The 144,179-nt window shown below is 42.0% G+C and overlaps 1 protein-coding gene and 1 long non-coding RNA gene across 9 annotated transcripts; both read left to right on the top strand.

The window, feature by feature from the left end:
* Window positions 1-43,528: 43,528 nt before the first annotated feature.
* On the top strand, window positions 43,529-56,097 carry LOC116519079. Its single transcript, XR_004256615.1, has 5 exons — window positions 43,529-44,109; window positions 46,744-46,810; window positions 47,347-47,414; window positions 50,631-50,678; window positions 55,742-56,097. It is a non-coding gene; the product is annotated as an uncharacterized LOC116519079 (long non-coding RNA).
* Window positions 56,098-57,880: 1,783 nt separating this feature from the next.
* LOC116519180 (chromodomain-helicase-DNA-binding protein 2-like) lies at window positions 57,881-134,126 on the top strand. Of its 8 annotated transcripts, none has more exons than XR_004256634.1 (48): window positions 57,881-58,566; window positions 58,934-59,072; window positions 72,499-72,718; window positions 73,207-73,293; window positions 78,474-78,535; window positions 79,354-79,482; window positions 80,891-81,037; window positions 81,730-81,863; window positions 83,282-83,507; window positions 85,977-86,077; window positions 88,679-88,723; window positions 88,931-89,106; window positions 90,849-90,973; window positions 93,010-93,226; window positions 94,339-94,428; window positions 96,003-96,193; window positions 97,820-98,008; window positions 99,644-99,806; window positions 101,691-101,843; window positions 103,701-103,772; window positions 105,426-105,575; window positions 106,809-106,957; window positions 107,469-107,565; window positions 107,745-107,837; window positions 109,332-109,505; window positions 110,551-110,726; window positions 111,872-111,913; window positions 112,117-112,256; window positions 113,295-113,433; window positions 114,355-114,505; window positions 114,815-114,931; window positions 115,629-115,757; window positions 116,655-116,795; window positions 117,677-117,855; window positions 118,359-118,470; window positions 119,265-119,469; window positions 120,231-120,474; window positions 129,338-129,430; window positions 131,143-131,206; window positions 131,319-131,383; window positions 131,524-131,690; window positions 131,955-132,054; window positions 132,457-132,643; window positions 132,872-133,118; window positions 133,247-133,358; window positions 133,524-133,670; window positions 133,875-133,996; window positions 134,081-134,126. XR_004256634.1 is itself a non-coding variant. In XM_032232929.1 (38 exons), the coding sequence occupies exons 2-38, from the start codon at window positions 59,011-59,013 to the stop codon at window positions 123,657-123,659; spliced, it is 5,331 nt and encodes a 1,776-aa protein (XP_032088820.1). In that variant the 5' UTR covers window positions 57,881-58,566; window positions 58,934-59,010; the 3' UTR covers window positions 123,660-126,191. The 8 variants fall into 8 exon arrangements, 4 of the variants coding, with proteins under 4 accessions (XP_032088820.1, XP_032088819.1, XP_032088818.1 ...); XR_004256633.1 differs by having other exon boundaries at window positions 131,124-131,206; window positions 132,460-132,643; XR_004256631.1 differs by having other exon boundaries at window positions 131,124-131,206.
* The last annotated feature ends 10,053 nt before the right edge of the window (window positions 134,127-144,179 follow it).

Below are 144,179 nucleotides of genomic sequence, written 5' to 3'. Positions count from 1 at the left end.
CAGTGTAAGGGAAACAAGCTCTCCGAAGAAAGGAGCAAAACCATAGATTTCCCTGCAACAATAATATAATGAATATAATTATAATGAATATGAATCTTGCCAGTTGCCTTCATTACAGTCTGCATTTGTCCACATTCAGATTGGAACTATCTAGAGATGTTTTCCATTCCTCTACCTAAATGGAGGGGGGCGGGACATTATCAGTGTTAGAGCCTGATTCCAGAGATTTAAAGGTAAAAGGTAAAGATTCCCCTCGCACGTATGTGCTAGTCATTCCCGACTCTAGGAGGCGGTGCTCATCTCCGTTTGAAAACCAAAGAACCAGTGCTGTCCAAAGACGTCTCTGATCATTTGGCCGGCATGACTCAATGTCGAAGGCGCATGGAACACTGTTACCTTCCCACCAAATGTAGTCCCTATTTTTCTACTCGCATTTTTACGTGCTTTCAAACTGCTAGGTTGGCAGAAGCTGAGACAAGTAACGGGAGCTCACTCCATTATGCGGCGCTAGGGATTCAAACCACCGAACCGGTAACCTTTCTGATTGACAAGCTCAGCATCTTAGCCACTGATCCACCGGGTCCGAGGAACCTTTACCTTTACCTATAGTTCCTGCATCATTTTTATTTTTGTTTTATTTATTTTTTTGATTTGTCAGTTGTTTACAAGATAATAGGTGTAAGAATAAACAGGAGTTTATAAGAATGAATGAAATGGGCACGAATAAATGGAGACAGTAGGGCAGGGACGGTAGGCACGATGGTGTGAAATAGCAGGAGAGCAGTGGTGGGTTTCAAAAATTTTTCGAACCTACTCTGTGGGTGTGGCCTCCTGTGGGAGTGGTTTGCCAGCCATGTGACCTGGTGGGAGTGGCTTGCCAGCCATGTGTTTTCTTTCTTTCTTTCTTTCTTTCTTTCTTTCCTTTCTCTCTCTCTCTCTCTCTCTCCTTCCTTTTGTCTCTCTGTCCCTTTTTCCTTTTTTCTTTTATCTCTCTCTCACTTTTTCTTTCTTTTTTCTTTTTCTTTATTTCTTTCTTCCTTTTTTCTCTTTCTCTCTCTCTCTCTGTGTGAGTCTGTGTGTGTGTGTGTGTTTGTGTGTGGGGGGGGGGGTGGCAGTGGTGGGTTTCAAAAAATTTTGGAACCTCTTCTGTAGGTGTGGCCTGCTTTCCGGGTCCACTCTTCTAACCGGTTTGGTAGATTTGACAAACTGGTTCTACTGAACTGGTGCGAACTGGTAGGAACCCACCTCTGCAGGAGAGCATCTTTGGATTGATAGGGACAAGTTTTCTGCCTAGCAGCACCCGCTTATTATGCATAGAAAACGCAGCTCCTTGAATGGCTTCCTTCATCACTGAATGGACAACCTGTGATAATGAGATGAGCGCGTGCTGCCCTCTATTGGATAGGAATGCAACGGCATCAAATGGCCTCTGCAGGTACCTTTAAGGGAGCTTTTTCAGAAGAAATGTGCCGATAAGGGAGAAGCAGAGTTAGCCTGCGGTCTTGGAGTTTCCTTCAGCACAATTGCAAATAAGTGTTTCTTTGACATAGAGAGCTTGTCTGTCCAAAAAAAAATATGTAGCCTTAAGTCAGCTGCTCACTTTCTTTCCTGCGATTGCAAGCTGGGAAAGAGATAAAGCACAAACAGGAGAGGGATTATTGTTGCTAGATAGAAATTGCAGGAAGTCTGACTAATAGGATGTGAGCCAGGAGAGAAAGGAAGGAAGGAAGGAAGGTGAAGGCCTTTTCACGCTGCACCTCCGTCACATTTTCATTAGCAAAAATCCGAAGACAATTGAGCCATACAACGTGGGTGGAGTGCAGGCAGGGAGATGGGAGAAATCAGCAGGCTGCAAGAATTGACCATTTTGAGGACCATACGAGGGCCTCAGAACGTGGTAGAGTAACATCGGATGGTTGTGTAGGTTCTGCTCCAATGCAAAGGACATAGCACTGTAGGAAGTTATCACCCAGCCCTCTCCCAGAAAAATAAAATATCCTAGGAAATATTGAAAAGGCAGAATATTTCTCTGCATGTGAAAAGAAAGAAACGTGTTTTAAAAGACAGAATAGCTGCCTGTAGTTTCCTCCCCATCCCCACTTTGTCAATGGGCCATTAAGAAGGCCAAGTTAGTCCCTTTACATAATAAAGATTTCTCCACTTCAGCTCCAGGGGGATGGGATTAAAGCATGCTACTATTGGCCCCAACTCACCCCATGGCATCTGAGAACTCAACCAAACCTGGATTCAAAACACAGCCTAGAGAGTAACCCCTGCATGGCCCCATGGGAGTCTGACAACCAATCAGAATACATTTCTTACACAGGAACAGGAAACAGAGAGGTGGGACTGAACAGGTTATAAAAAGCCTAGCAAGTCCCTCCTTCAGCCCTTCTCTTCTTCTCCACCAACAATGAAGCATGTGATCACCTTTTCTGTTCAGGGCTCAAGCCATGTGGTCAGGTCCAGCAATAAACCATCTTTCCAAGCAGCCTCCATGTCTCCAGTGTCTTCCCCACTTGGAGCTGAACCCAGAAGGACATTTCTTTCATCAGAACAAAGGACAATAAGGTTGGAAGGGACTGTTGAAAGAAATGTTCTTCTGAGTTCAGCTCCAAGTGCGGAAAAAGACACTGGAGACATGGAGGCTGCTTGGAAAGATGGTTTAATGGTGGACAGGACCACATGGCTTGAGTCCTGAACAGAAAATGTGATCACATGCTTCAATATTGGGTGAGGAAGAAGAGAAGAGAAAAGGAAGGGGCTTGCTGGGCTTTTTATAATCTGTTCAGCCCCACCTCTCTATTTCCTGTTCCTGTGTAAGAAATGAATTCTGATTGGTTGTCAGACTCCCATAGGGCCATGCAGGGGTAACTCTCTAGGCTGTGTTTTGAATCCAGGTTAGGTTGAGTTCTCAGGTGCCATGTAGTGAGTGGGTAAAGGCTAATCATGCCTTAATCCCATCCCCTGAAGCTGAAGGGGAGAACTCTTTAATATGTAAAGGGACTGGCTTGGGCATCTTAATGGCCCATTGATAAGAGGGGTGGGCAGGAAGCTGCAGGGAGGTACTCTGTCTTTAAAGCATGTTTCTTCCTTTTCACATCCAGGGAAATATTCTGCCTTTTCAATATTTCCTAGGATATTTCATTTTTCTGGGAGAGGGTGGGTGATAACTTTCTACAGGATCTTGGAGGTTTTTTAGTCCAACCCCCTGCAAGCAGGAAACCCTGTATCATTCTGGACAAATGGTTGTCCAATCTCTTCTTGAAAACCTCCAGTGATAGAGCACCCACAACTTCTTTTTTTTATATAATGTTTTTTATTAGTTAAACATTAAAAACATTGGACCCAGTGCGACATTTCTGGCATAAACGTTTCCATATAGTGATTAGATCTTACAACAATTACATTTTATATCCATTACTTAGGTGTATGTAGTCAGCCAGATTACCTGTTTGTTGATCCTTTCTTTTATATATTTACTAATCATACAAATACATATCCTATTCCTACCTACCACACATTCTTAATACCATGTTCTCCAATTCTTAACTTTTCTGTGTTTTTCTGTCCGGGCCTTTTTCCCTCATTTCTAATCATCGGTCCCAGATTTCATGATATTCCATCTCACCCTTGTCTTTGAGCTCTAGAGTCAGTCTGTCCATCTCTGGGCATGTCAGTATCTTATTTATTATTTCTTGTTCTGAGGGAATCTCCTTATTTTTCCATTTTTGTGCAAAAACCAGTCTTGCCGCCGTTAGAATATGAAGTATTAAGTCTAGTCCACTTTTGCCATGTTATTCTTTTGTCATCCCTAGTAGAAAAAAAAATCTGGTTTCAACTCCATCCTTTGATTTAGCATCTCTTCCAAATACTTTCTTATCTGGTGACAAAAGGCCCTAGCTTTCGTGCACTCCCACCACATATGGAAGAAGATCCCTAGTGCAGCACCCACAGCTTCTGAAGGCAACCCATTCCACCGATTAATTGTTCTCACTGTTTTCTTGGTTCTAGATTGGATCTCTCTTTAATGATCTTCCAACCATTGTTTCTTGTCCTACCTGTTCTGACCCAGGCTTCACAAAATCACGAAGCAGACTCCTTGTCCTGACCAAAAAAAAAAAAAAACCTTTTTATTAAGCTAAGGGGAATTCCTCTCATTCACATCCAGCAAAACCCCGGCAAACAGTCTTTCAAGAGTGAATTTACAACCACAGACCTCATCAGGCTTGGAGAGCTGCCAGGCCAATATCTTCCAAATGCAAGGCTGTACAAGAAAATACTTAGCAAGGAGTCTCTGAGAGTCACTAACAAATCTTCACACAAATTAAGCAAACTAATTGTCTCCTGCAAACTCCACTCTTCTTTCGCTCCTCCTTATTCCCTATGGGAGGAGCCATTCACTGTTCACCTGTGCCTTTACTCCCAAGTTGGCCCTTGTTTATACCCTTCTCCTGGCAGCTCTACACATGCGCACATCAGGAACAGGCTCCAGCTGTTCTTCTGCCCCACTGATCTCCGACTCTGAAGGCAGCTGATATCTGGCACACGGCTCTGGCCCCATCTCTGCCTCCCACGCAGAGCCCGCATCAGAGCCTTCCCCAGACTCCAGGACTGGCCCATGTTCCTCCCAAACCTCCTCACTGTCTGAGTCTGTCACCAGCTCTGCTGGCCACTGGCAGACCACAACACTACCCTCAATGCTTTGGAGAATGTGTTGACCCTTTCTTCTCTGTGACAGCCCCTCAAGTACTTTAAGATATGTCACCCCATCATTCTTCTCTTTATTAAGCTAGACATACTTAGTTCTCTCAATTGTTCATCGTATGGTTTAGCCTCCAGGCTCCTTATCATCTTCTCTGCACTCTTTCTAAGGGACTTCGATCCATGCTTTATTTCCAAGCATCAAATTGATTCAGGAGAGGGAGTGTTTGCCTTGTTGAATCAATGGAGATATATTTGATTTGATACCCCACCTTGATTTCCCTATTGGAAAGTCAATTCCTTCAGAGATTCACGGCTTTGAATAATACCTTGGCTTTTTGATTGATAGCTTCCTAGTGATTTTAGAGGCTGAAATTGAATCAGATTCGAATTGGCGTTCTGGCTTAATTTGAATAATTGATTTAGGTCAGAAATGAAGTTGAATTGGCTTCTAACTGAAAGCCCAGTTTAAAGATGGGAATTCAGTGGTGCTTAAAAGTTTGTGAACTTTTAATTTTGTCTGCATGTTCTCTATACATCTAGAATCTACATAGCCCTACCTTTGATGCTTGGAGTAAGTGACTTCATTTACAGATCCTTCTTTCTTCCTTCCTTCCTTCCTTCCTTCCTTCCTTCCTTCCTTCCTTCCTTCCTTCCTTCCCCCCTCCCTCCCTCTTTTCTTCCTTCTTTGACTTCAGCATTTTACAGGTTTTCCTTTCCTTCCCTCCCCTTCCTTTCCCTTCCCTTCCCTTCCTTATATAGGAATATATTTTTGACATCATCCAGGCACCACCAGATACCATGTTGTAAATTTTGAAAGAATTATAAACAAAAATATTTTTTAAAACTCTTTGTATAAAAAAATAAGGTAACCAATAATATAATAATTTGTGCTTGTTTCAATTTTCTTTTTAAAAAGTGCATATTTGAATAATTTAATTCACCAAATATTTCCATTCTCATTTCAGCCTTCTCATCTAGGTGTTATTTAATTGTCTTGAAATACAAATTGTTGCATTATCTATCACATTATTCTCAGTTTTCTAGCCTGTCCCTATGTTTATACCAATGTTTGACCAGGACAAAATTAAAAATAGGAGCTGCATTCACACAATGTATGAATAAAAAGTTGTTTTTAGTTTGGAAGTGACTCATCGTGACCCCATAAACAACATTCCTCCAGCCTTCCTGTCCTCTACCATCATCTGGAGTCCATTTAAGCTCACGCCTATTGCTTCTGTGACTCCATCCAGCCACCTCATTCCCTGTCATCCCCTTCTTCTTTGGCCCTCAATCCTTCTGAGCAGTGAGTTCTTCCTTCTCATTAGGTGGCCAAAGAATTGGAGTTTCCTCTTCAGGATCTGGCCTTCTAAAGAGCAGTCAGGGTTGATCTCCTCTAGGACTGACCGGTTGGATCGCCTTGCAGTCCAAGGGACTCACGGGAGTCTTCTCCAGCACCAGAGTTCAAAGGCCTCCATTCTTTGGCGTTCTGCCTTTCTCATGGTCCAACTTTCACAGCCATCCATTGCAACTGGGAAAACCAGAGCCTTCACTATACACATTTTTGTTGTGATGTCTCTGCTTTTTAGTATGCTGTCTAAGATTTCCCATAGCTTTCCTTCCCAGGAGCAAGCATCTTTTAATTTCTTGGCTGCAGTCCCCATCTGCAGTGATCTTGAAGCCCAGGAAAATAAAATCTCTCACTGCCTCCATTTCTTCTCCATCTATTTGCCAGCAATTGAGAGGGCTGGATGCCATGATCTTTGTAATAAAACATTACTGGCAGTTTATTAACAACAGAGTGCCTTGGGCAAATTGGAACCATTTGGTTGGTTTTTTATTTTGATGTGATTTTTTTTTTTACTCACTCAAAATGTAGCTTAGGTTGGTTGGTTGCCTGAACTTAATTATCAGATGGCTGGGGAAACCACATAAACTGAAGAAAGTAAAATAAAAATACATGTAAAGTGCACTGCAGTGATATCTTTTACCACAAGAGGACTCCACAGTGATTTTTTTTCAGATATTTCTTTGCTCGTGTCTTCTGTGTATCAGCATTTATTTTTTTCCATGCTAATCATTCCATTCCACTTTATTTTAAAAATGTTCTTAATTTGGGGACACAATGCAAGTAGCCTTTGAATTTATGGCCCCAATTGAGTCCATTTTTTTTGTTGCTGAGTGAAACATTTGCTAAATAGTTTTGTCCCATTTTACGACCAGTCTTGCCACAGTTGTTAAGTGTATCACTAAAGTTGTTAAGTTAGTTGTTAAGTGAATCTGGCTTGACTTTGCTTGTCAGATGGTCGCAAAAGGGGATCATGTGACCCTGGGACACTGCAACTGCCATAAACATGAGTCAGTTGCCAAGCATCTGAATTTTGAGCATGTGGCCATGGGGATGCTGCAATGGTCGTAAGTGTGGAAAATGATCCTAAGTCACTTTTTTCATGACAATGTAATTTTAAATGGTCACTAAATGAACTGTACAAAGTACAAAGTAGACCAGACCAGGAAATCAATTCCATAGGAAGGCTAAATCTAGTTTTGTTGAGATTGGTTCTAATCGGTGGTGGGATTCAGCCGGTTCGCACCTATCCGGGAGAACCGGTTGTTAACTTTCTAAGCAGTTCAGAGAACTGGTTGTTGGAAGAAATCTCCTTTTGATTTTTTCCCCACTTTACAGGGTTAATCCTGTAAGGAAGGAAACATTCTGGTGTTGTTTCTAGCCTAATCTTGATTGCCCTGCTTACAGAAACTGTCCCTCTGGTTAACCCTTATTGCATTGTAACAGCTAAGGCCAAGTGCCCATCAACCTGAGTGATGTTGCATTGGCCACGCCCACACGGTCACATGACCACCAAGCCAAATTTACCCAGCTGGTCATTAGGGCAGAGAACCAGTTGTTAAATTATGTGAATCCCACCACTGGTTCTAATGAACAGAATCTTACAAGTCTAACACTGCTGGACTTTCCTTCTTGTTATGCCTCAGTAAATTAGAGAGACATTTGTTTGATCTGCTTCTTAATGTTATCGGGCTGCTCCACATTGTTAAAAAGATGTTTCCCGCCCTTTCGTGTAGGTAGTAATTCCAGCCTATCTCTCACAAAGCTGGTCTCTTTATCCTCTACAGTATAATTTAATCAGCTTACCGCTAAATTTAACTCTAGTATTAGTTGACTGAGTCAATTATCCCTTTTTGTGTTCTCATTGACCCAGTTAAATGGTTGTCGGGAAAACATTCCTGATTCCGCTTTGATATTCCCAGGCGTAGCCCTCTTCCCCACCTCTGTCTCTCATCTTGCTATAATTAGTGGCAACTGTCTGATGTTGGCTCCTGTGTGATGCTTGGATTTGGTGCACAACTGGGAATCCAGTTGAGGAGAAAACAACACATAACGGCCAGCTCAGCTGCCGTTCAGCCAACTCCAGGAAAATCTGTTTGAGAACCTCTTCATTCTGCATAACAAATGTGGAGGCAGAAAGAAGTGTTGTGGCCTGCCAACGGCCAGCAGAGCTGGCGGCAGATTCGGACAGTGAGGAGATTGGGGAGGAACCTGGGCCAGTCCTGAAGTCTGGGGAAGACTCTGATGAGGGCTCTGTGTCGGAGGCAGAGAGGGGGCCACAGCTGTATGCTGGTGATCAGCTGCTTTCAGAGTCAGACATCAGTGGGGCAGAAGAACAGCTGTAGCCTGTTCCCAGTGTGTGTATGCGCAGAGCTGCCAGGAGAAGGGAACAGCTAAAGAACAGGGGTCGACTTGGGAGTAAGACCACAGGTGGACTATGAATGGCCCCTCCCAGAGGAAATAAAAGAGGAGCAAAAGGGGAGTGGAGTTTGCAGGAGACAATTAGTTTGCTTAATTGGTTCGTGACTCTCCAAGACTCGTTGCCAGGTTTTGCAGATATCGGCCAGTCTGTCCTCCAAGCTAGAGAAGGTTTGTGACTATAAATCCTCCCTCAAAAGACTTTGCTAGATGTGAATGAGCAGAATTCACAGTCAATTAATAAAAGGTTTTTTTTTCGGGACAAGGAGTTTGCTTCATGCTCTCGGGAAGCTTCGGTCAGAACTGGAAGAGGCTTGAGCACTTTACAGAACCTAAGCCCAGACATGATAGCTTTTCATTACCAACATTTAATAGACGGATTTCCCTGCTCTTTGAAAATAATTCTCATTACTGAATTGGTAACCCCAGCCCTCTCTGGGTTGCAGTTAAATCTAATGTGCCTAGATCAGGGGTGTCAAGCTCGATTTCATTGAAAGCTGCATCAGGGTTGTGTTTGACCTTGGGAGGTGGGTGGAGTGGCCAGGGGGCATGGCCAGCTCAATGTCACTCATGTCAGGGGCACCTGTGGTGGCCTGAGTGTTCTGCCAGCGCAAATGGGATCCCGAGCTCCGTTTTCAGCTGCACAGCCTCCTGCAATCCTCTGCCAGTGAAAACAGAGCTCGAGAGGGCCACCCACGACCCTCCCGAGCTCTGTTTTCGCTGGCAGAGGCACTGTGGAGTGGTCTCCGGGGTGCTCCTGCAGGCCAGATCTAAGTAACCCGTGGGCCAGATCCGGCCTCCGGGCCTTGAGTTTGACACCCCTGTCCTAGATGATAAATGGAATGAACCAATGATTGTATGAGTCTCCAGAGCAAAGTTCTCATAATCGGTTCCACCACAAAACCGCGGTCGACTAAAGCGCGCTCGACGAAACCGCGTACCTGACGTCATCACAGCGCAACGAAAAAAGCACGCTGTGAGCGCTAAAGCTAAAATTAACCCCTAAACCTAAACCTAACCCCCTGAAACCTAACCCTAAACCTAATCCTAAACCTAACCCTTAACCTAACCCTAAACCTAACCCTAAATCTAACCCTTAACCTAACGCTAAACCTAACGCTAACCCTTAACCTAACCCTAAACCTAACCCTAACGCTTAACCTAACCCTAAATCTAACCCTAACCCTTAACCTAACCCTAACCCTAAACCTAAACCTAAACCTAACCCTTACCTTAACGTGAATTGGCTTGCTTTCAAAGCGCTTTTTAAAGCGCCCTTTTTTTCTCCGCGGTCGCTGTTGTCGCACTGCTGATGACATCAGCGACGCGCTTTAATCGGGCGCGCTTTAGTGGACCGCAGTTTTGTCATGCCACGCTCATAATCATTCTTATTTGGAGGAGAAGGGTGTGGTGTCCTAGAGGCAGAGGTGGTATTCAGCCGGTGGTGCACATGTGCAGATGCAGTGTGTGCTCAGATGCGGTGTGTGCACTCACATTTGCGAACCGGTAGGGAAGGTAAGTGAATCCCACCGCTGCCTAGAGGTGATGGTCTCATGTCATTATCAGGAGCCTGTGAGTCCGATCCTAGATAGCGGCAGATATTTCTCTCTTTGGGAGCAACGAGCTCTGTCTGCTGTGAACTCTGTGTAGGTGTCAGGAAGGGAATCCGGTCAGTAAATGCTCCTGATGCAAGGGATTACAGGGTTGTTAAAGAAGTGGGGGAGAATCTTGTTTGGGGTGACATTGCTTAAGGCTCATTGACTGATTGACCTGATTTTACCAATGCCCTGAGTGAATCCTTGTCATGAATATTTGAATGTGCTTTCTTGAAAAATATTAGTTTTAGGGGTTTTTTTAAAAGTCCAATTTGGAAATGGATGACATTAACCTCTTCTGTCCCCCTTCGATATGTGATTCCTGACCAGCCCTGTGTGCACTACGAGAGTCTTCAAAATGGCTTCTCCTTGTTGCTCAGAGATTTTCAGAGAGGGGGTTTCAGCTTTATTTTCCACTGGGTGGCAGTAGCTGTTCTCTCGCTGTGTGGAGTTTGGCAATAAGGCTGTGCTTCCAAACTTAAGGATAGAGAAAAATCAACAAGCCTGGCTTTGCAAAACAGGATATAACCCGAAACCCGCTGCAGATTTATTTTTAGTTCTTCTAGAGGAAAGGTGTTTACACTGTAATCCTCATCCTTCTGCAATCTGCACGGAGGCCGTTTGTTTGAAATGGTATAGGACAGAGTAGAGTAGAAGAGAAGAGTAAAGTAGAAGAGAAGAGAAGAGTAGACAAGAAGAGAAGAGGATATAGAAGAGAAGAGTAGAGTAGAACAGAACAGAATAAAATAGAATACAATAGAATATAAAATAGAAGAGAAGAGTAGACTAGACTAGAGTAGACTAGACTAAACTTGAAGAGAAGAGAATAGAATATAGAAGAGCAGAGTAGAAGAGAAGAGAAGAGAGGAGAATATAGAAGAGAAGATAAAATAATATAGAAGAGAAGAGTAGAGTAGAACAGAACAGAATAAAATAGAATACAATAGAATATAAAATAGAAGAGAAGAGTAGACTAGACTAGACTTGAATAGAATAGAACAGAATAGAATATAGAAGAGAAGAGTAGAAGAGAAGAGAAAAGTAGAAGAGAAGAGAACAGAGGAGACTATAGAAGATAAAATAATATAGAAGAGAAGAGTAGACTAGACTAGAGTAGACTAGACTAGACTAGAAGAGAACAGAATAGAATATAGAAGAGCATAGTAGAGTAGAAGAGAAGAGTAGAAGAGAAGAGAGGAGAGGAGAATATAGAAGATAAAATAATAGAAGAGTAGAGTAGACTAGAGTAGACTAGAAGAGAAGAGAACAGAATAGAATAGAATATAGAAGAGCAGAGTAGAGTAGAGTAGAAGAGAAGAGTAGAAGAGAAGAGAAGAGAAGAGAGGAGAATATAGAAGATAAAATAATAGAAGAGTAGAGTAGACTAGAGTAGACTAGAGTAGACTAGAAGAGAAGAGAACAGAATAGAATAGAATATAGAAGAGCAGAGTAGAGTAGAGTAGAAGAGAAGAGTAGAAGAGAAGAGAGGAGAATATAGAAGATAAAATAATAGAAGAGTAGAGTAGACTAGAGTAGACTAGAGTAGACTAGAGTAGACTAGAAGAGAAGAGAACAGAATAGAATAGAATATAGAAGAGCAGAGTAGAGTAGAAGAGAAGAGTAGAAGAGAAGAGAAGAGAAGAGAAGAGAGGAGAATATAGAAGATAAAATAATATAGAAGAGAAGAGTAGACTAGAGTAGACTAGACTAGAAGAGAAGAGAAGAGAAGAGAATATAGAAGAGCAGAATAGAGTAGAAGAGAAGAGTAGAAGAGAAGAGAGGAGAGGAGAATATAGAAGATAAAATAATAGAAGAGAAGAGTAGACTAGAGTAGACTAGACTAGAAGAGAAGAGAATAGAATATAGAAGAGCAGAGTAGAATAGAAGAGAAGAGAGGAGAATATAGAAGAGAAGATAAAATAATATAGAAGAGAAGAGTAGAGTAGAACAGAACAGAATAAAATAGAATACAATAGAATATAAAATAGAAGAGAAGAGTAGAGTAGACTAGAGTAGACTAGACTAAACTTGAAGAGAAGAGAATAGAATATAGAAGAGCAGAGTAGAAGAGAAGAGAAGAGAGGAGAATATAGAAGAGAAGATAAAATAATATAGAAGAGAAGAGTAGAGTAGAACAGAACAGAATAAAATAGAATACAATAGAATATAAAATAGAAGAGAAGAGTAGAGTAGACTAGAGTAGACTAGACTAAACTAGAAGAGAATAGAATATAGAAGAGCAGAGTAGAATAGAAGAGAAGAGAGGAGAATATAGAAGAGAAGATAAAATAATATAGAAGAGAAGAGTAGAGTAGAACAGAACAGAATAAAATAGAATACAATAGAATATAAAATAGAAGAGAAGAGTAGAGTAGACTAGAGTAGACTAGACTAAACTAGAAGAGAACAGAATAGAATATAGAAGAGTAGAGTAGAAGAGAAGAGAAGAGAGGAGAATATAGAAGAGAAGATAAATAGAAGAGTAGAGTAGAAGAGAAGAGAAGAGAAGAAGAGAGTTGGAAGGGACCTTGAAGGTCTTCTACTCCAACCCCCTGCTTAGGCAGGAAACCCTTCTGACACCACTTCAGACAAATGCCTATCCAACATTTTCTTAAAAATTTCCAGTGTTGCAGCATTCACAACTTCTGGAGGCGAGTCGTTTCAAATATGAACCAGTTGCCAAGAATGTTGATCACGTGATCATAGGGGAATGCGGAAAAGGTCATAACTGTGAAAAACGGTCACAAGTCACATTTTTCAGTGCCACTGTAACTTTGAACAGTCACTAAATGAAGTGTTGTACGTCAAGGACTGTCTGTATACAAAGTGAGTTCAGCAATTGCTCATGCAGTTTGGCTGGCAAAGTATCGGAGCATTTCTACCTTCCGGGCCATGCCATGATGGGTTTCAAAGTTGCTGCCTTGGGGAAGAGAAATGTTGCCAGCCCAAAATGACTGACAGGTCGATGGATTTGCCTTCCTCTCCACTTAATCCCAGTTGATATCCTACATCGGTCTGACCGCTCCGCTGGATCTGAGCAAGTGAGCTGCAACTCAAAATGTGATGGTTGGAAAAAGAGCTACCAGCTTGTTTTTTTTTTATAGCTGCCCTAGATTCATATTCTGTGCTCAGAGGTCACTGAGAAAGGGCTGTTGCGTTTGTCGGTGGGCACGACAAAGGAATAAAAATTGCAGCTCCATCACATCACGTTTCCCCACTGTGTCTCCTAGCTGAGATGTTTGTTTCTTTCTGCCTAATGGCAGAAGCAACTATGATTGTTTTGCTGGGGACTCCCACACCTGAGCTACAAATTTCAAGGCAGTAATTAGATGCCAGCGAAGGGATGCAAAATGCCTTCCCCCTTTCCCTCCAGCTAATTGCCATTGGGAGTTTTGCAGCCTAGATATACGATGGATCAATTTTTGGAATATCTCCCCAGAATCTCCATAACTTACAGAGAAGCCCTTAGATCCGTGATGGAGAACCTCTGGCACGTGTGCCAGAGGTGGCATGCAGAGCCTTCTCTGCTGGCACCAGTGGTTGGATTCAAATAATTTATCAACCAATTCTCTGCCCTAATGACCAGCTGAGTAGGTGGGGTTTGGTGGTCGTGGTCATGTGGCCGTGGCCAAGTCGATATCACTCAGGTCGATGGGCACTTTGCCTTAGTTGTTACAATGGTAATAAGGGTTAACCGGAGAGGCAGTTTCTGTAAGCAGGGCAATAAAGATTAGGCTAGAAACAACCGTGGCATGACAAAACCACGCTCGACTAAAGCGCGCCCAATGAAACCGCGTCGCTGCCGTCATCAGCAGGGCGACAACAGCGAGCGCGGAGAAAGAAGGGCGCTTTAAATAGCACTTTGAAAGCAAGCTGATTCAAGTTAAGGTAAGGGTTAGGTTTAGGGTTATGTTTAGGGTTAGGGTTAGGGTTAGGGTTAGGTTAAGGGTTAGGGTTAGGTTTAGGGTTAGGTTAAGGGTTAGGATTAGGTTTAGCGTTAGGTTAAGGGTTAGGGTTAGGTTTAGGGTTAGGTTAAGGGTTAGGATTAGGTTTAGCGTTAGGTTAAGGGTTAGGTTTAGGGTTAGGTTTAGGGTTAGGTTAAGGGTTAGGTTTAGGGTTAGGTTTAGGGTTAGGTTAAGGGTTAGGTTTAGGGTTAGGTTTAGGGTTAGGTTAAGGGTTAGGTTAAGGGTTAGGTTTAGGGTTAGGTTTAGGGTTAGGTTAAGGGTTAGGTTTAGGGTTAGGTTTAGGGTTAGGTTAAGGGTTAGGTTTAGGGTTAGGTTAAGGGTTAGGTTTAGGGTTAGGTTTAGGGTTAGGTTTAGGGGGGTTAGGTTTAGGTTTAGGGGTTAATTTTAGGTTTAGCATTTACAGCGTGCTTTTTTCTCCACGCTGTTGTCACGCTGTGATGACGTCAGCTACGTGGTTTCGTCGAGCGCCCTTTAGTCGAACGCGGTTTTGTGGTGGAACCAGAAACAACACCAGAATGTCTCCTTCCTGCCTTACTTACAGGATTAGCCCTGTAAAGTGGGGAAAAACAAAAGATTTCTTCCAACAACTGGTTCTCCAAACTGCTTAGAAAGTTACCAACCGGTTCTCCCGAATAGGTGCGAACTGGCTGAATCCCACCACTGGCTGGCACGCATGCCATTGTCCTAGGTCATATCTCCTTGGCGTTTCTTTCGTGAGCTTCTGTGTCCCTGCAAATGACAAAACAGAACAGAAGCTCACAAAAGAAAAAGAGTGTACCTCTTGCTGTGCTGCCAGCGTTGGGATGCCCTGCCTCCCGCTGGCCAGCTGGTCTTTGGGTCTCTGTTTGTGCATGTACGCATGTCAGTGCATGCATGTCCACACATGTTGGTGCATGCACATGACAATACATGCACGAGTTCATGTGTGTGCACACACCTTTCAGTTTAGGCATGCATGCACACAGTATGGCCACTCGGTGTCTAAAAGGTTTGCCATCACTGCCCTAGATTGACAGATCCGTAGGTCTGGAGAGGTGACCTACAATTCTGGGAAAATGACTGGAAGGTCTAACTCAGGGGTCAGCAACCCGCAGCTCTGGAGCCACATGTGGCTCTTTCATCCCTCTGCTGTGGCTCCCTGTCACCGGTCTGTGCCACAATTTTGAGAGGAGCTTTATACGTTTTAGCCTTCGGTCCCCTAATCATCTTGGTTTCTCTTTTCTGCACTCTTTTTTCTAGAGTCTCCACATTCTTTTTTACATTCTGATGACCAAAACTGGACGCCGTGGTCCAAAGTGTCATCTTGCCAAGGCATTATAAAGTGGTATCGACGCTTCACGTGATCTTGATTCCTCTGCCTTTGACTCGCGTTCTAGAAATGGAGAAGCAGACGGCTTTCGAAAGGGCTCCTTGAGAGGGTCAAGAAACTCCTATGCTATTAAGAACGGGATGGCGAGATTGAACCCGCTTTGCTTTTCTTAACATGGAGAGGCAGAAGTAAATGGAGCACCCAGCAGTGCGCTTAAAATTAAGTCATTTTAGGCTCTGAATTTAAAGGCGGTTGCTTCCGTTTCTCCTCTAGCTGAAAACACCCTTTATTTCACTTCCTCCAATTGGTGGTAACCCAGCCTTGCTGTGTTTGTGGTTACTAGTTATTTCTGCTCTCTCTGCTGCAAAAGGGCTTTCAAGAATATTTGCTTAGAAACTTGGTGTTAAAAGAGCACCAGAGCAGCATAGTCAAAATAAGAAAAAAGATGAAACCTCTTTTCTAGATAGAGAGCAGCCAAACCGCATATTTATGTTTCTAAGAAGTTTGCCTAACCAGGAAGAGAAAATGCACTGTAGCAGACCAAAGGATCATCTCAGCTACCTTTTCCTTCAAGGCAAAAGAGAACCATCGTAAGAGAGACGGCTGACGTATATTTAAAAGATGACTTTGTAATGCCACGCAGTCCAGGAGAAACTGAGACTGTGTCTGGGATTCAATATTTTTTTACTACTGGTTCTGTGGACATGGCTTGGTGGGCGTAGTATGGCTTGGTGGGAGTGGAAGGGGAAGGATACTGTAAAATTCCCACCCTACTCCAGGGGAAGGATCAGAGGTGAATTGCTTCTGGTTCGGTTCAGTTCGGCCAACCTGGTAGTGGTTATTCAGCCGGGTCACCGAACTAGCAGCAACCCAGGCTGGCCACGCCCCTGAACTGGTTCCCTGGTCTCTTCTGCCATTGCTGGCATGTTTCTGTGCATGTGCAGAGCAACTAACAGTCAACTGTGCATGCGCGAGCAACACATGGTGTTGCGAACCGGTACCAATCAGTACAGGAACCCACCCCTGGGAAGGATACTGTAAAATCTCCCTCCTTCCCCACTCCAGCAGAAGGATACTGCAAAATCCCCATTCCCTCCCAATCAGCGGGGACTCGGGAGGCAGAGAATAGATGGGGGCGGGGACAGTCAGAGGTGGCATTTACCGGTTCTCTGAACTACTCAAAATTTCTGCTACTGGTTCTCCAGAACTGGTCAGAACCTGCTGAAGACCACCTCTGCTGTGTCTCCTTTTTTTAAAAAAAATGTTGCAAACAGCCTGGCACATTAGGTGAGATCTTTGCTACCTGAACCATTTCACTAATTTAGCTCCTGACAAAAAAACAAAATGTTTGACAAGCAATGTTGACAGGAGCTGCACTGGATCATGCCTCTTGCCGAGGATGGTAGAAACAAGAAGGGGGTTGAATCTCGTTTTCAAGACTATCAAAATGCCAAGCAATGATTTTCTGGCAGCCAAAGTAAAAAAAAAATTTTTAAAAAGATTTTTCTGTATTTCTTTGTTGCAATGAGTGGATGTCCAATTTTTTGCAACTCGCCTCTGAGGACCTGAAATATTTATTAATCTTCTGGATTGCAACAACTGAAAAAGCTGTCTGCATTTGCTAATGAAACACCGAGAACATCTCCATTGTAGGAACTGACAAAAATCACTTTTGGCCAAGTGACCTTGCTAAAAATTTTACGGATCAGCAAAGTACTAATTTTTTTTAGGCAATTGATCCTCATTTACTGGACGTCAAATGTGAATCACTTGCCCATCCTTCTCTGAATTGCCTGCTCAGGATATTTACCTAATTTTGCTTTGTTAGTAATTAAAAGTTAAGCTGACCTTGCCTCCAGCTGTCATTTAATTTAATGCCTCTCTTATTAATTGCAAAAATATGAATGAACACCAGATGGCAGCAACAGGACAATACTTTTCTGCCATCTACTGGTTGTCTGGTTTTCTGAAGGTCAATCATCTATCCTTAGTCCTCAACCTAGAAGCAATTGCTTAACAAACATTGGAAGTTACAACAGGCTTCAAGAAAGCTATTTATGATCCATCAAAGTTATGACTGACACACACAAATACTTCTACAGTTGTGCAATCACATTTCAGGGGCTTGGCAGTCCTGCGACATTTATGATCAGTTGTAGTGTCCCATGATCACATGACTGCAATTTGTGAGGGTTTTTTTTGCTGGCAATGATTTCATTCACTTAAAGGTCATGTGATTTGCTTTACAACTATCATAAAAACGGTGGTAAAGCTGAGTCGGATCAGATGGTGCCTCGACTTATGACTTAAGCTCCAGGCTTAATTATTGTCATAAGTACAGGGAGTACCTGTATTATACTTGCACCAGAGCTGGGATTCACTTACCTTCCCTACCGGTTCGCAAATGTGAGTGCACGCGCCTCGTCTGTGCATGCGCACCACCTTCTGCGCATACGCAGCGTTCGTGCATTATGTTGGAGTGGGTGGGTGGAGCCTCCTATTGCTGCCACTATCGGTTCGCCCGAACCAGAGAGAATTGGCTGGATACCACCTCTGACTTGGACCATGTTCACACATGCTGAGAGAGATTCAAAAGGGTTTTTAGGTCTTTTTGTAAAAGAGCTGAAGTCATAAAGGTAAAGGTTCCACTTGTACATACATATGTGCTAGTCGTTCCCGACTCTAGGGGATAGTGCTCATCTCCGTTTCAAAGCCGAAGAGCCAGCGCTGACCAAATATGTCTCCGTGGTCATGTGGCCGGCATGACTAAACACCGAAGGCGCACGGAATGCTGTTACCTTCCCACCAAAGGTGGTCCCTATTTTTCTACTTGCATTTTTTACCTGCTTTCGAACTGCTAGGTTGGCAGAAGCTGGGGCAAGTAACGGGAGCTCACTCCGTTACATGGCGCTGGGGATTCAAACCACCAAACTTTCTTATGGACAGGCTCAGCTTCTTAGGTACTGAGCCACTGTGTCCCTTCTAAAGTCATAGACACGTGCAATTAAATGCCTATCGTTCCTTTTTTCCCCCCAACGAATTGTCTTATCCTTAGTTTGAGTTGCAACGTAATGGATAAATTAAAAATACACTTTGTAGGCTTCTTTTCCAGATTTTATTCTTAAAAATAACACACACACACAATCCAGAGCAAAACAGTTCAGGAGGGCAATGCTGGGAGAAACCATCTGCTCAGTTTTTGGCTATGCTGGCAAGAGAGCATGGCGGGGTTTTCTTGTGGGAAAGCAGCACGGGCGAAAACATTGCAGCGCACCGAAAAAAGGAGTTCCTGTCCCTTTAAGAAAAAGGACTGCAGTAAATTTCCACTGGCTTTGCCTACGTGGCCCGAATTGTTTGCAAGGCAGGCATGCCGCAGAGCATGCCGGGAGAGGCCCAGTTCGGATCTTTTTCCCACTGTTGCCTGGCAACTGCTTTTGGTATGCAGGTTGTGTGCCAGGCTCCCCATGGGAGGCCTTTCCTCTTGAGGGGGGGGGGGGAGTGCTTTTTGCGCAAGCAACATAGAGCAAAAAGGCTTCCATGCCCCAGTAGAGGGAAAGGTCAGCTGTCAGCAGCACTGATCAGCACCGAATCAAACGTCACAATGCAAGGAGGTTCTGGAATAGCACACCACTTTTCCTGTTAAAAAACAACCACAGTGAAATATTAAACAAAATGCATTTGAGGGAAGATCGGTTGACATGTAATCTGTAGCACCTCTCCAGCCCATTGTTTTCTTTCTTTCTTTCTTTCTTTCTTTCTTATTTTCCTTCCTCCTTTCCTTTCCTTTCTTTCCTTTCATTCCTTTCTCTCTCTCTCTTTCTTTCCTTTCCTTTTTTCCTTTCTTTCCTTTCTCTCTCTCTCTTTCCTTCCTTCCTTCCTTTCCTTCCTTTCTCTTTCTTTCATTTCTTTCCTTTCTCTCTCTCTTTCTTTCATTTCTTTTCTCTCTCTCTCTTTCCTTTTTCTCTCTCTCTTTCTTTCCTTTCTCTCTCTCTTTCCTTCCTTCCTTTCCTTCCTTTCTCTTTCTTTCATTTCTTTTCTCTCTCTCTCTTTCCTTTTTCTCTCTCTCTTTCTTTCCTTTCTCTCTTTCTTTCTCTCTGTCTCTTTTTCCTTTCTTCCATTCCTTTTTCTTCCTTCCTTCCTTTCTTAAGGAAGTCTTTATTCAATGCATTCTCACTGGACCATTGATGGGGATTTGCAACACATTTTCCCTTCCCTTTTCTATTTATCTCTGCAAAGCATCTCGCGCACAAGAGAGGGTGGGGGCTGCAGATATGGGTCCTTCCTCCACCCTTGTCTATGCGGGACATGGATGAATGTCTTTGTGACTCTGCATGACGTGGTCAGCCTCTCATTGGGGTGATGCTTTTCTGGAGAAATTAGGATGTGTATATGGTTATAAAGACAGTACAGTGTTGAAGTCCCCACCTCCCAACATACACAAACATTCACAAACACGCAGTAAGTGATCTTTTACACAGGCTGTGCTTGCTCTGCATTGTCACGGAGCTTTACATTTAAAAATAGGAACAAAGATGTAAACAGGAAGAATGTGGTTATGACACAGTTTTGTGACCTGTCCAAGGAACAAAGTTTCAGAAGAGTTTTCTGATTAACTCTGACCTCATTAAAAAGTTTCCCCTGTAGGGAGTTATCACCCAGCCTTCTCCCAGAAAAATGAAATACCCTAGGAAATATTGAAAAGGCAGAATATTTCTCTGGATGTGTAAAGGAAGAAACATGTTTCAAAAAGACAACGTAATTCTCACTGCAGCTTCCTGCCCCCACCCATTTTGTCCATGGGCCATTAAAGCCTGAGCTAGTCCCTTTACATAATAAAGAGTTATCCCCTTCAGCTCCAGAGAGATGGGATTAAGGCATGATAATATTGGCCCTTTACTCAACTGACCACATGGCACCTGAGAATTCAACCAAACCTGGACTCAGCCTAGAGAGTTGTCCCTGCATGGCCCCATGTGAATCTGACAATCAATACATTTCTTACACATGAACAGGAAACAGATAAGTGGGGGTCGAACAGATTATAAAAAGCCCTGCAAGGCCCTCCCTCGGCCCTTCTTCTTCTTCACCCAACACCTGGAAGCATGTGATCACCTTTTCCCCCAGGACCTCAAGCCACGCGGTCCTGTCCACCATTAAAACCATCTTTCTAAGCATCCTCCATGTTTCCAGTGTCTTTTCCCCCCACTTGGAACTGAACCCAGAAGGACATGTCTTCCAGCACCCCCTTGAAGCAAGCCTGCATCGTGGGCTGAGGCCTTTGAAGGTGAGAACGGTGAGAAAAATGAACCAGTGCAACAGAAGTTGCCTTCAGAAGTTGTGGGTGCTCCATCACTGGAGGATTTTGGGAAGAGACTGGGCAGCCACTTCTTTGAAATGTTATAGGTCGTGTGGAAACGTCGCGAAAAGGTCGTGTGGAAACGTCACACGCTCATGCTCGTCAGGGCTGCACTCCGGAAAAGCTGAACTTCCTGGTTCTAGCGGGTTCTAGCACACATGGGCGCCCAACAGTCAGCTGGTTGGCGCGCATGTGGAAGCTGGTTTTCAGCACTGCCACACGTGAAGGTATCGGGCTCCGGAAAAGCCAAACTTACAGGATTTTGCACTCATGCGCACCTGACAATCAGCTGGCCGGTGCGCAGGCGCACAGTGGTTTTCGGCACTGCCTCATGCGCGAAGGACAGCTGATTGTTGGAAGACAAAAGGCAAGGCCCCACGTGCCAGGCGACATGGTTTCACGTGCCAGTTTGGGCACACGTGCCATAGGTTCGCCCTCACGGGTATAGGGTCTCTCGTCCGAGGCCCTTTGTCAGGGTTGTCAAACTCAAGGTCCGGGGGCCGGATCCAGCCCACAGGGTGCTTAGATGTTGCCCAGCCGCCCTGGAAACAACACGAGAGGTTTTAAGAAGAGACTGGACAAGCATTTGTCTGAAACGTTATAGGGTTTCCTGCTTGACCAGGAGGTTAGATTAGAAGACCTCCAAGGCCTCTTCCAACTCTCTTATTCTGTTATTCACCCTGTCTATAACCCTGCAGGTTGAAGATGGTGGGCCCTGAGTGCATAATCCTCTCATTTTCCCCATATATTCCCTACACAAAGAAAGCTAGCTGTCAAAATAACTTTTAAAGGTAAAGGTTCTCCTCGTCCCCAACTTTAGGGGGCGGCGCTCATCTCCTTTTCAAAGCCAAAGAGCCAGGCTGTCCGAAGACATCTCTGTGGTCATGTGGCCGGCATGACTTAAGGCGGAAGGCGCACAGAACGCTGTTACGTTCCCACCAAAGGTGGTTCTTATTTTTCTACTTACATTTTTACATGCTTTCGAACTGCTAGGTTGGCAGAAGCTGGGACAAGTAATGGGAGCTCACTCCGTTACGCGGTGTTAGAGATTCGAACTGCTGAACTACTGACCTTTCTGATCGACAAGCTCAGCGTCTTAGCCAGTGAGCCACTGCGTCCCTCAAAATAACTTATACCAGATATTTACTGCACACTTTATTATTGTGAAAGAAGATGCACATGTGAATCTTTCCCATGCCCTCACATAGTTTGTCCCTTATAAGTATAATCTTTATTGTCATTGTACTTAAATACAACGAGATTGGTTCCAACCTAAGTCTCTGGGCAAAATTGTTATTGTACTTAAATACAATGAAATTATCAAATCTAAGTCTCTGGGCAAATTAAATGCCACTGATGTTTGAAACAATACTCAAAAAAACAACAGATGACTTTTTCCACTTGAAAATTAAATCAGAAAATCTGGACATTTTGTTTTTCAGCCTGGCTAAACTAGCAAGTTCATTGCTGTAGTTTTGGAAAGAGAAACCATGCACCTCATTAGCTATGCAAGTTTTATAAAGGCACCTTGAGAAACCCATCCAGTCAAGACAGAATCGAATATCGCTGTTTAGAAAATGTTTCGAACTCTTACTTAGCTTGATATTAATAGCTCTGGTGGCATTCAGGCCTTATGAGTCTTAAAGGAAACTCTTTTGCTGTACACCAGTCAAACTTGTCAAGCTGGATTAGGAGCCAAATAAAGCTACTGGGGAGATACTCAACCCATAAATTAAAGCAGCTAACGTAACTCTGCTGTGGGTGAGTTCTTCCTCAAGCTTACTCTGCAAAATAGAGTTCACTTTGGAAGTTGGATGTAAGAGCTGGGGATAGGAAAGTAGATTGTAACTAGCACTGGTATCACTTTATTTTTTAATTTATGCACATAGAATAGAATAGAATAGAATAGAATAGAATAGAATAGAATGCAGAAGAGTATGCAGAAGAGTATGTAGAAGAGAAGAGAGAATAGAATAAAATAATTTATTGGGCAAGTGTGATTGGACACACAAGAAATCAGTGCACAGCTTGTAAATAAAATACAAGTGCAGACAGTCCTCAATTTACAACTATTTGTTCAGTGACCATTCAAAAGTTACAATGGCTCTGGAAAAAAAGTGATTTATATGGCCATTTTTCACACTTACGACCATTGCAGCATCCCCATAGTCACGTGATCAAAATTTGGCTGCTTGGCAACTGATTTATATTTATGACGGTTGCAATGTCCCAGGGTCATGTGACACCCCACCCCACCCTTTACGACCTTCTGACCAGCAAAGTCAATGGGGGAAGCCGGGTTCACTTAACAACTTTTTACTAATTTACCAACTGCAGTGATTCAATTAACAATGGTGGCAAGAAAGGGTGCAAAACTCAAAACAAAGCTGTTTCGCTTAGCTATGGAAATTTGAGGCTGAACTGTGGTTGGGAGTTGAGAACTAGCTGTAGTTTTAAGTCTGTAGAAATTCTCAGTCATCCAGGTCATGGTTGTCTCAAAGGTGCTTTTTCAGGAAGCAAGTGGACTGTCTTGTTTTTTTTCTTTTGAAGATGTTTCGCTTCCCATCCAAGAAGCTTCTTCAGCTCTGACAGGATGGTGGGGAATGGAAGGATTGATATTCCTTGCAGACAGCTGGCCACCTGCATCCTTTTTTTGAGGGTCATTGAAGCACTTGGAATTTTATCTGTGTCCTCAGGGTCACCTGAGTAGCAGGGGTGGGTTTCAGGCGGTTCGCGGCGGTCCCCACAAACCGGTTGGTCGGCGAACCCGGAAGTAAGTAACTTCTGGGAACGCCGAAGGGTCCACCCGCCCGCCCGCGTTTCTTACCCGGTTTTGACGAGTTCTGCGCTTCCACGCATGCGCAGGACGCATACAGCGCCTGCGCAATCCTCCAGGAGCAGCTGGAGCATCGCACAGACGCTAGTACGCATGCATGCACTGCGCGTGTGCACGAGGACGCCGCCGGCCCCGTTCCAACCGAACCGGTTGGAACGGGGCGAGAAACCCACCCCTGCTGAGTAGTGATCCTGATTCCTATAGTCTGCAATTTTTCCTCTGGAAAGCTATTCCCGCTCCCACACCATTCAAAGGGTGCTCATCATCCCAAATTGTATAATTAAAAGCCTATAGAGGCTCTCAGTTATCTAGGTCATGGTTGTCCCAAAGGTACTTTTTCAGGTGTCAGATGGACTTTGTTGTTGTTTTTTTTCTTTTGAAGATGGTTTGCTTCTTATCCAAGAAGCTTCTTCAGCTCTAACAAGATCATGGGGAATGGAAGGATTTTTTTTTTCATTTGAAGGCATTTCACTTCTCATCCAAGAAGCTGCTTCAGCTCTGACTGGATGGTAGTGGGGAATGGAAGGAATTTATATTCCTTGCAAACAGTTGGTCATTTGCATCCTGTTAGAGGGTCGTTGAAGCACTTGGACGTTTATCTGTGTCCCCAGCTGTCTGCAAGGAATATCAATCCTTCCATTCCCCACCATCCTGTCAGAGCTGAAGAAGCTTCTTGCATGAGAAGCGAAACGTCTTCAAAAGAAAAAAAACAAGAAAGTCCAGTTGCCTCTTGAAAAAGCCCCTTTGGGAAAGCTGTAGTTTTATCTGGTGCTAAATAAGAATGGCATCATCTGTGCCACTGAATTTTGTGGGTTTTTGAGCTTAGAGAAATATACAACATCCTCCCTTTTGGGTTCCCACCTCTGTGCAATTTTCCCTGTGTGAGTCATGCAGCCCTTGAAGAGCATTCAGAAACTTCAGCTCATCCAGAATGCAGCCGCGCGAGCGATTGTGGGTGCACCTCGGTACACCCACGTTACACCTATCCTCCGCGAGCTGCACTGGTTACCGACTGGTCTCCGGATACGCTTCAAGGTGCTAGTCGTCACTTATAAAGCCCTTCATGGTATTGGACCTGGGTACTTGAGAGACTGCCTGCTGCCAATTACCTCCCAAAGACCCATTAGATCACACAGAGTAGGCCTCCTCCGGGTTCCGTCTACCAGCCAATGTCATCTGGCCACTACCCGGGGGAGGGCCTTCTCTGTGGTGGCTCCGGCCCTTTGGAACGAACTCCCCGCAGAGATTCGGACCCTCACCTCTCTCCAGGCCTTCCGAAAAGTCGTTAAAACCTGGCTGTGTCGGCAGGCCTGGGGTCGATGAGTTCCCTTCCCCTCTCGAATCGTGTGGCTGTTGGTTGTTTTTTAAATGCCCTGTATTTTTGTAGTTTTTGTGTTTTTCCCTTCCCCTCCTTGGGTTTGTGTGCCGCCCTGAGTCCTGCCGGGAATAGGGCGGCATATAAATAAAATGAAACTCAAACTCAAACTCATACATGCCCCTGCCTTCCCTGCATTTTACTGAGAAATCCAGGTTTAGTAGGATGTGCGAATTCAACAGTACCAGCATGTTCCCCACCCCCCTCTCTCTAGTCACCGGCAAGGTAATTCTTGGTTTTACTCTGGACTACTTCCTGTTCAGTTTATGATTTTTAATTGTGGGTGGTTTCCCCTCCTTCTCACCTTGTGCAAAAACCATGCCTCAGAAGATCCACATGCTTAGAAGAATTCTAATATGCGGCAAGAACACGCCTAAGTAAGAAACAAACACGGGACTGACTTTGTAGACAGATTCAGCTGTGGAAATTTGTGGGCTGCCACAAAGAAGAGGTGGGGGGTTAACCTATTTCCCAAAGCACCAGAAAGCAGGGCAAGAGAGAATGGATGACAACTAATGAAGGAGAGAAGCAACCTAGAATTAAGGAGGAATTTCCTCATGGGGAGAATAATTAACCAGTGGAACAATTTGCCTCCAGAAGTTGTGGATGCTCCAACAGTGGAAGTTTTCAAGAAGAGATTGGACAACTTTTGCTTGACGGAAGATAAACCAGACCAGATAATTTTGCCCTCTCTCCTACTTTGGCAGCCATCCCTCCTTCATGGGCACTTTACTTTCTGCTTGAGCAGGGGTTTGAACTGGAACAGGGGTCAACAACCTTTCGGACCTCAGGGACCACTAAATTCATAATTTTAAATCCCATGGACCAGTAATATGAATTAGTGATGGGATGTGGTCCTTCAGGCACTTAGCTTGGCCTCCTGTTAACGCAGAGAAGCGCCTGGGCTCAACTCTAGGTTTGCTGTCCATTGCAGCTAGGAATCTCAAATACGGCCAAGAATGGTCTTGTAGCCAGCTAGATCCTTTAAACTGTCTTTTGAGGCACCCAGACAAAGTTTCTCACACCGCTCACTGAAGCGCCTGGACTCCCAGGGAGGGAAGGAGGGAAGGGCTGGAGCTACTAAACAGGCAGCCAAACTAAGTGCCTGAAGGACCCCATCCCGTCAGTGAATGGGAGTAACTGCTTTGTCGGGCCGTATCCGGCCCAGTGGCCGTAGTTTGAGGATCCCTGATTTAGTGCAATATTAAAAATGCAAAAATTCAAAGATTTTTCTGCGGACCACCAAAATTTTCTCGCAGACCACCAGTGCTCCACGGACCACCAGTTGGTGACCCCTGAACTAGAAGACCTCCAAGGTCCCTTCCAATTCTGCTATTCTGTAGCGCCGATTGTTGTCCCCAATTCGGGTCTGAGCCAGGTGCCGAAGCCAATGATGGACGCCAGAAACGAGGTGCAGGTTTTCTGATTGCTTTTTATTGGAGTACTCCAAAGAAAAGAGTTCCTGGTCAAAAGGCCAAGAGCCAAGAACAAAGGATTAAGAAAGCTTTATACATTTTCACTAAAGAAGAAGGCAGGAAAAGGTGAGATAATAAGAAATATAATCTAATACACATTTTAGTAATAATTCCACAATTTGTTCCATTTGTCTCTAGCTGTCCCTATTCCTAAGCCTTGACTAATGAATGCCCCAGGAGTTATCTAAATACACATTTCATTTGCTACAGGCCATTCCTAACTTTTAGCTGAGGTCTGCAAGTTGTCTAACTACCCATAATTGCTACAAGGTTTACACATGCATATTTCCTGTTGATAAGCACTCTTCCTTCTTGCCAGACAGACCCCCACAATTACAGTCTTCCTGATTTACTTTCAAGTATGTGCCATGACCTTGCTTTAGCAGCCAGCCCATCACCCTGAACTGTGTGAGCGGGTGCAAATCAAACCATCTGCAAGCTTTCTCCTATGCTGCATGAGGAATCTGCGGTGGCCTTCCCATTTCATGCGAAAGGCTGTGATTGTTAGCCTGTAGGTGGGCTGTGGGTCCAGCTCTGCCATCCTTAGAAGGTGTGGTTGAGGAATTATGCTGTTTTCGAAGCTTCCATTGGCTAGTGCCTCCTGAGGGAAGCGCACAGGTTATATTTAGTGCTGACAGACGTGGGAGGAAACTGAAACAAAAAGCCACTTTGTCCTTCTGGCTCTTCTTGCTGCAAATTCCCCCCCCCCCCCACCTACACCCTCTGAAGTTTCCTGTCCCCAGAAAAGCAACACACACAAGGAAGAGAGTTTGATTTCACAGTTCAAGACAAATTTAATCCCCCCCCCCCCCACGGTTATCAACAATGGATGAGTGCATGTCCCCACTTCTACCAACAGGGATCTGCCTTAAAGATAGTACAAACTGGCTTAGTTGGAAAAGTAAGCTTAAACCGTCTGTGGTCTCTTCTTGTAGGGTTACTGTCTTTTTTAAAACCTTTTCTGAAAATTAAAAACATTAAAATACAAATACCTTTAAAAAATAATTTTGTATAAACGACAATCCTTTTTGACAATACCAACATAACCATTTGTTATTCAAATACGTTTTTATACATTCCTAATTATTCCTATATCTATACATCTATATTTCTAAACTGTACGTTTCATGTTCCTATTATTCATCCATTGATTCCAGTTTTCCCAAGCTGTATAATATTCTGAGTCTTCCTTGTCCCTTAGCTCCAAGGTGAGTTATCCACCTCTGCGCAAATCAATCTTTTGGATGATCGCATGGTATCACTTTCCCAATATTGCGCGAGCACAATTCTCGCTGCTGTAATTATGTGCAAGAGTCAATATTTTATTTCTTTCATATACTTTCTCTTTATTTCTTTCATATACTTTCTCTTGTTCCCCAGAAGGAACAATTCTAGAGCCGAGGTGGCGCTGACTGTTATCTGCAGTTCAGCGGTTCTAATCTCACCGGCTCAAGGTTGACTCAGCCTTCCATCCTTCCGAGGTGGGTGAAATGAGGACCCAGACTGTGGGGGCAATATGCTGACTCTGTAAACCGCTTAGAGAGGGCTGAAAGCCCTATGAAGCGGTATATAAGTCTAACTGCTATTGCTAACTGCTATTGCTAATTCTGCTTTGAGCTCTATTTGGGTGTTTGTCATTTCCTGTAGCCGTTTTTGTATTTTAATCCAATATTTTTTTAGCTTTCGGGCATAACCAATTTCATTGTATTTATTTTGAACAATGACAATAAAGACTCTACTATACCTTCTTTCATGCATGGTGGCTATGCCCGAAAGGTAGACTGTTTGTAATGGGGCAAGCTGGCTGCTGGCAGTGGTTGTGCATGGCATGTATTCAAGGTATGCATTGCAAGACCATCACATCATGCCAGAAGCCATTGCAGGTGGTCTATATATAGACCTTGTGGTCTAGCCCACAGAATCTAAGTTGGGTTTCAACATCTAGGGCTTTGGCCAAGAATGAACAGATGGTGCTGAATCGGACAGACTCTAGCCGTTAATACTCTCAAAATAAGCCCAGGATGCCTTTGGTGTAAAACTCAGATAGAACTGTTGGAAGAAATGTCCATCTGGGTTCAGTTCCAAGTGGGGAGAAAGACTCTGGAAACATGGTGGCTGCTTGGAAAGATGGTTTAATGAGGGACAGGCCTGCATGGGTTTTTGAGGTCCTGGGCAGAAAATGGAAGAGATGCTGAGAGTGCCTGGATTTTATGCCTTCTCTGCGCTTTGGAATTTGAGCTTGTATTCTGACTGGTTGTCAGACTCCCATGGCAGAGGTGGGTTGTTCCTGGTTTGGCCCAGATCAGCCGAACTGGTAGTGACAGCGGCGGAAGCCTTGGCCCACCTGCCCGGAAGCTTTTGCTCCTGTGCAGAAGATTCGAGCACGACCGCATGCACAAGCATGAGCCAACCGATAGCACCGGGATTTGAAACCCACCTCTAACCCATGGGGTCATGCGGGGGGTAACTTTGTTTTTTTTTAGTCCCAAGCTTGGTTGACTTGTGCTGGGTGATGATGTAATGAAAGGGCTTTAGGATTCCTATTATGGCCCCGCCTGAAGGAGGTAGATCTTTGTTATGTAGAATAGACTGGCCCAGGCTTTAATGGGCCATTGACAAAGGGGGAGGGTGAGTTTCTGCCTCCCTTTTAGGGGGAAATATGCTGCACTTTGAATACTTCCTAAAATATTTCATTTTTCTAGGAGAGGAGTGGGTGCTAACTTGCCACAGAACATTGAATAATAAGGTTGGAAATGATCTGGAAGGTCTTCTAGTCCCAGCCGCTCCTGCTCAAGCAGGAGATCCTATACCACCCTGGATAAATGGCTGTCCAGTCTCTTCTTGAAAACCTCCAGGGATGGGACACCCACAACATCTACAGCAGTGGTGGTGAATCTTTTTGGTCCCAAGTGCCCAAACCAGAATGTGCATCCATGTGCATTTACCCGAGCACTGGAAACCCGAAGACCAGCTGGCCGGCACGTACATGCCTGTTTTTTGGTCGGTTGTGGCCATTTTTCATGGCATTTTCAGGGCGTTTTTTGGACTGCTTTCAGAGCATCTTTTGGCCCCCAAACAGCCTGGAAATGGCCTAGAAAAATGCCCCCCAAATGCCCTGAAAAAGGCCTGAAAAACAGCCTGGAAATGCCCAAAAACGGCCTGAAAAAGACCTCCAAAATGGCATGTTTTTTGGCTGCTTTTAGGCTGTTTTGCAGAGCTCTGGTGCCTGCAAAGTCCAGCTGACCGGCATTCATGGGCATGCCAGAAACCAGAAGAGCAGCTGGTGCTGCCGCAAGTGCCCACAGAGAGAGCTCTATGTGCCATCTCTGCCACGTGGGTCATAGGTTCGCCATCACGGTTCTAGAGGCCAGCTGATCCACTGATTAATTTTTCTGTTAGGAAATGTATCCTTATTTCTAGGTTGGATCTCTCTTTAATGGTCTTCCACCCATTGCTTCTTGTCTTGCCCTCAGGTGCTTTGGAGAATAGCTTGACTCCCTCTTCTCTGCAACAGCCCTCAAGCACTGGAAGACGGCTAGCTAGTCTGTTCCTTTGACTCGATGAAGACAGCTCTGTTTTCCTTTTTATTTAGACACCGAGATGCTCTGAGCAGAGTCAGGTTTACACGTTCATACATCTACAGATCATGCAGAGACCAGTCAGCCAATAGGGACGAGCTCTTTCTGGCCAACAGCTGAGCCGAGAAAATTCTCAGCTACTCAATTTCCTACTCGCCTCACCCCATCCCTTAGACAGGTGCATTAGCACCTATCCGTCCTTCCTCTTTGCAAAATAAATAAATAAAGGCGAATATATTTCTGTGCTCGTTCTGTCTTTGTCGCTTTTAAAATTCCAAATGCTGGAATGCCACACCAGTTCTTTGCCTAACCCTGTCAGCACTCTGAGATCCTATGAGATCCTACTATGAGATCCTACGAGCAGAGAGAGAATGTTTACTGAAGTAGGATTTGCTATTTTGGGGTGACATTCCCAGTTCATGGCACAACATCACGTGCATCGCTCACCACTGCAAGATCCTAATTGCGTCATATGATTAGCGAGGGATTTATCTCACACCAAGTTTGCATCTCCGTCTGGAAGATTCCTTAGTTAGCACTAACTGCAATTTGAAACTGTCAAAAAAAAACCCCACCAACTCCTTCACTTTCAAGGAGTTAGTTGCTGGAACTATGTACAGTAAATTTATCTGTTTGTAGAATATGATCTATATCCAATCTATGTCAACTTAGAATGAAGGAGAAATTTCCTGACAATTAGAACAATTAACCAGTGGAACGACTTGTCTCCAGAAGTTGTAAATGCTCCAATACTGGAAGTTTTTTAAAGAAGAGATTGGGCAACCCTTTGTCTGAAGTGGTGTAGGGTTTTCTGCATAAGCAGGGGGTTAGACTAGAAGATCTCCAAAGTCCCTTCCAATTCTTCTATTCTATTCTATTCTATTCTATTTTCTACTCCATTCCATTCCATGTCCTGAAGTCTCTTTTATATATAATGCATTACACAACTGGTGGTATTCAACGTGCAACTCAGTTCAATGCAATCTCTCTGTTCCAAATGCATGTGATGAACATCTTAGAATTGGTGTATGAAGTGCTTAAAAAGGCCATTTATTTTGACCATCCTGCATTTCCAATTTCCAGCTGGTTGTTGTTGTTGTTGTTGTTGTTGTTGTTGTTGTTGTTGTTGTTCTTCTTCTTCTTCTTCTTCTTCTTCTTCTTCTTCTTCTTCTTCTTCTTCTTCTTCTTCTTCTTCTTCTTCTTCTCCTCCTCCTCCTCCTTCTCCTCCTTCTCCTCCTCCTCCTCCTCCTCCTCCTCCTCCTCCTCCTCCTCCTCCTCCTCCTATCACGTTCTCTGTGTTTCAATGTGTGTAACTACCTTTTTTCATTTGTGCCTTTGTTGTGTCTTCTTTCCTGCTCAGCAATATTTGGGAGAATAAAGATCAAGGTTGGCACCTTCTTCCCACCCTCTTGCTGATGCTTTGCTATTTCTAGCCAAGGCTCTGCTATACTCCATTTCATCCTGTCTAACTTAGTGCAAATAGAAATCCCTTAGATTGCTTTCTTATCTTATGCAGCCATGCACATTTTCTGAGCAGTGTTTTATAAACTGATAATACCATCCCTCTGTTTGGAAATCTGTAACGGCTACTATTGCTGTAGATCTATTATAAAAGTGGTAATCGAGATGGGGGGCAGGGGAAGATATTTTTGGAAAAGAAGAGGGAAGAAAAGAAATTAGATCACTGTTTCCAGGATATTTACTGTTTCCATAGAATATAATATATTCTGTGAATATACTATAGGTAAAGGTTCCCCTCGCACATATGTGCTAGTCGTTCCCGACTCTAGGGGGTAGTGCTCATCTCCGTTTCAAAGCCGAAGAGCCAGCGCTGGCTGAATACGTCTCCGTGGTCATGTGGCCAGCATGACTAAACGCCGAAGGCGCACGTAACGCTATTACTTTCCCACCAAAGTGGTTCCTATTTTTCTACTTGCATTTTTAACGTGCTTTCGAACTGCTAGGTTGACAGATGCTGAGACAAGTAACAGGAGCTCACTCCGTTACGCAGCGCTAGGGATTCGAACCGCCAAACTGCCGACCTTTCTGACCGACAAGCTCAGTGTCTTAGCCACTGAGCCACTGCGTCCCTTTGTAACCATATTCCATTCACTGCATTAATAGGATGTTATCTTTACAGTATATAGAAACACTATTACTCTATCTTGCTGCTGGATTATGGGTGTATTTTATTTTATTTGGGCATGTTGAACTTTGAAGTGATCTTTTGCAAAGCTCTTGCTTCTATGCGGCTTCATCTGATCCCAAATAACAACTGAGATTAAAAATTACATGGCTCCGTTCAAAAGCAGGTCAGGAGATAAGGCTGCTGTATCAACAGGTGGTGACCAAGACTATACAGTGCCAGAATTTTAGGATTTTTCTAGAAGCCTCATCCAGAAATCCATTTCATGGGATTAGACCATGTGATGAGGGTGAATGAGGCTGATCTAATTCTCCACTTTCTCTCTTTTATATCCTGATTGCCCAGCTCCAATCCTTTGTTGTCTTTCAAGCAAAGCCTGCATGAGAAACCTCTCTCAAGTTGGGTAAACAGCTCGCATGAGTTAGAACTGTGATTTTTCACCATGGAATCTATATATCTATATCTACCGTATATACTCGAGTATAGGCCGACCCGAATATAAGCCGAGGCACCTAATTTTACCACAAAAAACTGGAAAAGTTATTGACTCGAGTATAAGCCTAGGGTGGGAAATGCAGCAGCTACCGGTAAATTTCAAAAATAAAAATAGATACCAATAATGTTTTTGAATATTTATTTCAAAGAAAAACAGTAAACTAGCGGTGTATTCAATGAAATACTTCACTCACCTCATGATGCTGATGTCCCGCTGTGATGATGATGTCCCGTGCAGCCGCGGGAGCGATGTCCCGCCTCCTATGACACACGGCACAGTGATTCCTATCATTGGATCACTGTACCAGAGGAGGTGGGGCATCGCTATGTGGCTGCTTGCCATAACAAGGAGGAGGTGGGACATCGTTGCAGAGCGGCAGGAGGGGGAGGAAGGGGAATCGTAAGACAGCCCTGCATTACATTAGAACGTGAGGAGGGGGGATGGTGCGGTGCGCGCTGCGCGGCAAACTGACACAGAGGGAGGGGAAACTCACAGGGGCACTGGGCCATTCACGAGCGTCACCCAGCAGCATGGCCCCGCCCCTTTTTCTCCTCCATTTCAGGCAAATTTTTCACTGACTCGAGTATAAGCCGAGGCGGCTTTTTTCAGCCCAAAAAGTGGGCTGAAAAACTAGGCTTATACTCGAGTATATACAGTATATCTATATCTATATCTATATCTATATCTATATCTATATCTATATCTATATCTATATCTATATCTATATCTATATCTATATCTATATCTATATCTATATCTATATCTATATCTATATCTATATCTATATCTATATCTATCTATATCTATATCTATATCTATATCCATCTATTTATCATCTATCTATCTATCTATCTATCTATCTATCTATCTATCTCTATTTCTATTTCTATTTCTCTCCCTCTCTCTCTATCTCTCTCTCTATATCTATATATTTGTCTCTGTCTCTCTCTCTCTCTGTGTCTCTGACTCTGTCTGTCTGTCTGTCTGTCTGTCTGTCTGTCTGTCTATCTATCTATCTATCTATCTATCTATCTATCTATCTATCTATCTATCTATCTATCTATCTATCTATCTATCTATCTAATCTATCATCTATCTAAAAGGCAAGAACCACTCACTCATAATGAAATCTCCAGAACGGTAACGGCGACAAACTTGGAATTTGGCTCGAATGTTCATCTTGGCTTCCAGGCGCTCGCTAAGAAAATATTTTTCGAAATGACCATCGGATCGCTAGTCACCCCTAGTCCTTCTTTTCACTTCACTAGACAAACCCTATTCCTGCAAACATCCTTCTTCATATGCTTTAGCCTCCAGTTCCCTAATCATCCATGTGGCTCTTTTTTGTACTCCTTCCAGAGTCTCAACATTTTTTTTATAATATGGTGACCAAACGTGGATGCAGTATTCCAAATATGGACTTAGTTCTCCACTGAATGCTACTCTCACTTTCTTAAATATAGCTAAGGGGAAATGATCACCGAAGGAGGGGTATTAAAGGACAATAGAGGGCTTACACAAAATTCTGACCCAGCCCTCCACAGTCTTTCCATGCGATTACTATCTGTTGTTATTGTTAGTTGCGAAGTCGTGTGCAACCCATCACACCCCCTGGACAATGTTCCTCCAGGCCCTCCTGTCCTCTACCATCCTCTGGAGTCCATTCAAGCTCATGCCAACTGCTTCAGTGACTTCATCCAGCCACCTCATTCTCTGTCGTCCCCTTCTTTTGCCCTCCGTTTTTCCCAGCATGAGGCTCTTCTCCAGTGAGTCTTACTTTCTCATTAGGTGGTCGAAGTATTTGAGCTTCGTCTTCAGGATCTGGCCTTCTAAAGAGCAGTCAGAGTTGATCTCTCTAGGACTGACTAGTTGGATTGCAGTCCAAGGGACGTGTAGGAGTCTTCTCCAGCACCAGAGTTCAAAGGCCTCCATTCTTTGGCGCTCAGCCTTCCTTGTGGTCCAACTTTCACAGCCATACGTTGCAACTGGGAAAACCGTAGCCTTGACTATACGCACTCTTATTGACAGGGTGATGTCTCTGCTTTTTAGTATGCTGTCTAGATTTGCCATAGCTTCCCCCCGCCCCCACCAGGAGCAAGCGTCTTTTAATTTCTTGGCTGTAGTCCCCATCTACTTTCGTCATTACTATCTAGGTTGTTGCCATTCCTATATCCCCCCCCCCCTCTAGTTGTATTTTCTTTTGTCTTCAATTTGGCTGTAATACAGAATGTGATACTAATCCAAGGGCTATTCCATAGGGGAGGTTAAAGTCTTGGTGAATGGAAAGCCTAAGAGATGAGATTGCAAAGGAAGATTTGGTTTCCTAGGAGCTCATAGGACCTTGTATTTGAATCATAGCCAGACTCACTCCTCGATCAAGGCACACAGGTGATGCCAGGGGGAGAAGAAACACCCTAGAGGGGCACAGAAGGCCTTGGTTCTTGAAGTGCCTTCTTCATCAGATGCATTCTCCTGAGAGAAGCGCTTGATGTCAACAAACCTAGTCTTCTTCGAGAGAACGGAAAATTGGTTTTTTTCGGGAGACTGGTGGCAATTAATAATAGCTTGTCACTGGTGGTTTTGACAGTTTAGGTTATTTGTTCTTGGTGATTTGCTTGGGGTTTTTTTCTTACTGTTTTACTTATGTTTTCATATGTTTCATCCTGTTGTTAGCTATTTTAGGTTTCATATTGACATTTGGATTAAGCTCAAGCTGGGGATATAGATGGCTAGATGGAAAGTCAGGTATCATCTTGCTCGAAAGAGCTTATCCATCTGTTAAGCTTAGCCAAAAAAAAAAAAAAAAAAAAAAAAAAACCAGCCTGTTAGGACTTGCTTTGAAGCTTTTTAGGCCATAGATGTCTCTTGTTTCTCTTGGTACAAGACAATTAGAGGAGGGTGTGGAGTTATGTTGAGAAACAGGTTTATAATTGAGGGGGGAGAATAATCAGAATTGCACAGAAATGCTTAATTCAGTAACGTATATGGGTGCAGCAAACATTTACAATAACCCTTATCTTATTTATAAAATTGGAGGTGTTGCATATGGTTGCTTTCGGTTTGCATTTGCCCAGGATGCAAACATTATTTTGCGAGTTATTAAAAGTTAGTGAGGAAGAAATATAGAATAAAACCACATCATTTGATGAACTGCCAGCCTGGAAAGTTCTTTCAAGTAGGCTATAGATTACTACATGCTACAACTTCATTTTGTAGCGGACGGAGAAATGCAGTGATTAAGCTGCATAAGTCACCTAGGCAATTTTCATTCTTGCTTTAGATATTAGTGGGTGCAGAAGTGTATCACTTAATTTAGACAACTGTCCTGGTGCATTTTATTCTCATTGTTGCTATTTTGGTGAATGCCATTTTATCAGAGTAAGATTTTAAGTCAGTCTCCGTATTTATTTATTTATTTTTTCATATGGCAAATACATGGAATTATAGTAGTTCAAATGTTAATGTCCAGTCAACCCAGCCATTCAAGGACAGGGTGGTCTATGTTAAAAAAAACCAAACGTTCTCCTAATAATTTGAATAAAATTTTCCTTCTTTCTCTCTCTGCCTCTCACTTGCATATATACGTGCATTAAAAGAATGTGAAAATTTTGCAAAACAGCATAAAGATTAGATTGGCGTTGATGCTGATGGCTTTTCATAAGACCTCAAGAATGAGGCTTAGGAATCCAGATATGTTGCATTGTAAAGGTAAAAGTTCCCCTTGCACATATGTGCTAGTCGTTCCTGACTCTAGGGGGCGGTGCTCATCCCCGTTTCAAAGCCGAAGAGCCAGCGCTATCCGAAGACATCTTCGTAGTCATGGACTAAACACCAAAGGCGCACAGAATACTGTTACCTTCCCATCAAAGGTGGTTCCTATTTTTCTACTTGCATTTTTTACATCCTTTCGAACTGCTAGGTTGGCAGAAGCTGGGACAAGTAACAGGAGCTCACTTCATTACATGGCGCTAGGGATTAAAACTGCCGACCTTTCTGATCGACAAACTCAATGTCTTAGCCACTGAGACACTGTGTCCATATTGTTGTATTGTCCATGTTGTATTGAATTGTTGCCAATCTTTTTACCTCAATATAGGCAACATGTCTGTTGGTATATATTTGGATAGGTTTTCGGTGCCCACAGTCATGAATTTGAGATGAGCAGCCATATAAATTGAAATATATATAAACATGCTAAGATAATAGCATCTTAATGGATATTTTTTTTAAAAAAATGATGAGGTTACCGCATCAAGATATGTCGTCTAAAAATAGTGGTGCATCTGTAATCCATGGTTGGTGAATTGTAAGGAAGAGCCTTATATCTCTGTAGCCAACTGACCCCTTTATGGCAAGAATGATTTATTTTCTGAGCTACAGTGAAGAATATTGAAGTTCATCATCTAAACCTCAACTTTCCATTTATTACGATGGGGCGGTGAAACCCATCATTTTATGCAATTCATGTAAACAGAAGGCAAAAACATACTCTTATATGCTACCGGTTCACCCAAACTGGTGGTAAAAAAAATGCTCCCAGTTTGGACGAACCGGTATTTCTAACAATCAGCTGTGATGTGCAATTTATATTAGCTAGAATCGTCAGATTTCCTGCTTTCTAGCTAATATAAATTGTGTGGCATGGTGGATTCCCCCCTTTCGCTGTTCTACTTACACAATCGGTAGCAGGCTCCACCCAGCCACCCAGATGTCATCACGTCCCATTTTTGATGCTCTGCGCATGCGCGGAAGGTCCTGTGCGTGCACTCACATTTGTGAATCGGTAGCGAAGGTAAATTTATTTCATGCCTGCCTATATGTACTGTGACTGTACAGTCTGATTGATAACATACAGTAAGCATGAACAATACTGGAAATATTCTGATTAGAGCAAGAATAGATGGTGTTCTCTTAAGGCTGGCATTCCACTGGTACACCTCAGCAGCTTCTTCAGAATCAAATCTGAATCCTGAGAAAGGCTAGACTTAAATTTTTCCAGTATTTCAATCTCTTTCTGATTGTGATTTGCAGCAACCAAACAGTTAAAATATAGTCATTTTCCCCCTCAAAGATTCTGTCCCCCGTCAGAGATTATTAACATGAGAATAGCTTCTATTCCATCCCACTTCTATATACATATCTATATCCTCTGTTGGGAAACTATATACCACCTAGCGCACTGCAGTTAGAATATTTCTGTTCCAGGGCAAATTCACAAGGCTTTCTTGTGTAGAGAGAAAGGCTAACATTTCTATATCTGAGAATTCAAGGACAAGAGCATCTCTGTGAGTTACACAACAAACTCCATGCACTCTTCTTGATTAGGGTGTTAAAAAAATTCTTGTGTGTTGACAGCTGACACCCAAACCTAAGTGCTTTGTGAAAAGAATAATCCGTTTTTCAAAACGGAGAACCCCCTGGCACACTTTTGCTTCTCAATTCTGCATTCAACAGGATGCAGCGTTGAGTTTCCTCTTTGGATTTCAACATACTGCAGAGTGAAAAAACAGACAAACTTCAGGTTGTTGCTACACTATAAAAAGATGTTGTAGAAAAAGTGCAGAGAAGGGCAACCGGGATGATTAGAGGATTGGAGGCTACAACACACAATGAACGGTTGCAGGAACTGGGCATGGCTAGTCTAGTGAAGAGAAGGACCAGAGGAGACACGATAGCAGTCTTCCAATATTTGAGGGGCTGCCCCAGAGAGGAGGGGAGTCAAGCTATTTTCCAAGGCACCCAAAGGCCAGACAAGCAATAATGGATGGAAACTGACCAAGGAGAGATTCAAACTAGAAACAAGGAGGAACTTTTTGACAATGAGAGTAATCAGCCCATTGAACAGAAGTTCCCCTTGGAAGTTGTGGGGGCTACATCACATGAGACTTTCAAGAAGAGACTGGACTGCCATTTGTCAGAAATGGTGTAGGGTCACTTGCTTGAGCAGGGGGTTGAACTAGATGACCTATAAGGTCCCTTCCAACTCTGTTAATCTGTTAAATCTGCTACAATTTATCCAGAAGACTTTTAGGAATTTCCTAAATTAAGGAAAGAAGTTAAATCACCAACATATTTATTATGCCGTAAAACAAACATCTGAAATGTGTTTTATTATTGTGTAGATCAGTGTTTCTCAACCTTGGCAACTTGAAGATGTCTGGACTTCAACTCCCAGAATTCCTCAGCCAGCGAATGCTGGCTGGGGAATTCTGGGAGTTGAAGTCCAGACATCTTCAAGTTGCCAAGGTTGAGAAACACTGGTGTAGATGATGCACAGCTAATAAACTCAGCAGGATTTGAATTGCTATGCAGGTAGTTCTTTGACTTGCAACAATTCAGTTAAATTCTATGTTGTCTTAGAGCTTGCTGTAATAATGTCTGATGCCACCTGCTGAATCTTGCTAACTTAGATTTAGAGAGAAAATCAGATCCTTGTGATGATTTCATTATTCCATACTCCATGAATAAAAGAAACAGAGGTGGTATTCTGTTGGTTCGCCCCAGTAGCGGTGGGAGGCTCCGCCCACCCACCCAGACATCATCATGGATGCTCTGCCGAAGATTAGAGCCTGAAAAGAAACCATGATCAATCACAATGGGCTAAGTCTATAGCCAAAGATTAGTGGCAATTACAGTAGGAGAATCTTCCATGGTTAGTTTCTTATTGTCCTCCTTGGTCCATAAACTATCAATGATCATGTTAAGATGCTCACATATTTGAATTAACCCATTTTTTTTTGGCTCCTGTATGTTGTGGTTGTTAGTTGAGAAGTCATGTCCAACCCATTGCGACCCCATGGACAACATTCCTCCAGGCTTTCCTGTCCTCTACCATCCTCTGGAGTCCATTCAAGCTCATGCCTATTGCTTTGGTGACTCCATCCAGCCACCTCTTTCTCTGTCTTCTTCTTTTGCCCTCAATCTTTCCCACCATGAGGCTCTTCTCCAGAGAGTCCTTCCTTCTCATTAGGTGGCCGAAGTATTTGAGTTTCATCTTCAGGATCTGGCCTTCTAAAGAGCAGCCAGGGTTGATGTCCTCTAGGACTGACTGGTTGGATCGCCTTGCAGTCCAAGGGACTCACAGGAGTTTTCTCCAGCACCAGAGTTCAAAGGCCTTAATTCTTTGGCACTCAGCCTTCCTTATGGTTCACTTTTACAGCCATACATTGTGTCAGGCCTGCAGCCATCTTTTCTTTTGGATCTTTGGCCTGCCACAATTTCTATTATTCTACTATGCATTTTCTATTGTGGGAAAATGGGAGGGGTGATTGTAGGAGTGAGATGTGATGTAGCCATAACAAAAAAAAAATTCTAGAAAGCCAAGGTCATCCTTTGTCTTTGCGCCTCTGGACCTGGACTGGAATTGGATGGGTGGAACTGCCAGCATGGCAGTGCGAGATTGGATCATGTGATGGACTTGTGGGTGTGGGGGCAAGACCTTGAACTTTCAACTAGGTGGGGAAAACGGGGAGGCTTTCAGATTCGGGTTTTCCCAGATGTGCCAACAGGGCTCTCTTAATAAATTGAAACTTCGAGCAATACTTTGCCTTGGACTCTGGTTTACTTTTGGATGCTATTTGGAACCCTGACACATTGCAACCAGGAAAACAATAGCTGGTTCCTATACAGTACCCTGTATAACACTGTAATTTTGTAAAAGGACTGTAAAAGAACATAGTACACTACTTTTGGGGTTTACTCTATCATGTGAATGTAGCCTTCATTTTGCAGAATGGCATGGAAAATATTTACTGGGATATTGATATCTTCACAAATTATTAACTTGTCTTTTGCAAATGTTTATGGGAGAGAGATATGACTCAACTGTAGCTGAGTCACAGTGGCTTTTTCAAGACCTCTGTGATTTTGTAGATTTTTTGTAGATTTTATTAATATTTGTAGGCCGCCCTTTTCCCTGAGGGGACTCAGGGCGGCTCACATAAAATCGGGGAAGGGGAATACAGACATTAAGATGAGACATATAATAAAATAGTAAACAACATACATTCATCATTCGGGAGGGGAACTATCCTTGTCCCCAGGCCTGACGGGCGAGCCAGTTCTTCAAGGCTGTGCGGAAGGCCTGGACGGTGGCGAGGGTGCGAATCTCTACGGGGAGCTCGTTCCAAAGGGTCGGGGCTACTACTGAGAAGGCCCTCCTCCTTGTAGTTGCCAGCCGACACTGGCTGGCCGATGGTATACGGAGGAGGCCTAATCTATGTGATCTTATTGGTCGCAGGGATGTAATTGGCAGAAGGCGGTCTCTCAAGTATCCAGATCCACTGCCATGTAGGGCTTTATGGGTGACTAATAGCACCTTGAAGCGCATCCGGAGATCGACAGGTAGCCAGCGCAGCTCGCGGAGGATAGGTGTTATGCGGGTGAACCGAGGTGCACCCACAATCACTCGCGCGGCCGCATTCTGTACTAGCTGAAGTCGCCGGATGCTCTTCAAGGGCAGCCCCATGTAGAGCACGTTGCAGTATTCCAGCCTAGAGGTCACAAGGGCCCGGGTGACTGTTGTGAGAGCCTCCCGATTCAGGTAGGGTCGCAACTGGCGCACCAGGCGAACCTGGGCGAATGCCCCCCTGGTCACAGCCATTAAATGGTGGTCAAACGATAGCTGTGGGTCCAGGAGGACTCCCAAGTTGCGAACCCTCTCTGAGGGGTATAGGATTTGACCCCCCAGCCTGAGTGATGGAATATTGGTCGAATCTCTGGGAGGGAAACACAACAGCCACTCGGTCTTTTCTGGGTTGAGCACAAGCTTGTTAATCCTCATCCAGTCCATAACAGCTTCGAGGCCACGGTTCATCACGTCTGCCGCTTCATTGAGTTGGCACGGGGCGGACAGATACAGTTGAGTATCGTCCGCATATTGATGGTGACCATTGGGTGTGGGCTTTAACAGCTTCCTTTAATAGAAAATCTCAGCTTGGAAGTTGACCTTGCACTGAAATAAATGTATTCAGTCTTCTGTGATCTGTAATATTGTTAGCATTGTGTTCTTTTTCTTGCTTCCCACTTTTCAAATGGGTTAGTTGATTCCATACAAGAATTCCTTGTGTTCCTGCAGAGAGTAGAAATACAGCTTGCATTCTTACTAGAAAGAAAAATGGGGCCTTCTAAAAAAAACTCCTAACATCAAAAGATGGTAGAGAAAATAATTTGCAATACCCATCTTCATAATTAACAGAGGTCTATTTTGCTGTGATGTATAGCCTTCTCCATTGATGCATTCAGACCAAATGTTTATCCCTTTAGGGATAAATTCCCTTTGCTCTCTCTGTCCCCTCATAATTTTTAGACAACTTTCTAAGGCAGGGGTGTGAAACGTGTGTCATCATGTTGTCGTCACATGATGTATCGCAACTCCGCTCCCCCCTTCGCTAAACCAGGCTGGGCATGGCCAGGACAACATGACGCATCTGGGCCTGGGTTGGGAGTTTGACACCCCTGTTCTAAGGTGTTTTTTTAAAAAAATATTGGTCTTCAAACTTGGTTTGAAATTGTAGTCTTTCAATAATTAAGCTGCAGCTGGTAGCAAATATTGGAATTTGAAACAGGATAGAAAGGATACTTTTGAATCTTGAATTGGTAAAGATTCCCAAGAATGTCATGGATACTCAAAGAAACAAATCAATGGCTCATCAAATGAATCAAGAGTTCTTACTTAAGTCCCAAGTCATTATGTTTTGGATACTTCTATGTAAAGATCCAATTTTCTTAAGAATTCTATAATGCTGAAAATATAGAATGAGGATGACCACCATCAAGATGGGCAGACTCAATTATCGTGGTGATGGCTGCATTGCTGGAAGTTATGAAGGTGCAGGTTGGGAATGGATCTCCTGGAGAAGTCAATTTCTAGTTTATAAGAGTCAACACCAACTTGGTGGCCTATACAGTAATCAATGGGAAGGGAAAATGGGAATGACCAGCATGGAGGTCTATGAACTCAATTACAGTGGCTATGGACACATGATTGGAAGATGTGAAGGACCAGGTTGGGCACAGCTCTTCCTGGAGCTGTTTCTCTGCAGTTGCTCAGAGTCAGGAATGACTTGATGGTAAAATTCGGTCAGCCAATGCAATGACCTTGAGAAGTCCATAATGCTTGGAAACTTGGAAGAGCAGAAGAGGATGACCAGAGAAATAAGATGGATGGACTGAAGTGATGGAAACATCATTGGAAGATCTGAAGGAGGACCAGGTTGGGCACAGATCTTCCTAGAGCTCGGTTTCTCCAGTTGCTCAGAATCAGGAATGACTTGATGGTACACAACCATTCAACCAACCAATGCAAAGCCCTTGAGAAGTCCATGATGCTTGGAAAATTGGAAGAGCAGAAGAGGATGACCAGAGAAACAAGATGGATGGACTCAAGTGATGGAGACAACACTGGAAGACCAGAAGGAGGACCAGGTTGAGGAGGGGTGTTGCTGGAGAAGATCGATCTCAAGTCAACAGAGACTTGATGACCCACAATCGATCAAATATATGGATGCGTGAATAGTGGAGCATCCACAAACGACTTCGTAGGATGCACCTAAGCGGAATCCTCGTGGGAGGGGACGCTGGTCCCCCTTTAAGCCCCTCCACCAATCAGAGACGCCAGATTATCCCCCCTCCCCCACTATTCTGAGGCATGTCGTCATCCGAGGGGCGGGGCAACAGCTGCGGGGAAGAGAGCGCGAGAACAGCTGCCGGCGGACCAATGGGAGCCCGTTACGCGTTCGTGGCAGCCAGCTCAATGCAGTTGGTTAAAAAAAAAAAAAGAGGGATGGGGGGAGTGGAAACGCCGCTGGTGCACAAAACGACGAAAGGCATGGGCGGAGGGAGGAGGAGGGAGGGGGAAAAACACAGCGAGAGAGAGAGGAAAAAAAGAGAGAGAGTGAGGCGAGCCAATAGCGAGCCGTAGCCTGGGGACAGGCGTAGCGCGAGCTCGAGCCAGGCAAGGCGGCCAATGGGTTGCTGGAGGCAGTCGAGCCAATGGGGAGGCGGCTAGGGCGCAGGCGCGGTGGAAGGGGAAGCCGAGAGGCGCGCGCCGGCCCCGCCCCCCTCCTCTCCCTCCCTGCCGCAGTAGTGGCTGAGGGAGCGAGGGCGGCCATTTTGGGAGTCTGGGCAGGGGCGCGGGGTGGGGGAGGGGAGGGAAGCTTCGCGGAGAGACGGCAAAGACAGGCAGAGAGGCTTCCCTCACACACTCGCTCGCACACGGCGCAAGATGGCCGGGCGGACGGCTGCTTCGCGAGCGGCTGCGGCTTTTTTTACCCCCACCTCCGTTCTCTCCCTCCAACCTTCCCGGGCCGAAAGCGGCCTCAGGGTCGGGGGGTCTCCGCCGATCCGGGGGGTTCGAGCTTGTGGGGTGGTGGAAAGTATAGCCTGTCCCGGTTGAGGCGGACCCGAGAACGAGCCTCTGCGGCAAGGCGAGCCCTCGGTGTCTGCCGCCGCCCGCCCTCCGGGATGTCCTCGGCTCGACTCGCCTGGCTTCTCTCGCCCCTCAGGACGGTGAGTATTGCCTCAGCTGCCGCCCTGCCATGTCCTTCTCCTCCGTCTCGGCCGCCGCCCTCCACCCTCCGCCATTGTCTCTTTGTCCTTGAGAAGGAAAACAAGATGTCCTTGGAGCCGCCTGAGAGATGGCGGGCGGGGGGGGGGGAGAGGAAACAAAGTCGGCAAGAACCCGGCTTCCCTGTCCTCCTTCTCCAGTCCCGCTGTGCGGGGAGGAAGAAACAAAGACCCGAGCGCCTCGAAAGCGAGAGACGGGGGGGTCCCCCAAACTAAACTCGGGTCGCCGAGGCTTCCCCGCCGTTAGGAATAAGGGCGCTTCCAAGGTGGGCGTCGAGGGAAGCGGAAAAGCCGCCACTTCTTCCTTGGATTGGGTTTTTTTCTAGTAGAAAGACGGAGAGACCCTCTTTTCCCCTCCAGTCTTGGGGCGGCCCCCCCAAATTTAGTGTCTGTGTATGATGGTAATGGTGGTGGTGGTGGGGAGAAGGGTTTCTTAGAAGAAAGAGGGATCGATCCCGGCGATGAGGGATTCCTTGTTGCTCTTTATGGGGCTTTTTCCTCTGAATATGAAAAGTCCACCTTGGTGGGTGTGGATGCTCCTAAAACAAATTTTACAGGGAATGAAAAACGTAATGTGGGTTTCAATGTTGGGGGGGGGCTTTTCCCTTCTTACCCCCCCTTTTTGGTATCGTGCTTAAAGAGGCTGTTAAAACGCCCTCTTGTTCCTTTTTGTTTTAAGGGAGCCCCCCCCCCAGTTTTGAAATGGGGTAAGATTCCTGGTTAGGCGCAAAGCCTGACATATCAAGGAGGTTGATGTCAAACCAGAGCCGCCATTGAACTGCAGTTTTCCTCCTTTCTTCACCCCCCTCCCTTACCCAGAAGAAATCTAGGGATTATATGCACACCCCCTTCCCCAAATATCAGGGGGTCCATTCAATTCTTCCCCCATACAGATTTGAAAGGTTCTGGGTTGCTGGATTTCTGTATTTTTTCTTTTTCTTAGAATAACTTGAAGGGCAGGTATCTGAGGATAGTTTTTGCTATGGAGATACGGGGGAGGGGGTCTGCAGCAAATTGGGACAACACCCTCTTAAAATATTTGGAGCCTGGAAATGAAAGGTATACTGTGATTCCATATACAGGATGTCTGCGACAAAAAGTCTCCAGTTCTTTAAAGAGTCGCAGTCCTCCATTGTGATTGAAAGAGGAAAAGACCCCTGTTTATTTTCTTCTTCTTGTAAAGAACAAAAGACGCCATGGCTGCCTCTTTCTCTCCAAACAAATTTGTTTTTCTGTATTTGGGTGTTGGCATTTAACTCTTTCTCAACTAGGTATGTGGAAACGATTTGCAAAGGAGATATTTTTTGAGATATTTGTTTTGGTCGATGATAACAAAATTAAAAAATATATATTTATCTGAAATGAAAGATTCTAATGAAAATTTAGGATGAAACCTATGAGGTTCTTTAAATACTTGCATCTTTTAGAAGTATGGCAGTTATCTAATTGAGTGGGAACTAGAGTTGAGCTAAAAAGAACTAGCAATTGGTAATGAAGTATATATGAAAACAGTTTTAAAAGTTGGAGAATGCGTCTTTGTGATGTATTGTATTTGAAGTTTGAATTTTCTGGCATTTTTCTCATGCAAATTTAATCTTTAAACCTTCATTAAGCGAAACTAAAAGCTTAAAATGCTTTGTTAGTTTTTCATTGGTTTTATCTCTGAATGTTTGGAACTTAGCTGTTAAATGAACATTTGGATGATAGGCTGTCCATTTTTAAAATGGTTACGCTGATTAATTTGTCTTAATGGGCTTATTTTCATTCTGGATCAATACATAATATTTCTTAGGCTTTGTAACGTTAAAAGTTTACCAGATAAAGTTCTGGCATGGAGCGACTATTTGGTATATTTTTTATAACATTAGCAAATATTTTACAATTCTTTGGAGATGTGGCTTTAACTGATTAATTAACCAATAGCTGTTGTGAAACACGTATTTAAACATTCTATATAGAATAAGTAGCTCTGAGGTTTCACTGTAACTTGAAAGTTATGATTATGGATTTGAAAGTCTTTTTGTATGATTGAAAAATTGTAACAATGCCAACAGTTAAAAATGGCCAAGATTTTTTTATTTTTACAAAAAAATGAGATTAAAGTGAGGGTAAAATTTGGTTACTTTTGTGGATTATAAAAAACTTCACTTTCAAAATGGCTTTATAAAATTATGTCAGGTGAAACCTGAGTTAAGATAATGTAATTCCATCACTTCAAACAGTAAAAATGTTTTAAATATGTATAACCTTGAGAATAAGAGAAATCTAAACATGTTTGACTTTTCTCATAGTTGCAGTTGCATGACTATTGGTTTTGGGATAGACTTTGTTATGGCACTTCTGTTGTGTCTTTACCTTAAGAGATGATTTAAAAAATTGCATTACGTAGAAAACTTGTACAGAAATACTTTTTCATAGACTGAAAAACTTTAAAAATAGTGCTTAACTTTATAGATAGCACTGACATAATTTTAAGTATTTAGATAACACTGACATAATTTTAAGTATTTTATTTAATAGATATCTGCAAATATTAAGAGAAGACATTTTGATTAATCTAAATATATTTTTCTTTAGGTATTCTATGAATATTTGCCACCTCAATAACAGATGGGTTATAAGTGCTGCCCAGAATTTTTTGTAGGTAAGAATTAACTCATTTTGTTTCTCATTTCTCTTTGAAGAAATGTGTCCCTTATATATACATTTATCCTAAAAAGAAAAAAGAATGAAACTTCATTATGATTAATTTGATTAAAGTTGAAAAAATTGGTGAATTTTTGATGAGGTCCTATTGATTTTACTGGTACATATCTCCTATATATCTGTATTGGAGAATGTAAGCTTCCAGTTGAAACTTGCCTAGACAACTTACATATAAGTACGTTACATTTGTTTTAAAATATATTATGATCAAGTTTCATATTAAATGAGAAAAGTAGTTGTAATCCTTGCACCAAAAGGATGATCAACTTAAATCCAAAATGTGCATTATAAATACGTATGTATATGTATGTATGTATGTACATACAAAGATACACACATCTATGTGTCTGAGGACTTTTCTGTAGTTTTTCCGCTTTAAGTTTTTGATGCCTATGTTGAATGCCATTTTTGACACAAATATATACATAAATTATACATAAATATATATTTTATATATATTTTCTTTTTTTAAAGATTTGTCTGACTTCTAATAACTAGAAGGATCCAGATGGAGCCAAAGGAGAACATGTTAGCCATTTCAGGTATTTTTAAATTTATTCTTATTTGAATAATGCAGATCTTTTACATCTTGGTTTCTTTCTAGCCTTTATGTCTTTAACAGAATCTTTGCTTGGAATTTGGAAAACCCTTCTAAACCTTAAAAATAAAGTATTTTCAATATTATAAAAAACTCATTATAATTATTAAGTATTATAAATCTTAATATTTCTAGCATTAGAGATGAAATGAACAATATTTGAAAATGATTACTTTGCTATCATAAAACATGTTCATTGAGTAGCTCATATTAAATTTAAAGTTATCTTTAATTTTCATAGACATGTTGAAATTTTAACTAAACTTCATCTATGTTCCAAAACACTGATACTTCCAATTATCCAGTTGCTGGTTTCTACAATCCCACTTAGGTGTTGCATCAATTTAATTATTAAATTTTACATTAAAACCTAAAGATAATCCTGATGAAGTAAATTTTGTTCACACAGTCATTTGCTTAATGCAAAATGTATCTTATAATACACCTAGATACATTTTCCTTTCCATAATCCAGGTTTGAACAGTAATTGACTGCTAATACAAGATATTATTCAGTATGAATACAGAAAAGAGATGACAGAATTCATTCACGGAGTTTTGGCTCTGGTTAACATTTGAAAAATTAAAAAATAGAAGTTCTTAAAACAAGATATATGTTTTGCTCAGAAATTGATCAAATTTTTTCCCCTGTTTTTACTTAAATCCAGTCCATTTAAGTTGTTTAAACTGAGTGACCATATATCAATTTAAGATGTTATCGTCAAATGTTGAATCTGACTATTTATTATATTTTCCATATGAGCTACCTGGAAATGTATAGTGAAATAGAAATATAATAAATTATTAAATATAAAATGCTGATGAAATAATGCAGTCCTTTATTTTACTAGTAAATAATTACTACCAAAGATAGTAAATTGCATTTCCGTTTACATGGATTTAACAGTGAACACAAAACTAGCAAAATCCCTTATATTATTTTTAGGACAAACCTTATAGACCTAGAATAAATTTTGAGAATAGGTAATTCATATATTTTACCGTCTTTTCTCCTTTTCAGAGTTCTAGAAAATGCCCATTACACATCACCATTCAGGCTAGAATGAAGGAACATTTAAATTTTCCTGCTATTGCACCAGATATGTTGTAACATTGTTCCATCATTTTAATTGATGATGACTTTGGTATATTTTCTTTATTTTTGACAAAAATTCAATCGTAAAACAACTTGTATTTTTTTTTTGCAAATTAGGTATAATTTCTATACAATACAAATGTAATGAAAGTTGTAAAAGGTGCAACAGAATATTTCAGTGTCAAGAATCAAAGCAATGTTACTGCATTAATTTAGTCGTTCAGACTGTATTCTAGATTCAAGAAAATTGGAAAATCTTAGATCTCACCTAAATCTCTTTAGAATTGCGAATCATAGCATTCTGGGTTAATTCCCTTGGCAAGTATTGTAGCATTAAAAACATCTAACACTTAAGTGCGTTTTCTGTGCTCTAATTGAGGATAAGTATCAGTGTTTGAAATGTTGATGTTTATAGCATCCACTACTTGATAGCATAACACATTCTGTTTATTGGGAAGGTTATGAATGTGTCTGCTAAAAAAGAACAGGGTATGAAAATCTGGACTCAGTGTATTTTTGAAAAATAATGTACCTGTAGTGTGTTTCTTCTGAAATGTATTATATAGTCTGCTACATGATGAGGTCAAACTAATAAAATATTTCAATCTCTAAAGTTAAAATGGAATGTAAAGACAACACCATCATCACCACACTAATTTATGCACATTAGAATTGTTTGCAAATTGGAAACACTCTGTGAAGTAGAGGTACCTCATTAGAGTATTGCCTGAACATTGTCTGAGTATTCTCTAGCGTTATGTGAATCCCCCCCTCCCCAATTATTGAATGAAATCACACAAAGGAAATTAGGCGATCAGAAGTAGCTGGGAAATTCAAAAGTTTATCATCTTCCCAACATGCATCAGCTTCCTGTCTTCCATATTAAATTTCAAAATTGTAGATAGAATATTTCATCTTGTAGAAGCTGATATATTTGCAAATAGTCTACATTTTCCAGAATTATTAGTTACCATAGCAATTTAAAAATTCTGCTACTTTGGTCCAATACATATAGCAGTTCCAAGATTATTCTTGGAATTTAACAATCTTGCTAAATTTAGAATTTTAGCAACAATGATACAGGTTTATTAAATTCATTCTAGATTTTGAAAGATATCATATAGTGTTGTATAACTTCAGACTTATATTTGGTTAATAATAACTTTGATTAGCTTCCTTGACTATTTCCCCTTAAATAATTTATGCTGTTACAGAACTTACTTTTTTAAAAAAATATTCAATTTACAGAGTTGGTTTGGTGTTGTGATTAAGGTGTTGGACTAGAAATTGGAGAGTCTAGCCTACCTTTGGTCACAAAGCTCATTGGTTGGTTTGGGGCCAATCTCATTCGTAGCCCAACCTACTTCAGAGAGTTGCTGTTGTGGGAACAAATAAGAGTGAGCTCTTAAATACTCTCCATTGGGTTTCTGTACAAAAGTTGGGATACACACTTAATAAACCTGAACTGATTACCTAAATATGCATTTTAAAATATTTAAATATTGATTGGTTGTATTTAAAGTCTGGCTGCAATGTTAACACTTACTCTGAAAGACATTTCTATGACAAAAAATAGTCCCAGTACTTACATAGCACGTGACATTCATAATCTATTCATGTTTGTACTTTGTTTGTCCAAAGAGCTTTCCTCGTATTAAGGAAAGGGTACATAAATATAAAGGTAGTGGGACCTAGGACTGCCCTATGAGTCATCATTATTGTACTTTTGATTAATTTCTAGCAGTAGGTGGGACTGATGTGTGATAAAAAAATTATGTTGCTAGATAGCGAGAAAGGAAAAGGGAAAAATAAGGAAGCCCTAAAATGTAATACTCACAGACTTTTACAAAAAAGCCTATCGTACATTGGATTCATAATGCATAAAGTAGTAAGTCTCTGCTTGAGAAAACAGGCAGCAACTTTATGCTTTAGTCTTGAACATAATCTTAGTATACTAAGAGCACTCAATGAAATGACATTTTTTCTGAATACATATAGATAATATTTTATTGATGATATATTAAATTAATTTATTAAACAAGAGATATTTAACTTTTCTTTCCAGGTACATTGATCTGATTCTACCTGATACCTGATTCTGTATGGTGTATTGGTAAGTTGTTATCTCAATATATTACTATGAGTGCTTTTGTAACTGTTTTAGCATGCTTTGTGGAAAAGATCTAAAATTACGAATCTCTATGAATTAAATGAGCCATGTTTCCAGGATAATTTTAATAGAATCATTCTGTAATATTCTTGGAGGAAATTACTCTGCTATCATTGTGGAAATTATATATTTTAACAATTTTCCAGATAGCATAATAAAAATGTGCCCCTCTGAACATTTCTTTTTTGTTGACTGAATTTTTTTTCATATATGGTATGTAATAACATGGACATTAAACAAAATAGCTGGTTTTCTAAAATTTATTAGGTATTAGAAGCAAGACCATGTTATTTAATACAAAGTTTTTAAAAAATGTGCTATATTTTCCTTTGGTCAACCGAACCTGTTGATCAAAAATTATGCTAGTATTTTAGGGTATATGTTTAATGTGCTTTTAGGCAGAATTATTACTGGTGTATATTTGGATTCTAGGAAAATTCTTTATAAACCAAGTCATTTCATTGAAAGATAGCATTTGAGTGCAGTAGTTACTGCAGTTTGTTCTGTTGAGTAAACATTTTTCTGGGGTGACTAACAATGCTCAGAAAGCCAGGTTGGGTAAATCCTTCAAAATCCTGCATCTGAGTATATTGTGGTGTGATGAAATCATAATCCATGTAAGCAGTTCTCAACCCTTAAAAATAGCAAGAAGGGTAATGTTCAAGCATTCTGTTGATACATTTATTATTTATGGTAAATTTGGAGACTTAAAAAGTTTCAGTGATTTACCCTACTCTTACCTAGAATTCTTTTGCACTTGCAGCAATTGAGAACTACAGTACTGCATTGTTCAGGTCAGCCTTACTCCACACAGTTGCCATTGGTTGGTTTACACTTAAAATACAGTGGTGACTATACCTTCAATAATAAGGAAAGCACTAACAATATTTTAGACAAACAAACTCAGTTGATTTAGCACAGTTTTGTACAGAACGTTAAGCGTTACTTGCTTAACAGCAGGATGCTACTTCTGAAAAGGTTTAAGACAGGAGAGAAATACCCAGTTCTCCAAATATTACTAGACTGCCATTTTAGCAGCTTCCACATTGCGCTTCGCTATTGGCTTGATGGGAATTCTATGCGAACATCACCTTGAAAGCCACAGTATCCCATGCTCTTATTTCATTACAATAAACAGGTTATTCGAAAGTACCATTGAACTTAGCAGGATATACTCAGCAGTAGATCTGGAATTATAAGTGTGAACTATAATTTATAATATCAGCACATCTCCCTTGAATAGTTTTGTTGGAGATTCTAATTCAGGATGATCTGAACCATTTAATAGTTAGATATATGATTTTTACACATTAATATAGCATGGTACAAACAAAACAAGAACTAGAAATGTTTGCAAATGCAAAAAATTGATTGTATGATCAGTTTTATGGGACAACACATTAAAGAGGACAAGAGAACTAGTGACGAAAAATGGAAATATTTTATATGCACCTTCAACTAAAAGGTGTTTTATTTTCTAAATATCCCTTTCTGTTTAACTGAAATATGTTTAAACAATAACTTGCCAAGATAATAATGGTTTCATGTTACAGGTTCCCATTGCATTCTGATTAATTTGAATGCTGAGATTCTATTATAAATGCTTTTTTGTTGTTGTTCCAGAGTTCTATAAACAATATTTTGCAAACAAATGTTAGTATGAATTAAGTCCCATATGGCACTAGTCTTACTTTTTGGAATACATTCCACAAAACATATTTACCATGAATTTTTAGTCATGTTTTAGCTATGGTAAACAACCAGCAATCATAGAGCACTGGGCCAGATCTTAGGTATTTGATGTGAGTGAAGTGTATCTTAAAATATGTGTGCTCTATTCCTTTGTAAACAGTTCATTTGTAGGAATGCTTACAAAAAAGTGAAGGTTAAGATGAGAAATGTTGGTTCCTAAACCAAAAAATTCACATGATTTGTGTGCATACAGATTACACAATAGTGACAAAATATAAACTAATTAATAAATAGTAAGACCACGTCTTTCATCCAACAGAACTGTTAAAATGAGAATAGTCCTTTAAAACACAAATCAGTGTTTATTTTTTTTCTCATTTGTTCCATATTTCTTCCTCTTTTTGGCTTTCAGTAAACAACCTCTGCCCGCCCATTGGGTTATTATTCCAGAAATATTTCTTTACCAGATTTCTCAATACCTTCAAAAATGGCAGAATTTGTAATGTTCCAGAAAAGTTCTTAAAAATTCAGGGAGATTTTCCAAGCTGCATCTGCCTTAAAAGTAGCCCATACTGAATTGCATAGCACAAAGAAACAACAGGAGTTGATCAAAGGAAATATTTCATAATGTTTTGTATTATGTAATAAAATGTTTTATGATAATTTTTATGTCATAAACATTTTATAAAATTTGTCAAATTTCATTCCTATGGAATCCATGGGTTTCAGGTTTTGGACTCAGCATGTAAGTTAGCCCATTTGAGTTACTTTGGTTCAAAAATATTTGCTCTACAATGCACCAGAATACAGACACAAGAATTTCAGTAGTATAAAATCTCTTTGGAAAAATCTTGTTTGCTTACTGCCTGCTTCTCAGTCTGTTCCTTACTGAATGACATCCTATGGTATCCATAGTTCTTCACCAACCACTGGAAAACCTAAACGAGTATTTATCTCAATACTTTGCAAAAGTGGTAATAAGGGTTAAACTTGAGCCTTAGTTTGTTTTCTAAAAATACTACTTTGGGCTAATTAAAATTCTTAAATTCTTAAAATTGTCAGATTTTCTAAGCAGCAAATAATTGGGATTTAGCTGATCTCATTTTTAGGAAATTACATATTAAATACAGCTTAGACTACTTGGTCCCATCCATTAAAATGATTAATTTTGATCTTTTACTCATAGTATCACCCATCGTACTATTTATTGAACAAAAGCTTGAAATATTAACACAGTGCTATATTAACATGTGGAATTAACTCAGTATTGCATTATAAACACACCTGGTGAATTATAAAATTTAAGCATTAAGAGTATAATTTATGAAATAATATTTTACACAATCAAAAACTTGTGGAGTTCAATAGAAATGAATTTGTATGATGTATTTTGATGCGCTTATTCTGTTACTTGTTATACAATCTGTTGAAACGTGATTTCTAAAGTAAAAACATTTATATTGGTTTTGTAGAAAATGATCACTTGTGGCATTTCCTCTTGGATTAATACAACTGAGTTATGGGGAAATGCTAGTTAAGTTCACCTTAAAAATGGAAAATGGCAACTATTCAAAATTTTGTAGTTATTTATGTCTGAGATATCCAGTTTGTTAATGTATCTCTGATACATTTGAGAGTCCAGTTTGTTAACGTATCTCTGGATTGTAGTGTTTTGATAGAAGTAAAATGGGTGCAGTGTCATTTGTGGTACAGGCGCTTCAATTGGATTGTACCCCAATATAGAATATATTTCTGTTGATAATTATATTATCAACAGCTTAACTTGAATATTTTTGTGGTTGGACTCTTTATTAAATCATTGGCATGTGCTATATAATCTTTGGAATAATAACAGAAGCCATCAAGCATTCTCAACTTTCCTTTTTAGATATGGGTTTTTCTTCTTCCCCTTTGCTCTGCTTTCTGTTACCATCAAACATTTTGCTGGATTTCTTAGTCACTGCAAAAACTAAATTGTTTTGACTTGGGTGAATTTTAAATTTAACATATCCATGTTGTCAATATTTCCTTTTGTTTGAAACAATTGAAAATAATTTATACATTAGCATGGCTGAGGAGAATAATTAAGGTAGATGCAAGAAGTCCAAGATACCTTTAAAATACTTGGAGGCAGCAAAATAGTAGCTTGAGTTTATGCTATGCTGCTGCATATACAGTACAATGTAATAGTGGGTAGTGGTAAGAAAATGGGAGGTTCTTGATATAACCAATCAAGGGATGACATGTTCTTGAACCAATGACTGGATTCTCCATCCCTAGCTTCCCATTTTTTATTTGATAGCTACATTCGAAATGCATCATGAATAAAATATTCGATAACTTTTCCAGGTATTAAAAGTGTTATCCCTCATAGTTTTTAGGGATCAATATGTTTTGCTAGTGCTTTGTGAGAAAGAAATTTATTCATTTTTGAAGCTTTTTGGAAACCCAGTTTCAAGAAAATGTTGACTTTGACTTGAAATATGTCTTAGACATTGATTTTGGCAGATCTGAAATTCTCCAGTAGTAGTTAGGTATTCCATAGAAAATCTCCTCCCTTCAAATAAGCATATTTGATGCTGCTTCATCTGTTGGATCCTGGCCCTAGAGTGAAATCAGATGGGGATAATTAAGTTCTGGTTAAGAAGAGACAAGAAAATAATGAGGCTACAATGTCATTTTGATTAAACAAGCCAAGCTATTTGTCCATATAAAATTGAACCTGAAATAATGTAAGGCATACTTTGAAAGAATAAGATAATTTTTTATTAGGAATTTTATAAAAGTCTAAATAGTTTTCTCCGGTTTTGCTTACATAAACCAAAATAAAAGAATCTTGTATTAGAAATAAGCTGAGATAACTTTGCATACAACCAGTTCTATTTCCTGATAAAATTACTTGTTTAGTACTTTTCCTTAGACTTTTCGTTTGGACACCTGTTAAATCTTTAGCAGGAAAGCTATATATTGGTTTCTCTAGCAGTGCTACATTGATTGTAAAAGTAATATATTTTCTAACACTGCTTTTATGTTGCCCATTGAAATTCCATAAGTCATACCTGTTTGCTTTGGAGTTTTTCTATGCTAGATTCTACTTTCAACAGAAAGCAGGGAAATGCACTGACATTAATATTGTTAAAATATTACTATTCATTCAATAGTATTAATCTTGATAATGATTTAGCTTTTTACAATGTGTTGAAAATATTTTTAAATATGCTCAGATATGACACTTGAAAATGTTGATTATTTTAAATTTAAGGATAAGATTACCTGCATTCCAACAGCATTTTCTTTTAATTTTTTTTATAAAGAGTCCAGAGAAAGGAAGAAACTCAAAGGGAGACAACGATTTCCAAATCAAGATGGCAGTTCCACTGCTGAGAGTTTCAGATTGCATGATTGCTGAGTATGCCCTTCCAAGAAAGGGATTCTTTAACATGGACTACGATTGTCTAACCTACAGAAGATTTGAGCTAATTGTAATCTTATATTCTGTTTTTATTTTTTTTAAATCTGTTTCCAGACTCTTGGGATTAGCATTCAGTTGGGGATGAAGGGCTTGAAGGGGCTGATCAAATTTTGCAAACAGGAATGTATAAAAATGTCTGTCCCATATATAATTGGCACAAGTGAATTGCTATTTAAATAAAAGTATTTTTTCCATATTTATTCTTGTTTGTCATCTTTTGGGCTGAAACATTCTTATATGATTTGTTGTTGGTATCAATGAGAACTCTTTGATTATTGAATGAGCTCAATACTTTCACCAACTATTTCAAAACTTTAAATGATTCCTTAGTTTGCCTTTTCAGTAAGATTATAAACTTAAAGAGAGTTTATGTTCTGTATTATGATTGTTATTATTCTTGTAAATGTCATAGAGTTACATGTTCTCTTAATATTGGTTAAATGAAGATGGGCATAATTCACATCTGTGAATTGGTGCAATTCTTAGAATGGTACAAATCTAATGATGTGTTTTCTGTGGATCTATGGATGGGCACTGTGGTGTGGACCTTTCTAAGGCTGGTTTAATATTCATGTACCTAAAAACTGACACCTGCTTTTCTGAATACTTGTATACTTAGATTTCCTCGTTGTTGTATGTGGGTTTGATCATACATAACAATGCTACTTGGTTTACTGCTGATACAAGTGTCCAAAGCATTCGTGGTGTTGCTACATTGATGTTCCAGTTCATTAAGAGTTGAATAAAGAACTTAGCCAAACTCTTTAATTCAGTTATCTTAAGTTCGCCATAAAAATTAATCCTGCCATTTTTACTACATTTACTAAAATCTTTTAAACTTTCCATTCCAATTGGTGCATACAAGATTCATTTTAGTGACATACTGATGTACAAAAAATATTGATGGAAATGTATCTAAAATGCAAAATTAATGTGTGATGTTGACTTCATTGACAGGAGTAATCATGCTTTTGAAGAAATGTGGGTAGTTGGCCATTTATGCCATATTTAGATGTGTCTGTTGCTTCATTGGTGGCTAATGGAATTTCTTGTATATCTAATTTTGTTTTAAAAACTGGTGTGAATAATGGTATTAATTGACCACTTTCCAAATCTCTGTAATTGGGCAACTGTCTTATCAGATTGTTATCAGATTGTTCACTTAGAGTGATTTGGACCTTTTTCTGGACCAAAATATGGAGAAATGACAAATGATGGCTAACTATAAGTAGTAGAATTTGTGATTCATTTTGATTGTCTCTGGCTCTAGATCAAGACCTTTGTCTAGATATTAGGGGTCATGATAAAACTCTTAACACTTCAAGTATGGAAATGGTTAAGACAGAATGCTTGTTTTATCTGTGTTCATGAGTTGCAAGCGATTTTGCTAATATCGATATTTGGCGCTGTGGTTCCGCTTGTGCAGAAAAATCGTTATAATTCAGCTACATCCCAAGATCAGTGTATGGTCTTTATGTAGACCAGTTGACATGGGTTTCTTTAACAACTTGGTGCTAGAAGACTTAAACACAATGGATCTGATTTTGCCCCTTCCAGATAGAACCACTAGGGAGGCGCCATTGAGTTTTGAGGGGCATTGATACACAAAACTCTTGTTTCTATTTGGAATTCTCCTACAATTAATGGCTTAGAACCAACAGATTGCCATAACCAAGTAGAACCATTGAAAGAGATGACTTCTACTGAAATTACCCATTGGGGTGCTTGCCAACCCATGTACCCTACTAATGCTCATCTAGGAGCCCCAAGTCCCATTTTCCTTACTCCAAAATGGCCCTTTGTGCCACCACTTCCTGTCTAGGGAGGAAGTCATTTTAATCCAAGGACATAAATGTAAGCCAGCCCTCTTCCAACAAAAGCAACCAATAATTTCTCTTTTGGCTTAGAAAGGGTGTATGAACCAGATGGAGTTAAGTTGCCCCCTCCACAGATGTGGAGTTGGCTGGAGATAGTAGTGATGGGGAGTCAGCTCCCATTAGATGGAGGCTCCCTTCTTTTTTCTTTTTTTTTTGGGTGGAAATGAAGGGGTGGGTCTATGGTACATCACCTGAGTTGTGGGGTAAATGTAGAGAGTGTCAATCAAAGGCAGAGCTCAGAGCTGGGAAGAAAGCTCTAGATGGCGGCTGTGCCTTGGAGAGCGCGCTGAGCCTCCTGCCTTTCCCCCCCTCTCCTCCGCCACTTTTGCGCAACTTTGTGTAACTTTTGGGCGTCCTCAAGGGGCTCCTGCGGCCCCTGGTCTCTTGTGGAGGCCGGTGCAAGGGGGACCGTGCGTTTTTCGGGCAGAAAAGGAGCTTTTGGGGGGACTCTTTTTCCCTCTCCCTTCGCCTGGTTAGAAAGAAACAGCCCAGGTCGTTGTTTTTCCCAGCTTGGAAGCCATGGCGTACCTCCATTTTTGTGCGCTCTCCTAATGAGCTTTTTCCTCCGGATCTTTTTTTTCCTCCTTTTTTTAAAATATTCCTTTACGGCTTTCAATGATCGCCGATGGCGATTAAACAATTGCGGGATCGTGTGGATTAATTTCGGATGTGTTATTTTGTAAAAGAAAGCGGATTTTTTTTCCTCCTGCGTTGCGTTTGGAACGTTCGGAAGCGAATGTTTTCCCACGACTAGAAACCGGGTCCGGGCTGGCGTTGGAGCCTGGCTCAGGTAGGTGGGCGATGATTATCCTTTTTAAGGGGGGATTTTGTCCCTTTTTCAATACTTAGGGGGTTTTTCCCCCCTTTTTCCCTTTCGACCGATTTTCAACGATCCTGAAATGACGCAATAAAATACCGAGAATACTTGCTTCCAGGGTGACTTCGGGAAAGTTTTGTAGGATGCTCCCCAGGGTTGTGTTTCCTTCGCGTTTTTTTAAATAAAAAGATAAAATATTTTTATTTGTTTTTTTTACCGTGCTGATGTCCCCCTTCTGTATTATTGTTCTAAGAAAGCTTCGCAGCGTCGGGACTTTTTGTTCTTGCTGTTGAAACCTCAAAGCCAAGTGGGAGCTTACCTTTCTTTCAACTTTTGACAGTAAATACCTGGGCACAGGACTTCAGCCCAAATCCAGCCATCCTTCTACCTTTCCCTTAATATTTTAAGAATTGAAAGATGTTGAGGAATACGGACAAAAGCCAAGGAGAGGAGGGTTCAGTCCACAGCCATGCATCGAGGTATGATCTCTCAACTTTTATTTTTTTTAAAATTATTCCGAGCAACTGTTAACCTTTTGACAGCTTTGACTTACCATCATTGATAATAGAAATAAATATATTTCAGGGCTTTTGATTCTTTTCTTATAAAATGACCTTGAGACTGCTGATATGCCACACCCTGGTCTTTTTTTTTTTTTTTTTTGATAACAATTTCTGAAACTTGTGGTGTGACTGAAAGGCCCCAAGCTCTACTTAAAAAGTAAAGCACCTTTACACAGATGGAACCCTGTATATTATGCAGTTTCAGCTGCTAAATTTTGCTTTTTGTGGGTTTTTGTGCTGTGAAAAATGACCTTGTTCCCACTGCTGCATTGCACCATTTTTATATACAAGGGATTTTTTTCTTTGAAGAATTTGTGGAGTTTAAACTTCAAGTTGAAGGCCTGATAGAAGCCTGATGGTATTTGTAAAACAGAAACTAGAGAAAGTTTTATGAATGAAAAAATGTTTATTTTAAAATAAAAAAAAGAATATGTGTGTTTGCTTGATCCTCCTTGCTTGTATATTCAGTTGGGCATAAGGAACTTTGATACTATTTTAGCATTTTAGGATATTTTGATACTGTGTTTCCAAGCTATCTCATTGATAGGGTTTGCTTCTATTTTACAAAAAGATGTTATCTTAAGTCACAATTTCTTGGAATCTTAGGTTCTGTGCATGTCTATTTTAAATGCATATTTTGATGCTGAATATATGTATGCTGATATTTATAAGGGAAATAGAAGGACATTTATTGTTATTGTTTTTGTTTCTATATTATATTGACCATACTTTGATAGAAACTAATAGTTACCTTAGGAGGATTCTAATATTTTTGCAATGTGTTTATTGATCTTTTCTTGGCTTGTTATTGGTATTCCTTTTCAGGTTTTGAATGTTTTTATAATTATAAAATGCACATGATACTTTATGAGCTCTTTTTCTCAATCCATTATATATATTACCATTTGAAATAATGCCTTTTGCCAGGAAAGCCTTTGATGTAACAAGTACAATGGAAGAGGGCACTTAAATTTTAAAATCTATATGGATTGAACCATGATTTTTGGATGCTGGAGAAGCTACTTTGATTCTCAGAAAAAGACAAAAAGAATTTGGTTTTTTTTTTTTATTGCACATTTTTCAAATCTTTGAAGCTCAACTCCAAAAGACAGTGGTAAAAGTCAAATTGCTGACGTTGTTAAAAAGTTGTTTTTGAAATTAGCATGCCAATATTCACATTAAAACAGCGTAATTCATTCTTTTTTTTTTTTTACACAAATTGAAGGAAGAAATTCAACACTGATGAGAACAGCTATCTATTGCAACAGGACTGAGTTGAATGAAAAGAGTTTAATTTAACCAGCCCTTTTACCTCCCCCCCCCCCTCTATTCTCTTGGGTATATTATTTGCATAACATCCACACTTGAAGTTTTGCTTTCTTGGTAATAAATGAGTACTACATCAAGCAAAATGTTAACACCCAACTGAATTAAAATAAGACACTCATTATATCAGCAGCACACAGTTCACATGAACTGTGAAAGCATAACTCACCCTTGTTTGAAAGTTTCTGTTGTAAACTTATTTTCTGAACTGCAACTACTCTACATACTGTGTAAAATGAACTTTTTTGTGGGGGAGAGTTAAAGGTATGTTTGTGCAGAAATTGTTTTAGCAAGACAGCCTGGAAGTTCTGTGTACATTGCATTTGAAACTTCCTGTCTGTAAGACTCTGGGCAGAGCAGCACCCAATCCATTTGTGACTTCATTTGTTTGAGATGGGTGTGAAGTTGGGTGGGGGCCAGATACACTTAAAAGATGGGTGTAACAAATGTAAATTTTAGAACTTTTCTTTACCACTCACTGTCAAAAAATACCATTCTAAGTGCCTTCCACTTCCTTATAAATACAAACATCCAAAGAATCCATTTTTCCTGGGAGTATTTAGATCAGGTGTGCTTTATTGAAGTAAACGTTCCATTAACCTCCCTGATTTCACAGCTTGCTGAGGTGAGCTTTGCATCCATGTTCATCTACAACAAGGGTGTCAAAACTTGTGGCCCGCGGGCCAGATGTGTCACGCGCTGGCCACGTCCACGCCCAGTTTAGCGAAAAGGAAAAAAGTTGTGATACATCACGTGATGGCAATGTGTCATCGTGCGCTTGACACCTCTTATCTACAACCTGGTATGTTACAAATGGTCAAAATTAACTGTTTTTTCTAATCCTGGAAGATTGTTTTAACTAACTGAGCATGACCAGCCTTTTCACTAAAGTTTAAATATGGCAGAAAGGTATTTTAGGTGTTGCAAGCGAAACATCTGAGATAGTTCACCAAGAATGTTTTTTTTTAAGTGCCATTACTTTTCTTCTAAAACAGAATTCATATTCAAGATGGAATGTACCAAGTCCTAAAAAAATGGATGCACAGCCTCCACTCAAAAGGAACTGTTTTTAGGATGCTTCATTAGAACCACAAAAACCACATTCGTACCATTAATGGATTGCATTTCTACATCACTTTCTAGCAGTGCTTTTTCTGAAGGGATTCACAGTGTAAAATGCACAATCAAAACATGGTAACATTGGAAGAGCAGAAAGGCAAGCCTGAATTAAAATTTCAAATTATTTATCCAGCCTGTGCAAGGGGCGCACCACCATGGGCTGAGCTTGTAAGCGTGCTGCGTCTTGGTGCGTTAATCAAAGTTCCTTTTAAAATGAAGATTTTTCACCTGCTCTGAAAAGTAAGGACAAGAATGCCCATATTTATTGTCATTGCAAAGTAAATAAGGAGCTTCTGCTAGAAATAAATAAACCTCAGATACTGAAAGTACTGGCCTCTCCATATTTCTGTAAAAGTTTGTGCTAGAAATTGTATCCAAGCATTCACCCCAGACTACATTCTCATTCTCTCCCCAAAATATTTGTTTTCAGCTCTAAGTCTGAATTCGGTATGGGGTTGTAGTTAGCATGACTGGCCTGGCTTATACCATAATAACCAGTGTTGGGTCAGATGCCTTGGACTGGACCAAGCATACCATGATAAGGACTCTTCCCTTTGGGTTATATGAAGGATAAGGTCGTCTGTTTTTTTCTGCTTCTCCAATGCCTTGAGACAATGCAGGGTCGAACCCTGACTGCTAAATGCATGTTCATCTCCCAGTTGAAGTCCTGGGGGTAGTCTCCTGCAAGCACTTTCCTCTGCCACCTTCACCTTCACGCAGCTTTGGCTCCCACTAAATCCTCAGCCAGTGGCAGCCATTTTATGAAGCAACGCTCTGCACAAAGGAGGATTATTTAAAGTGGGAGGCAAAGCCCAAGGCAGACAGAGGGAGGAGAGGGTGAGGTTTGGAGACTTGAGGATTGCTGACGTTCTACCTGATGCCAGCTGTTTCTCTCGGGCGGTGGAGAATGAGAATGGAGGGGAACGAAAAGAAGAAAGCATTTAGGCATTTTCACTGCAGGGCTGGATTGTCACAAAATGGCTGTTCCTTTGTGCCGCAGCGGCTGACAGACACATACTGCATTGCACTGTGTACTCTTTTTTTTTTAAAGGGGGGTGGGAAAAAAAAACCCAGCAGGAAGTTGGTGGAGAGTTCAAAGGCCATCTTGGGTTGGACGCGGGCTGTGGTTGGCTGCCGTCTCACATGCTAAGAGGCGGGTCCGGAGATGCTGCAGTCCTGCCTTCAGGATGACGTTGCCTCCCTTGCACCTCCCCTGCACATCCCTTCCAGCCTCCCTCCTCTTGGCTAGTGATGCTTTTTGGCTTGCTCAGGCAGCCAGAGAGAGAGAGAGAGATTGAGAGAACAAGCCGCTGCCAGCCCTGGGCTTGGAAGAGGGAAAGAAAGCAACTGAAGGATTAGCAATCTCTGCAAACTTATTTGTGCCTTCTTCTGTGGATGGGGGGGGGCATCTTGAAAGCTAGCCCCTGTCCTTGTCAGCTGCCAAATCATTAAACCGCGCTAAATTACAGAAGGATTGTGAAAGAACAATACAGAAAATGCCAGTACACTCGTGCAAAATCTGGAGAAAGCATGCCAACATGTTTATGAATAGTATTTATGCAATGAAGAAATGGATTAGAATATTTTGAAGACCCGGGTTTCGGAAATGCCCTTTTCTCTTGAGGCACGGATCATTTCCTGAAGGAATAATAGAAACGTTCACACGCACAAGGGGACACACACACACACAGAGACAGACACACTCAAGCAGGGAGACTTGAAGAAGTCTAAACTGGTTTAGTCCTCAAAAGCTTTAGCTGCAGTTCAGCCCATATATTTCTATGCATGATTTCATCCTGTGATATCTTGTTCCAACACTTTTAGTGTGGGTGACATCTCGCTGCTTCACAAGTCAACAAGGTTCATTCCCCTCCCCCCTCTTGCCCATTTAGGAGATTTAACCATAAAAAGGAGGGAGGAAAATGTCTCACCTTTTGGTATGTATGATTAGGGGAAAAGGGAGGAAGAAGGCAATATTCAATGAGTAAATCTTTAATCCTGGATTTCTGAAGGCTGAAAGAAGGAGAATAGATTCCATTCCCTATCATCTGGAGCCCCTGGATGGTTTTATGAGAGTTCAAATGAAACACAATTTATAGAGAGATTAACATTAAAAAGAACACTTTGCAGACAAGGCAGCTGACAAATTCTGCATTTTATTTTGGAAACTCATTGTTTTTATCTTACAGATATGCTTGGCACTTGCTATTTTAATTAATTTAATTGGCTCCAATCATGATGTACTTTCAAACAGCCTGGGTTTTGTTGCTTGACACACAGGGATTGTAGTACAGTATTTAGTATTGTCTTCTTGCTAATTCCAAAGTATTCTGCCAAATTAAATCTCGGTGCTCCTACAGAAATGTGGTGTTTCTGCAAAAAGCTGATGCTTTCAAGACAACAGATCTCTTCCTGTGTACATCTTAGCAAGAGAGTCTGCAGAAAAGATATTTCATTTAGCTAAGGGGAATAAGTTTTAGAATGCTGAAAAACTACTTTTATCTTATTTGCTCTTATGATTTCCCTATTGTTATCTTCACTAGGCTCAAATGTGATTTGTGGATTCTGCTTGCTTCTTCTGGAAGAGACCTATCTTTGCTAATCATAAGAGCAGGTCAACCCATGGATTTAATTTCCTAAAGAGGAAAAAAATAGTCTGCTCTAGCTAGCTTATATCACTAGAAGTTCATTTGTAAGCTCTTAAATTTTCAAGCCTGGTGTTGTTCCACAATCTTGTCACTTTGGTTGAAGTTGATAGAATCTGTAGTCCATCTTGCACAGAAAACCCTTAGAAGATGGGGAAATCTCTAAAGTGCAGATCTTTTTCCTTCATCTCAGTTTCACTTGCTTTGCATCTCTTTGAAACGTTTCTTTCATTAAAAATTGATTTTTCTAAAAGGGGTACATTTATTTTTTTGGAAATCGATTTTCAAAACTACGAAAAGCATCTATATTGCATAAGGTGGTTAGTGCCTTTCAGCTATTTTGGATGAAGAGTTGAAATGAAACAATTTATAGAGATATGACATCAAAAAGTAGAACATTTTGCACACAAGACAGCTGACAAATTCTGCATTTTATCTTGGAAGCTCATTGTTTTGATCTCAAGAGATATGTTTGACACTTGCTCTTTTAATTAATATTTTCATTAATTTAAAAACCAACAATTTTCATCTCGCCTGAAACGCATTGTACGGGCTGTGATGGATGGAAACGGTAGGATTTATGGCTATGCTGAAACTCTTACAAAAAGAATTCAAAGGAAACGAAAATCCTGGTGCATTTTAATACCATCTTGATTTGGTTTCAAGTGACACTGTTCCTTTTCAACCTTTTAAATGTTACTTTGTGTATTTCTTTGTGCTTTAGTTATTTGTTTTAGTGCTGTTTGAAGAAAAGTCTTCCAGAAATTAGCATCCCTCATGAATAACCACAGGGAGAAAAAATATGGTTGAAAAAAAAACAAATATAAAATAGATTCAAAATAACTTAGTTCTTCTGAAATTGAAATAATCCCCCAATATCCCTCCTATGTTTTGAGAAGTTGAATTGAGGTCCCAGTCTATGGGGTTTCTGGGAGATCTTAGTCATGGGATGGGATATTCCTGGTGTCATTCATCCTCATCACACCTCAAACGCAGGCTGCTTAATATTTTTTTGAAACCAGGGTGCAATGCATGAAGTTGGGTTTGATACTTAAATGATGGTGCAGGATTGGAAGTAGAAGCTTTGGTGTATTTGCATAGCTTCCACTGATTATACAGTTTGAAATATAATATGTATAATGGTCTTCTAAGATAGTTTTACTTTTGATTAATGAGCGCGATATCTACACCCTCTTCCCAAAGCTAAGGGATCCAGTTCACACATTGTGCTAAGTCATGGAATGAAGTCATTAAACCATAACTGGTTGGTCTTCCACAACTTCCCACAATTGGTTGGATTGCCATCCCAGATGAAGCCAAACAGGGCGTCCCTATGACAATGATGGATATGGTGTGTTACAAGAAACCAGCTGCTCTGTGGGTGGGTCGAGCTAAATTTGATGGAGGCTTTTACGGAATAAGCTCCTAGTTGACACCCCCTCCCTCCTTTGTGGGGAACTTCCAGAGATGTCAGTGCTTAGAAGAATAAGATAATCATTTTGATACTGAGCTCTAAGGAAGTGAGGAAAGCTCTTTTAAATGGCTTTGTATTGCTGGTTTTGACCGTAATAAAGATTTATACTTTAAATGGCTTTTTCCCACAGATGCGGCTTACCAAAACTTTTTGAGTTTGTGCTGCATCCATGTGCCACAGCCTGAGGTCTTGTTGCTACAAAGCCACAGATGTGGGTCTAGGCAGAGGTCAGGTTGGTGTCTAGGCATAGATATCTCCTGTGAGCAGCAGTCAAAAGGGGAACCCCACATCCGCGTGTTTTAGGGGACTTCCCAAGACCGTTTTGGAGTTGGTAGATACAATTTGTTATGTAGTTGGTTTAGTGCCAAGAGTTTCCTCAGATTCTGCAGGAAGAAGAAGGAAGCAAGCAAGCTATTTTGCTTCCTCACGCGTCTGTGAAGCGTGGTTTGGCCTTGTGCCTGGCAAACCTGGGATAAATTAATCAGCTTTTTTTTTTAAGTACAGGTAGTCCTCAACTTACAACAATTCATTTAGTGACCATTCAAAGTTACAAAAGCACTGAAAAAATGACTTATGACCACTTTTCACATTTCTGACTATTGCAGCATCCCCATGGTCATGCAAATTCGAATGCTTGGCAACCGACTCATGTTTAAGATGGTTGCTGAGATCACGTGATTCTCCTTTTGTGATCTTCTGACAAGCAAAGTCAATGGGGAAGTCAGATTCACTTAACAACCGTGTAACTAATTTAACAATTGAACTATTGCAGCGATTCACTTAATAAATGTGGCAAGAAAAGTCATAAACGGGGGCAAAGCTCACACATTTCTCACATAGCAACATAGATTTCTTTTCAAGGAGAAATTTAAAGAAGACCCTTAGTGACAAAAATGGATGTGTAGATGAGCCACATTCTTCTTGTTTATCGTTTGTACCGGAGTTAAATAGACAGCTAGCTTTTATGTCTCTGGTTGTTTCATACAGCCCACTAATCCATAGTTAAACTACAATTCATTGAATAAGTCTAATTGTTCAAATTGTCAAACACTTTGAACCCTAAGCTAAACAATGTTTACTTGGACAATATGAAGAACTGGATGGCATCCAAATTGAATAAAATAACTTCAATGAATAGTCTCAAATATGCCAGCGTATTGTGTGAATTCTTCCTGTCTCTTATCCTTAGGTATAATTCCATATATCAGGGGTGTCAAACTCAATTTCGTTGAAGGCCACATCAGGTTGTATTTGACCTCAGAGGCAGGTGGTGGTGGAGTGTGGTCGGGGTGGGCATTGCCATTGACACAAGCTCAAGATGCATTCCCCCCTCCCTTTGCATTCAAAACAGTTATTCCAGACAAAAGGAGATTTATTTTCTGGCACAAATAGTCTCAATTCCATAATGTACAGATTAAAGACACGTAGAGTCCGCAGCTGCTGTGGGGGTTTGACTCTTGTGTATAAAAGCAAAGCATAAATGAACTGACAATTTCTCCAGAATGTCTCTTAAAAACTATCCAACAGTCAATCAATCTTTGTTACTACCTCTGACACAGCCCTAGAGAAGGTCTCAGTATTAGTAATAATTTACAAAATTTATCACAACAATAAAAAAAAATTACAATTAAATCCACCATGGGTAAAAGATTAAGATAAAAGATGACAAAACTCAGTGGTATGAGGGGGCTCACTCTCTCTCATCAAAGACCTGGATGAAGAGCCAGATGTTTTTGGCTCTTCTAAACAACAGCCATTCAGATCTTGGAGGGTACCTAGTTTTGGTTGGCAGATGCTGCTAAAAAGAAGGTGAAGAAGGTGGTGCCTCCTGCAACACTCTGCCAGCCAAAATGAGCCCCTCTCTTCCCGGCTCATTTTCAGCTGGCAGAGTGCTGCAGGAGCCCAAAAACAGGTCGTGCAGGGTCCCGCACAGCCCCCATATGGCCTGTTTTGGCTGGCAGAGGCACCATGGGCCAGTTCTTTGATATTTCCAGGCCAGCCCCATGGGCCAAATCTTAGCAGCCTACAGACCACATCCTGCCCGCGGATCTTGAGTTTGATACCCTGGCCATATATGATCTGAAAGAAAACATGAGCAGCTCGTCTTTCTTGAAGCTTGATGCTGCCAAGGGACAGAATTCTCTAAGGACTCAAATCTGCCTTCATTAGAAAATGTTTTAAGTGGGTTCAGCTAGCCCAACCTTCAGCTCCTAATTTTCCTTTACCAATTAGTTCTGTTCAGTGGTGGGTTTCAAATTTTTTTAGAACCTCTTCTGTAAGTGTGGTCTGCTTTGTGGGAGTGGCTTGCTGGCCATGTGACCAGGTAGGAGTGGCTTGCCAGCCATGTGACTGAGTGGGAGAGGTTTGGCAGTCATGTGACGGGGTGGGCGTGGCCAACTTGTAAAATGTGGTGAAACTCACTTAACAACGCTCTTGCTTAGCAACCAAAATGTTGGCTCAGAAACTCTGGCATTTGAAGCACGCAAGTCTTAAAGCTGTCAAGTTACAAGACCTTTGCACCCCTAACCCTTTAGAAAAAAACCCCAGGGGTGTTCAAACTTGACAGCTTTAAAACTTGTGGACTTCAACTCCCAGGATTCCTCCTCCAATCATGTTGGCTCAGGAACTCTGGCATTGAAGTGTGCAAGTCTTAAAGCTGTCAAGTTACAAGACCCTTCACCCCTAACCCTTTAGAAAAAAAACCCAGGGGTGTTCAAACTTGACAGCTTCAAAACTTGTGGACTTCAACTCCCAGAATTCCTCTTCTCGCTCTTCATCTTGATGATGTGCGGACGGGCAGGGAGCGGGAGCTGGAACCGGTTCTAAACGGCACTGTAGATTTGTGGAACCTCTTCTATAAAACTGGCAGGAACCCACTCCTAGTTCTGCTGCTTTGTTCTGTTCTGCCTTGAATTAGCGCAGAAAATCTTTTAAAACTAAAGAATGTGCAGTGTCTTGATTACTAACAGATTAACAGAGTTGGAAGGGACCTTGTAGGTCATCTAGTCCAACCCCCCCCCCCCTGCTCAAGCAGGAGACCCTACACCGTTTCTGACAGATGGCAGGCCAGTCTCTTCTTGAAAGCTTCTGGTGATGAAGCTCCCACAATTTCTGAAGGCAACTTTTGTTCCATGGTTTGATTGCTCTCACTGTCAGAAAGTTTCTCCTTATTTCCAGGTTGAATTCCTCCTTGGTCAGTTTCCATCCATTGTTCCTTGACTGGCCTTTGGGTGCCTTGGAAAATAGCTTGACCCCCCCCTCCTCTCTAGGGCAGCCCCTCAAATATTGGAAGACTGCTATCATGTCTCCTCTGGTCCTTCTCTTCACTAGACTAGCCAGGCCCAGTTCCTGTAACCGTTCATCATTATATTTTAGGCTCCAGTCCCCTAATCATCCTGGTTGCTCTTCTTTGCTCTCTTTCTAGAGTTTCCACATCTTTTTTACAGTGTTGTGACCAAAACTGGATGCAGTTCTCTAGCTGTGGTCTTACTAGGGATTTAAAGATTAGTAGAAGCGAGGCCTATAAACAGGGTGGATTAGATTTAAAGCAAATCGATTTAAATTACAATTTAAAATCACTAGTAAAAAGTCTTGATTTAAATCAACTCAATTTAAATCGTAATTTTTGAAAAGCAACTGTCATCTCTGTCCCACAGCGGCTCCTCCTCTGACCCGCCGTTGACTCATTGAACAGTCCCAATATGGCAGAATATACAGCCTCATGCTACATAGCTAAACTCCATTTCATGCTGAATAAGCTAAATTATGAATGTATCTTAAACAGAAAACTAGATAGATTTTGACTCCAAAGGCATTTTATTAAAATACATTTAGCAAAAATTTAAAGAAATCCGATTTAAATTTAAACAATTTTTTTTAAAAATATTATTATTATTATTATTTTTAAATCATCAATTTTTATCCACCCTGCCTACAAGCTTGTCCCCACTTCAGGGCTACAAGATCTGAAGAACCAGCTTGGATAATGCTAGAATTGTACTGTGTTAACATAAGGGAAAAAACCTTGGGAGTTTTTACCTCAGACTAAAAGGCCACAAAACCTGGGCCATTTCCCCGCTTCCCTAATCAGAAACAACAGCAAAAGCAAATGCTAAAGTCATTTTTGCCTTTGGAAGTTGTAAGTGCTTCACCACTTTGGGTTTTTAAGGATAGATTTAGACAGCCACTTGTCTGAAATGCTATAGGGTCTCCTGCTTGAGCAGGGGGTTGGACTAGATGGCCTCCCAGGTCCCTTCCAGCTCTTTTCTGACACCACATAAAATATCTAGAGGCAGGACAGGTAAACTTTATTCAGTTCAATTTAGTTATAATTAACACTCTTCCCCCTTTCTCAAGAAAGCTTAAAGGCTGGCTGTTTTGTTTTCGTTTTTGCTTTGCTTTGTTTTTGTTGTTGTGTTCATTCAAATAGAGCCTTTTCCTTTTTTCCCCAGAAAAGAAAGGTTAAACCTTCGCACTGTTTGGGCAACCCTTTTGTTTTTAAGCCCCAGCATTTTCTAAACTACTTCTACCTCAGGGTGCTTTTAGCAATGGCTTTATTTTCTCTGTTTGGAATTGCTCAAGAGGGAGCAATGCAGGGAGTGCCGTAAAATGGTGGCTTTATTTGCAGATCATGTTTTCAAAATGGATTCCGACTGCATGCCCAAAGCTTGCTCTTTCCTGCTTTCTTGCTGCCCTCTGCCAGTTTCCTAAAGAAATGCATTTTAATTTCACTCCGTTGCTTTTTCCATGTTTTGCTTTTCACACCTTTTAAAGTAAAATAAAGGCTCTAATGGCCTGCAGGACATACCAAATGATTGTGTCATGTGCTCGGCTCAGAGACCTGCTTCTGGAATTACTGCCTTTTTGCCACAAGATAAAACCTGGCAGAGTTTCTTTCTTTTTTAATTCTTCGGTCCAGTTCCTACCTCTGAATTAATTGACTCATCCAAGGTTTTTTTTTTCCCCTTTTTGAAGGGATTTTACAAGATTCTTTTCTTGATGAAATCTACTTAAGGCAAGAGAAAAACTGCTGCTTTTAATAGTTGTAAGAAACAGCCTGGCCTAATCCATGCCTATACATTGGTATTAGTGTTGATTTATCTCCAGCGGCTTAGCCTTTGAGCTTTTATTGCTATTGTTTTGTATCGAGTAACATTTAGACCAGGCTGTTTTATAACACACTTTGAAAGTGGTTTTAAAATTAGTGGAAGGAGCATCGGCCTCTGTGCTATGTGGTTGACCTTGTTAGCTGAAAATGCAAATGATCAGTCAGCTCTAGTAATGAATGGCAAGGAGCCCTGTGAGGGGAAAATGGACTAAAATTGAATAAAACCAGACTAATGTGAAACGGTCCAGCAACCAGCCTTAGAATTGACAATGAAATGATGCACATCATCTGAGGTGGAGTGGCAAGGACAATTGCTAGGGCTGATTGCTTGGGATGGTCCTTTTCCATAAACCCTGCAATCTTATGGGCTTTTCGTCGCAGAAACTGCAGGATCTTCTCACAACACATGAAACCCAGCTTCACAAAACTTAGTTGCTGTATTCACATGACTTGTAAGTGTCCAAAGGAATAAATCATATAATAGTAACGTGATTTGGTTTATGTAACAGACGTAAGACAATATTGCTGGATTTCTAGGACTTTTTATGGACCCGGTTTCTGTCTTATACACTGAGATGACTCTGGAAGGTAGACCTTTCAGGAACCTGGCCTCTTCCTACAAAACCTTATGATCACAGAGATCCTGGAATATCAAAAACTCTGATTTCTCCTTCCCTAGACTCTGTGATTATTAGACTTGACCAGAGCAAGTTCCTCCAGAAAAATCAACTGCTTATATCATAATTCATCCAAGAAGTGAATATATGGGTGTGTTTCTGGAGATCTGTGTGTTAACATGTAGTGTAAACCTAGCACCATGATGGCGAACCTATGGCACGCATGCTGGAAGTAGCACACAGTCATATTTCCAAGCACACCAGCCATTGTCCATTGGTCTTCATGGACATGGGAGCACCAGAAACCAGAAGAGCAGTTCCCCGGCACATATTTGCACGCTGGGAAGCTAAGCTTCCTGTTTCTGGCACACACATGCGTACTGGCCAGCTGATCTTTGTGTGCACATGTGCGCCAGAAACCAGAAACTCAGCTTCCCAGTGCGCACAGGCACACTGGTTTCTGGCACATGCTCACATTTCAGCACTCAATGCCGAAAGGTTTCGCCAACACTGACCTAGCACATTTGAAACCTCTAAAATGGCTCAGCCTATCGGTAGGTGAGCTTTCCAAACCTGAGTGTCCTCTTCTTTCTCAATCCCAAAAAAGAGATAAGCTATAACTTTCAGGTCAGTTAACTGCCTCTGAATTGGGGAAAGCTTGAAGCAGATCCCACAAAAATATGGATGCCAGTAAATCACTTCGAGTCGCCCTATGCAAGAGGTGGCAATATAATTTTTTTACATAAATAAAGTAAATAAATAATAAATTTCATGATGGAAGTATGAGGACCAAGATAATGAAGTCCATTTAATTGTGAAGAAATATTGCTAGAAGAAAATAATTAGACCATACCATATTTTGTGGGAGCTCAAAAGATAACCTGCTATAGTCTTTAAGAAGATGTTGGATAGCCGTCTGTCTGAGTATAGGGTTTCCTGCCTAGGCTGGGTGTTGGACTAGAAGACCTCCAAGGTCCCTTCCAACTCTGCTATTGTATTGTATTGTATTGTATATCCTTGAGGGTAAACAAAATCTCGCTGTTTTTCTCCACAGTCACTCGGCGTCTGAAGAGGGCTCGGGTTCCGACTCGGGGAGCCAGTCAGACAGCGAGCAAGGCAGTGAACATGGAAGTGAATCCAACAGCAGTTCTGAGTCTTCGGGAAGTCAATCCGAATCAGAGAGTGGATCCACAGCATCCAAATCTCGGCAGACCCCTCTGGAAGCTAAGGAGAAACCAGCATCCAAGAAAGAAAGGCTAGCTGATGTCAAAAAAGTACGGCCTTGCCTTGCTAAAAGTGGGAATAACTTGAGAAATTGGGAAAGTTGAGTGGTGAAAGGAGTGATAACTTTGCTTGATTGGGACTTGTGTGTCTTCGGAGGATAATGTTTTGAATGTTGGTTTAAAACATTATGACTTCTATCCCAATGCCTCAAGAAAGATCTCATTTAGGAGAAGAGCAGGCAGAGCTGGGGGATGGAGTTAAGCATGTCATCAGCTTAGAATCATTACATTCCCACGAACAGTCCAAGTTCAACCTCTCCTGAATTCCATTTAGTGTTGAACTTGAGTTGTCTAGATCCTTGTGTAGAGGCTTGAATAAATCTTCTGTGCTGCAACTTAACAGATGGTCCAACATCCAATTTGTTCAGTCAAGTAGCCCAACCTACATCACTGGAGACCTCCAGGAATGGATGATTTTCTTCTGAGTGCCCTTCGTGTCCCTTAATAAAATACAAACACCAGCTTGATTTATTTTGCAGATGTGGGAAGAGTATCCCGATGTTTACGGGGTGAGACGATCCAACCGTAGCAGACAGGAGCCTTCGCGTTTCACTATAAATGATGAGGTAAGGGGAGAGGAAACCCATAAAGAGCAGAAGCCATCCTTGGAATGAAGGAGCCCAGTTGTTATTCAGTGGTTGGATTTCGCAGTCCTGAAGCCCTGTTCCTGCAACTGAAGCCAGGTCAAAAGATCCAGGGGCCCATCGGACCTTTTATGTGTCCAAATGAGAAATGATATTATCCTCATTGAAGTCTTGGACAATCAATCCATGGCAAGAAACAAGGAGATGTTGCAGGAACAGCCCTGCTTTGAGGCTCTAGAAAGATGGCATGATTAAAAAGCATGCATGATAAAAATGTATATATATTGTGTTGTTCCTTTGTGTTAAACCTTTTGCCTCCTTTTTTATATTATAGATGTAATCCTCTCTTCAAAAATCCATGCATGAGATGAATTCAGATGGTTAATTTTATTTTTTTCATCTGATGGCTGAGACATCAAAACCCATTTCTTTTCTTCACTTCCATCCAAAATCGTATTATGGGCAGTGTGGTTATGGAACTGGCCACCTTTTCTTTGCTGCTTTTGTGAGTGACCGATTCTGCCACATTTCTTCTTTTTCTTTTCTCCTTTTTTCTGTTTGTATGCATATTTCCCACCTTGGCCGATGTCCAAAGTGAGTAAGCAAGTTTTCCCTTCTGTTTTTTACAGACGGAGAAAATGAGGCTCAGGAAAGTTCAGAATCAGACTGAAAATGTCAAAGTTGGAAGTCCAAAGGTAGGCACCTAAATTTATATTCGAGCACCTGCAAAAATAAGCGGCACCCTCTCCTCCCGTTAAGGAGTCCTCTAAAAATGGGTCCATTTATGCTTGGGTGCCTATATATGGATTTAGGTGCCTAGCAGAAGGCACCCAGATTTGAACATTTTGCATCAGAAATAATTATTCTCTTGGCCCTTCCTGTCTTGTCTTCGAATTCAACTTTCTTCAGTCAGGTTGGATTCACCGCAATGGGAAAAATTGCAGAACAGGAATCTTCAGAGGTTTTTAAATCCTCGTCGTCATTATTATAATTATTACTATTCTTTTTCCCTTTGGGGGCCGGTGCACTTAAGGGCAGGTGAGGTTTTTCTAATAAATACTTCTGCATCCCAGGCCTGGGTTTGTGCCACTGTATGGATACTGAAGCAATAGAGGGAAAGGTCTTGTGAAGTTATCTGAGATAATACAGAAGCAGAGACTTGTCTGAGTTTAGTGACTGGATTTTCCGGCAGAGAAAGATTTAAAACTGATTTGTAGGACAGCCTTTAATCTGCCTTTTTATTCTCAAAGCAACTTGGCATAAGGGATGTGTTGGCCAGGTCTGCCTTCCATTCTCTCCCCAGTTCTTCCCTTCTCTCCTATGATCCTCTGTGAGCTTCCATCTTGGACAGTGGTTTTGTCCATGTCTCCTTCCTCTTCCAATCTTCTCAGCTGGTGGGGCTGATATGGGAGATGGAAAAGAACAAGCGGAGCCAACTTTGTCCTCCATGTCTACTACTTGTTCAGAACTCCATCTTGGCTACGCTGTCCATATTCTTTCCTCCTCCAACTCAGAAGTCCTCTGAAAGCTCAGATCCAAGGGGCCATGAATTATTTTGTCATTAAACAGCAGGGTTTTGTTTTCCTTTTTCCAAGTTCTACAAATGCCAATCTCAATGGGCCTCTTTTCTCTGTCATAATGGCCCACATGCACACCCACTAAGGGCTCGGGTAAGTCCAATTTTTTTATTTTACATTATTATGTGGTTTTTGCAAACATTGAATTTGCTGTCTGCTAGATGTTTCTGTCAGCAATGCAACAGGCATTGGCTTTATTTGTACCTTATGCAAAAGAAAAATATGTGCATGATTCAGCAAACATTGCAATATCACACAATAATGTAAAAATAAAAAAAATAGAATGCTTCTTTTCCCCCTGAAAAGAAAAAGATGGATTATTCTGGTGGCAAAAGGAACAATGCACAACCTTCACTTCAGCAGTGTGCTTCAATTAATGGGATCTTGCTTATGCAAAATTGTAGTCTGTAGATGCTGCTTTTGTTATTTAAGGAATCTAATGGGAATGCTTCTAGGAATTCCTTAACAATTTCTTATTTAATGGTAGACTACTTTTGCCTGGGTAATATTTTTCCATTGGGTGTATGTATTTTCAAAAATGCATAGCTGCAGCATCTCACACGTGCATCCTAGGAAAAAAGAGGAGGTCCCTTAACTTCCCTCCAGATGAGTTCCCAAAATTACTCCTCTCTATTGACTTTTCCACTTTACGATTCCACCTGGCAAAGAAGCTCCTGCTAGCTTATCTGATGTGACTTTGAGAAAAAAATTCTGGCAGGATTGTGCAAAAAAGCGCTACATAAATTTGAAAAACTATCTAAAGTACATCTCTATTTTGCTGTGACGAGGTTAGGAGTTCAAGAAGATCATTTCCTCAACTTCACTGTGGACAATGTGATGTTAAAGGGGCAAAGAAGTCAAGAGTCCCTCCCAACATCTTAAACCACAGTTTAGGACTGAACTCTTGGTTGAGGCTTGTCTTTGGATTGTTGGCTTATGCTGGTGAGAATGTTTGGTTAAGCAAAGCCTGGAAAAGATAGTCTTGAAGGACTTCAGAAAATTTCATCGTGCACTAAAAGCTGCCATGGTCCTCCCAGTTTCTCCCACTACCTGTGCTCACACAATATCTATAATCTGGTTTGTGTGTTTGTGCAATAATGCAGGGTAGGAAGCTGTGCTGGGGAACCAGACAATATCAAAGAGTGAGATTTGAAGTAGGATCCATCACAAGCGCTTTACCTTCTGCTCCTATGTTTGAGTAGCTTCAGGGTTCTTGCTTATTGCCCACTGCTTCAAAGGGACATACATAATTCTCTATCCAGGAACAAGGTTACAGCTTCCCAGTTGGAGAAGACATATGCAAGCTTCTGGAGAACTTCATTTTGATGGGATTTCTCCAGTAAGGGACACACGAACCTGAACTTGCAGTAAAAAAAAAATACAGAAAGAACCCAACCAGACCAAGAAAACTGGATTCACTCTTTGGATGCTTTCTTTGATGGAGGAAAGTGTGCAGAAGATGACCTATGATGAAGGAAGGTTTGGGGGCAAATTCCTCTGTCCTGGAAAAGCATGATGTACAAATCTTATCCTTTTGAGTTTCACATAACCCAATTTCTTTCTTGTTATGGATTTGCATTTCCCCCAAGCAGATAAATAACAAACCACATTATGGCTAGCTTGGTGTATGAGTGCCTCGGACTGTGTTTGTCTGCCGCTGAAAAGCAAGAGATGATGATGGCCAGGACGACAGAAGGAGGTCCCCTTCAAAGCTTGGGGGCACCGGAGAGGCAAAGCTTTTGTATAGCTACAAAGGGGATATCGTCACCTCCCATAATTCCATGCCAGCATATGGCTCCTCTAATGAGGCTCTCATCTGGATCTCATGGAGAATGCAACATCTGGTTCTGGTGGAAGATGGACCAGTGCAGTGGCTTTGTGACAGATGGGAGTCAGTATACAACTTGTAATTTGGGGAAGGATCAGAAGAAGAAATAGACTTGTTCTATTTGGTGCAGGGTGCTTGAGTGAGCACTCCAGATATGAAGAGCCAATTACTTTTTATGTATTTGGATGCATGTTAACAATTGGGGATTGTTTTCAAAATTTTCAAGGGACACACTTTAACCTTTAAAGTTTCATAAAGATCCTGGAAAGAGACAGATGTACCCAGCTGTTGACTGCAAAGATCATCTTATTCTCTTTACCTGTTTCTAATATATTTGGATTCCTGCATCAAACCAAAGACAAATTCCTTGTATGTCCAATCACACTTGGCCAATAAGTAATTCTATTCTATTCTATTCATAACAGCTCATTTTCTCAATTCTCTTGTCACCTATAATCTAAATAACATTGCCCTGTTCTCACAGGGAAAGAAAACTGAAGAAACAACTCATGATTCAATTTCTAAGTCAGTCTCAAGCAGATTTTTGTGGTGGGGGGTTTTGTTCAGCACCAGTACACTATCTTTGGAGTTCCCTTTATCCTGTTACCTGTGAGAACTTCACGCAAATGTCATGCAAATCCCACTCTTGACATTCTGGCCTCTGAGCACCCATTTTGTGCTGAACAAGCTACCCATCAATAGATCAATTTATTCCTTTGAGACAAAGTTATCCAGATTTGTGGGCATTTAGCTGCTGTGTTTAGTTTCTCTTTTTCTTTACTATCGAGTGAACAGATTGATGTGTTAGTAGTTTAATTGCTTAAGAAGGTTTAACAAATATATGTAAGCATAAGAGTAATTTTGTATAAAAAGTAGGAGATGTATTTTAAGGGCTTACCTTCCCTTTCTCCTCCTCTTTTTCTTTTTTTCTTTTTTGCATATATTAATTACCTGTCTCGGGTAATTATCAATGGATTTCCACCCCACTGCAATTGAGAGACTCAGTGGTTTACTAATTCCATTCAATCCCCCAAAACAACATAGATTTTGAAAGTATGAAACTGAAATTGTATGATTTTAAATTGAAATGAAATTTTAGAAGTGTTTATCCAGCCCTTCCCCATATTTTATTTGGGAGGAGGGAGTTGTTCCCGATGCCTCATAATTTTTGGAGTATGACTCATCATGTGCCTTTGAAACCAGGTACAGCAGTCACCTAAACTGATAGAAGAGAATATTTATGGTTCAGAGTTGAACTGTTGGGTCCTTCGTGCTCTCTGAGCTTAGTTGTTTTCTTGCAGATGTTTCATTACCAAACTAAGTAACATGCATCCTGTCTTCTGCAACACTTGGAAAGCCTTGGTGTGTTGCTGCTGTCAATGCCTCTTCCTTCTTCTTTTTGGCTATTCTTTGATCCCCTTGTCTTCAATTTGTGTTTCTTTTTCAAGTACCTTTGCCTACTTGTATTCATGATGCAACAGAGTTCCTGTTTTTTTTTTTTTTTAAATGAACGAAACAAACACAACACCACAGAACTGTTGGGATTGTGGGCCAAAAAGGGTGTTGCCTATTTATTCACTGTGTGGTAGCGAATGCCTCCCTATGGATTGTGTTGGCTTTGAATCTGGGAGGAGTGAGCCAAGGCATGTCCAACATCCTTTAGGGATGCCAAGAATATTTGCAAGTGAAATATGCAGCCGTTAATCTCTCTTATTGCTCCTTCCCTCTCTCTCCCACCTTCTCTCTTTCCATTCAAGGGGCATAGCGAGTCTGAAAGTGAGAGTCCCAAAAGAAGAAGTTCAAGGCAAGTGAGAAAAATGTAAGTTACAAGGACTCCGCCTCGTTTCCGAAACAAATGTGTTTTCCTTTTTTGTAAAGGATTCTTGCATCTCTACAGGTAGCCCTCACTTTACGACCCAAGATTTCTGTTGCTCAGCTTCACCCCATTTTAGACCAATGCTTCTCAACCTTGGTAGCTTCAAGACACGTGGATTGCGGCTTCCAGAATACCCCTAGTCAGCCTGTGAAGTCCACATATCCTCAATGTGCTAAGGTTGAGAAGTTCCTCGGGCGATTATATGTGGCTTGTGGACTTACCTCCCCAATAGCCTCAATATTAGCTGGAAACTAAAATGATATCCTAGTTATGAGACCTAATGTCTCTTTGTACTTAAAAGAACGTTCCATTGCCAGGTGTATTAAATATGGGGGTAACTTGGATTGTGCATGTTTAGTCGAATGGGTGTGATTTTAATTGAACTGTTAATTGAACATATGTCATTGTTAATAATAGAGCTAAATGGGGACTCTCTGAATGGTGCTTTGGAGCAAAGCACCTGTTTTTAGCTCTTTAAAGCAGCCTTGTCCTTACCTGAAATCGGAGGTTGCCACAAAGGGCAGTCATGTCATCTCGAGGAAAGATGCAGCTACTTTAAGGAGGTTTCCCATTCTTTATGTATTTCTGCATAGCCCTAGTTAATAACTTAATTGTCTTAACATTAGATGAATATTCTGTATATCTAGGCCATCTTACATATTTGGGGGAGGGGTTGTTATTTAGTTGGCATGTAAAAGCAGCCACAATAATGGATCATAACGATGGTCATTAATGCTTATACTCCTTATCAACTTTTATAGACACAGAGGTAAATGGAAAAGGGAGGGATCTGGGGATGAAGAAGAAGATGATATTGAAGATCAAGGCTCCAGTGGTGAAAGTGAACAAGAAGTGAAGAAAGTGAGGTCCAGAAGACTTAGTTCAAGAAGGTGAGAAAACCGATACTGCTTTCCTTGCAGTTGCCCTTATTCTTCCCCACTCTAGACCTTCCACCCTTTCGTTGTGGGTTGGTATTCTGAATGCAATGATGGAAGCTTTGCCTAGCGGGAAGACAGAAGAATGGCAAAAGTTTCTAGCATAGGACAACAGTTAAGGAAGATGTTCTTGATTGAAATATACAAGAATCATTGCCCAGGCAAAAAGGATGGAAACATTTTTTTTTAAAGTACAAAACAATGATAGCATTTGGAAGTGGCTGAGGTGTAGACTATTCACTATGGTATAAAAAGGAGAAGGTCCATCACCGTCAAACCTGCAAGATTCTGCTATTTGAGACAGTCTCAATAACTGGCTCAGTGGTTAAAGTTGCTGTGATTGTCAGCTGGAAAGCTGACAGCCCAGTTTTGAGACCCCAGCGCTGTGCAGTCAGGGTGAACTCCCTTTACTTGCCCAGCTGTTGATAACCTAGCAGTTCGGAAGCAAGCAAATGCAAGTAGATTAATAGGTACCAGTTTGGTGGAAAGGTAACAGCATTCTGTGTGCCTTTGGCGTATAGCCATGCTGGCCACATGACGACGGAAATGTCTTTAGACAATGCTGGCTGCCTCAGCTAAGAAATGGCAAGCACAGCCCCTAGAGTCAAACATGACTAAACAGAGGAAACCTAATAATAAAAATTAGCCTTCCTATGGGGTTGATTCCCTGGTCTGGTGTTAAAGAATGCTCAGCTTATTACAACCACTGAGCCATGGTGGTGCAGTGGTTAGAAAGCAGTATTGTATTCTGCCAACTGCCAGCAGTTCGATCCTGACCGGCTCAAGCCTTCCATCATTCTGAGGTTGGTAAAATGAGGACCCAAATTGTTGGGGGTAATATACTGACTCTGTAAACCTCTTAGAGAGGGTTGTAAAACACTGTTAAGCAGTATATAAGTCTAAGTACTATTGCTATTGTTCCTGCTTTTGCTTCTTCTGGTCTGCTTCTGCTGCTGCTTCTTTTTTAAAATAAAGTTTTATTAATTTTCTACTATTACATTTAACTAGTGCTTAATAAACACCATACTGTGCGGGTTGGTTTCTTTACTTGACAATAGAAATTATGTTCCTAATCTTTACCACTTTTTTTCCAGCCATTGATAAAATAAATTCCATGTTTGGTAGTATTCTCTATGTTCTTTCTGTTTAATCTTCAATGTAAATGTGTACATTTCTGCACAGTCCAATATCTTCCCAATTATCTCTTCATCTACTGCTTCTGCTTCTTCTACTTTTTCTTCTTCTGCTTCTTCCTCTGTAAACTGCTTAGAGAGGGCTGCAAAGCACTGTGAAACAGTCTATAAGTCTATTGCTATTGGTACTTCTACTATTACTACTGCTATATCGGTCTGTTGCATTTCAGAGCAGCGAGCAAATCCCTCCCAAAAAGGAGCAGCAAACCCCAGCGGTCGAAGAGGCGGAGGAAAACCGAATCATCAGAGGAAGATGAGGAGGAGGAGGATGAGACCCCCAAAAGGCAAACTAAGCGCCGAGCAGCCAAAAATGTCAGGTAATGGCAGAAAAACCTAGAGCTGGGTTCACACATGCTCAGCAATATGGGGTGATTTGTTTGTCTGAAGCCAGCCATCATACATTGTATGAACTAACCTGGTTATGTCTTAAATTAATATGTGAGCCTATGTCATTATGGTTTATTTACCAAGCCATTACTGAGCAAGCCATCACTTTCCTTAGTATGTGAACCCAGATTATGCAATGTCCTGGAGCAGGTTGGAGAATCCTGGGAATTGAAGTCCATTCATCTTTAAGTTGCCAAGGTTGAGAAATACTGATCTAATCCAATCCTCTACAATGGGCAGGAAAGCCAATTAAACCATTCATGAGAAGCTGTTGTTCGCTTTCAGATGAACCCACAACTTCCCTAGATTGTTCCACTGTTGTGCCATCTTACCATCAAGAATTTTTCCTTTGAGCACAGGCTGGCTTGGAGATGTTAAGCTCTCTTTCTAACTTATAAAAATAATCTCTTTGGTTCATTGCTTCCCAGTCCTGGCCATTTCCAGATGTGTGGATTTCAAATCCCAGAACTCCAGTGTTAGAATAGCTGTTGGCGACAAGTGTTGAAGTCCACCCACCTGGAAGTGGCCAAGGTTGTGGGGGAAACCCAGTCTTATTGACATGGAGAACCCATTTGGCAGAAGGAAAAACCTGAACTGTCCTTGTGCATCGTCTTGTGCACAGTTACAAGGAAGACGATGACTTTGAGACCGATTCAGACGACTTGATTGAGATGACAGGCGAAGGGGCAGAGGAGCAGCAGAGTAACAGTGAAACCATTGAGAAAGTACTGGAGAAGAGAATAGGCAAGAAAGGAGGTAAGTGCAAGAAAATATTCCTTGGATTCAGATATTCCTAGCAGTGTTTCTTCCTAGTAGGTGTAGGCACCTAGTTAAAAGCACCCTTCTCCAAGTTGAATCCTTCCCTAACCCTAACACCTTTGCTTCTAGAATGCCTAACTCTGCAAACACAGTTTGCAGACGGGTCCTTGGTGCTCTCTGAGCTTGATTGTTTTCTTGCAGATATTTCTTTACTCAAACTAGGTAATATCAGTGCTCCTGAATATTTTTTAGTTGGGTCAATGAAAGTCTGCAAGAAAATCACCAAGCTCAGAGAGGACCAAGGACCTCACAGTCCTCCTCCTCCTCCTCCTTTACAAATCCCACTCCCTCCTAGCACTGATGACATTCCCTAGTTGGGTAATGAAACGTCTGCAAGAAAACCACCAAGCTTAGAAATCACCAAGGACCCCATAGTCATCGTCCTCCTCCTCTACAAATCCCACTCCCTCCTAGCACTCATGATATTTCCTAGTTGGGTAATGAAACGTCTGCAAGAAAACCACCAAGCTCAGAGAGCACCAAGGATCCCTCATTTAAATTCTGAAGTAAAAATATTCTCTTTTATTGATACAGCTTGCAAAATTCCCAGTTTGGGAGTTAGAAGCATATTATGTTTGGAGATTTCTTTCTAGGGACGACTGATTTATCATAGCAAACAAGGTTTTATAAAAACTTGCTTTGTATTGCAAAAGGGAGGGTTCTCTTGAACAAGGCAAACTGAATGTTTTTTTTACTTTATAAAGACCTCTGAGTGCAGACCAAATCAAGGGTAGAGTGGGAAGGCTTTGCCAGTATAAACACCATTAGGCCTTTAGACCTTATCCTGACACCCAACTGATCATTCAAGCCAATTCTCTGAACAGGACCTTTAAGGTATTGAAAAGGACCTGGCTTTTTAGTTCTGGAATAAGCATGTTTGGGAAAACTCTCAGAGCCATAGAGAAGCACAACAAAGATTGAGAACAATAGAAGTAGCAGCAGTCCTTAGACTTATATACCACTTCACAGTGGTTTACAGCCCTCTCTCAGCAGTTTACAGAGTCGGCATCTTGTCCACAACAATCTGGGTCCCCATTTTACCCACCTCAGAAAGATGGAAGGCTGAGTCCACCTTGAGCCAGTGAGAATTGAACTGCCAAACTACTAGCAGCCAGCAGTCAGCAGAACTAGCCTGCAGTACCACATTCTAACCACTGTACCACCACAGTCTGTCACAGTCAAAAATAGAACATTTCCAAGGAGGGCGAAGGGCTGGCCCACTTTTTAGTAGAAGAAATGAAATAGAATTTCTTGGAAGTTGAGTACAGCTAAACTGATTGGAACCCTCCATAGGAGCAAAGTCCCAAGACCATTTTGCAAAATTTGACCTACTTTCCCCTCTATTCCTTTGGCAGCCATTGGGGCCTCCACCACTGTCTACGCAACAGAAGCCAATGGTGATCCCTGTGCCGATTTTGACCCAGAAAAGGAGGAAGGGGAAGTGCAGTACTTAGTTAAATGGAAAGGTTGGTCGTACATCCATAGCACGTGGGAAAGTGAGGACTCCTTGCAGCAGCAGAAAGTGAAAGGCATCAAGAAGCTGGAGAACTTCAAGAAGAAAGAAGAAGACATCAACAGTTGGTAGGCTTTTCTTTCTTCTGGCCTGCTAAGAATGTAATTAAAATTATGGGCTTCCTATAAAACAGAAGTTCCCAGATCGATCTCTGGTTCTCAAGCTATTTTTTTTTGAGCCCAAAATGTATGCTGCTAACCGAGACCTTTAAGTGAGTTTTGCCCCATTTTTAATCCTTTCTTGCCACAGTTAGCTTCATGTTTATTAAATGAATAGTTTAGCCATTGACTTTGCTGGTCAGAAGGTCACAAAAGGGGATCACGTGATCCCAGGACACTGGGACCATCATAAATGTAAGTCAGTTGCCAACTGTTTGAATTTTGATCCTGTGACTGACCATGGGGATGCTGTAACAGTCGTAAGTGTGAAAAGTCACTTTTTTTAGTTATGTTGTAACTTTGAATGGTCACGAAAACAACAATTGTAAGTCGAGGATTATCTGTACTAAAAACTGATGGATCTCCACCAGATTAGATAGAAACACCCCAATGAGATGGATTTAAAACAAAAAAACATCTAAAGTTCCTTGTAAAAAATACTGCCTGCAGACACAGACATCACTCCAAGATACGTAAACGGTGTCCTTCCCATATCTTTAGAAATTGGCTAAACGTGCTGCACAGTTTCATGTCTCAAAAGGCGTTAAGTCTTTGCATCTCTATAGTAGTCAGGATCCTGATTTCTGCTCCTAAAGGGGACATAGCTTTTTCTAGGTTGCCAAGGATACCGAAGCCTTTCCTTTTTTTTTTTTTAATTAAAGTATTTTTATTAGTAAAAGAAAAATACAACAACCAATAACTGGTAAAAGACAATACAACATCCACTGTTTCGCTTTACATTTGACTGCGTTTCAAGACATTCCCATAATATCAAAATCATTATAGACATCAAAGGTTAGGTATCTTCTTCCCTCCCTCCCTCTTTCCTTCCCTTGTTTCTTCTTTCCCACTCCCCTTCCTTCCCTCCCTCCTTCTCTCCTTCCCTCCTTCCTTCCCTCCTTTCTTTTCCTTTCCTCCTTTCCTTCCCCTTCCCTTTCCTCTCTTCTTCCCCCCTCCTTCTCTCATATCTTCCCTCCCTCCTTTCCTCCTTCCCTCCTTCCTTTCTCTTAAGTTCCCTCCTTTCTTCCCTCCTTCTCTTCTTCCTATCTACTCTCCTTCTCTCCTTCCTTCCTTCCCTCTTTCCCTCCTTGCTTCCCTGCCTTCTTCCCTCCCTCCTTCCTATCCCACTTTCTTCTCTTTCTTCTCTCCTTCCTTCTTTCCACCTCTCCCTTCCCTTCTCTCCTTTCTCTTCCTCCTTTTTAACCTTCCCCCCTTCTTCTGCCTTTCCCTTTTTCCTGTTCCTCTCCTTTCTCCTCTCCATCCTGTCTTTCCTACTACCCCTCCCTCCAATCTAACCTTTGTTGCATTTACCTATTTTCCTCTACTGAGGACGGCCCGGTTCTCCTTCCTTTCCTTATTTAAAAAAGGCAAGCTTTACAAGATGCAAGATGAAGAATTATTTTCATCTCCCATTGCTCATCTCACCTTACCTAGGATAAAACTTGGTTGCTAATTCCATGCAGGTAGTTGTAACGGATTACCTATCAGCTTTTCAAGTTTTCCCCGACGTCGTGGTCTAGCAGAGTTGGTCAACAGTGAATCCTCACCTCTAATACTTTTCTCCTCTCACTTATCTCTCAGTTTTTGTATGTTGTTCGTTAGGGTTGTTGCTTGAATCGTGTTAAGTTAGTCAGCTATCTCCTTTTATGTCTAAATCTTCACTGTCTTATCAAGCCATTTGTACAATTTCTCCCAGACTTTATAAAAGTCTGTATCTTCTTTATCGTTAATCCGCATCGTCAATTTGTTCATTTCTGCTAATTCTAAGATTTTATTCATCACCATAGTGCTGGTGGGGGCATTTTCACTCTTCCAGCACTGTGCGTAAGCAATCCTTGCCGCTGTCAAAATATGGACGAGAAGGTATTGATTGATTTTACATATTTTTTGATCTGTTATCACTAATAGGAAGGTTTCCGGGTTAAGACATAATTTCATTGACAAGATTCCGTTCAGCCATCTTAGTATTTGCTTCCAATACGTTTTGGCAACCGGACACGTCCACCACGAAGCCTTTCCTATATGGAATCAAATGGCTTTGAAACTGACTGCAACCACTTTTTCAGATAACAGCCATAAAGTTTTACATGGCTATTCCACTTGGCCTCAATTCCAGGAAATTCCAGTTATTTTTACTTTTCTAAAAAAACCTAGTTTTTGAACTTTCTTTTTTAAAAAGTCCTATTTTTTCAGTGAACATGAAGCCACTCATATTTTGTAAACAATTTAAGAAAGCTGAATTTTCATTAGAGATTTTATGAGATTTGGGGTGTGCCCAGCCTCACTTCCAAAAGTTTGGTGCAATAGAAAGATCAAAATAACATGCCTGTTGCAAAAAACAAACAAACCCTGATTTGTTCTTTTTATTTTTGTACCCAGGTTGGAAAAGGTCACCCCAGAAGACGTAGAGTATTTCAACTGCCAACAGGAACTGGCGGCTGAGTTGAACAAACAGTACCAGATTGTGGAAAGAGTGATTGGTAAATTTGGGGTTAAAAAGGAATCAGGCTATTGGGGCCGAGGCAGAAATGTATCCCATGAGTTTCTGATTGAACCCCTTCTGTCAACCATCACAACTTGGTCAATTGGGAAAGAAAGACTCCTGCCACCTGTTTAGCCAAAAGTATACTTTACTAGGGTGCTGTCGGCCAGACAGTGTCAGCTAGTGACCCCCAGAGGGAGAGCCTTTTCTGTGGGAGTGCCTTCCCTCTGGAATGAGCTGCCCCGGAGCTTCACATAATCCCCGATCTCCGGTCCTTCCAATGCGCCCTAAAAAGTTGGCTTTTCCAGCAAGCCGGCCTGGCCTGAATAGAATAAAATATAGGATTAATTTGGTTGTTAATTTTAATTCAATTTTTAAATTTTTATTGTAAATATCAATTAGGGTTTGTTTTGGATACTTTATTTAATGTCCCTTTTAATTTTTGTAATATGTGTTTTCTTTTAAGTTGTACACCACACTGAATCCTTGGGAGAAGGGCGGCATATAAATCCAATAAACCTAAACCTACTAAAAGCCAAAGTTGTTACAGAAGAGGCAAAGCTGGATCTGAGATTTTCACGCACAAAAGATAGAGTAAACTTTCCCTGGTTTCTGGACAGTCCCCTGGTTATCAGTGATTGTGAAATTAGGTATTAACAAATTGTTTGAGAAATGGAGCCTGTCCGCATTCTTTTAGTGTAACCTTAAGATGGCTGGGGCTTCTCACAGGATGGCTTGGTTTCAATTCCCCCTAGTTCCCTTCCTACATCCCTATCCCCACTGCCCCCTCCCCCCATTATTAAAGTCAGGCTGTCAGCTTGTGATGCATAGCTTAGCAGAATGATGCTTTCATCTATATTTCGGGAAGGTGTGTCTTGTATGGCTGAAAACTGAGGGCATTTAAGGGTGTTGAAGCTGATGGGATTTTCTTTTGAAATATTTTTTTTGAGAATGAATGAAAGAAGCAGGAGAAAAAAACCCCACAAAGGGAGTCCTTGACTTACAACATTTCGCTTAGTGACCATTTGAAGTTGCAACAGCAGTGAAAAAATGACTTACGATCATTGCTCGCACTTCGGATTGTTGCAGCATCCCCATGGTCATGTGATGAAAATTCAGTTGCTTGATAACTGACTCATATTTATGACGATTGCAGTGTCCCAGGGTCATATACTGTTGTTCTGGTCTTCTGACCAACAATGTCAATGGGGAAGCAAGATTAACTTGACTGCGTTAGTAATTTAAGAACTGTAGTGATTTTCTTAAACTCTGATTAAAAAAAGGTCTTAACATGGGACAAACCTATCTTGCTTACTAATGGAAAATTTAAGCTTAGTTGTGGTGAGAAGTCAACAATTACCTATAGGCAAGTTTGTTGGCATTGTGGGCATATTGAAATTTGCAAAAAGGGCTACCCTGAAAATTTGGTAGACTATTGTAATGCAGTGCTTACACTGTGTGGTTCTGCCCCTGGCCGTTCACCTGGAGAGATAGACACCCATAACCAACCACAACAAAAGGCAACCAATGCAGCTGTGTCCTTGCAACATGACATCTGAAGCATCATTTGCACAATAACAGAATGCATCCACCTTGCCCAGTGGCATCTGCCAATTGTGCTGGTTTTCCTGCTGCTATTTTTGGGTTTTCTGGGCAGCTGACTGCACTTTTTAGGAAAGGCCTGGATTCCAACCAACCACCGTTTGTAATTTTCTAAGAACAGCTCGGGGCCCAGAGCCATTCTTGAAAACATATTAAAACTTGTAATTTGCTCTGCAGCACATTCCCTTGTCTCTTAAAAAAGTGTTTCCTTAAAAAAACTGGCTTAACAAGATTAACTCCAGGGATGCAGAGAGCTTGCTAGGAATTGGCAATTCCCAAATATTGTGAGAGTTGTACTTCTCCACATGGTCAAAGCTTTACAAATTCTGAGAAGAAATGGTTTTGAATGTCTACCAAGGTGTGTTAGGACTACAATTCCTATAAACTCAAGCCAGCAGCTTAATGGACCCCTGGCAATGAGTGTGTCCAGTGTCAAATGTTACCCCGAGGCAGTTTATCCAATTTAGGCAAAAATCCTAAATTTGTTCCAAAGACAGCTAGGATTTAGTCAAATTTAAAAAACACACACTTATTGCATGCTTCCTGAAAACACCTTTCCTTGATTCTATTCACATCTTTACAAAAAGAACTCACAAATGGTCATATTTTGTCTTGTGCTAACCTAGTCATTTTAGAACCGAATGCATCCCCGCTCCTTCTATTGTGTGACAACCCTGAAGCCTCCAAGATGGCTTCAGCCAGGTTCACTTCAGGATTGACAAATTGCCCATTTGTTCCCCCTCCCTTGTCCCCCTCCTCCTAGCCTTTGATGGCAGGATGCCAGCAAGGTGCCAAGCTGAAGATGGCAGACCTGACCGAGTCACTCTCCCCTCACAAGGTTATTTTTGTGGGGGGAAAAGGATGGAAGAAGAAAAAGCATTAGATATGTTTGCCACCTTGAGTTGTTATTCAAAAATAATAATAAAAGCAGCATGTCAATTAAATAATTAATTTAATAATTACATTTATGGATGCTGTTTTCTCATTTCTTGTGCAGCGGTGAAAACAAACAAATCGCCAAATCCTGGAACTGAATTTCTAGGTAAGGTGACTCATTCATTTCACTGATTTACATGCTTTGTTTAATGATATAGATTGGTAGAGATGTCTGATTGCAATACTCAGTCAAGTATTTTACTCAAATATCCCTGGCTGGATATTTCAGTCATGCCCATTAAGGAGATGACTGGGCTTTTGTCATGCATTTCTTCATCCCTTCCCCCTCTATCCCCTTCTCCAATATTTGCAGTTCACAATCGCAAGTCCTCCTCTAATGAGCCAGAGTACCTTTGCAAGTGGATGGGACTTCCCTACGCAGAATGTAGCTGGGAAGACGAAGCTCTGATCAGCAAAAAATTCCAGCACTGTATCGATAGCTTCAACAGTAGGAACAACTCCAAAGCCATGCCTACTCGAGACTGCAAGGTTTGTCTAACAGAAAAACACAGTTGGAAGGGACGTTATAGTTCTTCTAGTCCAATCCCCTGCTCAGGCAGGAAAGCCTATACCATTTCAGACAAATAGTTGTCCAATCTCTTCTTAAAAACTTCCAATGTTGGAGCATTTACAACTTCTGGAGGGAAGCCATTCCACTGGTTAATTGTACTAACTGTCAGGAAATTTCTACTTACTTCTAAGTTGGTTCTGTCCCTGATTAGTTTCCATCCATTGCTTCTTGTCCTGTTTTCAGGTGGTTTAGAGCAGTGTTTCTCAACCTTGGCAACTTGAAGATGTCCGGACTTCAACTCCCAGAATTCCCCAGCCAGCGAATGTCCGGACTTCAACTCCCAGAATTCCCCAGCCAGCGAATGCTGGCTGGGGAATTCTGGGAGTTGAAGTCCAGACATCTTCAAGTTGACAAGGTTGAGAAACACTGGTTTAGAGAATAGATTGACTCCCTCTTCTTTATGACAACCCCTTAGGTTGCTCTTCCCATTTTGGCTTCCATTTAAATTGAATTGAATTATTTATTTGGCCAAATGTGATTAGACACACAAGGAATTTGTCTCTGGTGCAGAAGCACTCAGCGTACATACAAAGCAACAGAATCATCATCATCATGCCAATAAGTGGAAGAATATATTAAGAAGGATAAATAATAATACTACAGTCATACTATATGGATAAATACACATATTAGACCACACTGTGAGAATTAGGTGTTCAGCAGAGTCATGGCTCTGAATAACTAGTTCTCACGTGGCCTATATTCTCCTCTTGGGCGCTGCTTCCCCAAAATACAAAGTTCACGGCAATTGAGGCCTACAGCAACTGCATAATTGAAAATACAATGTACTGAATGCAAATTAAGGTTCTCCTCCCCCTCTTAGATGACTTATCATTAAAATAGTGTTGTTCTGACAGCGAACAGAGTCATGAAGGCAGATGAGTGTTTTTCTGCCCACTTTTCTATGTTGAAGAAGGATGCTGTTAAATTCAGCTTAAATTTGTTAAAATGAATATTGTGCTTTTTACATGGAAAATTAGGCACCATTTGCAGATCTTCCCTCCCTTCCTTCGTATCACAAAATTTTATGTTCTTGCAAACTAAAGATAGGACAGTTGAGCCATATGTTGTTTATTTACAAGATTTACAATACTGTGCAAAAGTCCTGGGCCATTTTTAGACTTCTTGTTGTAGCAATGATATAGTAACCATATAGAATTATGCCTTGGGCTCCTTTACAGAATGCAATCAGATAATACAGGTAGGTTACATGCAGTGCAGGTAGTCCTTGATTTACAACAGTTTTCACAACAGCATGGAAAAAAGTGACATGACAATTTTTTCACACTTCTGACCGTTGCAGTATCCCCATGGTCATGTGATCAGAATTCAGCTTGGCAACTGCTTCATACTTCTGACCGTTGCAGTGTCCCGGGGTCGTGTGTTCCCCTTTTGCTCCTGTTACTTTTGACAAGCAAAGTCAATAGGGAACTTGTATTCACAGCTTACCAATGTGTTACTAACTGAGTGGCTGCAGGGATTCACTTCACAAACGTGGCAAGAAAGATCGTAAAATGGGGCAAAATTCATTTAGCATATGTCTTGCTTAGCGATATAAATTTTGGGCTCAAAATTGTGGTCATAAATCAAGGACCACCTATAATTTCCCGGAACAGCAGGTTTGTGAAGCTGGGAGAATTGACAGATGTCTTCCTCTTAGGTGCTGAAGCAAAGACCCCGTTTTGTGGCCTTGAAGAACCAACCTTCCTACATTGGTGGGGAGAATCTGGAACTCCGGGACTATCAGCTGGAGGGCCTGAATTGGTTGGCTCATTCTTGGTGCAAGTAAGTGAGGGCTGGTACTTCTTATCCGTCCTCCCAAAAACATAGTCCAGAAAGAGGCTTTGGGTGCTCCTCTTTTGATGACCTGAAGCAGTGTCTCTTCCCAATGTGCTCAGATGGTTATTTATTTATTTAGCATAGGGTATATCATCCATGGAATTGCATGGAATTGCAGCATATACAAACGTTTCACCCAGAATAATAGAGTTGGGCGGGACCTTGGAGGTCTTCTGGTTCAACCTGCTCAGGCAGGAAAACCCTATATCGTTTCAGACAATGGTTGTCCAATCTCTTATAAAACCATTAACATTGGAGCACCTGCAACTTTTGGGAGGCAAGTAGATTAATACATAAAATGAAAAAAGGGACGTGGTGACTCAATAGTTAAGACTCTGATTTTGTCGATCATAAAGGTTGGCAATTCGGCGGTTCGAGCCCCTAGCACCGCATAATGGAGTGAGCTCCTGTTACTTGTCCCAGCTTCTGCCAACCTAGCAATTCGAAAGCATGTAAAAACTGCAAGCAGAAAAATAGGGACCACCTTTGGTGGGAAGGTAACAACGTTCCGTGCGCCTTCGGCACTTAGTCATGCCGGCCACATGACCTCGGAGATGTCTTCGGACAGCGCTGGCTCTTCGGCTTTGAAACGGAAATGAGCACCACCCCCTAGAGTCGGGAATGACTAGCACATACTGTATGTGCTAACCTTTACCTTTACCTAGATTAATAAAGCACAATATAATATACACACTAAAAAAGATCTATAATCAGATACCAATGTCTAGGGCCAGGATGGCGAATCTAAGGCACGCGTGCCACAGGTGGCACACGGAGCCATTTGTCAGGACACGCGAGGCATTGCCCTGTCAGCTGGTCAGTGCGCATGCATGTGCTGGCCAGCTGAGTTCAGCCTTTTTTAAAGCCATTTTTTGCCCTCCCCAGGCCTCAGAGGCTTTATAGGAGCCTGGGGAGGGCAAAAAGAGTATCTCCTCCCCGGAGGCCCTCTGGAGGCTTTAGGGAAGCCTCCTTTAGGGAAGCCTCCTGAGGGCGTCCGGGGTGGGGAGGCTGTTTTCGTCGTCCTCAGTCTCCTATAAAGCCTCTGGAGCCTGGGAAGGGCGAAAGAAGCATGCATAACATGGGGAGAGTGACTCATGCATGCATGCGCACAGGGGGACGTTGTGCATTGCATTATGGGTGCAGCATGCCTGTGCACCACCTCCTTGCGCTCCCCCCCCCACTTATGGCCCGCTAGCCAAAAAAGGTTTGCCATCGCTGACCTAGGGCGTCTAACCATTGAAGTGCAGCATCGTTTATATGGGGAAAAAAATCAGATACTGGAACAATATATGCCCTTAGTTTACCACTGATCGCCACACGACCTACAGTTTGGTGTGTGACTCAGCAGTCACACTGAGGGGAGGATAACATGCCCTGTTTATGCAGTGAGCCCTGGCAGATGCCGTGTGAGGTGCAAATAGAATTCTTTATTGGCCAAGTGCAATTGCACACACAAGGAATTTGCCTCTGGTACATAAGCTCACAGTGCACACATGAACAGCAAATAATAGTTCCTAGGTCATAAGTCATAGTTGCAATCATTAATTATAAATTGCAAACAACAATTGATAAATCGTAAAAAACAATAGGAGAAGATATCAGGAAAGACGATAAGATGAGAAAAGGTGAGAAGTGAGACAGTGCTGTGGGGAATTAAGTGTTCAGCAGAGTGATGGCACGGGAGGGAGTGGGGAGGGGAGAAGAGAACCTATCTTTATTTCTGGTTGTTTTCGCATGCAATGCTCTATAACGGCATCCTGAGGGGAGGAGTTGAAATAGATTATGTCCAGGATATGAGGGGTCTGTAGATATTTTCTCAGCCCTTGTTTCTGGTTCATGCAGTATATAGATCCTCAATGGAAGGCATTGATGAATATCCTGCCTCCAGATGTTCTCCAGAATTGAAAGGGAAAAGAAAAAAGTGAGCACATTGAAAAATATGGCTGTGTTGGTTTGACCCCTTTCCTTGTCTGCTTCCTCAGGAACAACAGTGTCATCCTGGCAGATGAGATGGGCTTGGGGAAGACTATCCAGACCATTTCTTTCCTCTGCTACCTCTTCTATCAGCACCAGCTCTATGGCCCCTTTCTGATCGTGGTCCCCTTATCAACCCTAACCTCATGGCAGAGGGAGTTTGAGATCTGGGCCCCAGAGGTCAACGTGGTTGTGTACATCGGAGATCAGATGAGCAGGAACGCTGTGCGTAAACTAGCATCGAGGAAGGGGTTGAATGGGACTAGGACAACACGTTTCTCTTTTTCTACAGTTTTGTGGGGTGAGCTGCAGGGTGCATGACATAAAAATGAAAGTGCCATTATTGGGAGATAGTGATAGCAAGGAAAGCAAGGCAGGCTCTGAAATTCCCGTTCAAAACTGTTAGGTTAAAAGTTGTAGAAACACCTTCTTCTTAGTCTAGTCCAGAGGTGAGGCAATCCACAGATGCAAAGTTGTTGTGAGAACTCCAGCTGAGAAGATGATAGGAAACTGTTTTCAGGTGCCATTTGCTCGTTCCTCGGAGCTGAGTCAAAACAGCTGGCCCCAGGCTATTCCCTTCCTCCTCCCATTCCCAGTAGGGTGCATCAAAATAAAGGAAGGACCAGAAACAAGAAAAACTTGTAAACTGGCATCCGGGCCCTCCCTGCCAGAATGCTAGCATTCTGATAGGGATCTATGGGGACCTGACATGCTGTCCCCATAGGAGAAAGAAAACTCCACCTGGAAGAGAAAAGAGAAGAGAAATATAAACAATTAGTTAGGTTTATCTGGGTACTGGGCATGGAAGTGCTTCAACAACCTAGGGGCCATCTTCTCATGTGTTGGGTAGTTGGCATGGATGCTCAGATCCACTCTTTGTTAAACCCTGTTGAATAGACTACAGCTGACAGCTTTCTCCGGACAGTATAAGAGCCATTGTGGCACAATGATTAGAATGCATTATTGCAGACTAACTCTGCCAACTGCCAGGAAAGTTGACTCAGCCTTCCATCCTTCCGAGGTGGTTAAAATGAGGACCCAGGTTGTTGGGGGCAAGGTGCTGACTCCTTAAACCGCTTAGAGAGGGCTGTAAATTGCTTAAAGAAGGCTGTAAAGCACCATGAAGTAGTATATAAGTCTAAGTGCTATCGCTAAAAGTAAAATCAAATTTCATTTTGCTTAGAGTGGAGTGAAGGCTTTTGCATACAAAAAAGAAGAGCTGTTGGATGATTAGATGGTATAATTAGCTCTGCTGGTTGCAGGAATTTTGGGGTGTGTGTGTGAAATTCACACATTGTCAAATTGCCAAACCGACCGATTCATTTATTTTGCTTCAGATCCGTGAGTATGAGTGGGTCCACTCTCAAACCAAACGGCTGAAGTTCAATGTGCTGATTACAACCTACGAGATCCTCCTGAAAGACAAGGTGAGTGATGGGCCAAGGCAGTTTCTGCTTGGAGGAAAGAGAAACCCTGGTCATCTTCTTTCTTCTGTCTGCCCTCACATTTTTGGCTCAGAAAGTGTGGCTGCTACTGGAAGTGAAGATATTTCAGAAAGTTGTAGATTTTCATACCGGTAGTTGGTGAGCTGCTTCTGGAGAAGTCATCCATTCCTTTGTAGGACCTTCCTTCCTTCCTTCCTTCCTTCCTTCCTTCCTTCCTTCCTTCCTTCCTGTCTCCTGCTAGCCAGGAATGTTTTGGGAGCATTAAGGTGCAAAAGACAGCGATCACAATACCATGAATTCAAAGAACCAATATGAGTAACATCTGCATTGTATTTGCTCTTAAGATGTTTGAGCAATTATCTTTTGCTTTGTAAGCTATCTTCAGTCTGCTTTAATTCTGCACCACACTTCAGTGTGTTGTCCAATTGTAATTCATGAGAAGATGTGGGTCTGTCTTCAGCATTTGGTCCAAGAGGTTTCCAAGGACTGTGATGTAGACAGAATGGTGCTGGAGAACTTGGGAACCACAGACCTTGGGTGTGTGGGTGTGGGTGTGTGAGTGAACTTTCTATATCCTTGACATAGAAAGGAATATTTCCACATAACTTCTTTACAAAACCTTGGGAAGCAGTAAGCAGCCATGTTGGGCTCCCATTTGGGATGCTCCTTCTTCTATGCAGCTTCTTGATAGTAAAAATATCTGGAGTACTCATTCCAGAAATATTGTGGTTCCCTATCCATAATAGAAGAAACCCTAGATTGCGTGTGGATCTTTGCCAACTCAGCTAAATGGAGAAGGCGAAATATCTCTACCAGAAGAATTTTACCTTGGGTTGAATATCATCGAATATAGTGCAGTGGCAGCCAAAAAAGCCAATGCAATCCTAGGTTGCATTAACGGGATAGAATCAAGATTACATGAAGTTCTAGTACCACTTTATAAAGCTTTGGTAAGGCCACACTTGGAATACTGCATCCAGTTTTCGCCACCATATTGTAAAAAAGATGTTGCAACTCCGGAAAGAGTGCAGAGAAGAGCAATAAAGATGATTAGGGGGATGGAAACTGAAAGAACATTTGCAGGAACTGGTGGTGTCTAGTGAAAAGAAGGAGTAGGGGAGAAATGATAGCAGTGTTTCAATATTTGAGAAGCTTCCACAAAGAAGAGGGGGTCAACCTATTTTCCAAAGTACCAGAACAAGAAGCAAGGGATGGAAATTAAACAAGGAGAGAAGAAACCTAGAACTAAGTAGAAATTTCATGACAATGTGAACAATTAACCAGTGGAACAGCTTGCCTCCAGAAGTTGAGGGTGTCCTGTCACTGGAGGTTTTTTAAGAAAAGACTGGACAGCCATTTGTCCTGAATGGTATAGGGTCTTTTGCTTGAGCTGGAGGTTGAATTTAGAAAAAAACTCCAAGGTCCCTTCCAACTCTGTTATTCTGTATGTCGCAATCTGTCATGCTTGGGACACAGGTGAAGGTTTTCCAGAGCAGATGTAAAAGGACTTCCCTAAAATGGTTCTGCATTATTGCTGTATTGTGACCCATCTGTAGACTGTCCTGGGAAGCATCAACTGGGCCTTCCTAGGTGTTGATGAAGCCCATCGCTTGAAGAATGACGATTCTTTGCTCTACAAGACACTGATTGACTTCAAGTCCAACCACCGCCTGCTCATCACTGGGACACCCCTTCAGAATTCCCTGAAGGAGCTGTGGTCCCTGCTGCAATTCATCATGCCAGAGAAGTAAGTTGAGTTGAGGAGTAACGCTTTAGCTGCCACACAGTGCAAGAATTGCTAAAGCAAATGAAACTGAAAGCTTAAAATGGACTTTAGAGCAAGATAGATTTAGAAAACCAAATTATTACACAGCAGTTATCAATACAAGCCTAATAAAAACTTATTGAATAAAATATGTATCTCTTAGTTTATTGTGGCAAAAAAGAGCCAGGAATCTTAATCTGTACTTTTTTTCAATAACAAATTTTATTAGATAACCGAAGCATTCACAGAAGCATTTTGTAGTTGATGAAAGCTTTTAATAAAATGTGTAGAAATTTGTAGACTTTTATCAGTTTTATCATCTCTTTTCTGAAAATACAATGTTCTTTTCTTATTTTATTTTTTCATAAATTTATAATTATATTTTTTTTATAATTTTCCTCTTTTAAATGTCCAACACTGGCCAGAGTCTCTAAGGAGCTGGGCAGCCTATGTTAAAATTAAGCAATGAAATAAATGAGGCCCCAAAGATGTTTTTTCAAAAGGCAAGAAAGCCCAGTTGCCTTCTTGAAAAAAATACACATTTGGGACAACCATGACCTGGATGACCGAGAATTTCCATAGAAATAAATGAGGCTGCGTGTAGCTGATGTGACATGCTTGTGTCTACATTGCCAGTAGAAAGGAAGAATGGACTTGATCAGCAATGGCGAATCTTTTTTGGCTCGCGTGCCATAAGCGAGGGGAGCGCAGGGGGGTTGTGCGTGGGCGTGCTGCACCCATAATGCAATGTGCGACACACACACCAGTGCGCATGCACGCATGACTTGCATGACCCCCCATTTTTTGCATGTTTCTTTCGCCCTCCCCAGACTCCAAAGGCTTTATAGGAGCCTGGGGAGGGGGAAAAAAAGCTACCCGCCCACCTGGAGGCCCTCTGGAGGTTTCAGGAGCTTCCCTGAAGCCTCCGGAGTGCAAAAAATGGCCCTACAGGCAAACCAGAAGTTTGGGAACTGACTTCTGATTTGCTCGTAGGGCCGTTTTTAGTCGTCCAGAGCCTTCAGGGACCTCCAGGAGGCTTCCTTGAAGGCTCCGGAAGACTAAAAACGGCCCTTCGGAGCTTCAGGGAAGCCCCCTGAAGGTCCCTGACATGCACGCTGGCCAGCTGACAGGGCAACACGTTGCGTGTCCTGACAAATGGCTCCGCATGCCATCTGTGGCATGCGTGCCATAGGTTCACCATCCCAGGACTAAATAATGCTTCAATAAGGCCCGTTTTGAATCGGCAAAATTAGTTTTGGAGTATGCCTGAGTGATTCTCATCCTCTCTCTCTCCCCCATTCTCCCTCCCTCCTTTCCTTTCTCTCCCCCCTCTTTCCCTCCCTCTCCCCCTCTCTCACTCTTTCTCCTTCTCTTCCTCCCTCCCTCCTTCCCTCTCTCTCTCTCTCTCTGTGCCTCCTTCTCTCTCCCCCCACTCTCCCTCCTTCCCCCTCTCTCTTCCTCCCTCCCTCCTTCCCCCTCTCTTTCCTCCCTCCCTCACTCTCCCTCCCTCCTTTCCTTTCTCCCCCTCTCTCCCTCTTTCTCCTTCTCTCTCTTCCTGCTTCCTTCTCTCTCTCTTCCCCACCCCCTTGCCCTATCTGTGACTGTCAGGTTTGAATCCTGGGAAGACTTTGAAAACGACCATGGCAGAGGACGAGAGAACGGGTACCAGAACCTGCATAAAGTGCTGGAACCCTTTCTCCTGCGCAGGGTGAAGAAGGACGTGGAGAAATCCCTCCCAGCCAAAGTGGAGCAGATCCTGCGGGTGGAGATGTCTGCCCTCCAGAAGCAGTATTACAAGTAAGGGTTCTTCTGGTGGTGGGCCAGGAATATTCAGCATGGGCACCACAAGGTAACTTTTGTCTTAGGAAAGAAGTAAAACTAGCATGGGGCTTGGATTTCCTGCACACAGGAAAAGGCTGCCCAACCTCTTTCTACTGGTCTCCAACCAATCAGATTCCAAGTGATCTTTGTCCTTTTCCCCAGCCTAAATGCAAGATTGGAGACTTTGGATGTCTCCTGTTGCAACTCAGCAGGCGTCTGCCATTCTGAGCTGGCTTTCATTCAAATTGGCCATCACGAGTCACCCAAGAAGGCCCCTAGGGAGTTATAATCGAAGCTCACTCCTCCCCTCCCCATAAACATACATAAATTAAAAACTGACAGCCGATTGAGCGAGTACGGGATCGATAAGCCAATGAACACAATGTCTTAAAATTGACAGCATTCAGATTTGAATAATTAACAACGATGCAGTCTGGCCTCAGTTCAGAAGCAAAGCGCTCAACGTATGATAGAAAAGCACTCTAGGAGAAACAAATGTGGGTGGCAGAGGTGTAGTTGGAATGACTTGGAACCAAGATCAAACTTGTTTTAACTCTGCTAATCTCCTCCGCCTACTGAGAGAGGCTCAAGGTGAGCTAGATGATGGCAGAGCCCCTCTTGTTTTGTCTCAACAAGAATCCTGCAAGGTGTCTGGGCTAAGAGATGAGGACTAACTGAGAATTAGTTAGTGACTTCAAGCAGGGCATTGACTCCCTCTTGGTTCAACCCTGCAACTAACCCAGAGCCGTCATGCTGTTTATTTCTAAAAATTGCCACAATCTGTTAGCACAGTTGCTCATCTCCAGAAATTGTGGGTGCTTCATCCCTGGAGGTTTTTAAGAAGAGAGTGGACAGCCCTTTTTCCAGGATGGTATAAGTAGTCCTTGACTTACGACCACAATTGAGCCCAAAATTTCTGTTGCTAAGCGAGGCAAGTGTTAAGTGAATTTTGTTCCATTTTATGACCTTGATTGCCTCAGCTGTTAAGTGAATCCCTGCAATTGATAAGTTAATAACCTGATTATTAGGTGAATCTGGTTTCTCCATTGACTTTGCTTGTCGGAAGGTCGCAAAATATGACCACACAACCCAGGTACGCCTCAACCGTCATAAATACATGCCAGTTGCCAAACTTCTGAATTTTGATCACGTGACCACAATCACAGTCACAAATATGAAAACAGTCATAAATTACTGTGTTTCCCCGAAAGTAAGATAGGGTCTTATTTTGGTTTGACCACCGAAATAAGCGCTTGGCCTTATTTTCATGGAGGTCTTATTAATTTTGAGATGCAGGAGGCAGCGAGCATGGTCATTTCATGGCTGCTGCTCTGTTGCAATATTTTCAGGGAAGGCTTATTATCTGGGGAGGTCTTATTTTCAGGGAAACGGTACTTTTTTTCAATACCATTGTAACTTTGAACGGTCACTAAATGAACTGTTGTAACTTGAGGACTACTTGTATAAGGTCTGTTCAACCTGGAGATTAGACTAGAAGACCCCCAAGGTTCCCTTCCAACTCTATTATTCTGCATTGTGTATGCGCTAGCTTGCTTTCGTGAAGCCGTCAAAGGGGCCGAGACTGATGTTTGTTATCCACTGACCCTTCAGATGGATTTTAACAAGGAATTACAAAGCCTTGTCCAAGGGGACACGTGGCAGCACCTCCGGCTTCCTGAACATCGTGATGGAGCTGAAGAAATGTTGCAATCACTGTTACCTGATCAAACCTCCAGAAGAGAATGAGAAGGAAAACAACCAAGAAAGGCTTCTGGTAGGTAGAGCTTGGAGAAAATGAATGGTAACGTCAGCCCTTCCAGGTAAATCAGACAGGAAACACAGCTAGATGAGCTAACTCTACGTTATTGTAAGGCTACATTTGCAGAACTTTGCAAGTCTGAATCTTGCAAACTTCCTGCCGCTACTTTAAGGCTGTCTTTTCTCGCGTATTGCTAAAGCCTGAATCTCAACGAAGAAATTAAGGATTTAATCAGGGATGGAACTCATAACTCATATCGTTAGGCTGGTTCTGCGGCTAAGCAGAAGAATCTTTTAACTTTAACGTTTTTTTATTTTTCCATTTTCATAACATATACCGTATATACTCAAGTATAGGCCGACCCGAATATAAGCCGAGGCACCTAATTTTACCACAAAAAACTGGAAAAGTTATTGACTCGAGTATAAGCCTAGGGTGGGAAATGCAGCAGCTACCGGTAAATTTCAAAAATAAAAATAGATACCAATAATGTTTTTGAATATTTATTTCAAAGAAAAACAGTAAACTAGCGGTGTATTCAATGAAATACTTCACTCACCTCATGATGCTGATGTCCCGCTGTGATGATGATGTCCCGTGCAGCCGCGGGAGCGATGTCCCGCCTCCTATGACACACGGCACAGTGATTCCTATCATTGGATCACTGTACCAGAGGAGGTGGGACATCGCTATGTGGCTGCTTGCCATAACAAGGAGGAGGTGGGACATCGTTGCAGAGCGGCAGGAGGGGGAGGAAGGGGAATCGTAAGACAGCCCTGCATTACATTAGAACGTGAGGAGGGGGGATGGTGCAGTGCGCGCTGCGCGGCAAACTGACACAGAGGGAGGGGAAACTCACAGGGGCACTGGGCCATTCACGAGTGTCACCCAGCGGCATGGCCCCGCCCCTTTTTCTCCTCCATTTCGGGCAAATTTTTCACTGACTCGAGTATAAGCCGAGGCGGCTTTTTCCAGCCCAAAAAGTGGGCTGAAAAACTAGGCTTATACTCGAGTATATACAGTAAGCACATGTATACTATTACATAGCCAACATCATATTGTATTATTAAATGTTTACATCAATTCACCTTACTGTCAACTCCCAAAAGCAATTATTGGCTCTTCCGTTCTCCATACACCATATTTTTATCTTATCCATCACTTTCTTCTCTCTTTCTCCCCTCCCTCCCTCCCTCCTTTCTTCCCTCTGTCATCCTTCTCTTCTCTATTTCCCCTCCCTCTCTCCTTCCTGGAGAAGGAGAGAGCCGAGGTGGCACAGTGGTTAAATGCACTGCGGGCTACTTCAGCTGACTGCAGTTCTGCAGTTCGGCTGTTCAAATCTCACCGGCTCAGGGTTGACTCAGCCTTCCATCCTTCCGAGGTGGGTAAAATGAGAACCCAGATTGTTGTTGGGGGCAATATGCTGACTCTGTAAACCGCTTAGGGCTGAAAGCCCTATGAAGCGGTATATAAGTCTAACTGCTATTGCTATTGCTATAGAAGAATTGAGGTATAGTTGTGGAATAGATTAAAAAGTTCTGATGCTTAACATTATATAAGGCTCCCAAATATCTCAGAGGCTTCAGGTGGTCTCACAGGAACTTGAGATCTAGACTGAAAGTCCGTTCCCGCCAACCAAGATAACCACCCATTTGGAGGGGGGTAGATTATGGAAAATGGTCTATAAAAATCATTACTTCAAGGAAACAGATATAACTTGCCTAAGCGAACCTACTAAGCTCATGGCCAAGTGAATTAGAACAAGGGGTGCCCTCCTTGTATTCATGTTCATTGTTGCTTCTCTTAATCCACTAAAACCATTATGATACTCAGTTGCTCAGTCAACTGTGCTCCATCAGGTATTGAACCACCACCTCACGGTAAATCTTGTCTTCTTAGTCTTTAATCAGGAGCAGCGGAAAACTCATCCTTCTGGACAAACTGCTCAGCAGGCTCCGCACGAGGGGCAACCGAGTCCTCATTTTCTCCCAGATGGTGAGAATGTTGGACATCTTGGCGGAGTACTTGGCCATCAAGCACTATCCTTTCCAGGTGAAGACCAGGAATTTGATGATGGATGGAGGGATGGAGAGAGAGAGAGAGAGAGAGAGAGAGAGAGAGAGAGAGAGAGAGAGAGAGAGAATGGAGAGACAGATATGAGGGATGGATGGATGGATGGAGATAGATAGACAGACAGATGAAGAATGGATAGACAGGCATGAGGGATGGATGGATGGAGATAGATAGATAGATAGATAGATAGATAGATAGATAGATAGATAGATAGATAGATATGGTGGTGGGGCAGCAGGAGGCACTCAAGTGTATTTTGCCTTATTGGTAATGAGGGAGAAAGACCAGCTTTAAGAGAAATGTTTGCAGATAGCTGAACCATGCAGCTTTTCTGGAGGATCTTGGCTAAATAGGCAAGGGTTCTACTTTCTGTTCTCCCTTGGCAGGCATTGGAAGATACCAGATGGGAAAGTTTTTTTCTGCTTACTGAGAAAGATTATTTTAGGTATTTTTATTGCTTTTAATTTTAGTGATCCTTGCCCCAGCTCCTGCCAACCTCACAGTTCCAAAGCATGCAAATGCAAGTAGATTAACAGCTACCACTTCAGTGGGAAATAAAGCGCCCTGTGACATCATGCTGGCCACATGACTGCAAAAATGCCTTCAGATAGCGCTAGCTCAATGGCCTTGAAACGGAGATGAGCACCGGTCCCTACAGTCAGCAGCAATTAGCGGAATAAAATCTGCTGGGTCTCCTTTTTTAAATTATTGCTTTTAATCAATAAGAAAAAAGAAGCAAAAGACAAATAATTTTTAGAAAAAGGAAGAAAACCCAAAACTAATAGCGAGATTGAACAAAGATCAAAACGATGTAACAGTGATAAAAAATAAATTCAAAGGAACTGTAGCTTCAAAAAAAAAAAAAAGCTAATACGGGTAGTTCTCGACTTACGACAGTACATTTAGTGACCGAAGTTACATCACTGACAAAAGTGACATTTTTCACACTTACGATCTTTGTAAGGATTTCCATGGTGACCTGATCAAATTTCAGATGCTTTGGCAACTGACTCCTATTTATGACCATCAGACTGTCCCGGGATCATGGGATCCCCTTTTGTGACCTGACAAGCAAGTCAACAGGGAAATCGGATCCATTTAACAACCTTGTTACTAAGCGAAGATCCACTTAACAATTGTGGCAAGGAATGTTGTAAAATGGGGCAGAACTCACTTTAATCAGAGAAATGGTGGGCTCAGTTGGGACAGTTTCAGTTGTGACTACCTGTATTAACCTACATATTGTTCAGCCCTTGACTGAGCCAAGGTGGCGCAGTGGTTAAATGCAGCACTGCAGGCTACTGCTAGATCAGCAGTTCAGCGGTTCAAATCTCACCGGCTCAGGGTTGACTCAGCCTTCCATCCTTCCGAGGTGGGTAAAATGAGGACCCAGAGTGTTGGGGGCAATATGCTGACTCTCTGTAAACCGCTTAGAGAGGGCTGAAAGCCCTATGAAGCGGTATATAAGTCTACTGCTATTGCTATTGCTATTGATCATAGTGTGTAATCCATTTTAAGATATCATTTAATCCAGACCCTGGGGAAACACACTTCTCAGTGTGGCTTACTTTTTCCCTGATCTCTGTTTGTCTCTTTTTTTATTTATTTATAAATCCGCTTAATAGATTATGCCTGGCTTGGCTGCAGGAACCTGGCCACCATTCCCAGCAGCAGGAACAGCCTGAGTTATTTTTAATCATGGTTATTTTTAGACTGTTGTCTTGCTCTAAGCTGAAGGAAACTATCGGCAGGAGAGTTGAGTTTCTGGAGGAGACATGGGAGGCCGCTGGGGTGGGTTCAAGTTGAGGTTTACCTCTTCGCCATTGTTTTCTGCAGCGCCTGGACGGTTCCATCAAAGGAGAAATCCGGAAGCAGGCTCTGGATCATTTCAACGCTGAAGGCTCAGAGGTATGGCTGGAGCCGGCTGGGTAAACAGGTGGGGAGGAGAGGCAGGAGCTGCCTAGGAAGGGGGAAACACAGGATGCCTCCTTGGTGGGACTGAAGGAAGGTGTCAGTTGTGTTTCTTTTGACAAAGGCCTGGGGATCCAAAGGGTCTGATGGAGGCTGGCAGGACTTGGCAGAGGAAGGAAAAGTTGAGTTTGCACTCATGACTTGCTAAAGGGCCAGCTGTACGTCACAGGAGCTGACTCTCTGCTTCTCACCACAACGGAAACATGGTTTGCTTAGCCAGCATATCTTCGCCATGTTTTCAGCTTTGTTGACACTTCTGCTGGTTACCTTATTAGGGAGAGAGGGAACTTGGTGACATAGAGAAGAAGAAAAAGGAAGAAATTTGTTGGTACTTTTTGGTCGTCTTAACAGGAATAAAGAGAGCAATCTGTGATTTATTTATAAGGAAGAACCCCACTAAGTTTAGGGCTTCATTTAGAGCTTACATTTCCAAAGTGATGCAGAGAACTGAAGTCTTTATTAAAACGACAAAAGTGAACGGGTCAAATTAGCATGTAGATTATGGGAAATTAAATTTTGGAGCAACCAACAGTTGGTCTTTGACTCCTGGCACAATAGGAGGGGGGGGGGCAGAATTTCCATGACCGACAAGGCAGTTGTTAAGTGAACCTTAGGACCGTTTTCCACACTTATGACTATTGCAGCATCCCCATGATCATGTAATCAAAATTCAGACACTTCATACTTATGACTGTTTGCAGGGTCCTGGAGTCACATGATCCATTTTGGTGACCTTCTGACCAGCAAAGTCAGTGAGCAAGCCAGATTCACTTAACAGTCGTGTTACTAACTTCACAACTGCAGTGATTCACTTAACCAATGTGGCAAGAAAGGTCGTAAATGACTTGGCAAATGTCTCAATATTGGACTCAACTGTGGTCGCAATTCGAGGACTACCTCGATAGGTATTGCATAACAGGGAGGTGTTTCTGAGGAGGCCTCTTCTTATTCCTATTTTAATGTAACATTTTGGACAGAAGAGGAGATCAGGCTCCCCTGCTCTGTCAGTAAGCTACTACAGATAATTCTCAACTGGCGACCACAATTGAGCATAAAATTTACAATGCTAAGCAAGACAGTGGTTAAGTGAGTTTTGCCCACATTTGCCCACCTTTCTTGCCCTTGTTTGCTAAGTGAATCACTTTAGTAGCCCAGTTGATAAGTGAATCTGGTTTCCACATTGACTTTGCTTGTCAGAAGGTCGCAAAAGGGGATCATGTAACCCTGGGACACTGCAATTGTCGTAAATATGAACCAGTTGCCAGGCATCTGAATGTAAATCACATGACCCAGGGGATGCTGCAATGGTCATAAGTGTGAAAAAGGGTCATAAGGCACTTTTTTCAGTGCTGTTGTAACTTTGAATGGTGCCTAAATGAATGCTTGTAAGTTGAGGATTACCTTAACTGGTGTAGAAGGCATATAATTTTGGCATTACTCTATATGACTCCATCTGCTTGTGAAGCCCTGCTGGCCCGTAACCATTGTGCCCCCGATTCCTGCCACCTGACCGGTCCTTTACTGACTCTCCCCCAGGACCTATTCGGACACAGACCTAAATGTGTGTTTCCTTTTATCACATGTGCTTAGGACTTCTGCTTTCTACTCTCCACGCGTGCTGGCGGCCTGGGGATCAACTTGGCATCGGCTGACACGGTGGTGATCTTCGATTCAGACTGGAACCCTCAGAATGACCTCCAGGCCCAGGCTCGGGCTCACCGGATTGGGCAAAAGAAACAAGTTAGTGAGAAACGTTCTCCTCCTTTAGGTCTTCTGCAGATGGGGTGGACTTCAGTTCCTAGCAAAGGGGATTGGGGGATTCTGGGAGCCAACACTCAGGGCATCTGAAAGGAGTCAGAACTAGGAAAATTTAGCGAACAGCCAGATGGTAGCAATCTGGAAATCAATTCCTTCCCAATTGCTTTGTCTTCTCTGGTTACAAGAAATAAAGGGAGAAAATAATTTCCAGGCAGGTACTGTCTGGCTGTAAACTAGATTACCCTATTCTTTCAGATCCCCTGAACATTGCAAGGGCTAAGTATTCTGATTATTTATTCAATTTTTATCCTGCCTTCATTACTTTTATAATTAGCTCCAGGCAGTGAACATATTTAATACCCCTACTGTTTTTCCCACAACAACCCTGTGAGGTTGGTTGGGCTGAGAAGGAGTGACTGGGCCCAAGTCATCCAGCCGGCTCTCATGCCTAAGGCGGGACTAGAAATCCAGTCTGCTGGTTTCTAGGCCAACATCTGAAGCATAGACCAGATTGGCTGTCCGCCATGTCAGTGGACTCTTACCTCACTGAGCAATGGAATTTAGAACTCGGAACCCGGGGATGAAGGCAGTTAGGGGAGGGGGCTTTCTATTGGTCTGCTTGAGTAGCCCCCGCCAGTTGAGCTCCACTTATTACTAAGGATTGTGGGAAGTGAGCGGTTTGCATTTGACCAAATTGTGGAGCAGGCATATTTTAGGTGTGGCTCTTCGTCAGTTGGCCCAGTTCAGGATTTCAGGTTTTCAGATCCGGGCTTTTCCGTATTAGATAGACTGGCAAAAGAAAAATTTGGTTATTTGTTTCATTATTTTTTGAAATAGTGGACAGTTAAATAATATAGGTAGAGGGAATTTGAGAGAGGGGTTGGTAGTGGTGTGGGGTTGGTAGTTAGATATTTGGAAGTTCTCCTAAAGGGGTTGCCTTGGTAGACATGGCTGAAAACGCGACATCTACTTCTCCAAAGGTAAATAATCCTGGTAGGGCAACTTCTACTTTTGTTGTAAGGTATTAGAAGCCAGTAGCTTTCAGTTTGCAGCATGTTGGTCCTTGATATCTGTCCCTTCCTGATCCTTTAAAAAGATCAGATCAGTCATTGAACTAGGGAAAGATCCAAGAAAGATTTCTGCACCTCACCTTGGCTGCACCAGGGATAAAAAGCTACCTTTATAGCTATTTCACGCATCCCCTGGATTCTGCAGGTAAATATCTATCGCTTGGTTACAAAGGGAACAGTGGAAGAGGAGATTATAGAAAGAGCGAAGAAGAAGATGGTACTGGACCATCTTGTGATACAACGGATGGACACCACAGGCCGGACAGTTTTGGACAACAGCTCTGATAGATCCAAGTAAGGAGATGAGACTTCTGGTCTGCTGATCAAGATGGCTGTTATGTGGCACCATTTGACTGTTAATCTTAATTGGGCTGAATTGTTCCGTGGGAAGGGATACTCTCTTCAGCAGGCAATACAGACTAAGTGATTAGAATCAATCCCTGTTTTGAAAGTTTAATGAGATAAAATGAGCTGGTTATATTTGTCAGCCAAACGTGGTCATTGATACCTAAACACATGCTTTGTGCTAAGGTTGCTAACTGTCTTTTTTTTTAAAGACAAACAATTCCTTTGTAACAGTGACTGTTTGATATTAAAAAGACAAAAAGAATGATTTTAGCTACTCAGAATTTCAAATTGCCATGTTTCCTCAGCGCAAAAGAGATTAGGAGTTGGATGTGATTTTTTTATCAAAGGATAAGTAGTACAAAGAACTAGATTATTTGAGATCTGGAAAAGTGAGCTAAGATATGGTCCATAAACTGGAAACCTTTGTGCAAGCCAATGGCTTCATGTTTTTCTTTAGTTCAATCCCATTCAACAAGGAGGAACTGACCGCCATCTTGAAGTTTGGAGCTGAAGACCTTTTTAAAGAAGCGGAAGGGGAAGAATCTGAACCACAGGTGAGCTTTCTGATCCATATTTTTGGGTGGAGATTACCTTGACATCTCCTTGGGATGTCCTTTGAAATTGGCCTAGATTTAACTCAATCCAGTTCATTTCTGTATCAGAACTTTAGAAGGACAACATTAAATATTTCATATTGGTACGCGTCTGATTGCACTCTTGCCTCTGCTTCTAGGAAATGGACATTGAGGAAATCTTACGCCTGGCTGAGACACGAGAGAATGAACCATCCACAAGTGCAACTGATGAACTGCTTTCACAGTTTAAGGTAAGGCCCCAGAAAAGGAGCATCAAAGGTTTCAGAATTTGTAGCGTTATCAGTGCAATTAAAGGGAGTATTATGGTGGCCTAGAGGTGAGGACGCTTGCTTCCCACTCGGAAGGTTGAGAGTTCAATCCTAGGTGGCAACTTGGAAAATGCTGAAATATTGCCATCCAATAAACTACACATTGAGTGGCAATAAACAATAAGTGACAGAAGGGGAAATTAATGGGATTAATATGAAGTTCTTTCATATTCATAAAACTTACATATGTATAATTGAAATGGAGACACCATGAGACAAATCCACTTGTTGCATCTGAAAGAAATCATTGAAAATAAGAAGAAAAAAGAAAAAAAAGAAAGAGAGAGGAGGAGGAGGAGAAGAAAGAAAGAGAAAGAAAGTAAGTAAGTAAGTCTGGAATTGGGCTTTAAGCTGAAGTAATAAAGCCTTCAATATTTTCAGCACAACTTCAAACAGGAAAACCCACAATTAAATAAACTTGGGGACAATTATTGGGGGGGGGAGATGCAAATTCCAATTTATGAAAAACTCTCTCACCTTTTAATGTACAAAATCCAAGGTACAGGAACTTCTACCCCAGATCTTGGGGAGATGTGGGGTAGAAGAAGTCAACATGTTTAGTTAGAAACATAAAATTAACAGCCTTGTAAACAGCTCCAACTAAACAACTGAAGTACTAGTTGAGATAGGAAGATTCCTGTACAACCATCTTGAGGAGTAAATCTTAGGGCTGGGAGGAGTTTCAGCAAGAGGAGGAGGAGGAGGAGGAGGAGGAGGAGGAGGAGGAGGAGGAGGAGGAGGAGGAAGAAGAAGAAGAAGAAGAAGAAGAAGAAGAAGAAGAAGAAGAAGAAGAAGAAGAAGAAGAAGAAGAAGAAATAATAATAATAATAATGAAACTTACATACTGATTCACAGTCCTTTGCAGTCTACTCTAAGCAGTTTATAGTGTTGGCATACTGGCCCCAACAATCTGGGTCCCCATTTTACTGATCTTGGAAGGATGGAAAGCTGAGTCAACCTTGAGCCTCATGAGACTTGACCTGCTGGCAACTGGCAGTCAGCAGAAATAGGCTACAGTACTGCATTCTAACCACTGTGCTACCACGCCAGAAGCAACAGCAGCATCTCCATTGGCCAGTTTGTCTCTAGTGCATAAGCTCACAGTGTACTTATACACAATCAAATAATATCCACACAATCCTAAGATACCACTAGGAGAAGGTAGTGGGAAAGATGGGAAGGATAATAGTAATACAGCCTTACTACTTTGGTAAATGCCCTTAGACTTAAGCCAGTTCTGTGGCAATTAGGTGTTCAGCAGAGTGATGCCAGGAGGAAAAAGGCTGTCTTTCTTTCTAGCTGTTTTGACACGCGATGCCCTATAAGGGCGACCTGAGGGAAGGAATTGAAACAGTTTATGTCCAGGATGTGATTATGGAAGCCTGGTATAGAAAGCCTTGTTGTTTCTCCTCTCAGGTAGCCAACTTTGCTACAACGGAAGACGAAGAAGCCGAGGTGGAAGAGAAATCTCAGAAGGAGTGGGAAAACATCATTCCTGAGGAACAGAGGAAGAAAGTGGAAGAAGAGGAGCGGCAGAAGGAACTCGAGGAGATATATATGCTGCCAAGGATTCGCAGCTCAGCCAAAAAGGTAGTTATTGTAGGGTAAGACCCATAACAGGACGACATCTCACCTCATCCCACATGGGGGGGGGGGGGACCCTTCAAAACAGTAACAGGATTGAGGACTTTCAGATGTAGATGGTTGTGCTGGAGATGCAGTAGAAGTTTAGCTTGCAGAAGGGTAAATTCACACTTCGGTTGATGCCAGTGGTGAAATCTTTTTTTTTTTTTTTTTTTTGGCCACTGGTTCTGTGGGCGTAGCTGGGGGGTCATGTGTCTGGGTGGGCGCGGCCAACTTTTCCCCTCTTTCTAAAGCATTTTTTCCCAGCTTATTCGCCCGAACCAGCAGGAAAAAATGCTTTAAAAAGCGGAGAAAAAGCTTCCGACGATCTCATGGCTCACAGCTGAGCCGCGTAATCTGCAGAAGCTTTTTTTTTTTTTTTTACTACCGGTTCATAGAACCAATGACAATTGTCCCTACTGGTTCAGCTGAACCGGGAGGATTTCACCCCTGGTTGGTGCCGAGAAACACACAGCATGTTCCTGGGGACCCACAGGCTCAAGACTATGGGTGACATCTGTTCCTTAGATTTCTCATCCCTATATGGAGCATTGAGTGTTTCGGGTGCTAAGTACAGGTAATTCTTAACTTCCGACCACAATTGAACCTAGAATTTATGTTGCTAAAGTAAGGAATTTGTCAAGGGAGTTCTGCCCCATTTTCTTGCTACGTTTGTTAAGTGAATCACCACAGTGAAGTTAGTAACACGGTTGTTAAGTGAATCTGGATTCCCCATTGACTCTGCTTGTCAGAAGGTCACAAGAGGGGAATCACATGACCCGAGGGCACTGCAACTGTCATAAGTACATGTCAGTTGCCAAGCATCTGAATGTATGTGACATGGCCAAGAGAATGCCACAATGGTGATAAGAGTGAAAAATGGTCGTAAATCCCTTTTCGGTGGCCTTGTAGCTTTGAACGGTCGCTAAATGGACTGTTGTAAGCCGAGGACCAGTTGGAGTTAACAGCAAAAAGGGTCTCTCTAAGCCTGGCCTTTTTCTGGCCCCGACAGGCTCAGCCCAATGAAAGTGATTCGGATGTTGAAATAAAGAGAAAGCTCCAGAGGTCTTCTGGCTCAGATACCGAGACAGAGGACTCTGATGATGACAAAAGGCCCAAACGCAGAGGACGGCCTCGCAGTGTGCGGAAGGACACAGTGGAAGGATTTACAGACACTGAAATCAGAAGGTTGGCACCCAGGAAGAAATCCAGGGATTTTTCTGGACTGGTTTTTCATCATTTGCCAGAGCTAAGATGAACTGGAAAGGGTGGGAGGGATGCCCAAAGTCTACTTCCCAGAGAGGTGTGGTGGGATGAAAGGAGGGGAGATTACTCCAGTCATCTTGAGCAATAGAATAGAATTAGAAGAGAAGGAATAGGAATGGGAATGGAATAGGAATGGAATGGAATAGGAATAGAATAGGAATAGAAATAGAATAGAATAGGAATAGAACAGAACAGAATGCAGAATAGAATAAGAACAGAATAAGAATAGAATAGAATATTGAAATGCAGAATAGAATAGAACAGAATGGAATAGAATAGAATAAGAAAGAATAGAATAGAATATTGGAATGCAGAATAAAATAGAATGGAATAGAATAAGAATAAAATAGAATAGAATAGAATTCTTTATTGGCCAAGTGTGATTGGACACACAAGGAATTTGTCTTTGGTGCATATGCTTTCAGTGTACCTAAAAAGACAAGATACATTCGTCAAGAATCATAAGGTATAACACTTAATGATTGTCATAGGGTACAAATAAGAGCCGAGGTGGCGCAGTGGTTAAATGCAGCACTGCAGGCTACTTCAGCTGACTGCAGTTCTGCTGTTCGGCTGTTCAAATCTCACCGGCTCAGGGTTGACTCAGCCTTCCATCCTTCCGAGGTGGGTAAAATGAGAACCCAGATTGTTGTTGGGGGCAATATGCTGACTCTGTAAACCGCTTAGAGAGGGCTGAAAGCCCTATGAAGCGGTATATAAGTCTAACTGCTATATGCAATCAAATGATATTAGGAAACAACCAATATAAATCGTAAGGATACAAGCACAAAGTTACAGCCATGCAGTCATAAGTGGGAGGAGATGGGTGATAGGAACGATGAGAAGAAGAAAATGGAAGAAAATATTGTAAGAAAGCTTCTGCAGCTTTTCTTGGCTTAACCTGAGTTTGTAAATATTTGACAACTTGAGAGTTGTACTCAGAGGCACATCTGGAGGGGGTTAAATTTAGGAGGGGCGTGACTAGAACCACAAGCAGAGGAAAAAGAAATCGAGGCCTTTAACAAACCTCTCTAATGGTTGTTGCTCTTTCTGTTTAAATTCCACAGATTTATCAAGGCGTACAAGAAGTTTGGCGTTCCTTTGGAGCGGTGAGTGACAGATTATAGAGAACGTGCAGTCCACCAAATTATAAACTGTAATTTGCTTTCACGCTGTGATTTTTGTTTTGTTTTAATCGTTTTCTGGTAGATATTCTTAGTCCATCCATGTTCTGGAAGTGCTTTAAAATAATATCCAATTTGTGGGTGTGTTGAGGGAGGGAGAGTCAATTACATACCGTCTCCTTTTCCAGACTGGAATGCCTCGCTCGGGATGCCGAACTGGTAGAGAAATCGGTAGCTGATCTGAAACGTCTGGGAGAACTTCTCCACAACAGTTGTGCGTCCGCCATGCAGGAGTATGAAGAGCATCTGAAGGAGAACCCAACTGAAAGTGAGGAAAGGGGCTTTCTGTGATGGGAAAAGGTTGGTGGTCAACCCAGGGACCTGGCTCAGAATCCAGGGTTTTGAGCCTATGCCTCTAGATCAGTGTTTCCCAACCTTGGCAACTTGAAGATGTCCGGACTTCAACTCCCAGAATTCCCCAGCCAGCATTCGCTGGCTGGGGAATTCTGGGAGTTGAAGTCCAGACATCTTCAAGTTGCCAAGGTTGAGAAACACTGCTCTAGATAAAGAAAGTCGGCACCACATGAAGAATTCATGCTTAAGAAAACCTGAACTCTGCAATTATGTTCTTTATAATCACATAATTGGTTCGGTATTTGCTTAATCGATCTTCCCCAGTGATTTCTCAGTTTCCATTTTTTCACTTCCCATCAAATTAGGAAAATGTCTATGGAGATTCTCAGTCATCCCAGTCATGTTTGCCCCAAAGGTGCTTTTTCAAGAGGCAGCTGAACCTTCTGGAAGTCCAATTGCCTCTTGAAAAAGCACCTTTGGGATAAACCAGGAAAGGTGATGCTAAGTCATTTAGAGACAGTCAGAGATCACATCTTAAGATGGAATCACAGCAAAGACTTACAGTTGGGAATAGTGGTCTTTTTAAAAAAAATACACAATTGTTTGCCAACTTTGAGGGGGAAAAGAATGAAAATGATGCCAAAACTTGTCCTCTCTTTCCAAAATCATTGCCATGTACAAAGTATTGGGACCATAGGTTAAGTTGCAGCATAGAAGATTTATTCAAGCTGATATGCAAGAATGTAGTCAAATAAAGTTCTTTAGTAAATTGTCACCTGATAAGGGTCAACAGAATTCAAGAGAGGCTGACTTGTGGCCATGCAAGAACTCTAAACTGATGACATGTTTAACGCTAACCCTCCCCACTTCTGCCTGCTCTTCTCCTACAATAACAGGCTGGTACTTTAGCCCCCAAACGGGAACATGTTAAAGTCTCAGGTGCTGAATGCACTTTAAATGTGATTCCCAAACCACCCCATCTGATTGTGACTGTGCGGCTCCTTTTCCTCAGGCAAAGGACCGGGAAAGAGAAAGGGGCCCACAATTAAGATCTCTGGAGTCCAGGTGAACGTGAAAGCGATTATTCAGCACGAGGAGGAATTTGCAATGCTCCATCAGACCATTCCCAGTGACCCAGTGGAGAGGACAAGGTAAGCATAACCATCTAAGACAGGCGCAAGTGTGTGAGCCATGAGTGGCCAAAAGAAGAAGAAAACAAGTTATTTGGAAGGGGGGGAATTCACACATTGCTGTTAAATAAAATGACACCTTAGGCAGTATGTTATTAATTATGCTCTGTTGATCTTCACGTTGGAAAAACATGTGAACAGACTTGTAAACGGATTTTAAAATGTAAATACGGAAGAGGCAGCCATTACTTTGACTCTGCCTTTTGAGAAAATATGAAGAGAATTGCTGGATTAGACCAAAGGAACAATCCATGATAATTTACCAGGTTAGCAGCAGGTCTTCTGACTGTTGAAGTCTTCTTTGACAGTTCTTCTACAAATGGCCTTTGCCTTAGGGCCACAATGTAGCCCAAATTTTCTGTTTCTGATCAAGACAGTTGTTAAGTGAGCTTTGCCCTATTTTATAAACTTTCTTGCCACAATTGTTAAGTGAATCACTGCAGTTAAATTAGGAATTGGACTAGGCGATTTCCAAAGTCCCTTCCAACTTTGTTATTCTGTTAGATACTTCCAGCCATCTTGTTTTCCCATCTTCTCCAGGGAGAAGATAACTTAGGGAGAGAGAAGAGACTTTTCCAGGCCACGGCTGTGTTGCCTTTTTTTCAACTAGGTCTCGATAGCTGGTTCTCACAAGAATTCGGTCCCTTCTTAAAGCAATTAAGGAAGGGTCCTTTGCTCACTTTAGGTGAAACTTATGTTAACTAGTGAGAAGAGGTTTAAGAGATAATTTCACCTGTGGGTGCATATCCACACTTTCACACATACCTCTAACTTTGCCTTTCTTTTGTCTTATCTGGTGGTGGTGTAGAACTTTATTGACAAGGGACGCCTTGCGTGGGATCGCTTGTCATCCTTCGCCCGTCCTCTCCTCCAATTTTGCAGGTTCCGTCTGAACTGCCGTGTCAAATCTGCCCATTTCGACGTAGATTGGGGAGTGGAAGAGGACTCTTGCTTGCTGCGGGGGATTTATGAGCACGGATGTGGGAACTGGGAGCTCATCAAGTCAGACCCAGAACTGAACCTCACCGACAAGGTACAAGGAACTTCAGATGAGGGGGTCAATGTTTTACAGATTCAACACCAAATTATAACACTTGAAAAAAGAACTTCTGCAGGAAGCGGTGGCATCGGATGTGGAGATTACTGGTTCTGCCTTTTGAAAAGCAGTGTTTTTTGCATTGATTTCATTCATAAAACACAGCTGGTTTGGTGTCCTGGTTAAGGCACCAGGCTAGAAAATGGGAGACTGTGAGTTCTAGACCTGCCTTGGACACAATGCCAGCTGGATGATTCTAAACAAGTCCCTCTCTTTTATGTGTATTCCTTCTCCACCCATCCCCAGATTTTACCAGTGGAGACAGATAAAAAGCCACAGGGGAAGCAGCTCCAGGCGCGAGTAGATTATCTGATGAAACTTATCCAAAGAGATATGAAAAGGAAGGACAACAAGACAGAGGAGGTCAGTTCTGCCACTGAGAAAGCTCTGTTTGATCACGTGGAGTTTGTTTCTGCTATGTTATCAAGGGTTCCAAGTTGCCTTATGCATTGTTTGGGAAGTTAGCACATTCAAAACTCAAGTTTCCAGTCTTTGTTGTGGAAAATATGGACATAGGAAGGAAGTAAAGGAACTGGAAGGGGCTCTTTATCCATCTTCCCCAATCTTGGTATACACACACACACGAACACACACACACGAACACACACACACAGAGTAGGGTGGTATAGCATGAGTGAACCATGGGGTGCTCAAAGCTGTGGATGCTGCTTCTTTTGGATCATTTGAAGTTTCTGCTTGCCTTCAAGGGCAGCCCACTGTGGACCACATTGCAGTAGTCCAAATGGAAAGCAACTAGAACTTGAGTGACCATGAAGGGGGCCTGCCTGTCCACGAGTAGGCACAATTAGTGCATAAATCGAATTCATGCAATTGTCACAGCTGCCCTCTGCTCCCTGGGAAGAAGCTATCAGTCCAGGAGGGCCAAGTGGTGCATCATTTCTGTCCGTGAGAAAACTACCCCATTGAGGGATAAAGATGGTCAGGTGGGCGACTCTACACAGGAAAGGGTTTGCACAAATATAGGTAGGGCCCACCAAATTGGCCAGCAAGGAAGGGTTTTTGATCATCTGTGCCCTCACGTGCTGTTCTTCTCTCCTAGGACAAGGCCAAAAATGTGAAACCCCGGATCCGGAAAGAAAACAAACCCCCCAAAATCAAGGAGGAGCCTGGAAATGAAGCCTCTTCTCCACAGCCTCCAGACAATCAGTCAGTAGAAGGACAGAAGAAGGTAAGCATGAGCACTGGTGGAGAGCCATTTGCCTCTCCATCCAGCTTCCAACAAGGGAAGTCAGTGAGGGAAGCCAGATTGGCTTATTGATTTTGTATGATTCACTTAACAACTGCAGTGATTCTGTTTACCAGTCTGGTCTAGGAAGAAAAAGTTGGAGTGAGTTTTGAGAGTTGGCTAACTATCTTTCAAAACTGTCCACCAGACCAGTGAAAGGTGGATGGTTTCTTGCTAAAGAGGAATGCAAAAGGGTACATAATAGTATTTCTCTTCATTGTTTTACATCTCTGGCCATTCAGAACAGAAAGACAAAAAGCTAAAAACAATTCATTTATAGATACTTGTCCCAAGTCAGTCACAATCGAAGGATGCTGAAGATTACATCTCTTTTAGAAAGTGAAATGCATATTTCTCGGTTTTAGTCACGAGAGGGTTGTGCAATTCCATTCGTTTAGGAAGTCCCATTATCACAAAAATGAGCCGCAATGGCTCAGCGGTTAAAGACGCTGGGTTTGTCAGCTGGACGGCTGACAGCCTGGTTCCGAGACCCACGTTCCACATAATGGGTGAGCTCCCATTACTTGCCTCCTCTGTCCACCTAGCAGTTCGAAAGCATGCAAATGTGAGTTTTGGCCAAAAAGGGGGATGAGACTGTCCCCTAGTGTCGGACATGACTGGACAGAGTAAATCTTGACCTGTACTTTATTATCATAAAGATGGAGAGCCCTGTCTGAAGGGGCAAAGGAATCGCCTGGAAACTCCAGGCAGCAGAATGCAAGTTTCTCACCACCCTTGTTTTTTGTTTTAGTTTTTCTTTCATTTCCTTATTGGCACATCTGTGACTTTCCATTCTGTGCTTTTTAATGAGGGATGCTATCTCCTCTTGTCTTTTCACAGCCCAAAGGCGCCGAAGCCAAACCTGGAAACAAAGGGAAGAAACCGTTGGGTCAGGGTCCTGTCCACATTACGGCAGGAAGTGAACCTGTCCCCATCGAAGAAGAGGAAGAGGATGATTTAGACCATGCAACCTTCACCATTGTGAGTCTTCTCCAGGAACCCAATGGGGAAATGTCCAAGAGGGCTGGTTGCTGACCGCAGAAAATGTCCCTTTGACTCAGTTTAGTTATGAAATCAGCTTGCCTCTTCTTTATGAAGTTTCCATGAAAGATAAAATGCCAACTTAACCAACCCCAAAAGATTTAAAAATAGGGAATGGGGATCAAATGGGGGGAAAGTGGAAAAATGAGAAGAAGAAGAAGAAGAAAAAGAAGAGGGGTGGGGAAGGACACAAAAAAAGACTTCAGACTTTCTTCAGGTCAGAAACAAATAAACAGGTAAAAGTACGACCACAACTGAGCCCAGACTTTATGTTTGTTAAGTGGGAAATTAGCTAAGTGAGTTTTGCCCCCATTTTTTGACCTTTCTTGCTACAGTTGTTAAGTGAATCATTGCAGTTGTTAAATTAGTAATACGATTGTTAAGTAAATCTGACTTCCCCTTTGACAGAAGGTCACAAAAGGGGATCACATGACCACAGGGCAGTGCTACTGTCATACTCTGGATTGAAAGAAAAATATTCCTCCACCTTAATGAATTCACCTAAAGAAAGATGGGAAATCTCTCGCATGGTCTCCAAGATTGTATGGCTTCCCCAGACGAGTGTTATATCCGATACTCAAATTTGGGATAGCTTTTGCTTCCTTGATCTTGCCCAGCAAACTGGGGCTTGATAGCATTTGGCTCCAGATGTTTCTTTGAAGACTCCTGTAGCTGTCATTTGGAGAGGGTGCCCACAACAGACCCCCTCCCCCAAATTCAAATAGGCCCCTACCCTCAAAAGGTGGCCTCAATCAGGGTCTCCCTTTTCTTCACCTTCCTTCTGCGATTAATGCGGAGCTTTGCTTTTTCTGCCTCCCAAGTGCAAAGAGCTGATGAGGCCAGTTAAGAAGTCCCTGAAGCAGCTGGATAAGCCAGAAAGAGGACTTAACGACCAAGACCAGCTGGAGCAAACTCGGAGTTGCCTGCTCAAGATAGGAGACCACATTGCTGAATGTTTGAAAAGCCACACTGAACAGGAAGTTCTTAACGTATGGAGAAGGTGATTTGCCTGCCCACCAAATTTTCAATCTCTCTCAGGGATGGAGTTAAAAAAGGAATCAGCCTAGAATCTCTATGTAGCCACAAGTCCAATTCCTGCTGCAATGCTACAAATGAGATGCAGTCTCCATTTGTTGAATTCCCCTCTGTGGAAATATGTTAGAAATGTGTTAAATATGTTAAAACAAAATCCACATTTTAGTCCAAACTCCTAGAAAACCACAATACAAGCATTCTCAGTCGGAAAGAGAAGCAGCAGACTGGGTCATGCCATGCTTAGATCAAAATCTACAGACTTTATCTTAGGAGTCTTCAGGACTCAAGTTTGAAGCAAGACATTTTTAGATGCAGAGGGGGTGTAAGGGGGGATTTGGGGGCGCCAGAAGAAAACATCTCTCCATCACTGCTTGTTTGGGGCATCTTTTTCTTCTGGCATGAAAAGTTTGCACTTCTGGCCCAGCTCCTAAAAAGAGAAAATTAGAATATCTATTCACCTTCTTTCAGGAATCTATGGGTATTTGTCTCCAAGTTTACCGAATTTAACGCCAAGAAATTACATAAGATATACAAGATGGCTAATAAAAAGCGATCCCGGGAACAGGAGGTAAGAACAGAGGTGTGTATGTGTATGTTTGTGTTATGCAGTAGAATGGAAGGGGTGCAAATATAAATAAAAAGGAAGGAAAGGGAACATCTTGTGGAAAAGAAAACCTCAGGAACTAGAGGAATTCTGGTTGAGACTTTTAGGTGGGACTCTGCTTTCCTTTTCCTTTCTTTTTTCTTTCTTTCTTTTCCCTCCTGGCTCTGTCATTGCTGTCCTAAGAACCAGACATTTGGTTGTTGAAGAGAGGAGGAGAAATCCTATCTTTAGGAGGGGTAGCCTTTCAACGCTCTGGGGACATAGGTTGGGGATCAAAGCCGTTGAGTCTTCTGGCACACTCCTTGATGGGAGTGCAATTCTCTGTAAGTCTCCAGCACCTTTTGCCGGACTTGGCCTTTTAGTAATCAGCTAGAGTAGAGCTGGAAGGGACCTTGGAGGTCTTCTAGCCAAACCCCCTGCTTAAGCAGGAGACCCTATACCATGTCAGACGAGTGGCTCTCCAGGCTCCATTGATGGAGTTGCATTGCTTTTTCTTCAAGCTGCCTGACAAATGCAACTGTGGGGGTCCCTGGGGAGCCAAAAGGGGCTGGCCTAGCAAACCTTGATGATGAAGACAACTCTGGTCACAAATGAAGAAGCCTTAATTTGGCTTTCACTTTTCTTTCTGTTTGTTTATTTAACCCTTTCCTCTAGAAGAGGCCCTCAAATATTCTCCAGCCATCCTTCCCAGATCCTATTTAATAAGACCCAAATCATTGTTACTGTTGGCCTTTTGAGTTTTCCCATGATGATGTCTTTCTTCTCAACAGGATCATAAGAAGAAGGAAGAGACAACGAGTGGCAAGCGGCTTCGTCCAGAAACTCCAGGGCCCAGTCGAGATATTCCGGTATCTCCTGTCCCCCATAGCCCTCATGGTCAAAAGCTGCAGCAAACATCTCCCCACCCTTCACAGATGCATGGACATCCACGAGAGAACTACAACCAGCCAAATAGAAGGCATTTCAGCCATACAGGTGAGAGATTATTAGGCCTGTCCCAGCTTGGGCATTTAGGAAAGAAAGACTCTCGTCCCCATTTGCAGTCAGGTTGCATTTTGTAAAAGGCAGGTATTTACTAGAGCCAAGTGGTTACAGTGTAAACAAAGCTAGATCTGAGGGTTCCTGCATAAACCTGTTAATTTTGCCTTCTCCCTGGTCATCTTGTTAATGTCCAATGTGAGCCAAACTAGTTGTTTTGGTAACAATTCCCAGAATTTGGTGCCTCTTTGGTGGGCATTCTCATTCCATTCCCATGCCTCTGTCCTTGGATCGTTCAACCATTTTCTCTGGTTGGCACTTCTACTTGCAGTCATTCCCCTTCTTATATTCCCCATGTTTTAAGGCAGGCTGCCACCAAAGCAAAGCAGGGCTGGAGGTGTAATGGCAGATCTGCCAGAAAAACAGAAAAGCTTTGCCCTTCTTCCTGATGTCCCGTCTAGCATCCTGAGTTGGTGGAAGGTGGCAATGCATGATCATCCTTGGTCCCCTTACTGGCACCACATGGGCTACATAGTTCAAGGGCCTCTCATTTTAACTCTGTATGGGCAGTTCCTGCTGTGGATACTTTTATTATTGTGTTCCTCCTCTTTCTTTTTCTTATTCTCTTAAAAAAAAGATGATAAAAATTAAATGAATCGTAGACAAAGGCAGAAGTACAGATAACAAAGTCCATGTGAATAAGATCCTTGGGCTTCTTGTGAAAGAGTGCTAGCTTCTTCCCCTTCCTTGTCATGCAGAACGAAGCGAATGGCAGAGGGATCGCAAATTTAATTACAGTGGCAATGCCAATACAAATTGGGGCAGAAACCGATACCATCCATACGAGCAGCGCTGGCACAAGGATCACCACTATACAGATCGCCAGGCACGCAGAGAACAGTATCGGAGCTCAGGAAACTACCAGCCCAGCAATGTCTCTCGTAAACGCCCCTATGATCAGTACAACAGTGAACGCAATTACCGCGGACAACCGGACTACAGGTGAGGTGCTAAGCAGGTCATTCGGCTAGGCTGTAGGGCTTCTAAAGGAGTCAACAAGCCAAAAGCAGTGAATGGTGTTTGTCAGCCAGATCATAGAACGAAGATTGCAAGGACTCCTAGATCTGTAGGGTTGGTAGAGTGTAATAACGGACCCTTGAAAGCCTGACCTCCCTGCCCTCCTACACCCCAAATGCCCAGATGGGGTTATTTTGAGTCTCTTTGAGTATTGCGAATGGTTGAGGGAGGTAGGGACGCCTGGCCTATGGGTGAGAAGTAGGAGCTCCTTAAAAAGAGAGCCAACCTAGAAATAAGGAGAGTTTCCTGACAGCAAAAGCAATTAGGTGGCTAATAGCTCGCCTGCTGGGCTTGTGGGTGTTCAATCGGTAGAACCTTTCAAAAATAGGCTGGACAACCATTTGATTGGGATGGTATGAGGTTTGGAACGGAGATTGCAAGGACTCCTAGAACTGTAGGGTTGTTAGTAGTAATATTAATAATAGTTACAGTAATAATACTCTAATAATAATAAGTTTGGTTCATTGACATTGCAATATCTGGTGATGCGCAAATTGAAGATAAGCAGCAAGAAAAAATCACAAAGTACCGTGACTTGCAAATTGAAGTTCAGTGAAAGTTGTGGAAAAAGAAATTGTGTGTTGTCCTGATTGTAATTGGAGCCCTTGGAGCAATACCTAGAGGGCTACCTCACTATTTGGAAATTCTAAATTTATCAGACTTGAACATTCTGATTCTACAAAAAAACTACCCTATTTGGAACAGCTTATATCCTCCGACATTACCTTAACAGTTCCTAGGTCCTTGGTTAGGACTCGAGCTGTTGAGTTACCAACCATCCCCAAAGGGTGTGAATCTCACCAAAGATTAAAATAATAATCATAATAATAATAATAATAATAATTATTAGTGGTAATTCCAGTGGTAATTGGCACACTGGGTGCTATTCCAAAAGCACTGGAATTACATTTAAAACAGTTAAAAATTGACAAAATCACCATCAGTCAAATGCAAAAAGCCGCACTGCTTGGATCTGCACGCATATTACGAAAATACGTTACGACGTCCTAGGCCCCTGGGTGGGGCCCGACTAGTAACCAATGCCAAATCCGGCGAAACAACTGGCCGCTGTGATACAATTGTACAACAACAACAACAATAATAATAATAATAATAATAATAATAATAATAATAATAATAATAATAATTTATAAATAAAGTATTTGTAATGCATTTTTGAATGTTCAGTTGGCTGAGTTTCATGTTTAATGAATAAAGTATACAATAATAAATAAATAAATAAAAATATTAATTTTGAAGTTAACATGTTAGTATTATCAGACAACATTTATAATCCTAGGTGATCAATCAGATTTCCCATTTGTCTTCTTGAGCCACATAGTCAACTCTTCAGTTTCAATTGTAATTCCTGGTATTTGTAACCCACTCTACTTAGAAATCTTCAGAAGTCTCACAATTTGTTCCCCTCCAGGCGTGAAGCAAACAAGGATAAAACAATATGCAAAAAGGTAGTCTTCCAGGTGTTGTTCTTATTTGCTCTCTTTTCTGCTTTGTCAAGCCTCAGTTTATTGCAGTTATTCCCAGCCTTGTAAATATATAATATACATCCTTTTCACCAGTAGATGACACCTTCGCCTAAGATGTCAACGTTACACAAAATCTAACAGCTGATTGCTGTTGTGATTTTCTTCAAACAATTTCTTCCAATAGTCAAAAAAATATTCCCTGCATTTTAAAATGCCTTTTCAAAATATTACCAATAAAATATTCTAATCCAGTCTTTCTATATTTTAAAACTTTGTGTTGTCCCCTTAGGTTTCACTTTCTTTCAGGTTTGTAATCTTTCTCTGAGTATTTATTCACCAATTTTTTTGCCACTTTAGAGAATCTTTCTTTCCAAATTTCTTGTCTTTGGGATTGAATCTCTAGCATAGAAGTTGAAAATCACCTCACCCAGTTCCAGTCCACTGTTCGTAAACCGCTCCAGCACATTTCTTCCTTCTGTTGTCCCAGCTTCATGGTAGCCATAATGGCTACCCCTCCTCTTTATTGTTGAATGGGAGAAAGCCTCGGATCAAGCAGATCCGAGGCTCTCAGCAATCTGCAAGCTGCCCCTCCTTTCTTCATCACCTCTTGGGTGACTTTAGCCCCTCCAACAATGAGAATTTGGCCTGGGTTCACGGAGCTCTGCTACCCATGAGTGTCCTGCAGTGACGCTGAACCGGACAGCTGGGTCAGTAGGGTCTAATAATGGAACCTTGAATGCCTAATCTCCCAGCCCTCTTACATCAACAACATTCAGATAGGGTAACTTTGAATATCTTTGATTATTACAAATGGTTGAGGGAAGGAGGTGAGCTTGCTAAAAAAAAGATCCAATCTAGAAATAAGGAGAACGTCAGGCTTGGAAGCCGTCAGTGTATAGAGAAGTTTCCTAACAGCAAAAGCAATTCAGCAGTCAAATAGCTTGTCTGCTGGGGTTGTGGGTGCTCTTAACAATCTCGAATTCATTCATCAGAGGTATCTATGCACCCCCTCAACCACGTTCTAGATTTGTATTGTGAGTCTGCCTCTTTTTGTAAGTGTATGTGATATCATGACCCACAATACAAAGTGTGTAGGCTTGGGCTCCAACTCTGCTCTTGTCCATCTTAATTCCTTCCTCTAGTGTCCAGATACAGCTGAACTGGGCTGACATTCCTGTTCTCTTCCATGCCTTTGGCACCAGAGGGAGTTTAGCCTCCCAAGATCTAGATACGGTCATTTTTGCCTCTTCTGTTGAGTTGAATGTTTTGAGTTCTTCTTCTTTCCCCTCCAGGTACTGCCATGAAGGCAAAAGACGACGGTTAGATGAATTCCGGCCCCAGAATTACCAACAAGATTATCGGAGGATGTCTGACTATAGACCTCCCTTGAATTATCATGGGCAAGGGCCATCTGACCATTACAGGCCTTTCCACCCAGACAAATCGGCTGATTACAAGCAACTTATTCCTCCTCCTCACTCCCAGCTTCCTGATCCTCGCTCTCCACCTTCTCAAAAATCTCCGCTTGGTGTCAAGTCTCCCATCCAGCATCGCTCACCTCTGGATAGGCCCTTAGAGCAGAAGAACAATCCAGATTATAACTGGAGTGGCCGGAAAACCTAGAGACCCAGAAGCAGATGCAAATGGAAAGAGCTAGTCCGGCCCGAGGAAACACCAGTTACAGGGCCATCAATGCCGGAACCAGAAAGCCTGAATACAGTGCTGTAGAGCTTTGGGCTGTAAGAATTGGAAGTGGGTCAGATAGATCCACCAAGGGGTCTGAATTTTAGCCCCAAATTTGCCTCCCATCAGTATGCTGGCTGAACTGTGCTGGAGAACAAGGTCAAGTCTACCCCCTGTGTTTTGGAATGAAGATTTTGTGTTTGTGTCCATAATGCCAACTTGAGTTCTGGACATTTCATGGAATGGACAGACAGGCTGTGTAGGATACAGAAGGAGGCGAAAGCTACATGACTTTGGAGTTGAGGTTCGATTTGCTGTTGGAAGGGGATGATAGAGAAAACCACAACAGCTACAGCTATTGAATAAAAAATTGTCGTCGGGGAGGGTAGGAGTGAGACTGAATTACAGAATGGTGAAACCAACTTTTGATGAGAATGCCTGAAACTCTTACTGAAGACTGCAGAGACTTGGAAGCCTATGGACTTAAGATGGCCAGAAAAAGAAACAAAAGAAGAAGGAATGGTTTATGATCTGGTCCCTCCTTTTCTCTTCTCCATGCTTTTCTTTGCCTTAGCAACTTTTGATGGCACTACATGAACAAAGTAGAGCTGTGGACAAAGAACAGTTTTAAATGGTGGCAGAACTTCCATTTCCATGGTTGTGAAGGAGGGAGAAGGACAGTATGTCCATGGCATTGGGGGACTTCAGTATTCAAAAATTGACTGTGGAGCTCTTTTTGCCCCCTCTCCTTCTCCTCCTTCTCATGACCCATGGGAACACCAGATATTTGGCTTGGAGAAAGGAGCTGACAGAAGGGTCCCTCTCAGACAGGATTCCATGAACATCTCAAGATGGTCAACTTAGCACTTCTGGTTAGAAAGGTCAAAAACCCCAATGGCTTCATCCATAGAAAGGAGACATCAGTGAACTAAGCAAGATGAAGGAAGCCTCTCATTGAATGAAGAGAAACATGGAGTTTTGTCCCACAAGGAAATTTTATACACAGGTGGCAAAAATCTGGGTCATAATTATTCTTTGATGATCTTTCTCAGAAGCATCTTCACAAAGAAAAAAAAACGCAACTCCGACAGATATACCCCCCCCCCCCCGAAATGTATATGTATGTGCAGATGTCTGCACTTAGCTCCAAATTCCTGCTTTTAAAAATGAAATGGCCAAATACATGTTGAAAAGTGGCATCCCTGTGTTTAGCACTTTTTAAATGAATTTTGTGCCCCCGGCAACAATCCTGAGCCATCATTTTTGATATTCCACTGCCAAGTCAGTTGTTTAGTGTTAATCTTTATCGGTGAAATAAGAAGGAAAGAATCAGACCAAGTGTTTATCTTCGAAGTTTCTAGATGGGTGTTTTTCTATGTTGGTCTACTTGTGTCCTGAGTGTGTCATACACACTTCTTCTATTACATCTCACCTGTTAACTGTGGTTGCAAAAAAGGCACTACAGAGTTTGTTTTAAGGTCCTTTTATTTTCACCCAGGGTGGTTGACTAAATGTGAATTCCAAATATATCCAACAGGAAAGGGAAGCCACAAATTCTTGTTACTTAATTAAAACAATTCTTTCACTCCTTAGCATTGAGTAGGTTCCTTAATTGTTACTTAATTAGAATAGAATTAGTTAGAATAGTTACTAGTTCACTCCTACATTTCCTATAAGGACAAAATATTTTGGGGGTGATTGTTTTCAAGGGGCTACTTTCAAATTTTTTTGATAGTTTTCTTAACTGTTACTTAATTACAATAGAATTAATTAGAATAGTTACTATTTCACTCAAAACCTCTGACATGTTCCCATAAAGGTAAAATATTTGGACCGATAGTTTTCAGGTGGAATACTTTCACTTTTCTGATATATTCTTTAATTGTTACTTAATTAGAATAGTTGCTATTTCGCCCCTAAGTTCCCATATGTTTCCGATTGTTACTGAATTAGAATGGCTACTGTTTCACTCCTAAATTCCGCCCTATTCCTGTAAGATTGAAATGTATTTGGGCCCCATAATTTTAGGAGGGGATATTTTTGCAATGGAATTGTGAGCATTAGATGAAATAATAAATCCAGAATGTTTCTATGTTCTCTTGCCTGGTTTGAGAATTACAAAATGTTGGTGGGAGGGTGAATTCTGGGTGTGTGCCTAATTCGATGAATTTATGAAGGTTTATTGGAAGATTGAAGGAGAAGATTCTGGCTGTTGTTTGGTTTCTACCAGTCATCCAGCTAGCATAACTCTACTCAATTCGCATTCACACGCAGACACACATCCAAAGATCTGGGGTAGAAGAACTTTAGTGCATAAAGTCATGGACTTAAAGGGAAAATGAAATCCCTGTGACTAAATACAGTAATTAATATTAATTTATATTTGTGACAAAGGAATTTGCCACTGTTGAAGTGATTTCTGATGTAAATATGTTGTTTATAAAGTATGTATTAAATTTTTTCTATGGTTAAGCTCCTGTACTTTGGATTGTTGTACATTAAAAGTTGAGTTTTTCAGAAATTGCATTTTTTGGCTTTCGTCCCCCCTCCCCCCGAAATAATTGTCCCTGAGTCATTTAACTTGACAGTTTTCTTGTTTTGAAAATATAGAAGACTTTTATTACTTCAGCTTAAAAGCCTGATTCTAGATAGTAAAAACAAAATCTTCCTCAGTCATTTGTTCTTATTCTTCACCTCTTTTTTTTCATATTGCTTGACATTTTCTGGATTTATTTTTTTCTTTCTGCTTCTGACATCAAATTGATCTCTGAAAAGTATCCCAGCACTTTGAAAAAGATCTCAATGCAGGAATTTGAAATGAGGCCAAATGGTACGTGTGACCTAAGATATTCCTCCCCATCACAAACTTAACTGAAAGCTGATGACACATTTAAAAAATATATATTGATCTTTGTTTTTCTGAATTTGGTAATTATTTTGGCAGCAAGGTGAGCTGGATTTTACAGTGAACTAGCCAATTCAACAAACACAACAAAGATGATCTGGTTCATATCATATTTTCATCCTAAAGATTGCATCAACAGAAATTCAGGACTGTGTTTCTGGAAGAAAAATAAATTTATTTGCAGCTTTTTCAAATCAATAAATAATTTACAATATTTATATCATAACACCCCATACAATTTCCACATACATGCAATATGTTGGAGGCAGTGTGTTTGTTATACGCTTTCCCTGTCTTTATTCAGCTTTTCATTCAGAGCCTCTGGGGTCTTCATCGGCTGAATTCACCCAGAAGCCAAAATTTGACTGAAGATAATAAAAAATAAAGTGCTTTGTTAATTAGAGGTTTAAGAAACGATATCTGGGAAACGGTTTTAGAGCTCACCATAATTGAAGAAATAAGTTGAAGAGAATGAAAGATGACAGGAAAAAACCTCCCAATTTGTTACATTTTACTGTTTTCAAGAATTTTGATTTATGAAAGAAACGCTAAAATGAAATGCCATTTTGATAATGGCCAGTTAATTTGCATTAAAATCCCCCTCTTCTTGCAGTGACATCATTGATTGGGGGTTATAGGAGTTGTAGTTAGCATGGGTTGTGAGGTAAACCATTTTTAAGGAAAATTTCACGTGAAGGGTGAGTTCTCTTCATTGCAAACAGGGTGATAACTCAGGTTTCCATTGCTGAATTGTATAAAATCATCCAAAGATTTCCCTATATGGTTTATCCAGTTCCCTAAATACTACTCAGGCAGAAACATTTTTTAAAAATCGCAGTGTAGTTCTTCTGTCACAGCTTGGAAGAAGCCATAAGAGATAATTGATGGAAATTTGGGGGATGGGGGTGATTCAGAATTGAATGGAAATGAGTGCCATAGGTTTATCCAAGTATTTATTAATTATGAAGGCAAGACAATCTTCCCACTTCACAGTCATTCATTCCTGGGATCTCCCTATCATCTAGGATTTTTATGCCAAGCCACCTTTCTTGAAATGCCATCAAAATAGGGTCAATGGTAATAAAACCTGGCAACCAGGCACTGTGTGGAGATCATGCCCCCCCCCCCCCGCCCCATATTATCAGGCTCTGTAATGAAATGAAAACTATGGCAGCCAACCTGGGACATCTGAATACTGAATCAGATTTCCTATCTTTCTTTTCCAAATGTATTGGGATGTCCACCTACGATCACAAAGGCCACAGTAGAAATCACCTGTTTGCACAGAATATCACCTGCTTTGTGATTTCATTACAGATGCAATTTGATAGTGATGTATGTGGTGCAAGTTTGCAATAACTCTCAGAGCAATTGCAGTTAAAACTTTAGAAGGTGGATGATTGTAAGCATCTTGGTGGAGACAACACAGGAAATCCTCAACTTACAACTTAGTGGCCGTTCAAATTTACAGCGGCACTGAAAAAAGTGACTTATGACCATTTTTCAGTTACGACCTTTGAAGCATCCCCATGATCATGTGATCAAAATTCAGATGCTTGGCAACTGATCCATACTTAAGGACCGTTGCTGTGTCCCAAGGTCATGTGATCATATTTTGCAACCTTCTGACCAGCAAAGTCAATGGGGAAGCCAGGTTCACCTAACAACCAGGTTACTAACATCAACTGGAGTGATTCACTTGACAATTGTGGCGAGAAAGGTCATATAATGGGGCAAAGCTCACTTAACAAATGCCTCCCTTTGCAACAGAAATTCTGGGCTCCATTGTGGTCATAGATCGAGGACTACCTGTACTGGGAGATGAACCATGACTTGGCAGACATTCTGACCTACAATTTTAGTGAAATCACACCACTGTTTGCTCATGGTACTTTTGAGCTAAATGTGGGCAGAGAGAGACATCCATCTTGACTTCTTAGGCATCTGAAAATGTGAGAAGAGACAAGCAAATATCTCCATCTAGTGGCTACACCATTGTGTCTTTTTGCTGAATGGGTACTACCCAGTGGTGGGATTCAAATAATTTAACAACCGGTTCTCTACACCAATGATTTCTTCCAACAACCAGTTCATCAAACTGCTCAGAAAGTTAACTGGTTCTCCCGAAGTTGTGCAAACCGGCTGAATCCCACCACTGGTATTACCCATGGTGAAACTGGGATGAAAAGGGCAGAATTAGATAATGAAAATTGGGGGAAAGAACTTGGATTGTTCTTGGTACAAAAAAATGATTGATTTCTCTTGGAGCCAACCAAGGAGTAAGGGGAAAAGACAATAGGCAGCTGATAAAAAAAAAAAAAAACAGAAGGGCCTAAAATGGCAAGAGGACCATGTGTAAGATTTAGTATGTGTTCAAATTGTTGCACATTCTAAAAAGATAAATAAACAGGAAAGATGTTCATGCTTGAAGCATAGAAAAACAAGGCTTTGTGTATACCTGGGTGTCCTTCTGGTATTGTGATGGTCAGATAGGGCTCACAATTTAGGAGCAGAATGAGCTCACTTTCAAAGGTTTCCCTAAAACCTGCCTGCACCAGCGATAAAAAGCTACCTTAATTCTCCTTGGGATGTCATTTGAAATAGGCAGAGATTTAACTCAATCCAATTCATTTCCATATCAAAACTTTAGAAGGACAATATTAAATATTTCATATTGGTGTGCGTCTAATTGCACTCTTGCCCCCACTTCTAGGAATTGGACATTGAGGAAATCTTAGGCCTGGCTGAGACACGAGAAAATGAACCATCCACAAGTGCAACCGATGAGCTGCTTTCACAGTTTAAGGTATACAATCTTGGTACACACACAGAGAGAGAGCAGGGTGATAAGCAGAAACTTGAATTGCACCCCAGAAAGATATGTGAAACTAGTGCAACATTGGTGTAGCATGAGTGAACGATGCGAGTGCCCAAAGCTGTGGATGCTGCTTCTTTCTGGATCATTTCTGCATGCCTTCAAGGGCAGCCCACTGTGGAGTGCATTGCAGTAGTCCAAATGGGAAGCAATTAGGACTTGAGTGACCATGAAGGGGGCCTCCCTGTCCACAAACAGGCACAATTAGGGCATAAATCAAATCTGTGCAAAGGCCCTAATTATGACAGCTTCCCTCTGCACCCTGCGAGAAGCTACCAGTCCAGGAGGGCCAAGTGGTACATCATTTCTGTCCGTGAGAAAATTACCCCATTGAAGTATAAAGATGGTCCCTCTCCAGAGCCCCAGAAATACTGCAGGAAGGTGGGTGACTCTATACAGGAAAGGGTTTACACAAATAAAGAAAGGGCCACCAAATTGGCCAGCAAGGAGGAGCTTTTGGTTTGCAGCTTGTTGGTCCTTGATACCTGTCCCTTTGTGATCCTTTTAAAAGGTCAGGTGAATCATTGAACTAGGGACAGATTTCTGCATCTCAGTTGGCCCATTTCAGGTTTTCAGATCCTGCCTTTCCATATTAGAGAGGCTTGGTTATTTGTTTCAATGTTTTTTGAAATAGTTGTTAGTATAGATAGATATAGTATATTATATAGTATATAGTATAATATAGATAGAGGGAATTTGGGGTTGGGTTACAAAGATTGTAGAAACTAGTAGTAGTAGTAGTAGTAAGTAGTAGTATTAGTATTTAGTATTAAGGAATAGTGGTGGTCGTAGTAGTATTTAGTATTAAGATAGATAGAGGGAATTTGGGGTTGGGTGGTGGTGGGGTTAGTATTAGATATTAGGTATATTAGGTTATTAGATATTAGGAAGTTCATTTAAAGGTAGACATGGCTAAAAACAAGACATCTACTTCCCCAAAGGTAAATAATCCCGGTGGGATAACTTCTATTTTTGCTGTATGCTATTAGAAGCTGGTAGTTTTGGTTTGCAGCAGGTTGGTCCTTGATACCTCTCCCTTCCCAATCCTTTAAAAAGGTCAGGTGAGTCATTGAACTAGAGACAGATCCAAAAGAGATTTCTGCATCTCATCTTGGCTACACCAGGGATAAAAAGCTACCTATAGAGCTATTTCATGCATGCCCTGGACTCTGCAGGTAAATATCTATCGCTTGGTTACAAAGATTGTAGAAAGGAGTAGTAGTAGTAGTAGTAGTAGTAGTAGTAGTAAGTAGTAATAGTAGTATTTAGTATTAAGTAGTATTAAGTAACAGTGGTGGTCGTAGTAGTATTTAGTATTAAGTAGTATTAAGTAGTAGTAGTAGTAGTAGTAGTAGTAGTAGTAGTAGTAGTAGTAGTACTGCTGCTTCCAAGTGCTTTACAGCCTTCTCTAAGCAGTTTACATTGTCAGCATATTGGCCTCAACAATATGCCTCCTCATTTTACCTACCTCAGAAGGATTGAAAGCTGAATCAACCTTGAGCCTTGTGAGATTCGACCTGCAGTCAGCTGGCAGTCAGCAGAAATAGCAATACTTTGCTTGCACACAGTTTGCAATTGGCTATCATTGAACATGCATTGAATGATGCTTTATCTGGCTACCTAGGCTCACTTCTTCCCAACAGCCTTCCCAGCCTTCCCAGATAAAGGGGGACCACCAGCCCAAGAGAAGGCATCTCAGCCACACAGGTGAGAGACTGTCCCAGTGTGGGCATTTAGGAAAGAAAGACTCCCCATCTGCAGTGAAGTTGCATTTACTAAAAGTAATTTTCCCTTTCTTCTCCCTGGTCATCTTTTTTAGGATGCAGGTACCAGCCATATGAGCCCTGCTGGCACCACAGATGACTGGACTCTATCTTGCTGCAGGTGAGAGGGTGCCCACAGCAGATCTCCTCCCCCAAATTCAAAGGGGCCCCTAGACTCAAAAGATGACCTCAATCAGGGTCTCTGCCTTCCTTCTGACGTGCGATTCTAATGTGGAGCTTTGCTTTTTCTGTCCCCCATAGTGTAAAAAGCTGATGGGGCCAATGCAAGAAGCCCTAAAGCACCTGGACGGCCTGGAAGCCATCACGGAGGAAGGGCAGCTGGCAGAAATACAGAGATACCTCCTCAGAATAGGTGATCGAATAGGGGACTGCTTGAAAATCCAAAAAGAGCAGGAAATATGAAGAAGGTGATTTGCCTGCCCACCTAATATTCAATCTCTCTCTCTCTCTCTATCCCTCCCTCCCTCTCTCTCTCTCTCCTTTCCCTTTCTCTTCTATCTCCCCCCTTTCTCTCTCCAATCTCGCTCTTCTTTCCCTTTCTCTTCTATCTCCCCCTCTCTCTCCAATCTCTCTCTCTCTCTTCTTTCCCTTTCTATCTCCTCTCTCTCTCTCTCTCTTTTGGCCCATTTCCTAAAAAGAGAAAATTAAAATATTTCCTCATCTTCTTTCAGGAATCTATGGGCATTTGTGTCCAGATTTAGCATTTTTAACGCTGGGACCTTAAAGGCCTTATACCAGATGGCCAGCCAAAAGCGAGCCTAAGAACAGCAGGTAAGAACAGAGGAGTGTGAGTGTATGTTTGTGTTGGGTAGTAGAATGCAGTAGAGTTTTAGGTGGGACTGTGCTCTTCCTTCCTTCCTTCCTTCCTTCCTTCCTTCCTTTCTTTCTTTCTTTCTTTCTTTTTGCTCCTGGCTCTGTCATGGCTGTCCTAAGAGCCAGATGTTGGGTTGTAGAAGAGAGGTTGAGAAATCCTATCTTTAGGATTGGTAGCCTTTCAACGCTCAGGGGACATTGAGTCTTCTGGCACACTCCTTGGTGGGCCTGTAATTCTCTGTGAGCCTCCTGCTCCTTTTGCCGGACTTGGCCCTTTTTTAATCAGTCAGAGTAGAGCTGATGGGGATCTTGGAGGTCTTCTACCTTGGAGTTTTCTGATGATGTTGTCTTTCTGCTCAGCAGGAACAGAAGAAGGAAGAGGCAACATATGGCAAGCGGCTCCATCCAGAAACTCCTGGGCCCAGTTGAGATACTCCGAAGTCTCCTGCCTCCCATAACCCTTATGGTCAAAATCTCCAGCAGCCATCTCCCCACCCTTCCCAGATTCAGGGATACCACCAGCATGGAAAGCATTTCAGCCATACGGGTGAGAGATTTACCAAGCCTGTCCCAGCTTGGGCATTTAGGAAAGAAAGAGTCTCGTCCCCATTTACTGTTGAGTTGCATTTGGTAAAAGGCAGGTATTTACTAGAGCCAAGCGGTTACAGTGTAAGCAAAGCTAGATCCGAGGATTCCTGCAGGCAGGAGACTCTGGATGAGATCTTTGGTCTTCTAGTGAAAGAGTGCTAGCTTCTTTCCCTTCCTTATCATGCAGGACAAACCAAATGGTAGAAGAATCCCAAATTCAATGCCAATTCAAATTGGAGCAAAACCCGGTACCAGCCATACAATATGGCACAGGGATCACCGGTATGCGGATTGCCAGGCACACGGAGCACAATATCGGAGCTCAGAAAACTCAGGAAACTATCTAGCTCAGTATCCTCTCTGATAAACTCACCTATGATCAGTACAACAGGGAACACAATTACAGCAGACAACCAGACTCGAGCTTGCTGCAGGTGAGAGGGTGCCCACAGCAGATCCCCTCCCCCAAATTCAAATGGGCCCCTAGACTCAAAAGGTGGCCTCTGCCTTCCTTCTGACGTGCGATTCTAATGAGGAACTTTGCTTTTTCTGTCCCCCACAGGGCAAAAAGCTGATGGGGAGAGTGCAAAATGCACTCAAGCACTTGGACAACCCAGAAGCCATGACAGAGGAAGGGCAGCTGCTGCAAACCGAGAATTACCTCCTGGCTATAGGTGACCATATAGAGGATTGCTTAAAAATCTACACTGACCTGGAAATATGGAAAAGGTGATTTGCCTGCCCAGCTAATCTTCAATTTCCCTTTCTCTTCTATCTTCCCCCTTTCTCTCTCCAATCCCTCTCTTTTCTTTCCTTTTTGCTTTATCTGTCCCCCACAGTGCAAAAAGTTGATGGCACCCTTAAAAAGGCACTGAAGAAGCCAGGTAAGACAACAACCATAAAGAAAATCACTGAAGCACATGGACAAATCAGAAATGACATCTGAAGAAAACCAGTGGAGGGAAACCTGGGGTTGCTTGCTTAAGGTAGGAGACCATATTGCTAAATGTTTAAAAATGGGGAAAAATCTTTTCACAGCCTATAGATGCCAAGGCCTAACCAGAGTCCTGTCAGCATCCTGTACACACTATGGCAGGAGGTGGGCCTGTCAAAGATTGGGAAAAGGAGTATTTGGACCAGGAGTATTTGCTGTTTTATGAGGGATGCTATCTCCTCTTGTCTTTCCACAGACTCCTGTATGCCCCACGGGAGAAGACTGGGAGCAGGAGTACCTGGAGGAGGAGGAGAACATTGTGAGTCTTCTCTAGGAACCCAACGGGGAAATGTCCAAGAGGGCCCCAAGCCTCAAAAGGTAGCCTCCGTTGGGGTCTCCCTTTCCTCTGGCATCCTTCTGATGTATGACTAATGCAAAGCTTTTCTTTTTGTGTCTTCCAAGTGCCAAGAACTGATGGGGCCAGTACAAAAGTCACTGAAGCACCTGGATACAACAGAAATGATGACAGAAGAAGATCAGCTGGAGGGCATGCGGAGTTGCCTGCTCCACATAGGAGACCACATTGAAGAATGTTTAAAAATCCTCACTGAGCAGGAAGTATGGAGACGGTGATTTGCCTGTGTTGAGTTGAGTTGCGTTGAGTTGTGTTGAATTCCTCTTTGTGGAAAAAGTATTTTTTTAAAAAGAAAAATCCACATTTTTGTCCAAACTCCTAGAAAACCAAAGAACAAATGTTCCCAGGAAGAGAGAAGCAGCAGACTGGGTCATGCCATGCTTAGATCAAAATCTACAGACTTTATCTTGGGAGTCTTCATGACTCAAGTTTGAAGCAAGACATTTTTAGAAGCAGAGGGGGTGTAAAAGGGGATTTGGGGGCCCCAGAAGAAAACATCTCTCCATCACTGCTTGTTTGGGGTATATTTTTCCTCCAGCATAAAAAGCTCATGCTTTTGGCCCAGCTCCTAAAAAGAGAAAAATTAAAATATCTGTTCACCTCCATTCAGGAATCTATGGGTATTTGTCTCCACGTTTACTGTATTTAACGCCAAGAAATTACACAAGTTATACAAGATAGCTAGCAAAAAGGGAGCCTAGGAACAGGAGGTAAGAACAGAAGTGTGTGTGTGTATTGTGGTGCTGTGCAGTAGAATGGAACGTATACAAATATGAATAAAGAGAAGGAAGGAAAGGGAACATCTTGTGCAAAAGAAGAACTCCTTCCCCCTCCTCACTCCCAGGTCCCTGACCCTCACTTTTCAGTTCCTCAGAAATCTCTGCTTGGTGTCGTCTTCCATTGAGCATTGGTCACCTCTGGATAGGCCCTTGGAGCAGAAGAACAATCCAGAGTATAACTGGAGTGGCCGGAAAACCTAGAGGCCCAGAAACAGATGCAAACGGAAAGAGCTAGACTGGCCCGAGGAAACACCAGTTACAGGGCCATCAATGCTGGAACCAGAAAGCCTGAATACAGTGCTGTAGAGCTTTGGACTGTAAGAATTGGAAGTGGGTCAGAAGAACTGGATCCACCAAGGGGACTGAATTTTAGCCCCAAATTTTGTGAAGTCAGCGACTTAAAGGGAAAATGACATCCCTGTGACTAAATGCAGTAATTAATTTTAAGTTATATTTTAAGTTATACATCAGAAAAATGATTTCTGATGTAAATATGTTGTTTATAATATATGTATAAAATTTTTCTATGGTTGAGCTCATATACTTCGGATTGTTGTACATTAAAAGTTGAGTTTTTCAAAAAATGGAATTTCTGTCTTTTTTTTTTTCAATAGTTGTCCCTGAGGTCATTTAACTTGATGGTTTTCTTGTTTTGAAAATATTGAAGACTTTTATTACCTTAGCTTAAAACCTGATTCTAGATAGTGAAGACAAAATCTTCCTCAGTCATTGTTCTTCTTTTTCACCTTCTTTTTTCATATTGCGTGACATTTTCTGCTTTCCCTGTCTTTGTTCAGATTTTCATTTGGAGCATCTTGGGTCTTCATAGGCTGAATTCACTCAGACGCCAAAATTTGACTGAAGATAATAGAAAATAAAGTGCTTTGTTAATAATTTGAGATTTAAGAAATAATATCCCAACACCTGGGAAATGGTTTTAGAGCTCACCATAATCAGAGAAATAGGGTGAGGGGGATGAGGGATGACAATTGGTTAAGAGAAACCTCCCACTTTGTTAAATTTTACTGTTTTCAAGAATTTGATTTATGAAATGCTAAAATAAAATGCCATTTTGATAATGGCCAGTTAATTTGCATTAAAATTCCCCTTCTCTTGTAGTGACATCATTGGTTGGGGGTTATAGGAGTTGTAGTTAGCATGGGTTGTGAGGTAAACCAATTTGGATTCAGAAAAAAATTGTCCTGGACCACACACCTTGACCAGGGAAATGCAATAGACGCAATTTACATAGACTTCTGCAAAGCCTTTGATTCAGTGGTACACACCAAATTACTGTTAAAACTAAGTTCTTACAGCATTTCTGGATTCTTACAAAATGGATAGCCGCATTCCTATCAAACAGGCAACAAGTAGTCAAAATAGGGAGTGCCCTATCAAATCCAGCACAAGTTACCAGCGGTAGAATGCACAGCTTCCTGACATTAATTGATTTATGGTCTATGACCCATCACATGTTGTTTGTATGTAATGCCAGCTTATGCACCGGAGACAAATGCCTTGTGTGTTCAATCACACTTGGCCAATAAAGAATTCTGTTCTATAATAAAAGACCTGAATGCCACCAACTCAGCAGGCAGCCTTCTCAGCAAGGGGACTGACCGGAACAACTCATCATGTCCATTGCAGAAGCAGGAAGGAAGAAGTCATTGGGGAAGAAGGTGCAACTGTAGTCTGAAAACCGACACCACTGGAAAAGATGTTCCAGGTCTCCTATGGATTGGCATGGTTTGTTTTCCCAAATGAAAATTATGAAGATTATGTCAACCAGAAGGTTTGCACCTAGAGTAGCACGGACTGGAGTAATACTGGCCTAGTTCCCTATCTTATTTCTTAAGTACCAGAAAAGGAGTGGACATCCTGCCATTGTTACTTTTATACTTAGCTCCAGGCAGTGAACGTACTTAATATTCCTCCTGTTTTTCCCACAACAACCCTGTGAGGTTGGATGAGCTGAGAAAGAGTGACTGGCCCCAAGTCATCCAGCCGGCTCTCGTGCCTAAAACGGGACTAGAAATCCAGTCTGCTGGTTTCTAGGCCAACATCTGAAGCATAGACCAGATTGGCTGTCTGCCATGTCAGTTGACTCTAACCGCACTGAGCAATGGGATTTCGAACTTGGAACACTGGGATGAAGGCAGTTAGGGGAGGGGGCTTCCTATTGGTCCACTTGAGTAGCCCCCCCACCAGTGAAGTGTCAGTTATTACTAAGGATTGTGGGAATTGAGCAGTTTGAATTTGGCCAATGTGTGGAGTAATGTGTGGCTTTTTGTCAGTTGACAGTTTGTCAGTTAGAATACTTTACCTGTGGCTCTTTGTCAGTTGGTCCAGTTCAGAATTCCAGGTTTTCAAATCTTGCCTTTCCGTTTTGGATAGGTTGGCAAAGAAAATTCTGGTTATTTGTTTCATTGTTTTTTTGAATAGTTGGCAGTTAAATAATATAGATAGAGGGAATTTGGGGTTGGGTGGCAGTGGGGGTGGGGGTGGTATCAGATATTAGGAAGCTAATTTAAAGGTAGACATGGCTGAAAACGCGACATCTACTTCCCCAAAGGTAAATAATCCCGACGGGATAACTTCTACTTTGGTTGTAAGGTGTTAGAAGCCAGTAGGTTTCGGTTTTCACCATATTGGTCCTTGATACCTCTCCCTTCCCGATCCTTTAAAAAGGTCAGATCAGTTATTGAACTAGGGACAGATCCAAGAAAGATTTCAGCACCTCATCTTGGCTGCACCAGGGATAAAAAGCTTCCTTAATTCTCCTTGGGATGTCATTTGAAATAGGCAGAGATTTAAATCAATCCAATTCATTTCCGTATCAGAACTTTAGAAGGACAATATTAAATATTTCAAATTGGTGTGCGTCTGGTTGCACTCTTGCCCCCACCTCTAGGAATTGGACATTGAGGAAATTCTATGCCTGGCTGAGACACAAGAGAATGAACCATCCACAAGTGCAACCGATGATCTGCCTTCACAGTTTAAGGTACACAATCTTAGTACACACACACACACACACACACACACACACACAGAGCAGGGTGATAAGCAGAAACTTGAATTGCACCCCAGAAATACACATGAAACTAGTGCAGCTTTGGTATAGTATGAATGAATCACGAGGTGTGCAAAGCTGTGGATGCTGCTTCTTTATGGATCATTTGAAGTTTCTGCTTGCCTTCAAGGGTAGCCCACTGTGGAGTGCATTGCAACAGTCCAAATGGGAAGCAACTAGAACTTGAGTGACCATGAAGGGGGCCTCCCTGTCCACGAACAGGCACAATTAGTGCATAAATCGAATCCATGCAAAGGCCCCAATTGTCAATACTGCCCTCTACTCCCTGGGAATATTAGATACTAAATATGGCTACATACATTATATTTCTCTGTGAGACTTGGCTGAATTCATCCCTCCTGTGCCCTATTACTACAGTAAGAGACTATCATGTTTGCTGGTCCAATCATGAAATCCTTAGAGGGGTTAGTGTTGCTATCGTCTATAAAAAAAATCCCTAAATCTAAAAAATATTCAAATCACACAAGAGCCTGCTCAGGGGTGGGTTGCTAATCCCGTTCCAACCGGTTCGGTTGGAATGGGGCCAGCGGCGTCCTCGTGCACGCACGCAGTTCACGCATGCGTCTTAGTGCCTGCGCGATGCTCCAGCTGCTCGCGGAGACTCGCGCAGGCGCTGTATGTGCCATCCAGCTGCTCATGGAGAATTGCGCAGGCGCTGTACGTGGCATGCGCCTGCGTGGAAGCACATAAGCCTTCAAAGACCGGTAAGGAGCACGGGCGGGCGGGTGGGCCCCTCACCGTTCCCGGAAGTTACTTACTTCCGGGTTCGCCAACCAACCGGTTCGCGGGGACCGCCGCGAACCGGTTGAAACCCACCCCTGAGCCTGCTCTTCCTGAGACCATCTTATGCGAGTTCTCCCTAAACACCACACTTCGTTTCCTACTTTGTTACAGAGCCCCTGATTATGATCTTGTACATTCGAACAAACTAATCTCACTACTAACATGGGCAACCTCTTGCCCACACCCTCTTATCTTTCTTGGGGACTTCAATCTACCTCTTATTAATTGGACCTTAAACGAATGTACAACAGAACTAATACATACAACCATATACAATGCTGTTACAAATCTGGGATTGGACCAACTAGTTAAAAACAACACTAGACTCAAAAACTGCTTAGGGTCTCATCCTCTGCAATAGTTTAAACTCAATCTACGGTCTACAAATATATGAACCCTTTTCCAAGAGTGACCAACATGATTGACTTTTGTCTCAATTTACGTCCTTAAAAAGATGATCATAATTCAGAATCCCAAAGTATAAATTTAGAAAAGCCAACTATGCTCTCTCATAACGGATGACCTTTCATCCCTTGATTGGCAAAGTCTGTTCACTGGCTGCAACACTGCCGAAGACTATTTTTTTTGCACAAAGTCAAAAGAATAATCAAACTATATGTACCACTAAAAACCACCAAAACTAGGAAAAACAAATTACCAATAACAATAAGGAAGCTTCAGTTAAAAAAAAAAAAAAAAAAACCCTCATTGGCGCAAAAACAAAACTGGATATGTAACTAACTTCAAAAGTCACCACAAAACCTTATGCCAATAGATAAAGGCAGAATGCATTAGTTATGAAACCTACTACGCACAAAATCCACCCATGCCTTCTATATTTTTTTAAACAATAAACTTAAAAGATCCATCCCATCACTAAAAGGGCCGAACAGGAAAGACTGTAATGATGAAACTGTTAAGGCCAACCTCTTAAACACATTCTTCAGTTCAGTCTTTGTAAACAGCAATGGCTCATGCCCCACATTTCCCAATCGTACCACAACCAATTACAACGATGTCGATTTTACAGAAGATGCTGTTGAAAAGGCACTACATAACCCTAAACCATCTTTATCTATTGGCCCTGATGGATTATGTGCCTACTTTTAAAAAAAGCTCTCAACCACCATAGCAGGACCTCTTAGCATAATCTATGAAATATTCTTCAGAACCAGCTCCTTGCCTAACTTATGGTCATTAGCTAAGGTCACCCCTAGTTTCAAAACGGGTGACCCCAGCCTAGCTGAAAATTATAGACCAATCTCATTATGTTGCATCACCTGCAAAGTCATGGAATCAATCATAAACCAATCCATTACCCTCTACTTAGGGACAAACAACCTACTCTCTAACAAGCAGTTTGGCTTCAGAAAAAAAACTGTCCTGCAATCTGCAACTTTTACACTGCAAAAACATATCGACTTCACAACTCGACCAGGATAAAGCAATAGACACAATTTATATCGACTTCTGTAAAGCCTTTGATTCAGTGGTACACGACAAACTACTTCTAAAACAAAAATCTTCTGGCATCTCTAGTTCCCCGCATAAGTGGATACCTATCAAACAGGCAACTAGTCAAAATAGGAAATGCCTTACCAAACCATGCACCTGTTAACAGTGGAGCCCCCAAGGTAGTGTTCTAAAACCCACACTCTTTATACTTTACATAAATGACCTTTGCAATCATATCATAAGCAACTGTGTTCCCTTTGCTGATGATGTAAAACTATTCAACACCACCAACAATGCTGCTACCCTACAAAAAGACCTTGTCTATGTATCAGAATGGTCAAACAATGATCAACTCCAAATCCCAACCAACAAATGCTCTGTTCTTGCACATTGGCAAAAAAAAATCAAAACACAAAATACAATCTGGGCCGATATGACTTCTTAGTCAACCCCCACCCTGTCAATGACCTCGGAGTAATCATCACAAATGATCTAAGTGCCAATGCTCATTGTAACAGCATTGCTAAAAAGGCATTAAGAGTTCTTAATCTAATATGCATAGCTTCTTCTCCGGTAATATTGAACTGCAAACTAGAGCATACAAAACTTTTGCTAGACCAATTCTTGAATACAGCTCATCTGTCTGGAACCCGCACTGCATATCAGACATTAATACAACGAATCCAGAGATATTTTGCTAGAAGAGTCCTCTGCTCCTCTGCTCGCAATCTTATGACACCAGGCTTGAAATTTTGGGCTTAGACAACTAAGAACTTTGCCATCTTCATGCCAATTTCATTTGACATAAAATTATCTGCTACAATGTCCTACCTGTAAATGAATACTTCAGCTTCAACCACACACGCTCACAATAGATACAAACTGATGGTAAACCGCTCCAAACTCGACTGCAGAAAATACAACTTCTGCAACAGAGTGGTCAATGCCTGGAATGCGTTACCTGACTCTGTGGTTTCTTCCCCAACCCCAACCCCCAAATTTAACCTTAGACTGTCTACTGTCGACCTCAGCCCATTCCTAAGAGGTCTTTAAGGGGCGTGCATAATCACACCAGCGTGCCTACCATCCCTGTCCTAATATTTCCTTGTATTTGTATCCATTTCATGTATTCATAATCATGTTTATACATTATCTATTATCCAATTCATGCTTGATGAAATAAATAAATAAAAAAGAAGCTATCAGTCCAGGAGGGCTAAGTGGTGCATCATTTCTGTCCGTGAGAAAACGACCCCATTGAAGTATAAAGATGGTCCCTCTCCAGAGCCCCATAAATACTGCAGGAAGGTGGGCGACACTACACAGGAAAGGGTTTGCACAAATAAAGATAGGACCCACCAAATTGGCCAGCAAGGAAGGGTTTTTGATCATTTGTGCCCTCATGGGCTGTTCTTCTGTCCTAGGACAAGGCCAAAAGTGTAAAACCTCGAATCCGGGAAGAAAACAACCCGCCCAAAATCAAGGAGGAGCCGGGAAGTGAAGCCTCTTCTTCACAGCCTCCAGACAATCAGTCAGTAGCAGGACAGAAGAAGGTAAGCATCAGCACTGGGGGAACTGGGATTTCCTGGTGGAGAAAATGGCGGACTAACATTTAAGGCCTGCCATTTCCTCTCTATTTTGGGAGCGCCACCTTAGCCAGGGGCTGCCGCTCAGAAAAATCCCAGACTGATGGAGCCATTTTGCTGAGTCGTGCTGGGATCCTTCCTCTAGTCCAGTGTTTCTCAACCTTGGCGACTTTAAGTCCTGTGGACTTCAACTCCCAGAATTCCCCAGCCAGCTATGCTGGCTGGGGGATTCTGGGAGTTGAAGTCCACAGGACTTAAAGTCGCCAAGGTTGAGAAACCCTGCTCTAGTCTCTCTCTCTGAGAAAAGGATCCTGCTGCTGCCAAGAATTGTACTGATTACTAGTAGGGTATTTTGTTTTGTTTTTAATTATTTTTAAATAGCACCACATGCACAGGTAGTCCTCGGCTTACACTTAGTTCACTTAGCGACCGTTTGAAGTTATAACAGCACTGAAAAAAGGAACTTATGACCGTTTAGTGCACTCTATGACCATGACAGCATCTCGATGGTCAGAGGTTTTACATTTCGCTGCTTGACAACTGGCTCCTGTTTATGACAGTCACAATGTCCCGGGGTTACGTGATTCCCCCTTTTGCGACCTTCCAAGAAGCCAGGTCAATGGGGAAGCCGGATTCACTTACCAAACACTGCGGCAAGAAAAGTCGCCAAATGGGGCAAAACCCGTTTAAGAAATTCCTCCTATAAATTTGGGGCTCGATTGGGGTTGTTAATTGAGGAGTATCTGTACTCCACTCCTCGGCTTATAACCGTTCATTTAGCAACCATTTGAGGTTACAACAGCAACAGAAAAAAAGTGACTTACTTCCTTGCCCTTATGGTCAGTGCAGCATCCCCAAGGTCACATGGTCAAGATTTTGGTGCTTAGCAACCAGCATATATTTCTGACTGTCACAGCATCCCAGGGATGTATGAGAGCCATCTGCCTCTCCACCCGGCTTCCAACAAGCCCAGTCAGTGAAGGAAGTCAAATTCCCTTATTGATTTTTCATGATTCACTTAACAACTGCAGTGATTTTGCTTACAAGCCTGGTCCAAAAAAACCGGCCATTAAATCAGGTGTGAATCATTTAACAGCTGCCTTGCTTTGCATCAGAAATGTCTGGTCCCCATTATAGCTGTAAGTCGAGGGCTGCCTGTATAGATCCCCCCGCCCCTCATTATGAGTAAGGTCCTAGACTGGACTACTGCAACGTGCTCTACATGGGGCAGCCCTTGAAGAGCATTCGGCGACTCCAGCTTGTCCAGAATGCAGCCGCGCGAGCGATTGTGGGTGCACCTCGGTTCACCCACGTAACACCTATCCTCCGCGAGCTGCACTGGCTGCCTATTGGTCTCCGGATAGGCTTCAAGGCGCTAGTCATCACTTATAAAGCCCTTCATGGTATTGGACCTGGGTACTTGAGAGACTGCCTGCTGCCAATCACCTCCGCTAGACCGATTAGATCCCACAGATTAGGCCTCCTCCGAATTCCATCTGGTAGACTGGCGACTACCTGGAGGAGAGCCTTCTCTGTGGCTGCTCCGACCCTTTGGAACGAACTCCCCATGGAGATTCGAACCCTCACCACCCTCCAGGCCTTCCGCAAAGCCCTTAAAACCTGGCTGTTCCAACAGGCCTGGGGCTAAAGAACCGTTGCCCCCGTCTCGAATGATATGACTGTCGTGTGTTTTAAATTATGCATTGTTTTGTGTCGTTTTTAATTTTGTCTGTATCACCCCTTCCCTGGTTTGAGTTGTGAGCCGCCCTGAGTCCCCTTCGGGGGAAAAGGGCGGCATATAAATAAAATAAACATTCAAAAATAAACATTCAAACACTCTTATACATTCTAATTTTTTGCTCCCCTCCCCAAGGAGGATGGGGTAAATAAGAATGCCCCGAAGATGAAAGAGAAGAAAGAAATCAAAGATAATCAACCAGGCCAAAGCCATGGAAATAAGGATAAACAGCCAGGCCAAAGCCCTGAAAAAAAGATTAAGAAGTCAGACAGAAGTCCAGAAATCCAAGTTCAGCCATTAGTCAAAAAGCAAGAATGCAAAGTTCAGCCCTCACCCAAAATCCAAGAAAGCAAAGCTCAGCCCTTAGACAAAACCCAGGAAAGCAAAGCTAAGCAGTTAAACAAAATCCAAGAACGCAAAGCTCACCAGCCAGTCAAAAGCCAAGAAAGCAAAGCTGAGAAGTTAACCAAAAGCCCAGAAATCAAAGCTCAGTCCTTAGTCAAAAGCCAAGAAAGCAAAGCTCAGCAGCCAGTTAAAATTGAAGAAAGCAAAGCTCAGCCGTTAACCAAAATCCAAGAAAGCAAAGCTAAGCATCCAGTCAAAACCCAAGCTAGCAAAGCTAAGCTGTTAACCAAAAGTCCAGAAATCAAAGCTGAGCAGTTAACCAAAATCCAAGAAAGCAAAACTAAACAGCCACTCAAAGTCCAAGAA

This window comes from Thamnophis elegans, chromosome 16 (assembly GCF_009769535.1).
Source record: "Thamnophis elegans isolate rThaEle1 chromosome 16, rThaEle1.pri, whole genome shotgun sequence".
Lineage (NCBI taxonomy): Eukaryota > Metazoa > Chordata > Lepidosauria > Squamata > Colubridae > Thamnophis > Thamnophis elegans.
Note: the sequence above shows the minus strand (reverse complement) of the source record. Positions and strands in the feature narration are given on the sequence as shown.

Excerpts from the sequence above, each read along its gene's own strand:
- LOC116519180 (XM_032232927.1), top strand. The coding sequence starts at position 59,011 with ATGTTGAGGAATACGGACAAAAGCCAAGGAGAGGAGGGTTCAGTCCAC. Across the intron at positions 113,434-114,354 it reads GACCCAGTGGAGAGGACAAG|GTTCCGTCTGAACTGCCGTG; the intron begins GTAAGCATAACC and ends CCAATTTTGCAG. Across the intron at positions 117,856-118,358 it reads GTTCTTAACGTATGGAGAAG|GAATCTATGGGTATTTGTCT; the intron begins GTGATTTGCCTG and ends ACCTTCTTTCAG.